The sequence below is a fragment of the Pseudopodoces humilis genome, chromosome 2 (genome assembly GCF_049639895.1).
Source record: "Pseudopodoces humilis isolate 2021_Gansu_Grassland_sample_001 chromosome 2, ASM4963989v1, whole genome shotgun sequence".
Classification (NCBI taxonomy): domain Eukaryota; kingdom Metazoa; phylum Chordata; class Aves; order Passeriformes; family Paridae; genus Pseudopodoces; species Pseudopodoces humilis.
Genome location: NC_142201.1, coordinates 102,047,034 through 102,191,212, shown reverse-complemented (window position 1 = coordinate 102,191,212; position 144,179 = coordinate 102,047,034). Strand labels below are relative to the sequence as shown.

The 144,179-nt window shown below is 40.9% G+C and overlaps 2 protein-coding genes across 4 annotated transcripts in view; both read right to left on the bottom strand.

Moving 5' to 3' along the window:
* Positions 1–32,735: 32,735 nt before the first annotated feature.
* UVRAG (UV radiation resistance associated) lies at positions 32,736–130,104 on the bottom strand. The gene is made up of 15 exons (XM_005524147.3): positions 129,858–130,104; positions 115,204–115,321; positions 113,739–113,773; positions 111,833–111,994; positions 110,935–111,009; positions 106,294–106,379; positions 92,178–92,283; positions 90,163–90,289; positions 89,162–89,246; positions 88,596–88,683; positions 87,979–88,039; positions 85,816–85,981; positions 67,641–67,719; positions 47,825–47,916; positions 32,736–34,729 (listed from the first exon to the last, which is right to left on the bottom strand). The coding sequence occupies exons 1-15, from the start codon at positions 129,936–129,938 to the stop codon at positions 34,027–34,029; spliced, it is 2,064 nt and encodes a 687-aa protein (XP_005524204.1). The 5' UTR covers positions 129,939–130,104; the 3' UTR covers positions 32,736–34,026.
* Positions 130,105–140,734: 10,630 nt separating this feature from the next.
* The window catches only part of DGAT2 (diacylglycerol O-acyltransferase 2), a 24,840-nt gene continuing 21,395 nt past the window's right edge, over positions 140,735–144,179 (bottom strand). Inside the window, exons 6-7 of one of the 3 annotated variants that reach the window (XM_088051969.1) lie at positions 144,056–144,179; positions 140,735–143,339 (exon numbers count right to left, since the gene is read on the bottom strand). The exon at positions 144,056–144,179 is cut by the window's right edge and continues 79 nt beyond it. In XM_088051969.1, coding sequence (XP_087908095.1) covers positions 143,185–143,339; positions 144,056–144,179 — 279 coding nt within the window. In that variant the 3' untranslated portion in view covers positions 140,735–143,184. The remainder of the gene's footprint in view (positions 143,340–144,055) is intronic. The other 2 variants (XM_014253608.2, XM_005524148.3) reach the window with 2 other exon arrangements.

The window sequence follows — 144,179 nt, the reverse complement described above, 5'->3', positions numbered from 1 at the left end:
TGGTTTGAAGTTTAACAATTTCTTCTTAATTTTTATCCTATTAGCTGATTTCTACAGGGCAGGTGATGTACATAGCAGATTGTAGTAGGCAAAATGTACAAAAAGCCCAAGGGGATTTTAAAGGGGAAACAGAAAAATATATGGGCAATCTTAAAAAGAATCAATTTAACAAGCCATTGGCTTTGAGACAGAAATCCATCACAATCAGACTCTGCTTCCTGTCATTCTTTGTTCTTCTCATTTATGTCTGGATTTGAGTCCACTCAAACCCTGCTGGGAAGGCAATTCCCTCTAGTATTTCCAGGCTGTCTAGAAATATCTGAATTAAAAAGCATCAGAAATTCTTCAGGAACACACATTTTCAGATGGTTTCTAATCATGTTTTGTACACTGTAGTCTCTAGATACAGTGTGTGCATCATAACCAGGAGGCAAACCATTCAAAATGGTACTCAGACAGCACAGAGGCCAGAGCACCCAGTGCCTAACTGATGGTGACTTGAACATCACCACATGTCCTCATGGTAAGAAGAAAAAAAAAGGAAAAAATGGACATTTTCTTCCAGATTGGAGTTTTGAATTGCTCAGAGATCACCAAGAGTACATGTAGCATATAATTTCTCTCAACATAGACTCTGGCAGTACATTGAATGAATTACATCATCAAGTTTCTCTCCCGTAATTTAAAGGGCCAACTTGAAAGTAATGGAAGTAAATAAGACTAGAAAGATAAATCACTTCAATAAGAAAATTGCTAAGAATCCAAGTCTCCTCACTGTATTGTCTTCTGCCCTTGCAAATTTACAGGGTGACATTCAAGAGCATCAGAAAGAAGAGTCTTGTCCAATTCTAGAAGTACAGCTCAACAGAACTTCATTTTAGTCCTGCCTTGATCAAATTCCACCAGACTGTGAGGATTTCCTGAGGGAAAACCAGCCTAGGAAAGGAGAAAAGCAGGCAAGTGTGTTTTATGAAGACAAGCATAAGCGCTCTACCTCCAGTACCATGAAGTTGCATGGAGGACATTCATCTCCAGAGGAATGTGGGGAGTGTGTAATGTAATTGAATGTCAAATATGGTGCTAGAATCACACTACTTGCACACTACATTGTTAAGGGGACCCACTCGAGAAAGCACAGTAAATAACATGATTACCTAATAGCTCCGTAGTGCCTTTCATTCAAATATCTCCCAACACTCTACAAACATTTGCTGCAAACCCCAGGTGAAGTCACAGTATCTTTGCTATGTGACAGATAAGGAAATAGAGGTTACATTATTCACGAGAGGTTGTGACAGGGGCCAGAGTAACAGCCAAGAGTGCTTCCATCTATCTGCCTTTGCCACTTGGCAATGATGGGAAAAAAAAGTGAAATGGAGGTCTAAGTCTGTGGTCAGCCTGTGCTCAAGTCAAGGGGCAATCCAGCAATGTTGTCTTTCGTTCCTCCATCAGGGCTAATTCAAGTGACAATACAGAGAATAAATGGAAGATATTAGGATAAGCAAAGATATCATAATGGAAATGTAGTCAGGTCAATGTATTTATAAATACTTAGAGATGGTAGGCATCAACACAGACCTACAAGACACAAATGTTCTCCTATGTTGGAAGCTGGAAACCAAGGAGAATGCTCTACAGCATCAGCTCGCACTAGATGCCTACAAGCAGAGAGATGGACTCTTGATGTTGAACTGGGTGTCTGGAATCTGCTATAGAGAAAAGAGGCTGGTTTGAAGCATAGGTCTTCTGACCCAGTAGTTTTCCCTCTGTTTGGATGAATGATAACAGGGTGAGTCTGGTCCCTCCCATGGAGTGTAGCAGTCATTTAGATGCTGAGCTCAGATGACAACGAGTACATCCAAGACATCTAAATTTGAGGAGAAAAGTCCTACCTATTGCAGAAAAGACAGGACTAAGATGAGAGAGCATCTGTCCTTTAGACCTATCCATACCTCCTGCAGTGCAGCAGGGAGTGGAAATAACATCAGATGCAGAGGCAATCATGTTATGTATGGGGAACCTTTAGCTTGAAGTGCCTTCATGAATGTGTCACCCAATGCGTGGGGTTGCCTGTTCTTCCATTATGGCAGAGGACAGTCAAACAGATGGTGGAACTTAGAGACCTGTTCACCTAGAGCAGGACACCATTGCCCAGCAGAGGTGTTTAATCATTTGAGATGCCCAAAGAGCACCTGACCCAAGCTCCAGATGGCACTGCAGAATGGCAATAGTCTTTCATACACATTTCATTGCATTTTCAGGGTCATTTGGGTATCTTAGATTCTCCAGCCATGCTCTAGGCACTAAAGCTTGCATTTAACCAGTTGGATTAAATAAACTGGGTTAAACAAAGTCTGTAGGAATGGTTGACCACATAGATCTCCATCAAAAACAAAGGCAGAGCAAACATCACAGGTGCACCCAAGTTTTCATGTCTGAATCACACCCTGCCTCTCAAACCTACAGATTTGAGTCCTTTGTGCTGGCAGGGGCCAAGTGTCCACTGTCCACCTAGTACACTGAACTGAGCAGTAGATCAGCACCAGTTTGTGGCAATAAGATCTTTATTAAATAGTTGTGATCTGTGAAGATATTTTCCACAGAGATTGGTCAGAACTAACAGAAATTCTTTCCAATTCCAAGGATGAGGCCCATCCATAGGGGACAGCCCATGCCTTGGTCCAATAACAATGGCAACATCTGAGTGAGCAAAGACCTATGAGCACCAATCCATATCCATGGATTGGTATCAATATCTATATCCATATCCACTAATCATCAAAGCCAAGATAGTCTTCCCTTTCCAAGCTCTAACTATAATGAAACAGAATGTTAAATTGAAGTTGGGCTTTCTATTAATAAAGGAGAAATTCCTTTTGCTATGTTTTCTGAGCTATAGCTAGCAACACATAAACTCTACTCTCTCTGTGCAACTCTAAAGCATTGATGTTAGTGTAATGTAAGACACTGAGGATATCACAAATATTGTGATGGGGTTGTCATGTTGAAGTTCACAGTGAGTGATATATGGACAGTTAACAAACTGACCTGCTGGGATGCATCCCCAGAATATGAGTCTGCCTATCAAAGACTAGTCTGCACATGGGGGGCTTTTTCTTCGAAGTGGTTCCTTCAGGGGACTGTGAGGAAGGAGAGATGGAGATGCAAGAGGAGCAGACAATCCTCTCCACAGGATGCAATGACCCATTACTGCTCACTCTAAATTAAGCAATATAAGATGGCTGATGGGTGTCTCTGGCTCAAGAGGCTCTCCATAGGAAGAAAAAAGAAGGGGGCATAGGTTGGTTTGTGTACAGGAGGAGATTTACTTGAGAGTGAAAAATTAAAATTTCCCCCACTGGTTTTTACAAAATATGGAATTTCAGGGGCTATTCCGGTCCCCCTGCACCCACTCTTCCTTGGGCAAACACTGCCCAGTGAAGGTGGCTCTGTTTCTATAAGGAGAAGTTGAAGAGTGCAGAGGAGCCCTACTGACAATTCTATACTCATTTCAGACACAAAAGAAACACTAATTCCAGCATCTCATAAAAAACAAAGACACCTGTTTTTAATAGTATTTCTGTCCAAGTGTGGGGGAGCTTTATGGGGATGCGTCCCACCAAGAAATAACCAAGAGTCCCCCAAGCATTGGACATCCACTCTTCCAACGCTACAAACCTATGGCTTTGCCCAACTTATTTTAATGTTTACAGAAATTAAGGGAGGAAGAAAGATCCAAAAGCCCATCTGGTTGTCCCTTTTCTCCTCTCAGGGAAGTTTCCCATCTCTGGAGTTTATTTCTATTCTCTAGGACCAGACTTCTTATTTTGCCTCTCATAGATCACATTCAGCCTTCCAGACACCACACTGGACACTTCTGTGCAATTCCAGAACAGCCAGCTTTGGGAGCTACCATGAAGTTCCCATAATTCTGAAATACGGTTCAGCTAGGCCTTCTCTCTCCTGGACATCAGTGTGGGATCAAGGAGTGCACCAAGCTGCAGCAGGACCCAGCAGCTCCACCACTGCCTCTGCTTGGTCCTCCCAGAGATGACCCCTCTCCTCCCATGGGTACCATGGCATCCCTGGGTAGCAGCTCAAGCCCTACTGAAAGACTCAGCACCATTGTGTATCTTACCATTTCTAACTGGAATGAACCACCAAGCTTCTTTCTTGGATCCTAGGACCACCATGACTGCATTTCAGCAGGCATTCCAAGTAGGACCATGACCCGAGCCAGAGATTCTCAGCTAGCTCAGATAGTTTTTCTTCTCCTCTCCAGCTTGGTGCCAGGAGGGGTCCAGTCTAGAACTTCTGTTTGAGTCCTGACCAGGATTAGAGTGTCGCCCTGAAAACTCAACTTTTCAATCTTGTTTACATAATTTCTAAGCACTTTCCCAGGACAGTGACTGTAAACATAGATATGTATACATTCTTTCTGATACACAACAACATCACCCACAACTTGGAGATAAATGTCTCTTTGAGGAGGGCTGAGCTTTGGACAAGCTTAGCTTGTTGCCCATCCTCACTCTTCTCCCACACCCAGCAGTAAAAGTGTGTGTCTTCGAAAAAGAAAAGCCCCAATTCAATACACTTTTTCTTTGGGCATGGGAAGCCTGCTGGGCAATGAAAACTTGCTGGGTGGGTGGTTACCTGTGGACTGGTCCTCAGGGAGTCTTCCTCGCTCCCCAGATGGTGCTCAGAGGGTCCCAGTCACCTCTCAGATAGCCCTTGCTAAAACGCAAGGGGTTCTCCTTAGGGAAGTGGCAAAACCTGAGAGTGACTTAACTCCCACAGCTGCTGCTGCAGGAGATGCTTTTCCAGGGAACTGCTGGCAGCTGTCCCTGTTCAGAGCACCAAATGTCGTGGCTTGGTCAGTGGTCTGGGGGCTGCAACCTTCCTGGAGAAGGGTCCTAGATGGACATCCTGGAGGCACAGGTTCATCTGCAGTCACTCTGCTGTTTCAACTCTGAGCCCTGAAAAGGGCTGCTGAGTGAATGCAGCTCTTCAGGTGATGTGGAAGGAAAGAGACAGAGCCTCCATAGAGAATCCCTTGGGAGGTTTTATTCGGCTCCTTCCTCCAAGGAGTCCCATGATGAAAAGCCAGGGAGTCAGAGGAAAGAGGCATTTATATCAGCTGAGGGTTCAGGGGCACAGCAAAGGGGAAGAACCAATGGGGCACATAGAATCTGCATGGGGTACACAAACCATGGTCTGCAAGACATGTTGCGGGGTGGGGGTGACTCCTTTTCACCTGTCATGACTGCAAAGACTACTAGCTTGGGTTTCTTCCCCAGGGGGAGAGTGGCAAGCTGGAGCCTAAGGGCTTTCTCTGCAGGAGAGAGTGGTCACATTGTTGGCCAACCCACCAGCCTCCACAAAATCCTGTTCTCAGTAATGTTAAGTATAAAGTCTTTCTTCAAGAAACTCACATGAGATTTTTGTCCTTGCTGAGGACATTCTAGTAAGTTCAGTAAAAAAAAAAGAGAGAAAAGAGCAAAAATTGTTTTGTTTCATTTCCTAGCAAATTTTCAGCATTTCACAGTTTTGGAATACATTGAAACTTCTTCAGCTACGTGAAGGATACAGATGAGCCTTGCCTGAGCTCGAGCAAGGTGCACCAGGATGCCTGCCTGCAACAAACACCATAGCACAAAAGAAACATAGGTCATACCTGTAGTTTGTGTTTAGAAAGCATCTCTTGTTCCAGGCACCATGTCTATGGCTGCAGCCTATCTCCATCACAGAAAAACTATTACATATTGCATTGATTCAAATATATACCCTCCAAAGAAGACACAACCTCATGTTGCAGCAGGGGAGGTTTAGATTGGAAATTAGGATAAAATTCTTCTCTCAAAGGGCTGTTCAGCCGTGTCATAGGCTGTCCAGGGCAGGGGTGGAGTCAGCATCCCTGAAAGGGTTTTAAAAGCCATGTAGATGTGGCACTTTGGGATGTGGTTTAAGTGGTGAGTTTGGCAGTGCTGAGTTAATGGTTGGACTCTTTAAGGGCTTTTCCAACCTAAATGATTCCATGATTCTATGATTCTCAGCCTCCAGTGGAAAAGCCATGCACATTAGAAGGAAGCTTATGAAACAAAATATACCATGAACCAGGAAGAAATTTTCCCAAGCCACTTTTCTCCAATACAGTGGGGAAAGCCACTTCAAACTTGCAGCAGGCTGGGCTAAAAAGCAAAGGCACTCAAAGGGCAGGGAGAGCTGCCAGGGGACATGAGAGGCAGAAGTATTTATATCATCTCCAAATGTCAAGAGACCCTCTCTCTGTCCTCCTGCATTAATTAAGCATTCTCTTCCCAGACAAAACCCTTCACAAGAGCACTGGCCCTCTCCAGTAGGTCATTGCTTTGAGTGGTAGAGCTGTTCACATCAGTCAGTTCTTGCTCAAGAGTCAGGAAGTGCACAGCTGAGGACAACAACTGACAAGAAAACATTTCAGTAGTATTTGTTTTGTGGGACTCACGGTTTGCATTTGTTCCCCCTTTCCCCTCAGTGAAAATAAATGTGTTGCAATGACTCTTGGAGACATGTGGGTCTGGCACTTTCCTCCTGAATTCTTTGTCTGAAAGAGCCTGACCCTTCCTGGGAAGGAGGTTCATGCTGATGGTGCATGTAATAGGAGGGGAACATCTGCACCAGTATGTCCTCCTTGCATGCAAGAACCACCCACAAAGTGTCTTCTCCCATCACCTTCCCCAAGAACTGGCTCCCAAAGTCCATTTGGTTTGCTCCTTGCAAGCATCCCTTCGTTGTACAAGATTTGTCTCCACCACTCATCTTACAAACATAAACTACTCACTCCAGTCATAAAAATCAAGTCACAGAATACTTGCAGCATGATGATCTGATAACAGAAGGGTTACAAACACTCCAAAAGCTAGTGTTTAAACCCAGGCAATATTCAGAAGTAGTAATAATAAAATATCCATGATTTGCACGTAGTGGATGAAAGATGGTCAGTGCTGTGGTTATCATTTTGCCAGAGCTAAGCCTCTTCAGCTGCATGAAGTGATCTATGGTTGCAAAGCAAGGGGAGAAGCTGGGGGACAGCTGAGATACCAAGGCATCTCCAGCCATATCAGGCATTTTTTTGGACCTCAAATGAATGACAAAACTCAACAGCTTCCAACTTAGACAGGAATTTTTTCAAAAACAATGCCAAAAGATTTTTCCCCCTGACATCTAGTGGGTGCTGAAAACAGAGATAATGTGGCAGGAGAAAATAAGCTGTGCTATAACCACGAAGATTAATTGCAAGTGCAGTAATATACAGGCCTTCTGATGAAATATTTTACAGTATATTGCCCTCAAGAGAGTGGCTCTTTTTTACTGATTTGTTTTAACCTTCACATTACACAGATATGTAATAGATGTCTTCAGAGATGCCTTGGTGTTATTTGCCTCCTGACAGCAAGTAATAAATTCTTTCTCAACTATATAACATTTCCAAGGAAACCCATGATGTGACTAGAAAAATATCAAGGACTAGAAAAATATCAAGGACAATTAAGTCAAACAGGGCACTCATAGCCCTGTGGGAATGAACTTGACCTGCTCCAGGACTCAGACAGCATGAGAAGACCTGGTTCAAATTGAGTAGCAACAGCCTTAGAGGTAGCAATTATTAAAGATCTCCTAGTTAAAGATCCTCTGGGGTCTCTCTATTATTTTAATAATGGTTCAAGTCAACTTTACTGCTTTCTGAGGAGTTTGGTACCACAAAAGCAGAAGGGTTCATCTCAAGGGAATGAAGTCAGGACATCTCAGCTGTGTACAATTTTCTTCAGCGGGAAGAAAGGGGGTGTTGATCACACATCTTTGTGAGTCCAGGTGAATTTAATGTCTCTCTTGTAGGCTCTATTTTTAGTCTCACTGGATGGAGGGATATCATGGACAGAGGTTCCTGGGAGGTGGATGCCAGCATGGGGCTCCTATGGTTAAAACATGGTTAAGAAGATTCAGGCAATCTGGGGAGATTTCCAACCATCTAAACCACCAACCCAGATGATTTGCTTTGTCCCTGTCCTTGGTTCCTCCTCTGTAATCCACTCTAATTAATAAGGCAGCCTTTTCCCTTCATTTTGGTTTTATCAGCTTTGCTGTGTGTCATCTGTGCCTGGCATTTTGGCCACAGAGTCTGGCTGAGACCCGACTCCTTGTCACACTCAAGAGAGAGGCCACTTAGAACAGGTGAAGTGAGAGAGATGACCAGATCCTTCTAATTGCATATTAACAGACCCACAGCATCCACTGGCATCAGAGGAAAGAGGCTGACTTCTCCTGGGCCCCAGGGGCACACACCAGAGAGTGTTGGTAGAATACCCATAATGGCTCCCCAGCTGACGCTTTCCATCACTGCTTTGTTACAGACAGAAAATCCATCTATCCTCACTCCACTGGTGTTGCAGTGTGGAAAAATGGGTATTGTTTCTGCTACTACTCTGAAAGCATCTCATGAGGAAGCCACTGGGGTAGACACAGACAGTCACTGTATCGAAAACTCACACACACCATGGATAGCTCTGTGAAGAAAGATAGAAAGGGTATCCTGTATAGTATTCCAGAGAGGTTTATTGCAAACCCCACCAAAGGGTTCCAGTGAAAGAAAGACCAAGACTTCCTGCAGTGTCTCAGGTTAAGTATGGGGTCAGGAGCCAATAGTCTAGGGGCACAGGGGTGGCAGAGGGGCAAGGCAAAGGTCACTGAACTATAGGAAAAGAGATAAATCTACCTAGTGTGGTGTAGCACCATGGGGAAGCCTTTTTGTCTCATCCTAAGCAATCAGGCTTCCTTGAAGGGCTTCCCTCCAGAAATTCCCCTAACAGGCTCAAGGGCTTCCTCCAAAGGTATTTGCAGGGTGCTGATATCAGGGTCCCACCACACCTCTGAAGGTTTCTCCACACCAGCTCACCATGAACCTGCTCTTCCTCTCCCTTGCTGTCTTCTCATCCCACCCATACAGCAAAACCCCTCTTAAAATCCTTTGATAACCATCAAAGCACCTTAATATTAGGGTCTCACCCCATCTGACCCTGACTCCACAGCCAATTTCTCTCATTGCTGTTACTCTTGGAATGAAGGCACAGAAGTCCCACATTAGCCCTTTCTGCCATGGGATCGTGCAGTAAATCTTGGCAGACAAATGGCTTTTAGCCAATTGAAGCCTTGTTCTGATCATTCACCTTCTCCATTCAGCCCCTCAGGGGACCCAAACCCCACATGGAGGAAGAAATTAATTTATAAAAATCCTAGCAAGTAAGAATCACACCGGGACTTTTGGATGCAGCAGACCAGCCCGTGCTACATCATGAAGATGTCAGTTGTTACAGCAGCAGCTTGCATTGAGGTCTCACCTGAATTCATGGTGATTGCTCTTACCTGTATCTTATCACAAGCAACTTTGGAGAAAATGGACCAAAGCAAAGTCCTGGTGTCCCAGAGGAACTGTGTGCCCAAAAGGGAGGCAACAGCATCTGCAGTCATGTGTTTTTCTTCTTATCCATAAGGTCTCTGCAGCTTCTGGGCACGAGTCTGCTGGCTCTGCTGGCTCTTTATTCACATGTTGTAGATGGCCATGGGTGAAGATAAACCTTCTGAGGAAATCATAAAGGTGATCTTGTGACTCTAGGTTTAGACTTTTTCAAAAATATTGAGCACTTGGAGCTTTTCATACCCCAAAGAGAATGACGCATCTATCACGGGTGTTGCACAGCAGATGCTAGGCCCCTTTACCAACACCACAAACTTGAAGAGCAGCTTGCACATACCTCTGATGCCTTTTTTTTATCTTCCTCTTTCCAAGCCCTGTGGATCTGGAACAGACCCCTGTAAAACTACTCTGCTTGGAGAGCTGTTGTCAGATCATTTTCAAAAGTTCACAACACTTGGCAAATTGTTTTTGCTGGAGGTTGTACAATAACAGTGCCATTACTCAAAAAACCCATCCAAGAATATTATGTTAGACATAGGTCAGATCTCTTCACCCACAACAATATTTGATGGAAAAGAGGAAAATTGTTCAACATAAGCTGGAGATGACAATGAAAAATTTACCCTTAATTATGTATATTTTTATGGAGAAAGGTTATCTATCCATCCATCATCACATACTAGGACAGGAAAGAGCCTGTGACTATTTAGATATAAGTACTTTGTGTGTGTAGTTAAAGACAAAAAATGCTCTTAGAGAAGCTGTCTCTACTTCCCCTCCTCCTCTCCCTGTAGATTCCCATCACAAACACTGTGTAAATATGTTGAAGCTAGTCACATGACCTATTTTAATTATCTGTATTGGGAAATAATGAGTAGAAGTGTCTGTTTTCTCTCAAGAAACAATAAAGGGAGTCTCAAGCAATTAGTCCAGATGTAAAAAACTCCATCACACCAGACCAATCCCATTTATACATCTTGTTTTCTCCATCTCTAAAGCAGAGATAATAAACCTGCCTTTGTCTCAAAAGCAGTTGAAGATCCTTGAGGGAAAAGACAGTTGTAATATAGGGATGTTATTAATGAAAAAATCACAATAAGGTTAACAACAAGGTCAGTAATGAATTCATATAGAAAACTTGCAGTGGAATTGCAAAAAGCAATTGCAAAAGGTTCCCCTCAGTTTGGAAGATCAAAGAATCAAAGATTTGGGTTGGAAGGGACCTTTAAAGGTCACCTAGTCCAACCCCCTTGCAATGAGCAGGGACACCTTCAACTAGATCATATCTACACTCTCCCCATAGCTGAAAGTGGATCCTTTAAAAAGCATTCTTTTTCTTTCAGCAATTTTCAAATGACACATTGAGGAAGAAAGGTGTTTTTCTTCTAAGTAATCCACTCAATATTTCACAAAATTTGTGTGACCACACCCAGTGCAATTACCATATTTTTCAGCATTTTGGCAAGTTAAAGGCAAAGAATACTGCAATCTATACAAAAATTAGAGTATTTCTCTTTTTTAATTCCTTTTTGACAATTTTTTCCTATTTATGTTCTCCCTTGCACCTCTGCTTGGACTCCTTAGCATCAATGAAATCCCTCACAGGAGAAGAGCAGCAGAGACACCCCTATTGTGATTGTTTCTCCTGGGGCTCTTACACACAGGACACTGCTTCACCTCATCCTGTCTAGCCCATGGCAAGAATTTGGGGCCTTGAGTCTGCACCAAACCAAGACTGCCTGTTCCTGGGCCTAAAGCATATGCACAGGGGTCTAGAAGGTGGCTGAGACTAGAAAAGCTGGAACCTGAGCGTAGACATGATTTCCTGAGCCTGAGAGAGTTTTCAGCCTGTCAGCGGCTGATCTGTTCCCAAAGGAAAGTTTCTTGAGAACATTTTTCTCTCAAGAACTGATTTTTGTAAGTAGATTTTTGGTTCCCAAAACAATATTGTACAGATTTCCTGAGTGTTTTCTCTTGTTCCACCGATGGGATGAGAGAGGTGTTGTTCCCTTCACCAATCACATTAAACCTACATCGGAATGCCTTATAAAAGGGGCTTAAAAACCCCAAAATAAAGTCTTCTGCCTTCTTGGGATGAAAAACCTCTGGCTGCTGTGACTGAATCTATGCTCCTATTTTGTGTCCACTAGCGACACCTGAGGCCTTGAACAGCTGGAAAAAGATCCAGCCCTTGAAAAACTACCAGGTTTGTCTGCTCAGGATGGAAGGGGTAAGAAGGAGCCAGGGTTTAGACATGTTCCTGCATGTGCCTCAACCTCTGGGTTGGAGCCAGAACATCTGAAAATACATGTCTGTAAGTGCTTGTGCCCTGAAATGGGGTGAGACATCCCTTCCTATGCCCTTCCCTGAAGGACTCACCAACAAGCAGGGCACAGGCAGCCTCCATGGAACACTGGTGATTGGGATGTTCCTGAAGACATCATGAGACCCCACAAAACTCATAATTACAACAGACTCATTCTATCATTAGGCAGGAAAACACCAGTGCTTAGACATCTGTCTGCTTTGTGTCCACACTTTGCATCAGTTCCTGCCCACTTTTAGTGTGTCAAAGTCTCTGCAAGGGGCTCTGCAAATCTGTGGCCTTGGATCGAATGTTTTGTCACCTCTCTGGGTCAGGTCAGAATCACACCCTGGGTCTTCAGAGGAGTTCCTAAATTTTCACAAAGTTCCACACCATTAATTTCCTCTCAATCAGTTTTTCCCTCTCTGCTGATTAGTTCTTTCTGCCTTTAATACATTTCCAGGCTCTGCAGCCTCATAAAACTTCATGGGGGAACATTTCTGCATGGTTGGTGTGGGCAGGAAATTACTGTCATTTTTCACTTCTTCAGCCCAAGGTGTTTACTGGGACTGTCTTCAGAGGACATTTGCACATTGGCCCTTCCAGCACCATCCCCAGAGAGGTGTTAGCACCAGCAGCCAATGCAGAAAAGAATCCAAGCTCTTTATTTTGACTGGCCTGGAAAGGAAATCTGGGCATTTCAGAAACACAGCTTCTCCAGTCAACCCCTCATCAGCATCTCAGCAGGGCAGCAAAGGCTGGAGAAAAACTTCCTGGCATCCACCAAAGGTTAGCAGCAACTCAAATGCTTCTGTTTATGGACATAACACACCCTGCTCCACTACAGGTGATTGCGAGCACCCACATTCCTGGAATACCTCAGTTACAAATTCATATTGTGATATTGGCTTTCCACGAGTATTAAGATGAATGTTATATGTCATATGCTTTTACTATGTATTTTTCTTTTTCTCCTGCTAGTTTTAAGTGTAGGTCAAGAAGAATTTTGGACATTAGAGCTAGGTTCTGTCTGTACAAAGCCAGATAACCTCCAGGAAACAGATAATGGGGCCCAGGCTGCTATCAACACTGACTGCCTGCAGAAAAAGGAACCTCAGCCCAAATAAAAATGTGATAAAGAGAAATAAAACCTCTATGGTGCATGCTCTAAAAAGGCAGACCCGGGGCGTAGCCATGCAAAATACTTCTTGGAAAAGTTTGAATATGCATTAAATCCCCAGAGCAGGATGGGATAAAAGAAGTGTTCCAGAGATACCAGGTGTGTTCTTGGCAGTGCACCCAGGCACCCAGCCATTACTCTTTGCTTTATTTTCTGTCTCTTACTGTCTTTATTAAACCTTTTAAAATTTAACAGGAGAGTGAACTTTGTTTTTCACACCTCCATGCTTTGACATCTCTCTGATGGTGTCCCTAAGAAGGATTCTTGAGAATATCTCTGTGTGAGGAGACTTAACAGAGAGGAGCTTTGTGTCAGAGCACGAATACAAATGCAGGACTTGCAAGTGTCCACCAGCCTTTGCCTTCTTGCTTCATTTTGATTGTGAGCTGGCTGGAAATGAATCTAGGTGTGCCCAAGTGGGCAAAAAGGCCGAGGGCACCTGGCCCGTACCAGCAATGGTGTGGCAGCAGGACCAGAGCAGTGACCTGTTCCTGGCACTGCTGAGGTACTTCCATTGCTGGGGGGCAGTTCTAGGCCCTCCCAACAAGAAGGACACCAAGGGTTTGGAGCATGTCCAGGAAGGGGAATGGAGCTAGGGAAGAGGCTGTAGTACCAGGAGTGCTGAGGGAGCTGGTGGGGCTCAGACTGGAGAAAGGAGGCTCACTCTCCACAAACTGACAAGAGGGTGTAGCCAGGTGGAGGTTAGCCTCTTCTCCCAGGGAACAAGGGACAGAACAAGAGAAAAGAGCCTCCAGTTGTGCCAAGAGAGATTTAGGTTGGATATTGGTAAAATTCCTTTCCTGATAAGGTTGTCAGCCCTGGAAAGGGCTGCTCAGGGCAGTGGTAGAGTCCCCATCCCTGGCTGTGGCACTTGGGGACATAGGTTAATGGTGGCCTTGGTAGTTTGTTGGGAATTAGCTTGGCTTGACAATCTTAGAGGGCTTTTACAACTTCAATAATTCTATGACTCACCATTTAAGAGGAATAATGAAAAGCAAAGACCAACATGTTGGAGGAAGACCTTCCTCCTCCACTTGCTAATAGTGCATAATTCTGTGGGACTTGTGTGTGGAAAGACAGGGGTTGGAAGATGCAGTTCTTGGGAAAAGCTACATGTTGATGTGTTGAACTGCTGGGAAAAGGTCCTTTGTCATTGGCTGTGCAGTAGTTCCTTATGAGACATTCCTTTGCATTTCATTCAGGAAAGCCTTCAAACTTCTACCTGATGAACTGCACCCCTTCTCTGTGGCAGAAAGTTTGTAATGCTCAGTTATTCACACAAGGTGATGGGGGCAGAGCCTTGTCCTTCCTTGTTTGCAGAGTTGTGATCTAAGGTTTAGATGCCCATCCTGCATGGGATTGTTCAACCCAAGATGTAAGAACTCACATGTGCCCTGGTTGAACTTGGTCAAGTTCCTGTCAGCCCATTTCTCAGGCCTGCTCAGGCCCTTCTTCTGAGTGGCAGCCTTGATCTCCAGTCCATTGGCCACTTCCCTACTGCCTTGGGTTGCAATGCAAGATGTAACCAGAAGTATGTATTCTATTACCATCTGTTGAAACCAGGCAGTGCAGTGTCCTTTATCTCCTCCATGACCTATCTCTCATAATTGGGGGATATTGAGTCACGAATTCTAAAAGAATTAAGAATTTTAGAAACGTTAAAGCTTTTAGCTAGAGATAGACTTTGCTGGAACTAATTAGAGTTAATGATTAGGCTAGAGGCAGGATTTGAGATAATGAATCCTGGATTTAGATAACGAATTACTTGTCATTGCATGTCTGTTTAGCTGTGGTTTAATGAGAAATGGAGAAACTGGTAAATAGGCCCAGGAAGAACACAGACCTTACATCTGGAAACCCACTTAAAAGTCATGAAGGGAGGAAATTTGAGTTCCCCCAAGTATCATTTGTAATGTCAGCCATTGTAAAGGTAGAAAGGTCAGAGTGTGGAAGAGTGATTTTCCTTCATCTTTTACAACCACTCCTCACTAAAAACAACCAACCCCTCAATTCAGAGAACCGACCACGCAGGTGTAACGACCTTCTAAACTCATTACCATGTATTTCAATAAGATGTGGGGAATGGGAGGTGTTAGTATTATGAATATGTATTAGTATTTTGGGTATTCAAGGTTTTTGTAAATAAATAGACACTGGAATCTTTTGTGAATTCACAGTACATATTAGGGAACTACCTCATGCACTTGCCCAGTGCCGATTAAACATACACTTTCTAATTTTAAACTGTTAGAGAGTCTTTTATCCATCAACAGATTGATATTGATACTAGATTAATATCAATATTTAGTAAATCAGTATCTTCTGTCAATGGGCCAGCTGTTAAAACCAGGTGTGGCAGTGTTCTTTATCTCTTCCACAACCCATCCTCCCTCCAGGGGGATCTCTTCTGTTAATGGGCCATTGAGTCTCACTGCAGGACTGATAAAATTACATCATCTCATTGTGAGATGCTCCACCCAGGGGGAGGAGCCAAGCATTCCTACCTGGATATCTCTAGAGAGTCAAAATACCACAGGCAGCCTTCCTCCACTGGATCCCAGAGGAGAGACCAGACCCATCTACACCACCCCTGGACCTTGAGAGGAAAACTTCACCTTTCTACAGGATCACTGCTTCAACAAAACCACATCTGTCACTCCAGGAGGACTGCAGCCACCATTTAATTGGACTGCTACCAACATCCTGACCAACAGGGTGTCAGGTTGCGTTCTGACTCTGGGGTTGTTTGTTTTGTTGGTTTTCTTTTCTGTACTGCTGCAGTTTTTTATTTTAATTTCCTTAGTAAAGAACCGTTATTCCTATTCTCCTATCTTTGCCTGAGAGTACCTTGATTTCAAGATTATAATATTTTGGAGGGAAGGGGGGGGTAGTTTATATTTTTATTTATTTCAAGGAAGGTTTCTGCGTGTGTCTGAGTGAAACTAAGTCACACGAGGTTCTCACTCTGGCCTGAGAAAGCATAAGAAGGTCCTTGGAGAAGCATAACAGTCCTTGGAGAAGGACAACAACCTTTTCAGGTGTTGTTTAGGATCCTTGTTTACTTGCAAGAAACAGTCAAGTGGTGGTATTCCACTTGTCCAATGATACTGATGTGTAAGTTTAATGACCAATGAGAATTTTACCTCTTGGACTTTCTCAGACCTGTCTGTGAATGAAGATAAGGGATAATAAAATTTGCTCTCTTGTGCAATCCACGAGAGAGTGAGTGTCATACTTCTCACAGTTCCTAATATAGTGTGACAGTTATCCTCTTTAATTCCTACATTCTTCCTGTGTGCACATGTACAGCGGTAACAATGAAGAGTAAAGGCTGCAAGTGCTCCATGCATAATCTTAATGGTCTAATCTCTGCAGCCTGACAGATAGATATTCTAGGAGACATGAGGATTTCTGATATTTAAACAGAAAATAGGAGAACAATCCCAAGGCTGTTTCAGTGCCTGAATTCAAGGGCAGCCTCCAAACACTGAGCCAGGGCAAAAACTCTCATTCGTCGAGATACTTGAAAAGGATTTCATAAAGGAACTGAAATACAGAGAACATCTTTCTCCTCACTAATTTACTGATTCATCACTTCTTTAGTTGTCCTAATCTTCATCCACATTTAGACTCCAAGCTCTTTGGAGCAGAGGTTACTTTTACTACGTTCATCTGTGCCAAAGTCTTCAAAAAACTAAACTGGATATAACTGTTCCATTTGAAGAAAGACATCCTAGAATCACAGAATGATTTGGTGGAAGGGACCTTGTTGGAGTCAGAGACACAGGAAATATTCCCTTATCTCTGCTGACAGTTTCTGACACCAAAGAGAACATTGAGTTTAGCCTAAAACCATAGAGACAGCTTCTAAAGTTAATTAAGGAAACTAGCAATGTGAGTTAGATAGAAATGTATTAAATCACTGGGTAAAAAGGTTAGAGTTTCGAGTTTTAGTTATAATAATATGAGAGATAAAAGATCCTCCTCCTCTTCGTCCTCCTTGTCCTCCTCGTCTTCCTTCTCGTCCCCCTCCACCTCCTTGTCCTCCTTGTCCTCCTCCTCCTTGTCCTCCTCCTCTTCCTCATCCTCCTCATCCTTGTCCTCCTCCTCCTCCTTGCCTTCCTCCTCTTTGTTATCCTCCTTGTCCTCCTCCTCATCCCCTTCATCCTCCTCCTTGTCCTCCTCATCCTCCTCATCCTCCTCCTCATCCTCCTCTTCATCTCACTCCACCTCCTCCTCATCCTCCTCATCCTCTTCTGTGTCCTCCCCCTCCTCATCCTCCTTCTCATCCCTCTCCCCCTCCTTGTCCTCCTCATCCTCGTCCTCCTCATCCTCTTCATCCTCCTCCTTGTCCTCCTTCTCGTCCCCATTTGTTGCCTAAGAGATGGTAATGAGGATATTTAAGGGAGATGAAAGACTGGCCAAGATGGGGTACGGGGTGCAGCTGGCTGCACTCTCTTAGCTGGGGTGCTTTCTCTTGTAAAGTGCAGAGATACTGTGAGATTTTGGCATGGGGGTGGAGGAGTGTCACAAGGGCTGGGCTTAGCTCCTCACTCTTTCTCATTCTAGGGACCAGAGAGGAATGCTCAGGTTGGTGCCACAGCAGGGGAGGATTTGCAACCATCACAGAGGTCAGTCCTATACTACTTCTCCTACCGTGGGTGAGCCTTTGTTCCTAAGAGCAGCCATTGAACCGCGATCTTTTCAACACCTGACCTCACTGGGAACAACCCTCACCATCCACTGAGGTGCTTCAGGGGAAAACCTGAGCCCTGCCTGCAGCAGCCCGTCTGCCACTGTCCAGCCTGCTGTTTTCTGTTGATGTTTCAGGGCTATTTGCTACACTTTAACCCAACACCCACTATCCACCCAGATATCCCATGGTTTCTGGCACCACTCTGGAGTCTTTGCTGCACTTTGTTTTCCACCCCAAGTGTGCCCGCCTTTGCTGCTCCAGACTGCTGCTCCGAGGTTTCCTGATGCAGTCCAGTCAGCTTCCAGAGTGGCCCTGAGACCAGCTGCCCTCCATGAGTTTGCAGAGGGAGCCCCTTCTCTCTCCCACCAGCTGAGGTGCCACTGACCCTGTGGAGAGAGGTTGCTGAGCTCAGATCACAGTGCCCCCATCCCTGCCCAGCTGGGAGCCAGCAGCACCCCTGACAGCTGTGGCCATAACTACACCGAAGGGGAAACTGCCTGACAGCCAAAAGAAGGCTGTTCTTGGGTTTCTGGGGTTTTTTTTTTGTTGTTTCTGCCATTGCTGTGGTTTGTTTTTGCTATATATATATGTGTGTGTGTAAAGATCTGTTATTGCTTTTCTCATATCTTTGCCTCAAAGCCCAATAATTTCGAAGTTATAATCATTTGGAGGGAAGGAGGTCACATTTTCCATTCCAAGGGAGGTTCCCACCTTCCTTGGCAGACATCTCTTTTTAACCAAGACATAAGGGCAGGGCAGGGATACCTTCCACTAAATCAGGTTGCTCAGAGCCCCATTCAGGAGTACTCCTTTAAACAGATCTGTGTGGAGAAAAGCAGAGGAACCAGAGGACAGTGTCTCCTAGGTTAGTTGAGTGGCTGTGGCTCAGCTCAGACTCTGTTCAGGAATCCCCTCTTCTTGAGGTTCTGACCTCAGAGGGACTCAGGCATCAGGAGGTGCCTCTACAGACTTCTGGAAATTCCCAGCAAGTCATTGCAGATCTCCCATGTTTCACTGTTGAGGGCCATGATGCAGACTGTAAATCCCCAGTCTAAACCCTTCAGACATGTTTGGCTTCAAAAAATTCCGAAGCTGATCCTGATTCCCTGCACAGTTTGAAGAAAGCCATATAGCTTCTCTCCCCATCACCATCAGCAACAAACAGACCAGTTTCTGGGAGGACTGGGTTGGTGGTAAGGAATAATGCACAACCATTGTGCAACTGACATAAGAATTAGAACCCACAATCCAGCAACATTACCTCGTCTCCTCTAATTTTTGCAGGACGCTTCAGTCGCTGGCTTTCCAAGAGTCTTCCAGTTTTTTCATTGGTACTTCAGCACTTGCAGGAAGGTTTGATGTGCACAACCCAACAACTGTGAAGACACTGGCACTCGTTGCCCAGGGAAGCTTGAGCTGCCCCATCGCTGGAAGTGTTCCAGGCCACGTTGGATGGGGCTTGGAGCAATCAGGTCTAGTGGAAGATGCAGGAGGTTGGAACTGAATGAGCTTTAAGATCCCTTCCAACTCAAACCCTTCTACAGTTCTATGATTCTAAGCATTTCCAAGTGTTTCTAACTCTCCTGCCCTTCAGAATAAGAGCTTTCTTTTTAAATAAAAGAAAAAGAAAGATTTAAAAAATTTAAAATTAAAAGAAAGAATCATTTCACTGATGAAAAAAACTTGAAAACTATCAGATCTTGTCTCCTGTGTTCTACCCATGCATTTCCTGCCTCAGGATTTGGAGCCATCTGAGTTGTGAAGTAACAGTGTGATCCTGAAGAAAGAAGGAAAACCAGTCTTCCAAGAAAAATGCAACCTGGTCTGGCTAAGGATGCAGCTCTGTAGGAATGGACATGTACTGCTCCTCACAAGTTGTTTCTATTGCTGATAGGGAAAAATAAAACTTTTACAGCAAGACTTACCTATTCCAAGGGATGCCATGGATGTCCCAAGAATGGGACCCTATGCTCACTTGTCTTCCTTGAATCTAATTGGAGCTCCAAACAGTCAGTTAAACTGCAATGCAAATATGTCTGCCCTTTCCCTTCAGTCTTCATATCCTCACCCCACCTCAGGAGACAGCTGCTGGGATACTCATTTCACACAGCTCATGGAAAAAGGTGGATCTATTGCTCAATATCCCGAACACTGTTAGAAGAGAACTCTGGGAGCAAATCCCCATCCCCAAGCCCCTAGACTCTGTCCACGCAGCCACTACCCTGCCAGGTGGGTGTTGCAATTCCCATCTGCTCAGGAGAGAAGTTCACAAGGATAGAAGATCACTCTGCATGACTTTGGTGACTTTGCAGCTAATAATTTCCAGATGTTAAACTATCCTTTGCAAGCACCACTTGTGCTATCTTCCCAGCTTGCTTCCACACTGCTGAGAATGGGAGACAAGCCCTGCTCCCATGCCCTCCCTCATTTGGGATCCAGCCTTGAGAGCAGCTCAGCACCCAGGACCCATGATGCTTTATAGACTCCTTGGTACCCACCAGGCCATGCCCTGGGAGAAGCTCAGTGCTGGCTCTTCATTAATCCACACAGGAACCTTTTTGACTTTTGTGCTGGATTTTTCCTGGCAGGCAAGGAGATGGGGACAGCCAGGAAAGAAGGGTTTCAAAGTATTAACCCCAAAGCATCCTCAGCCTCAACAAAGTGTCAAAGAAAGAAGCAAGCAGTTGACCTGAACTATTATAAACTGAGACTTACTGGAAACATGATGGAACGGAACCAAATTCCTGTTTCTAGCCCATCCCTCTCCTCACAGCCTGTCACCTGAGCAGTGTGTCATCAGCCAGCATCCTTGGCACTGACTTCTCCAGGATCAGGTCTAAGCTATTGCTGCATGCACAAACTGCACCCCTCAGATGAAAAGTAGGTCTTGGATTCCCAAAGCTGCCTGGAAGGTGGTCCTCAGAGATGTGGAGATGTTAGCATGCAGCGGACACAAGGAGAAACCTTGGCTGTTCCTGTTCTTCCCTGCAAAGGGCTCCAAGTATTTTGCCAAGGAGTGTCATGGAGTGGACACTTACCCTTATGTTTTCACCTCTACAGCCAAAGGGAAGACAGCCAGTGAAAGAAATGTGGTGGTTGTGTGGGAGGGATGCTCCAGTTCCCAGAACCAGAAACCCTGGAAGGTTGGAGCTAACCTCAACAGCTGTGTTTCCACCTAGGCTGCGCAGGAGAAGGAGGAATCCAGCACTCAGATCATCGCCACCCTTTTGCACACCAGATCCTCCAGTTCAGCTCAACCTCTCCTCAGAGATGAGCAGCAGCTCCCTGGCAGTGAGTGCTACGCAGGAGGAATCTCCACATCCCTACCTTGGATCAGGACAGAGGGTTCTGATCCATCCCTGCTCCAGCAAAAGCAACAGTTGTAGCAGCAACTGGACTTCATACCAAGCCATGGGGACAAGCAATTCTGTGTTCCCTTCCTGGCAGTGGCAGCTTCTTTCTCTCACTAAGCTGGAGAAGAAGGAAGGACACAGGGGCCAGGAGAAGGAATAATTTGGGAATGTATGACTCCTAGAAATGTGAAATTTTAAGACCTACATCTATTCTGAGTCGCCAGAAAGAGTCTGGACCAGCAAGGTCTATGACTTCAGGTTGAGCAGTTTTCTATCCCTTCTTTTAGGGCATTTTCAAAGATCAAACTTTGCAGGACTTTCTCACCTATAGTTCATTCCTTGCTAACCCCCACAGCAGCCTCTGCTCTCCAAATCTTAGGGAAAGTCTAGATGTGGCCACCAGGAACAGCCCCGTCCCCTTCTAGGTGACCAGGCAGCCCCTGGAAGAATGAGGCTCAGCTCAGCTGCTTTTAGACACTCCTGCCACAAAAACATGAGCCTGTAGGAGAAGCAATTGTGTCATTTGTCACAAGAAAAAGCTACCAAGAGCAGCAGGCAGGAGGATACAGCAAGGAATTGTTTCCAGGTTTGGTAGTTAAGAACTCATGGCTGATTCTCCATGTAGGTCCCATGCTGTAGAAGGATATGTTACCAGGTTTGTTCTTGTGCTGCTCCTGAAAGTGATAATCCTACTTTTATAACATAGTCTTCTCACAGAAGCCATACAGGATGCTACAATTCCAGTGAAAAGCAAATTACTTGGGTTTAAGATGCATAAAATTTTAAAACCACAGAGGGAGGAAGAAACAGGAACCTTTTCCCAAGATTTTTATTGAATTCTTTGGGCATTAAGGATACATGTGACTTGGATGAACAAAAACATGGAGCTGGAAAGGAGATCAGGAGCCAGAGTAGATCCGCCTCAGATGCTGAGACAGGACAGGACATCTCTCAGGGTGTCTACAGCCTGGAGTCTGCTGGGCTGGAGAACAGCTTTCAGGGAAAGAAGCTGGGACAATGAAGACAAACCATGTTGTGGGTGGTGGTGGCAGGAGTGGAATCAGCAGGACCAGGGAAGTGATTCCTTCTCTCTATTTGACACTTGGCAAACAGGGCACTGGGACCAGTTTGGGCTCCCCAGTACCAGGTAAATGGCGAGAGAATACAGCCAAGCCATCAAGCTGGTTGGAACTGGAGCCCAGGGCACACAGGGAGAGGCTCAGGCAAAGATTTATTACTGTCTGCAACTCTGGGATGGTGTAGAGATGAGAGAGGGACAAGCTCTCATGGGAGATGCTCAGTGATAGGAAAAGAGTTAACAATCCAAGTGAGAAGAGAAGGAAATCCGATTAGGAAACATTTTCCTCATGAAACTAGTCAAACAGTGGAACAGAGTTAGGAAATCTCCACCTTTGGAGAAATTTGAAACTCTCTTGACAAAAAACCCTGGGCAACCTCAGGTTCAAAGCTGGTCCTTCCATTCTTGTTTACTCAGATTCTATCATCATAAATTATTCCCTGGCCCTGGCAAAGGCTGAACAAGAAGCTGTGGCTGCTCCATGCCTGTAAGTGTTCAAGGTCAGATTAGACAGGGCTTGAAACAACCTGTTCTAGTGGAAGGGTCTCTGCCTATGGCATGCGGATAGAATGAGATAAGCTTTAAGGTCCCTTGCAACCCAAACCATCTTATGATTCCATGTCTTTGTTCTCACACTCTCCAGTATCATGAATTACAGTCCCTTTGGATTGTCTTCTCTAATATTCCTTACTCCTACAGTTCTGATTTTTTTTCCTAAAATACACCAATTGCACATTTTCTGTGTGGCCATGCATTTCTTCTCATCACGTGGTGGTGGATGAGTAGAAATGAGACCTTTCCTGTTCTCCTTAGATCTTGTTAACACTTTGTAAGTGATGCATCTCTTTTTTATAACAATACCTCTGACTCTGGCATCACCTGTGCTGGGGAACCTCTCGGCTCCTCTCCTATGCCTCAACCCCACAAAGAGCTACTTCACATTTCCTGTTTGGGACGCAGCAATGAATGTTTTACCTTCATCTTATTAGAAAGCCAGCTTCAAATTCCAGCCGAGATCCATTGGATGAAGAGAGCTGCATCTGTTTTTATAAGGTATCAGCTCCATCAAGGGGAGAAGCTGGAAGCAAAAGAGCTGCTGTCCATGTGCCAGATGGGCATGGACCAGTCCAAGGCCGAATTCACACCTCATCATAACAGCTTATTAACCAGCAGGTCAAGAGCTCAAGTAGTAACCCCACCATGTTGCAACCCTCATATAGCCATGGAAAGATTGAATTATCTCCACTCCTGGAGATAACTGGGATACCTGAAATCTTATCTGCCTGTGGTGTTTGTTTATCAGGGTGATCATACAGTGACTGGGTAAAATGCTGTGCAGATTTTTCTCCTGTTCATTAGAAAGAGAGACAAGAGGAAACTGTAAGTTGCAAAAACACACTCAAGAAATGTGCTTAGCCATAGGATGTGGATTAATCTGCTACAATTTAATGAGCTCCCCTTGAGAGCAACACCAAAACCCTATTCAGGAGCTACGCAGGGCAGGCTCCTCCACCTCCAATCCCAGGCAGGAAGAGGTAAGATAGGACAAGGAAGTATAAGGCACCACTGGAGTGAGCTAAAAATATAGTTACACTTTGGCTCCAAAACCATTTTGGCATAACTTGCTAACTTGAATTTTATCTGTAAATGTTTTCAGCCTGATACCACTGGGAATCCTGATTTTTTTTGAGACTTACCAACAGGAAATCCCTGAGCTGGAGGTTTTAGCTGTAATGAACTTATTGTATATTCAAGCACTGAATGTCAATTTGGATTACAATGTCAAAAATAAACACTGAGAGAATGCAGTTGGACCCTGGGGTCATCTGTCAGGAACTCCAGAGTGAAATTGGCCAGATATAGACAAGCACAGGCTTGATTTGTATTTTTCCCTGTGCAAATATAACAGCTAAGACTGAACAAACCTAGTATATCTTGGACATGAGCCCCCTCATCCTCTCCCCACCACCTTTCCTACTTTGCCCAGGATTTCCTTGGCTGAGGAGGCTTCATTAGAGGCTGCCTGAAGAGTTCTGGAGTGTTCAGGTGTGTTGGGAGGCTAAATTCCTCTATTAGTACACATCTAAATCACAGTAATTTGTGTAATTCTGGGAGCCTAAAGTCCCAGGTGCAATCACAATTCCCATCCTCCCAGACGCAGGTGAAGACAAGATCCCATCCCTTGTGCTAAAGGTACAAAAGAATTAATCCAGAGCATGGTATGCCAGAGGAGAGGTGGACAGGGACAAGAGGGATAACACATCTTCCTTTCCAGGCACGTTGCCACAATGCTGCAGGAATTACCTGTTCAAGGCCTGCTGACAGCTTGTGGCTGGGATTTCATCCACACTCCTGCATCAACCTGGATTTATGCAGAAACAGGGAGACTGGACTGGAAAACTGGGGAACTCCATTTCTTATGCTTCATCCTAAACACTTGGAAGTGAGAGTTGATTCCCTTCTGCCACCCGTTACTCACTGCACCCACACAGCAGCACCCACAGGGTATTAAGCAGTGCAGGAAGCACAGGCTGACATCCACAGAGGGGTAACACCATCACACAGGGGTAGGAAAAGGTATCCTACCAGGGGGACGCTGAGAGGAAGCTGATATCTCAGGTACAAGCCATGTGCCAGATTTTAAAATAATTTCAAGCTTGATGAGAAAAATCCAATGCAAATCATAGGATATCCTGAGCTGGATGGGGCCCACAAAGATCATCAGGTCCAACCAAGGGCCTGAGAGTGTTGTCCAAATACACACCATCTCTAAATAAATGGTTTTGTTGAAGTTTCTATTCAGTAGGTGCTAATGTTATTATTCCTGACGTTCTCCCTAATTAATGTCACATACCCTGAGGTTTCCTCCTAAATTCCTCTCACAGAGACTCTACAACATTTTATAGTTAGCTGGATGGAGAAAATACTTTGAGAAAAGGAAGGTGAAGTTTGGTTCCTCCAACCAAAGGTTGTGGGACTGAAGTCTTAGAAAAAAATTAAATAAAATAATCATAAATCTTTATCCATAACTCTACCCCATAATTCTCTAACCTGTTTATGGTGAATCTGGGGATAAGATCAGATCTTTATTTGCTTTCAAGGGAGCACTGAACTTCTCTGCCTTGCACATGCACACATGCAATCATCTGGCAGACCATGGCTACACACCCCTATGAATTACTGGTTAGGAATTCACAGTATTTGCAGTATTTGTAGTATTTGCAGGGCAGTTGCAGCCTCTTTTCTTCCCTGCAAACACGCAGCAGCATGAGGAGCTGGTCATCTCCATCCTTTGTCCACTCTTCCTTCTGGCTTCCAAACACTGGAAACAGCTTAGGCTGGAAGCATTTGCCCATGCCAAGTAATTAAGAATCACCCTTGGAGAATTCATGTTCTTCCTTCTCTGTACAAGTGACTGTTTGCATGATTCAGATTCCAGAGCCTCTGATTTGCTCTACTTTCACTAACTACACTAGCACCAAAATTAAAGTGAGGGATATTAAGTCAAACTAAAGCCACAAATATTTCATGGTGGTTTTGTCAGGGAAAAAGGTAGTTCACAGAATCATTTAGGTCAGAAAAGATCACTATTGACTCCAACTACTCCCCCAGCGCTGCAAAACCCACCACTTAACCTTGTTCCCAAATGCCATATCCACATAGCTTTCAAATCTCTCCTGGGATGGGGACTACTGCCCTGGGCAGCCTGTTCTGGGGCTGGACAGGCTTATAATGAAAAATGATGAAAAGTTTTGGGACTCATTTGTCTTGGCAGGTAGAGAAGGATCAATGGTGTCTGTTTTGCTTGTTTATCTTATGCTAAAAATCACAGCTGAGGCACAGGTTTCAATCAAGATGCTTAGCCAAAGAGCATGAAAAATGTTCCTCTACTCCACTGCTCCCCAGCTTGACAAACTGTTCAAGGCAGCAACACTTTTCATTAAGGCTGGAAGCTTTGCTGCACAGAGTGAACCCACACACTCCAGCACCTGATATCTGGCTGACATCAGGGAGATTAAAGCTTCCCTCTTTAAGTTCCCAGCAAAGCTGACAACATCTTGGAATTCTCACCCAGGATAAATCCTACCCCAATTTAGCAAGCCTCCTCCATGGACAATAGGACACCAAACTGCTTTTTGTTGTCACACTATGTGTTATTGACAAAGTTATCACTATAAAAACACCGAGCCAAGCCAGCCAGGGCCCTCCACTTACTCCAGCATGAGAACATTTCCTGCTAGCTCAGGGGAAAAAGTTATTAAAGGCACACTTGGAAGCAAAGAGTGTTGCCACAGCATGCACTTTGGGACCTGCGCTTGCCTTGTATCAGTGCTCAAATTCCAAGAAAAGTGATCTGTGAAAGGAGGTGTCCATCTGGTAGATGAGGAAGATGAAATCCAAAGGTGAGATGTTAAAACAAAATGAAGTAGGTGGTAAAAATGTGCAGCAGGAACATGGTTGAATGTGCTTAAACTCACCAGGGAATTAAATGAGAAGATGCTGCCGTTTCAAGAGGTTTTATCTGCCCAAATCAGTACTCTGAACAGACATAGAATCACAGAATCATTAAGGTTGGAAAAGGTCTCCATGATCATCAAGTCCAACTGTTCCCCCAGTTCTGCCAAGGCCACCACTAACCCTTGTCCCCAAGTGCCACATCTACTCATTTGTTAAACCCCTCCAGGAATGGGAACTCCACAACTGTCCTGGGCAGCCTGTGCTGGGGCTGACCAACAACTTTTGGGCAAAAGTTTCCATGATATCCAATTTAAATCTCCTGTGGCACATCTTGAGGCTCTTTTCTGTTGACTTATCACTTGTTCCCTGAGAGACCAACGCCCACACAGGATGAAGGGAGATGTGGCACACACATGAATAGGTGGAGACCCCATATAGAATCCATAGGGCACTTGTCTTTCAAGGCCATCTGAAAAATATGTGAAGTTGGCAATCTCTTTCCAAAACATGTATTTTTTTTGTGGTTACAAATGTAAAAGAAATAGGGAATGCTTTTAGAGAATTCCAGGTAACTTTCAGCCTGCCAAGAGGGGTTTAAAGGAGGTGTTCTCAGACTGCAGAAAACCGCCATACAATTGCTTTCATCCTTCTCTTGCACAGGAACTGAAGGTGCCCTACCTGAGCACACAACACAACCTGTGCTGGAGGAGGAACAGCCCATCAGCAAGGAAGAGAAGTGTTTCTGCTCTTCAGATCAAGGGTCTTGGAGCCAGCACAGTTCTGTTTCGGATCACCAGAAGAGCATTTGTGCACTGCTCCAACTGCCCATACAGCCTGTGTGGCTTTACCTTTCTCTGCCTCCAGAAAGGTGCTTTCTAATTCCATCACAGTGGCTGGAACATCCATCTCACCACACACAGTCCTCTGACACAATGCCCATCTCATGGCAATTACAGCCAGGTCACAAGGAGGAACTCAAAGCTCCTCTGCTAAGCTCAGCTTTAACACTCACTACTAGAACCTCATCTGTAGTGAACAGTGAAAAGAAAAACAGTGTTGTCATCAGCATTTTGGTTTTAAGGCGAAAGAACAGGAATCTGATGCTGCGCAGGTGTTGCACGGCTGCAGGGAACATCTCTGCATTCTGCAAAGGACTGAGGATTTCTGCCCAGAGAATTTGTGGCTGCCTCATGCCTGGAAGTGTTCAAAGCCAGACTGGAAAGGGCTTGAAGCAACCTGGTCTAGTGTAAGGTGTCCCTGCCCATGGCTGGGGGCTGGAACTGGATGGTCTTAAAAGTCCCTTCCAATCGAAACCATTCTGTGATTCCAGTGTGTATCTGGAGCAGAGTACAACCAGCAATTCCCATGGCAGAAACTCTGACTCATCCAGAGATCTTTTAACACCAGGCATATTTGATTTCAGATCTCTCAGGGTCAGGTGTCATGCTGTGGCCAGAAGCACAGTGGCTCATGAACAGGAACCCTCAGCATCTTCCAGACAAGGCATCAAGACACAGAACTTCCTAGAAAGCAATTTAGGCAATATTAATTCCCTCAGCATCTTCCAGCTAAGGCATCAAGACACAGGAGAACTTCCTAGAAAGCAATTTTGACACTGGTGAACTTGGTTTATTAACACTCTTTTCAGCATTAGTTTTGACATCTGTGAAAGAAAAGAGAAAGTCTGTGAGATTACCCCAAAACTGAGATGTTACCAAAACCTCCAGCAGATACTGCATCTACCTAAGGGAATTGTTTTCTCTTAGTCCCACAAAGGGCACAACTGAACCCAGAAAACAGACCCACAGAAGAGTCCTCTTTCTGCTCTGAACTCATACATCCAATTAAACCATTGAGGATGTTTTGGGTAGCAGTGAAATTTCACCATCATTGCAAATTTGCCGGGAGAAGATTAATACAGGAAAATTATTTCCAAACCCAGGACCCATATTCTGAACAGAGATAGCCAGGTCAGATGAAACTACAGAATAAAACCCCAAACTCTGTCAAGAATTCCACACCAACAACCAAAATCACTCATGAAAGAAAAACCAGAAAAGCAAGGTCTGAAAAAAAGACAGATGGTTTTCTGCAGCAGAGCTACATCAAGGACATCAAGGGTAAGGAAGTCTGTGTACATACTCCTTTGGAGACACCCTGTAAGGAAAATGAGATTTTTTTCCCCCAAAAATGCTTTGCTTGTAGTAGCATGTGCAGATCTCATATGAAAATAGAGGCACTTAGCATTGGCAGTATTGGTAGCAATCAACTGGCCAGCTAGGTATTGCCTTCCTGAAAGGAGAAGTTTTAAGAGACTCGTAAGTAGAACAGTCACCAAGAGGTAGTGCTGGGATTCAGACTGGGGTAGGGATAGGTAACCCAACCATCCACTGTGATGTCACCATCTTGCCACCTTCTGTATGAAGCACAAAGAGAGAAACAGAAATGTCTCCCCAAGAGCAGGAGTTCCTTTGCCTGCCCTGTCCACAAGGTGCAATCTCACACCTTCATGCCTGGCAGCAGCACAGTGGCTGGGCTGGCAGGTTTTCTACGTGTACCAACTCTGCATGTTCAAGGTTTACAGCTTTTTGTGCAGCTTAACTGACTGAACTACCTTATTGCTGTATTTTAAAAATAAACACATTTTGTATGAAATTTTGAGGCAGGTAGGAGTGTTCTATGTTTGTAAATCTGTTTTGTGTAAACTTAAGTATGCTATGGCAGTTCAACTCGAGTTGCCAGTTGGTTCTCATCCATGGTTTCACTTAACACCTGAGACAAGACTATACCACCTGATTTGCAAACTCCTTTTAACAGAGACATAAGAAACACACTACATAAGGCAGCTGGCCAGATGAACTTATGGAAGTCCAGGCTCAGCTCACAGTTCAAGCACCATCACCAAAAGATGCTCTAAGGGCTAAAGCAGCTCTACCATGAGAAAAAACAAGAGAAATAGTATTCTTCAGCCTGGAGAAGGCTCCAGGAAGACCTTAGAACCCCTGCCAGTGCCTAAGGGGTTCCAAAAGAGCTGGAGAGGAACTTTGAACAAGGACCTGGAATTACAGGACCAAGGTGAATGGCTTCCCACTGTCAGAGGTTGTTAGATGGAATATTGGGAAAAAAATCCTTCCCTGTGAGGGTGCTGAGGCCCTGGCACAGGTTTCCCAGGAAAGCTGGGGTTGCCCCATCCCTGGAAGCGTTCAAGACCAGGTTGGTCTGAGCAACAATGTCTAGTGGGAGGTGTCCTTCCCATGGCAGGAGGTGGAACTGGATAATGTTGAAGGTGCCTTCTAAACCTGTTCTATGAGTCTATTAAAAGCAAGATTGAAGAGTCCTGCAGATTAAATGTTGAGCTAGTCAGTGCAATACATTCACCACTAAATTGAGCAAGAGCAGAGCTGACATTTCACAGTTATTTAGGGCAAAAAAGCTTTCATACTAATTAATGAAAAATTGTAAATCAATGTTGCATTCTACCATATACAAAATAAAGTGATATTAAAATAATGAGCAATTAAAAGATTTGATTAGATAATGTTTTTTCCCCTGGAAAATATTTTTTCACCTGGGATTAAGAACAGCTTGCCTGCAGACTGGAGGTGCTCATGGCTGCCCAGAGATACCAGCTATGCCAGACCATTTCAGAGCAGACAGGGCACATGCAAACATTTCCACCTGAGAAAGGTCAAAATCCAGACAGCAAGGAGACATACCCTCTCTGGCCATTTGAAAGGTGACAGAATGAGGCATAGAAGAGCCCAAGGTTTATCTAGATTAAGCCCACTCTTCCAGCAGCACCTCCATCTTATTCTTTCCACTCATTCACTTTCATGCAATTGTATTTCCGTAATGCTGTTCAACACTGTAAAATAGGTTAAATAAAAATTCTCTCCTGTATCTTCCCACTTCAGCTCCTGGCCTGTACAGATGATGCCTTGGGTTTTTACTCTCTGCTGGCAGACAGACTGGGTAGAAGGAAAACAAAACAAAACAAAAAACAAACAAACAAACACCCCAAAAATCTAATGATGCCTGGAGAGTCCCTGTAGCTCTTCACATTTCAGTTTCCCACCAGAGATTCATGAGTTGTGGACAGACTCCTGCAAAGACTCATGCAGCAGACTCCTGTTCAAGGTGCACATCAGCATTTTGGGCAGACATATGTTGATTATTATCTGGGATCACAGAAGGTGCTGGATGAGTAGCAATGCTTGCCTGTTGAAGGAACACAGTATTTCCACTATCCATAAATGTCTATTAATCCAGCTTAATCACAGCCCCAACACAGGCTGGAGCTATTTTTCTAGCTGCAGGCCATCTTTTGGGGAGAAGCATGAAAAAGAATTGCAGTACCAGTCCTCCTGAAACAGGATTTGGAGCCATCAAGGTAGTCAGTTCTTCAGGAAAATCTTCTTGCCCAAACATTCAATATAGATTTGATGAACAATAAGCGAAGGAGTTTTGAGGCTGGGAAGGGCACTGTGGTTTAAACCAGGCTCATAAAGAAAACCAACACAAAGGAGCCACTGAGGAAGACATACAAGTTGAGAGATACAAATCAGTTTTATTTTATAAAGACAGATGAGCTTTCCTGCAATTGCCAACACAGCTTTAATGTGCCATTTACTCTGGGATATTCTGGTCTTGCTTATTTTAAATACCTGGTCAAGCAAGGATAAACCAATGCTGTTGTGCTCGCTATAAAAATATAGTGGGATCTGATCTTCCAAAACTAATATGCTCAAAAACCTTAAGGATTTCTAATGAATTAGGTTGAAATTGCAATGAAATGCTTTCTCCATTTGAAGACAGTTGTAGACTTTTAATGGCCACAGCTGTGCAGGAACTGAAAGGCTCTTGAAAACTGAAAGCACACTTGATCCATTATCTCACCCTCAAACCTCCTGTTCATTTCTCTTCCACTGCACTATTTCCAAAGTAATTTACAGGGGCTGAATAAACACAAACACCAAAAGGAGAAAGCTATGCCATCTGTACAACCTCCTTCCTCACAGCCACAAGGAGCTGGTCAATGCTTCATCAGCCCTGTGATGCTGTCCCACCTCACACCACCTGCTACATGGAAGGTGGCAGAAGTGGAAGAGAAACACAGGAATCATTTAAGGCTAACTAAAGATACATCCATAGAAAGCCCATCTGAGCAGCTTTGTGCAACAGATGCAAAGATCAACTGTAGTGTTTGACACATTAATAATTACAGGGGTTAAACAGGAACAGCAACACAACATTGGGGAGGAGAACTAGACTTCATTTGGTTTGTGCAACCTGAGAAATAAACAACTAATGAAAAAAAAGTCCCACTGATGCAGTACAAACCTAATTTCACATGTTGCTCAATTGCACTGAGACGCTTCATGTTCACCTATGAAACAGTGACTTCACAACTACTCTTTGGGTTGCTTTGAAAAGTCACCATCACACACAAGCTAATGCTTTTCTGTTATATAGGAATATGAGTGTGTGTACAAACAGGCCTGTGCTGCCTTGAGTGTGCACAGGGTGCAAAGCTGACCTAAAGTTACTGAATTGCACCTGAAATTATACTGGTATCAGAAGATGGTACAGGGCCCAGGACAGACTACCTTATGCTCATCACTACGAAATGCTGTTCTTTCAGGTGTTCATTTCTTCCTCTCTAGGCCAAAGCACAACAAGAGCTTCCTACCTATTCCTTCCCAAAGATGATGGTAGTGCTTTGAGCTGCTGCAGCACCTCCTTTGGGGAAGTTTTCCTGAGGTTGGTACAGAGGAACTCATTTGGAGAAGACACTCATGGATGTGTCCGACTTTGCACCTGAAATCATGTTCAGTGTCTCAAGATCTCCAGGTGCTCCCATCTAGCACATCATCCTGGGACAAACCAAAGCCAACAAATCACTGCAGAGAGGCTTGATCCAACCACTCAACTGCGGACACAACCATTAAAAGCTAACTGAAGGAATGTGAATATAGTTTTACTACAATCATTAAGGCGTTACCTGGAAAAATGCATATTCTAGAACAGTGCTATTATGTATACTGGTTCTCACAAACACATTTTGTTTTGACAACAGAAAGCTGAGATTATACATATCTGTATTTTAAAAAAGTTAATTTCAGCTAGCCTTATGGTGAAGTTAGGAAACTAGACTAGACTAGGTTGTGGGTTCAAAAGAAAACATAAACCAGGGAGAGAAAAAAAAGCCAGGCATGATGAAGTATTTTTATTTTGCTATATACTTTTATATTTCAGAGCTCACAGCTGAGCCCAGATTCTTGGGTATAGAATATAGAAAGCGAGAATGAAAGCAATGAAATCCAAACTGAAACACATACCAGGAATCACAAAGCAGGCTGCAAATTGCTTTCCCATTAGTGCAGCTGAACACATGTGGCAGTGGTAACCTACCCAACAGCAAACTGTACCTCCAGCAAACCACTGGAAGTTTCTTCCCTCAAAGTATAGATGGTTCAAAGAGAAAAAAAAAAAAATAAAAAATCAGATGACTAATTTTAAGTGCCTCCTTTTTAAAGAGGGTGAAGCAATTCCGCACATTCACTTAATTCCAAAGTGCTTCATTCCCAGTCTGGGTTTTTTGGAAGATGTCTGAAGTATCTCAGGGCACACTGTCCCCACTGCACACCCTGGAGGGTAGCAGCTGAACCCCACTTTGGTACTGGGTTCATTAAATCTCTACTAATGAGATCTGTGCCCAGCCTAATCCCTGGGGATTGGTGAGGATGAGATTATTACACAGAACCTTAGAGGTGATTTACTCCTCAAGGCTTCCACTGGTAGGAAAAGCAAGTATGGAGGAAAGGAGGAGTGAAAAAAACCCCAAATATCACCTCTGATTAACCAGATGCAAGGAAACTGCAAAAATCACACAGATGCTCATTCTCTGGCAAGTTCACACCACCAAGTGAAGACTCCTCAGTGCAAACTAGAACTTCAAAGGCTACAGAGCACAGCCAAAATAAAGTTGTCCAATTGTAACAAATAAATGGTATTTCTCTTAATACTGACTACATTGTTCAAGCAAACACAGTACATGTACATGTACATGGGACAATGTAAAGACATCATAAAAGTATTTTAAATTAAAGGTTTTTTTCCTTCTGAAAAGATTAAAATTAATTTAACTCTAAATAATAATTAAGAACTTAACAAACATTCATAGAAGGTGCTGATCAGCACTAGAAGTTGTTTTCAGGAAAGCCTTTAAAAATGGATTCCAATGCCCAAGAAAAGAAACCCACAAAACCTCCAACAGATCATAAATACTGGACATAAAAGGACTTAAAGTGGAATGAAAATTTACCTTGGCTGTGAATACACCATGATCTTGTGTTATTGTGCTCAAGTCCATTTGTCTAACACCATAGGAATAGCTTTAGCTTTTTTATTTTTATAATTAATATAAAGAATAAGTGCAATTTTATTTCTATTCCAGATCACTGATTTCACCTCAATGTCTGCTATTAAATCCCTGTCCGAGCTCACTTGTCCGAACTTTTACGAGGTCTGCGGAAGCTGGACATGTTCTCATTCAGTGCACAGATCCTTCGAGAGAACTCCTCAAACTCCCCTAGGACTTGTTCATCACACTCAACTGCTACAGCATGTTCCACTGGGATGGAGTTAAAGTCTTCCAGCTGATCTCCTGTGCTGAACCCTGTTGCTTCCATACCCATGATCTCCTCTGCCTGCTCCACAGTGCAGCAAAGCACGGGGTTGAGTGCAGGCTGAAACTCACAGGGCTGCTTGTTGCTCATGGTGCCAGAGCACTCGCCAGGCAGAAATGCCCCATTTGTTGCACTAGAATGTCCTAAGAAAGATTCCTGCCCGTCTTGGGTATTGTTTAGGCTTCCATTTTCTCCATTTAAACTACTGCACAAGTCCTGGCCTTTCTTGGTATTTCTTTTGGAGGAGTCCATAGAGGTGTCCAAGGAAGAACTTATGGGTCCGGGTTTTTTATCCAGCTCTCCAACATGGGCTGTGACAGCAACAGGCTGTGTTAAAGCAGAGCTGTAACTAGGAGAAGGAGTTTTGTACTGTAGTCTCTCATTTCCTGTGCTGGCTCGTTTTCGGAGTCCTTTATCTGGAGAAGGAAGCCCACTGGAAAAGCCAATATCCAATCTGCCAAAGCTAGAGCTCTGTCTCTTTGGAACAGGAATTGCACTGGATGTATGGTGTCGGTCACTACAAAAGAAGGAAAGAATAGGTCACACCCATCAGGCATGCTCATGAGCAATACAGATGTTTAACCAAAGGCTGAAACAATTGTTTTACCACAATTCTAGGCTCTGTTTGACCAACAACTTGTATGCCAAAGTGCTAAAGCACTATCAGGTTTAGTGCCATATCAACCACAGAAGACACTCTAGAGGACAGCTGTACTGAAAAACAGTGAGGTTGTATAGGAACATTTACACAGCTCTATGGTTTGGCAAGCCAATCACCCAAGAAATCATCACATTATCCTAATTCATACTGGTAACACCATTTTATAGGACCAAACTGCACTTTATGAAATATTACTATCAACCATATATTTACGTATTTATGGTCTGTACTGGGTCATCATAAACTCCTCAAAAGTGAGAATTATTAGCTGAATCCTCTATAAGCAAAGAATCCAACAGTGGACTTCCCTGACAGCTGCACAAAGGAGAAAAAACACACCAACTTCACCATTTGCAGAGGGTTATTCTTGCCATATCTTCTGCTTTTCTGTGTCAGTCATCCCAAAACTTTTTTGACAAATGCCAACCTCTATTTCTTAAGGAACATGAACCAATCAAGCCTAATTTACAAGTCTAATTTACTGTTTAATACAGTTCCACAAGACACTTTCACTGTCTCAAGCTCTGTAATTTGGAAAATCCACTTTATGTCATCTTGGGTATGTTATGAGAATTTTCCTTCATCAGCTCAATACTTATCCAACTATAATCACCACCCTATATGCAAATAGTATGCTTTACATAAACATAAGCAGCTGGTTAATTTTCCTTCCAAATTAAAAAAATAGTGAAATTTCCAGCTATTATTGATGTGCTGAATATACAACTCTAGGAGTCAACCACTGTCAGTATGAAACTCCTTCATGAACTCCATTTAAAAGCAATTTCTGCTTAAGGCCTGATACATTTTGAGTTTTGTCTGGAAACAGCAGTTATGAGTAGTGCCTAGTGCAGATCCTTTTGCACATTAATTTTCTTGTTTTGCTCCCCTTTATAAATAGAATGAAGTCGATTGCAACAAGTCCCTCTGTGAAGAATAGGAGTCTCTATGGGAAGGCAGTGAGTAGTGCTACTGCTGTTGAATTTCCATTCTCATATTACCTCCTCCCAGGCTGCCCCTAAATGCATCTGTAGGGCTTCCGTCTCTTCCACAAAACCCTAAAATCACCTTAAGGAGAAGCTGTTTTTCAGACTACACAGCTGGAGACAGTGAAGTAGAGAGGTAAGGGCCACACATGAAGGCAGCAGCAAAAACATCAACTTTCTTCTTAGATTTCAACAGCTGTTTCAGACCTCTTGAAAGCAAACTCCACAAAGCCTTTACAGCTTTGTCTTTCAACCAACCCCTACACCTTCAACCTCTTATTTTCAGAATGATGTAATATAACAAACACAAGAATCTGCAGCAGGAGACTTGTGACTGTACTTGGCCAATTTGCACTGCAAATATATATTAGGGATGATCTGTTTTGGCATCCCTTCCCTCAGTTTAGTGCTTTCTGCCTTCATTTGGAAAAATAAAGGAATACTCTGTATTACTTACTTGATGAGATTCTGTTTATCTTATAGTTTAAATGACAAGTTCTAGGAATTTACCCAAATTCCAAGATATGCAAATGTTCACAAACACAGATATTCAAGAAACTTCACTAGGTAAAAGGCCACATCATCCCATTTTTATGTGAACTAACTCCTCAGGACAAGTGATAGCTGAATATACAGATCACTACCCAAATTATAGGACAATTTGCAAAGAAGTAGGTGGTACTTTTCAGTGCAAGAGATCTCAGGTTTTGCTGCCTTTCCCATCCTAGACACACCCATGTTGCAGAGCTGAATTATCTCTCTCTTATTTGGGAAGGACAGTGTATAATAAGATGATTTGCATGTGTTACCAAAGAGATGTGGCATGATGCATGTCCCACCCTGAGCTACAGAAAGAAGGCCAGGCAGTGGCTCCATGCAACAGAATTTAACTTCCTTCTTCCCTCTTCATTACAGAACTGAGCCCAGGACACAAGCCGGGACTATTCTTTTTGTTAAGAGCAGCTTAAGTCTGATTCAAGCCTGGAGGAGTACAAAAAGGAACCTCCAGGCAAGACAGTTTTAAGCTTTTGCAGCTCTAGAATAAGCTGTATATTATTTGTTTTTAAGTTTTGACATATCTGACAAATCAGTTGGCCATTAGCATTTAAAAGAGTGAGTATGCAAAGAAGATGGGGTGGACACCGTTCCCATAGGAGCTTCTTTTCAAACTCAAGGGCCACTTATTGCAGATGTGTGGATGTGACACTTAGGGACATGGCTCAGTGGTGGCCTTGGCCTGGGGAATGGTTGGTCTTGATGATAGAGGTCTTGTCCAATCTTAGTGATTCTATGACTGCCATCCCTTTCCAAAAGAAATGGGCCATTCCCAAAAACTATTGTCAGTGCTACACCCTCTGCAACAATAATGATAAAAATCATTCCACTGGTTTCTATCAAGATGTAAGGAAATGGAAATATATTACTGCTGAATTGTAACTGAGGGGGACTGCAATCCACAGAAACAAATCCCACATTGAAATAAAAAAAAAAAAAAAAATTAAAAAATACTTTAAAACCCTCACCAACCAAATCAAACCAACAAAATCAAAAAAGAACCCCAAGACTAGTTATAATACAAGATTTACTGGAAGGATAGTTTTTTTTTTTCCCCTCGTGCAGAGGCAGATGGCAGATGCAGAGATGTATCATGTTAGTTCTTCTAACAGTTTATGTTCAGGTTCACCAAGAGACTTCCACAGCAACAGCAGGAACAGACTCTAGCAGCTACAGAAGTTATGGTACTGGACACTTGTATCTTTCCCAGCGTAAAAGAAGAGTTTGACGTCAAAGCATCAGATCTGTAACACTTCATACAGCAGTGAGGGCTTCCCATCTCCCCTTCTAGGCAGAATGACTAGAAGGTTTATAGGAAATTCTGCCACTTCTCTGGGTTTTATTCAATCATCCACAGGTTAAAATAGGTATTTAGGAGACTAAAATCTAGTTCAGGAAGAATTTCAAGCTGTAGCTTGTGGATTTAAGTACAGATGTGCATTTTTCAAAATAATGACAAGACTATCTACTCTTTACACTATATTTGAATGATAAAAACTCTTGCCTGGAACATAAGCAGTCAGAATTGGGCCCAGACAAGTTACACAGTGGCCTGAATAGCCTATAGATGGGTTTGGAGGAGACCCTCCTATTGAATACATCACTTTGCAGCACAAGATGCAAGACCTCACAAAAATAAGTGCCATCTCAGATGAAAAGGACATGGAGGGAAAGGAGAGCTGAAAGCAGGTTTAATCCCAGCATCTGAAGTTGCACAGGCATACTGTTGTGCAAAACAGGTAATTCTAGGAAAGATCAAACCCAAGGCAGTCTCTTTGCCATCTTGAATGAGTAATACCTCTTATCTGTTGTGCTGTGCCTCAAACTTATTCAAATTAACTTATCTTAGGCTGGACTCTTTAAAGGACAGAGACTTCAGAATGGCATAGGACTGCCTAATCAGCAAACCCCAAGTGCAGAATAGTTGAGGTCATTTGGCTTGTTCAGCCTGCAGGAAGCTGAGGATCTCCCCGCAGTTTCCAGCTTCCTCCCAAGGGGCAGCAGAGCAGCAGCTCTGATCTCTGCTCTCTGTGACCAGGAACAGGACCCAAGGAAATGGCTGGAGCTGTGTCAGGGAGGTTTATGTTGGTTATCAGGAAAACATTCCTCCCTCAGAGGGTGGTTGGGCACTGAACAGGCTCCCCAAGGCTGTGGTCACAGCTGCAAGGCTGTCAGAGCACAAGAAGCATTTGGACAATGCTATCAGGCACAGGGTGGAATTGTTGGGGTGCCCTGTGAAGGCCAGGAGTTGGACTTGATGATCCCTGTGTGCTCCTTCAACGCAGGATATTCTGTCACTCTTCAGAAAATGTTGATCAGCTCAATTTAGGCACAGCAGCAACTCTTCTATGAAGCAGAAGAAATTTAAGTGTCCAAGTAAACCAACGTGAAAACTGAGGTGTCTAGCACAAGAAAAACAGCTTTAAAAACTGTTGCAGTGGATGTACAAATTTAAATTCTCCCTCAAAAGAAAATTCTTAGATTCCTTTGTAAAACTAGACCTTACAGGAAAAAGGGTGAGAAATTAGTTTGCAGGACCAGGAGAGTTTTTTAAGAGGTTGTTAAGACAAGGCTACTCAAGCTAGCATGTTAGGTATGACTGAATAATACCTCTTTAGGCCAGCAGCCAAAAAATCTTCCCTTCCTTATTAAATTGAACTGGCAGAACGATCTATACCAAGTGATCTAAACGTAGCAGCAGTAAGTTGTTCATCTCTCTCATCTACAAAAAGTAACTTCTCAGTTAGCAGAGTACATAAGGGCTGCCCCATAGGGCAGTAAACCAGGAATTACCCCCATTTATTGTGTAGATATTCAAATTAATGTATTAGAACAAGAAGTGCTTGCAGCCAGATACCTTGAATGACATGCACTGAAAAGGACCTTAAGACTTTAAAATCAGGTTTTAAGCTGCTGGACAAATATGGGGACAGAACTCAGAAACTATCCATTGTTACCAATAAATATGAATAGGATGGCTTGAGCTTCAGCTAGGAATAAATACAGGGATAACGTCCTGTCGTGGTTTTAAGCACTAGCTAAAAATCACCAGAAAACTTACTCATTTCTTGCTGTGAGATATGGATTAGGAGAAGGGCAAAACAGGCTCAAAACTTAAAAGGAATAAAGAAAGTTTGTTTCATAGAACTACAAGAATAAGAAACTAGAATAAAACCTCCAGAAATTTTTCCTCTTTCCTCCCCACTCAACCTTTTTCTCTGCTCAACTGACAACACAGAGACAAAACCTGTTGGTTAAAACAGTCCAATTATACAATAGTCTTTTTTATTAATCTTTGTAGAGAGAGAGGTTTTTTCTTGTAATTTCATGAAGAGCTCTCCACAAGAAAAACAGTTTTCTTGTGGCTTTTCATGTCCATGATTAACAGCTGCCCAGAAAAAAACTCTGCCATCATGCTTTCCTCCCATTTTCACACCACTCTGAGGGGTGTTCTTGGGCCATGAACTCAAGGGGTATTATTTTAAGGATGAGTTATTCAAAGGCAAAGGTTCTCTTCGTCTGTCTCTGTGATCATCTCTGGGAATAGAAGTTTTCTCCTTTTCTCTCTGGGGGCCAAGGGTCTTCATCAACTCTCAGTTCTCTCTCTCTGTTCCAGCATCTCATGGGATCACAACTACTCCACCATCTGCTTAGCTTTATCAATGGATACCTTTGCCCAGATCTTTGACATACTTCATTCCCCCCAAATACTCTTTCATGAATTAAAGGAGTTTTTCAGAACATTATTGTCCATCTCCATGGCCTTACCAAAAGAATATTTTAGCTTAATAAAGCATCTCTTCACTCTCCTTCTATCTGAGGCTAGATTCCTTCCCTCACTGACTTTGATAGTTCATGTTTGTCTCTTTACATGTTGATCGCTCCCACTTTCTTCCTTTCTTGGAGAGATTTAAATCTGCAGGTCTCATCTGGGTAGTGAGAAAGTTAAAATCTGGCCCAAGCCGTGGCAGGTACTCATGGTTTTGGATTTCAGGTGTCTCTTTCTTAGCCCAGCAGCTAGGGAAGGAGCAGACAGTTCTCAGCTTAGAGCTGTCTGTGCAGGCCATGGGGGGATGTCAGCAGCCCTGGCCCAGCCCAGCCTAGGGCAGGGGCCCCCCATGGAAAGGCTTCAGCCACCCTGCTGGAATAGGACCAGGAAGGCTTCCCGGGAGAGCCACAGCAGAGCCCGGCCCCATCCTGGGCTCAGGGAAAGCCCCTCAATCTCCATATTCCCTGCCCAGGAGCTGCTGGAGGCCGGCTCAGCCCCCTCCCTGCAGGCCAGACAGGCTGCAGGGGGAGCGGGGGCCAGCCAGAGTTCTGCTACCTTTCAAAGGCAGAAACAAAGAGAGACAAAAGCTCCTGGGCTTAGGTTTAAAAGGTGGTATTCACAAAGTTGATCTCACTTTTCAGTGGTGATAAACACTGTCAATTCTCAGAAATGGCCAGCTATTGGCCATGTCTCTAGCAGAGAAGAAACTCCCAGCAGCCTCTCTCAGAGCCCTCACTTCTGTGGGTGTTCCTCACTTTTTTCCCCCTAAATGCCAATCCATCACACATCCCAAATCTGAGAATGGAGGAATGAAGTCAATAGTATGGTTTATCTGCTTATCAAATATTACCTAAGGCATCTAGATAGAAGTGAGTATGTATGAAGGGCTTTGGAGATCAGCCATTCAAGAGCTAATTGCCTTGGAGCCCAGGAAATAAGAAAGGGTAGTAATCCTCTATTTGAGAGCCAGTTATGATCAGTGAGAAAGTCATCTTCCCTGGATGCCTCTTCCTGATCACAGGGGGGCAACCTAGGCAACAAGTTCAGGCTGAGTGACAAGTGTCTACAAGGCAAACATGAGAAGATAAAAGCTCTCTATAGACTTTTAAGTAGAACAATGATCATAGTCTTGCAGGCAAGTAAAACAAATTCATAAGGACTCTGGGTATAGTGGGTTAAACTGTTATGTCTCCAGGTGAGAATGGAAGTTATACTGAGGTTTTAATTCAAAAGTAATGTTTAGACAGAGGCATAGTGTCAGAGTCAGAGAGAATATTCCCTTATCTGTGCTGACAGGCTCTGACCGTCAAGAGAACATTGAGTTTAACCTAAAGCCATGAGAAAAGCTTCAAGAACTAAGTTTAGAAACTGAGAATGTAAGTGTGTAAGTTAGATAGAATTATATTAAATCACTGGATGAGAAAGTTAGAGTTTAGGGTTTAAGCTATATTAGTGAATAAGAAACAATATGGAGGATTTAGGGTGTTGTCCTTTTCTCCTTCTTCCTCTTCCTCCTCCTTCTTTTCTTCTTCCTCTTCTTCCTCTTCCTCTAGGGTTTTTGGGTAATATTAGGTGACTGGATGAAAGAATCTGCATTGCTGGACACAGGTGTCAGGTTATTGGGTTAATAATGAAAATAAGTTACTTGGCATTTCATTATTGGCTGGGTTGACACTTAAAAGACCTTGAAGAGATACTTCTTCAGCCCTTTTGCACCTTGTTAGCCTAGTGTGTATAGCTCCTTGTACTCTGTAAATATGTAATATAGATAAGGAAAAATAAATATCCTAAGCCCAAACATGAAAACAAGTTTCTCTCTCATCAGTCTCAGTCCTGGGGAAAAGAACTGAACCACCAGTGTCAGCCACAGAGCACAGAAATACAAGGTTGCTATTAACACCTATGAAAACAAGCAGCTGATGAAGGATGTCTTTTCCAACTGTGTTTCCCTTGAGGCTGTCCTGGTACCAGAATTCACAGCATTCACATCAAGGTGAAGTCCAGAGAAAGAATCCCAGAATAGAGTCCCAGAAGGGTCTGAGTGGAAAGTGATTTTCAAGATCATTGAGTTCCAATTCCCCTGCCATGGGCACGGACACCTTCCACTAGACCAGGTTGCTCCAAGCCCCATCCAGCCTGGCCTTAAACACTTTCAGGGATGGGACAGCCACAGCTTCACTGGGCAACCTGTGCCAAGCTTCCCTACCATCACAGGTAAGAGCTGCTTCTTAATTTCTAAACTAAACCCACCCTCCATCAGTTTAAAGACATTGTCCCTTGTCCTTTGAGCTTCACAGCTCATAAAATTAATAAAAAAATATACAGAAGTATATAAAAAAGGAAGTAATGTTAGAAAACTATCATCCAGTTACTCAGAAACTTTAGAGACTGTCAAGTCTCCACTGTCCCCAGTGAGAAGGGTTTGGCTTACAGGAGCACAGCCCTTTACTGTAAGGCACAGCCTTGAGCTTAGTTGACTCAAGTTGGGCTCATTCAGCTTCCAGCAACAATCCCTTGGTTGGTCTCCTGAGACAACAGACAAGTGTGGATGTCTGTCCAAAAAGAATGGCTTGTGACTTGTGGAGTATAAAAACTGATTTGATTAACTGTCATCAGACCTAATGACTTTTAGTCATCAGGTTAGATGACACTAGAACTGGGTATGCATACGGGTATGTACAGTTCCTGTCAGAAAGCAGGATTTCTAAATAAAAAAAACAAAACAGTGAGGAGCCTCTAGTCACCAACTTCAATGTTTCAATTGCATCCAAATCTCAAAAGCCAATTCTAACAGTCTGACTTCAGCTCTAAGTTTTTCTGGCAGCAAAATGACAAAAGTAGCTATTTTCTCTCAAAATATTATTTTTTGCTAGTTAACAAATAGTCAGTTTGAGCATTTTTAGCCCTAAGGCAGAAGACATGGACTCCCCACTGTAAACAGGTAAGATAAAGTGACTGAAGTAAGACACAAACATTTCTGAAATTATTTTCTTAGCAAACACATTTTAGTTGCAGTTTTGATAAAATGTTTCTTTGGTCAGATTCACCCGTGATTATTTAATTTCTCTGCAAGTGGCTCAGAGAAACTGTAAAGCAACACAAGGGATAAAATACCATTTACAGGCTCAAATATGTATCTCTTCCTCCCCACAAAATGTTTCCTGTGAGGAACATTACTGAATCACAGCTGGACAAAATACTAAATTTTGATTGCTTGGCCAAAAGCCAAAATCCACAACTACAGCTCTTTGCTATGAAAATGCTTTAAAAAAACCGCAAAAACCTAAACTCTATTTGATCATTTTGTGTTGAAAACTATGACCTCATGGCAGTAAGAATACTAAATGAAGGTGTTTTAGCTGGTTTATAGCCATCTGAAATGCTTGAAGCTCCACAAACAGTTCAGAGCCAATATCATGTCAACTGTGCTAAAAAGCAATAATAGTTTCTCACCTTCTTAGAGATTACTGGTTAATAACGTACAATAGGAATAGGAAGGCTGCCAATATGAAGTTAAGACAAAACTGCATCTTTCGGCAGCTAAGAAATTCTGCAACACATTTTTTAAAAATGAAATCTTCATAAATCAAGCCAGTAGAGTTTTCATAACTAAGAAGTTTTGAGCTCGTCTTGATTCTAGCAGTGTATTAATCAAGACATAGCCTCAAAACACAAATTTAAGCCTTGGCACTCAAGTTTTTTTGAGGAAAGCCTTTAAATGCAGATCAAAAGGGCATCTCCCTGCCTACAGATAAGCCATTCCAAAGGAGTATCTTGTATTTGCCAGCATTAGATAAGTCTACTGTCTATTCACTAAGAAAATATCTTCTTACTGGACTGCTCAGGTTTTGCAGCATGTTCTTTACTTTCTGTTAATCACATATACTATCCCTCATAAGTTACAGAGTGAAAAAAAAAAGCTGAAGAATAGGAGAGAAAATGAGTCAGTCTCTTGATTTAATGCAATCATGATCTAAAGAGCCCAAACTTGTGAAAGATAAATCTGAACATGCAAAAAGAAAAAAACTATGTTAAAAATGTACAGGCTACACAAAGGTGGGGATTTGAATGGGACTTATGAAAAACAGGGAGAGCAACTTTTTAATAAGGCAGAGAGGGACAGGACAAGGGGGATCGGTTTTAAACTAAAAGAGAGTAGATTTAGATTAGAGATTGGAAGACATTATTCCCTGTGAGGGTGGTAAGGCCCTGGCACAAGTTGCCTACAGAAGCTGAGGCTGCCCCATCCCTGGAAGTGTTCAAAGGCCATGTTGGACAGGGCTTGGAGCAACCTGGTCTAGTGGAAGGTGTCCATGCCCACGGCTGGAGAATGGAATAACATGACCTTTGAGGTCCTTTCCAATCCACACCTTTCTATGATTCAGTCTCAAATGCTAGAATAAACCACCTGCTCACAAGAAAAAGAATTTAAGACAAAATCTGTGTAGGGTCTTTTCCATCCACAAAAGCTAACCTAAAAACTGAGCTACTTTTCTGGAATCCAGTGAAATTCCAGGACTGAAAAACTGGACACAAAGAGAAGTATTCCCAAAAGGAAACAGAAAATATTCGGGGGACAAAAGTAATCACAGCAGGATATTGGTACCAGGAGAGGCACCAATGAGAAGCATAGCACCTCTTCATGGAATGAAGATACCATGAATGGTACCACCATTCATGGAATGAAGATGGAAGCAGAGCTTGCAGACCTGCAAGTTCGCTGCAATAAATCACACAAGCTGAGATGTGAAAACATGTATTAATCACTTAAGTGTAATGCCTGAGAAACCAAAACAACACAAACCTCACCAGGCACAGGGAACTAGCCACTAAACCTTGATGCACACTGAACTCTGCAGACCTTCCAAAGGTCCAAAGGCTAGCCCAGAGCTCCAGGCAAAACAGGGGAACTCGTAGAAGACTGAAGCAGGGACTTTAGAGCCAAATTTGTTCTGATAGATGGATGAAATAGGTCTTCTACAAAAGCCATGGAGGATTTTTTGGGTTTGTTTTTAATTTAAAATGGTAATGATTATGGTGGTAACAGAACTTAAATTCAGAAAAACCCAGCTACAGTGCTCAGAAAGGAAACTGAAGACCAGCAAGAGGACCAAACAAATCAGGCAGTGCAAGTGAATATGTGGATAAGAAAACCTCTTGTCTCCCTGCTCTTATTCTTCAAACAAAGAATAACCTGGAAATATTTTACTGTCTACAGTTTGTGTCAGAGGGTATCAGATGACTCACAGTAACCTGAAAACAAAAAATTCCTTCAAATAGTTGTTTTAACAACTAGTGGCTTTACTGCTTATTTAAGTGTTCATAATCAGGTATTAGCTACAGGACAGTTGACATCTGTATTCCGCCCAATTATGAAAGTCTATCCAGATTTCCCCTCAAGACAGACTCTCTGTAAAGGCTCATTTCCATCTTTATATTATTAGGAAGCACTAAGAAGCATTGTTTGAAATCATCAGTAAAAAAAAAAAAAAAAGTTCAAAATTAACAAATATTCATACAAGTTCTGGAAGCAAGAAGAAAATGAGGCATAGACATCCATGGGGAGAATAAAGGAATATGATACTCCTGAAGAATGATGCTTAATATTCCTATGGGGAAATATTATTCAACCAAAAAATAAAAGTGCTCTGCTTTGTTAAAGATTGTGCAACACCTATAGAAAACAACAGGATTGTATGGCGGCAAAACCTCCAAGGCATAACTAAAGTTTCCAGATCAGTTCTTCGGAGACAGCACATGCCAGAAAGGAAGAACAGGCATCCACACTGAAAATTATTCCCATTTCACATGTTCCAGTGTCAACCCACTTCTGCTTATTCAAGACTTGAGGAGACATCCATGACCTTCACCCCTCCCCCTCTACTGATGAGCAGAGAGAAGTGCTACAGATAACAGAGTCTGGCCTTTCATTTTCAGATTTTCTGAGGGGATCACACATCATCTGAGGATTTTTACACTACTGTGATGGATACCACACAAAAACTCAGTGATATTTTCCCAATGAAGAAGGCTTTTCTTTATGCATCTTGCTAGGGGAAAAAAATAAAAGCAGGGAGAGTCTTTTCAGCTGTGCTTGAAATTACTTAGAGAATAAAGCTAAACAAGGGGCTGAGCTTCTTTTTTTCAGGACCTATTTACTTTCTCCTGTTGGCTGAGCTGAATTTCTATCAAGCAACACTTTTTACAGTATTGCTCAAAGAGGAAACTTTCTACTCCTATATTTGTTTTCCTTAGCCAAGACTCCAAACAGCAACCTGGAAGTGGAGGGGTTCATCCTGGAAGAAGATACACCATAAAGCCCCTGTTTGTGCCTAAAGAAGCTCCAAGTGAGCTTAAGAGGGACTTTGGACGAGGACCTAGAATGTCAGGACAAGAGGGAATGGCTTCCCACTGTGAGAGGGAAGGGGTAGATGGAATATTGGGACAAAATTCTTCCCTGTGAGTATGGTGAGGCCCCAGCCTCAGGTTGCCTGGAGAAGCTGGGGCTGCCCCATCCCTGGGTGTGTTCAAGGGTTGGATGGAGCTTGCAGCAACCTGTTCTAGTGGGACATGTCCCACTGGATGACCCTTAAGGTCTTTCCAGCCCAAACCATTCTATGATTTCCTGTGACCTGTTATAGTACAATTCACACAAGTATTTTTTAACATCAAAATCAATTTTAAAAAGAGGAAAATGTAGGGAGAAGAAACTGCTTTGCTCATGAGAGTAAAGAAGGCAGGAAAACAAAACTATCCTATCATTATATGATAAGATGAAAATGTAGGACAAAATAATTGCTTAAAGCAAGAGACTTGGTAAGTGCATACAATTCAAAGAGCATAAATTAAAAACACATAGATACAAACAATCTATCACCCGTTGAAACACACTGGATAGTAAATTGAGCTTCACATTTAGTAAAGTTCACCTCTGTTTAAGGAGAACTGGTTAAGCCTCCTGCTCGAACAACTGCTGCAAGACAAACCTAAAATAACTTTAGCCTTAAAACATAGAAACCCGTCTGATTTGATTTTCTGTAGACAGTGGAAGATGAATCTGAATCCTGTAAAGTAAATCAGAATTACATGGGACTTCCCTGGAAGATACTATAACCTTCAGTTATTTATTTATGTAGCTTCTCATTTAGCAAGAACACTGAACATGCAACAGCTATTTTCATTAGCAGCAATTACACTACACAGAGGTTGTGCTGCTTATCATTTAGATTCCTATGCAGCTCACTTGATTTTCAGAGTCAGGGACTACCCAGGCTATGACCTGCTCTGCTTAAGCAGTTTGATACAGAAGGTGCACCTGCTACCAAACATTAAACACAGTCTTAAGACAACAATCAATTCACCTCCTTCTAGTGAAGAACATTATTTCTTCAAAGAGCACTCCCTTGCTACATCAACCTCTGAGAAGGGTTGTGCGCCCATCATATGGAATAACTTGAAAGCATAAGAAAACAGACAGTAGAATGTTGTGGACAGTTACATGGTCTGTATTTTGGGAGGGTCATAATCTCACCAAGCATGCTCAGCTTGTGAAGAGGAGCTGCTTGTTTGAGAAAGATCCTTACCTTCAATTTTTTGTAGCACTCACCTCTTTCTTTTAAATTACAAAAAATAAATACTTACCACCTAACCATTAGCCCAAGTTCCATGAAGTTTTTCAGGTTAGGAAGAGTTTGCCTTAGATCTGGAGTACTCAGCCCATGCTGGTATCTAAGCTACAAAAACAGAAAAAAAAAATCCTAAAATTAGCACAGCTTTCTAAATCCCAAAGAATATATCATCATGGTCAGTTAAGTTACCAAGTTTTTAGAAAGTTTAGAATGATTATCCAGCAGTTCCAAGATATTTATTCCCCTTAAGGAAATGTTCCATTTACTACTTGTATTAGGAAATCCACCCAAGAACAGGGACAAAATAATCAGTCAGCCTGACTCTTAAACCTCCTTACACTTTCTCCATTTACTATCTGCAACAGGAGAGAAGGATCACAGCTTAATAAAAACAAGGCTATTACAGGAAGAGACAAAATTCCATCACAGAGCTTTATATTCATGAATTACAAATATTTATTTCTGTGTACTTGTCAGTCTGTGTGTATCAGTGTATACTGGAATCAGTAATGGAATTATTATAGTAACATCAGGGATTAAAATACATATTGTCACACAACTGATCAATATCTGTGCTCCTTACACAGTTTATATCAGAATTTAAACTCCTGTTATTAGTAGCATAATTAAACCCAGCACTCAAATCAGATGCTACTTAGCTAAGGCAAAGGCTTTAAACACTGGCATACTTTAACCTGAATATTGACTCTGACAAGTTGTTCTTACATTGTTCACATGAGATAATTGTCACTGCTGAGAATTATAACCTCCATGTTTAACAAGTCACCAAATTAAAAATACCCTCTGAAGAAAAGAGCACATGGAAGGGAAAAAGTCTGTCTTTCAAGTTTGAATCTCAAAATATCAGGGAAACTTTGCAAAGAAATTTATCCCTTGTGGTTAAAATATGAAAAAAACAAACCCAACACCCTACATTCTAGTATCTCTAAAGCTACTGGAAAGATGCACTACCAATTTAATAAGCAGTTCTTAGCATATGTTAACACACTCTAGAAGTCTCTGCTGGACTCCAGTGACTCCACATGTGACTCCAATGAGGCACACAAAATAAGTATGTTCATTCAGTGCTGATAGAGCTACTTGCTGAAACATGGAACAGTCCCACTCAAAGTTAAATTTCTTTTGTTTAGAATCACACACCTGTTTCCATAATTCCTGACAGTAAGATACAGGAAAGTATCTTATGTTTCAAAACATTTTGACTTCTCCCAATCAATCAGTTTTTCAGAGAAAAATATTCCTGAAATTGGGAATGATTTTTATGCTCGTCTGAGCTTCAGAAAGAAAAATTACTTTGGAAGAAAATAACCCTTGGTACTGCACTGTACAACACCATATTATTTCCATATGGACAAAGCCAAATCATATGGTGGGCTTGGGTTCATATTTTCTGCCACAATTACAGAACCTGGATTAAGACAACCATACAATATAAATTACAAAACCATCACCACATTCTCCTGATGGGATTAGACTGGATTTGGTTAACAGGGGAACTAGCCTGGAGCAAAAGAAATAAAGAAATAAAAACCCACCAACCTAAAAAACTTTACATTTGTTCCTCCTCCAACAATGAAAAGTTCATGGAATACCCCTTTTAATAGTCATTCTTACATTTTAAGGTTTCAGAGCATGAAAATAAGGTGGATTAAGGGATCTTTCCAACAGCCAGGATAAGAAGAATGTATGGGAGATCCCAGTACCCAAACATGAGCAAAACCACTGCTTATATTGAAAGATATTTTCAGATTTCCAGTAGTAGAGATGCATATTAAATAAAGTTAGGATGCAAGTTATATGAAACCTCTATAAAAAATTATTATTTAACTTCATAAACTGCATACTATTTTGGCTTTGTAACAGATTAAAAACAAAGCAATACTGCCTTGTGTCTGCATCAAAACAAGCTGCTGCTGAAGTATTTACAAATCCAGAAACTGCTGAAAAACTCATCTGCCTTCTAGGGACAGGAAGAAACAAACAAAAATGAGCTGATGAATTGGGTTTTAGTCTGGATACAAAACTACCTCTCCATTAATACAGCAAAGGTTAACTCCTGCTTCACATAATTCTGTAGTAGTTTCACGTATCCTGACAAAGAAATCTCTGCTTTGCTGCATCATGCAGGCCACTACAGGTGCAACACCAAGCAAATACAACATGGATGGGGAGGGAGCTTAGAAACAACTGTTTTTACTTAAAAGATCAAAACTCCTCTTCCTCCTCTCCTTAACCTCTGACAATGTAAAAAAAATAAATATATATATATTAGTAAGGACTGGGTTTTTTTCCCCCAATCTGTAAGACATTTCTCACACACCTTCCCTTAAGTTAATTTTTTTTAACATCCAACACTACACATGCAGGGCTAGTTACTCCACCTCATCCAATAAATAATAAGGCACTGAACAACAGTGATAAGGACTGAATCCAGAGGACATCATGATGGTACACCAAGGGTTGCTGGAACACCTCTGCTCTGGAGACAGGCTGGGAGAGCTAGGGGTGTTCAGCCTGGAGAAGAGAAGGCTTTAGGGAGACCTCAGAGCCTCTTCCAGTGCCTAAAGGGGCTCCAAGAGGTGGAGAGGGACTTTGGACAAGGATCTGGAGGGACAGAAGAAGGGAGAATGGCTTCAAACTAACAGAGGACAGGGTTAGATGGGATATTGGGAAGAAATTCTTGGCTGTGAGGGTGGTGAGGTCCTGGCACAAGTTGCCCAGAGGAGCTGTGGCTGCCCCAGACTTGGAAGTGTTCAAGGCCAGGTTGGATGGGGCTTGGAGCAACCTGATCTAGAGGAGGTTCCCCTGCCCATGGCAGGGGGGTGGAATTGGATGATCTTTAAGGTCTGTTCCAGTCCAAACCATTCGATGATTCCCGGTGACCTGTTACAGTAGGATTCACACAGGTACTTTTTAACACCAAAATCAACTGTAAAAAGAGAAAAATGTAGGGGGAAGCTGCTTTGCTCTTAAGATTAAGAAAGCAGGAAAACAAGAGCAGACAGAGATAACCATGTGCCGTCTTGGTTCTCCTAAGAAACAAATTCAAATTTCAATTGTTGCTACGAAAGGTCACCCATCTCCACACTTGTGGGAAATAGGCAAGGTAGAAAACTCTCAGAAGCTGTGTGAAAGCAGATTTCAGAATAGAAGAGTGCAAGAATACAGATATGCAAGGACAGGAAATAATAAGGCTGTGTTTTTGAACTATGTAGAGAAAGGCCTTAGAAAATATGGCAAGCAAGATAATAGAAAAATGTAAGTTTAATAAAAAAGCTTTATCCATTGTTTCAAGCTATGACAAGCAGGAATTGTTAGAGGCAATTGTTGTAGTTTTAATGATTAGCTTCAGCAAACACTTGTAAGCTTTTAACATTACACTATTGGCTAGAATCCTACCCCAGTGTCTGATGTCCTTTAGGTGAAACGTGTTAGCCGTGACCAACCAGAGCTAATTTACAACCTGACTCACCTTGGTAAAACAGTTTACATCACAAACATACCAGACACTAGCACTAATGTCAATGTGATTTTTCATATGTTTTAGCCAAGTGATTGGAATTTAATGTCACCTATGGGTGCCCTCACAGGAATTAACTGTACCACTGTGTGTCTGCAAAGTAAATCTATGATTAATATTACAGGTCCTGAAGGGAAGACAGCTGTTGTTTGTCCTTTTGTTGTGCAGAAACCCATCACAGTATGGGGGAGAGATGTCCTGTCCCAGTAGAAAACCAGATTAGAAGTGAGCCTTTGATAGAGACCATATCGATGCCTGCCATTCTGAAACCATCTTAGAAAACCAATAACCCTCTCTGGATTGATCAATAGCCTTCACCAGAGAAAAAAATAAATATCCTTAAAAAATTAGTACAAGAGCAATTACAAAAAAATCACATCACACCCACAAATAGCACCTGGAATTCACCAGTGCTCATCATCCACAAGAAAATTTCTGACTCCTGAAGATTACTTCACAACTTAAAGAAGATCAATGAAGTTATCAAAAACATAGGACCTCTACAACCCAGACTTCCCTCTCTGTCAGATTCCAAGAGACTAGCCCCTTGTTATTGATTTAAAAGACTGTTTTTTCAACATTCTACTGCACCCAAAAGATGCACCGAAGTTTGCCTTTTAAGTTCCAGCTAACAATAAAGGCGAACCATTACAAAAATACCTATTTTGTTGCACAACCTCTATTTCCAGCTCAACAGAAGCACCCATGATCCATAATTCTACTACAAATTGTCTACACTACATAGACAATTTGCTCATTGCAGCACCAACACAGACAGAAATAGAACAAACTTGTAACAGTGTTGTTACCAAAGTAAAAAATACTGCACCAGAAATTTCTGCGTTAAAAAAAACAAAAAAGAAATCCCACCCTGAAAATATCTGAGATGAAGGATGACAGAACAAACAATTAAACTACAGAAAATACAACTCTGAACCAGTGTCAATACCTTACAAGATTTACAACAGCTTTTAGGAAAAATTAATTAGGTCAGGCCTATTTTAAGAATTGCCAATGATAAGCTTGCCCCATTCTTTGACTTATTGAGAAGAGACTGCAACATCAAATCTCTCAGAACTTTAACACCTGACTCACAGACAGATCTTAAAAAAAAATTGAAGAAGCCTTCCAGAAAAGACAAGCCCATATTGTTCTCCAAAAAAGCCCTTCTTTCTAACAGTACTAAAAAGTACAGGGGAAAAAAAAAACAAAACTTTATGGCCTCATCTTCCAACAGGACTCTTCTGAAAAAGATCCTTTTTTAAAAATAGAGTAGGTTTTTCTTCCTTACAAGTCACTAAAAACAATTTTTGCAACTATAGAAATGACAGCACAAATCAAAGTAATCAAAGCCAGAACAAAACTGCTAACCTTAACAAGACAAGACTTTGCAATTTTATTTATTTACCTGTGAAAAAAGTTTACCTTGATTAGGCATTACAAAATTCAGATGATTTACAAAATACATTGTAAAATTTTTCAAGTGCTTGTTCTATTCATTATCCAAGCCACAAACTGTTGCAAGTAAAATTAAGTTTTAAAGAAAACATATGCTAAATGAAGAACCTTTAAGTGCTATAACTCTCTTCACTGATAGATCTGAGAAAACCACAAATCAATAGTAGTATAGCTAAACCAAACAACTAAAACACAAGAATTAGATATTCAAACAGTAAAAGATTCCCCTCAAATTACCAAACTGGCCCCGGCAGTCAGGGCCTTTCAGCTTTTTTCAGAACCTTTTAATTTAATTACAAATTTATGTAGCCAATGTAATTAAAAATATAGAAGGATTGGTTTTAAAAAATGTTGGCAATAGTACCCTATATCGTTGGCTTTCATGTCTTCATACTTCATACACAGAACTAACCAATATTTGGTCTCTCACATTTGGGCTCATTCTTTGCTTCCAAGATTTCTAGCAGAAAGAAATGCAAGAGCAGACAAACTGACAATGGTTGTTTCAAACACCCTGCCAAACATTCTTGAACAAGCAAAACTAAGTCATGCCTTTTTTCACCACAATGCACAAGCACCTGTGTGAATGTTTCATGTTTCTAAAAGTCAAGTAAAAGCTATCATTAGTACTTGCCCTGATTGTCAGCTTGTACAACCTCCTGTCTCTACAAGAACTGTCAACCCACAAGGCTTACAAAGCCTGCAATTACAGCAAACAGATATCACTAAGTACCCTTCCTTTAAGAAATTTATAAATATCCATGTGTCAGTAGACACCTTCTCAGACACAGTCTTTGCCTCTGTCCACACAGGAGAAACAGCCAATCATGCCTCTCAACATTTTTTGCAAGCATTTGCTTCACTAGGTGTACCCCAAGAAGTAAAAACAGACAATGGCCCTGCATACACAACCCAAAAATTAACCACATTTTTAATGGACTGAGGTGCTTGCCACACTTCTAGTAATCCCTACTCCCCCGCAAGTCAGGCAATTATTATTGTAAAGGTATGTGTATAAAGGACACTTCACACCCTAAAACACATTCTAGACCAACAGAAGCAGGGAGTAGAGGTGACACCACAGACGAGGCTGAGCAAAGCTTTATATGTTTTCAATTTTTTTAATAGCTCTTTTACAGAACCCGATCTGCCAATTTTTTGGCATTTTTCAACTAATACACAGACAAAATTGAAAAAAATACCCGTTTTGATTAAAAACCCTGAGACAGAACAAACTAAAAGTCCTTTTTGACTAATAACCTAGGGCAAAAGGTATGCTTGTGTTTCCCCAGGTGCAGGACCTGAAGTGGGTTCCAGCAAAGAATGTCAAACCATACCACACACAAGAATGCACAGACAATTTCAAGAGCAGAGAAGCAAGTACACAGACATGAGCCAAACAGAGAGACTGTGGGTTACATCTGATGTTCCTTGTTCATCTGTGGAACCCACAAACCTTGACTTTCATGTCAATGGAAAAAGTGTGGAAATTGTTGGTTTCCTAGAGCTCTTTTGACAAAATCTTGGTATCCATTATGTTACTTAATGAAAGAGGGGTGTAGCCCCCCACCAAATTTGTAAAGGTAAAATTACTCCTTTTTTTTTTTTGCTACAGTTGGCTAACCCCCAAACAAATTTAGAAGTTGAAATATATGAAGTCTTTTGCCAAAAAATAGCTCATGAAAAGTATAGAGCAAAATCGATTGCTATACTAGTGCTTGCTAGATTTGCTTGCTGCATGCAGTGTGGATTTGCCTGTGGGACAACCAAAAACAAATGTTTGGTTTGCCTTGGCCAAGGCTGCAGGCTCGGACACCATATGCCTGTCTAATTCAAACCCAGAAAAGCCTTTTTTGACCTGTCTAGTCAGTGTGCCAGTAAAATATTGGCCAAGCGAGGCTGCCAACAGGAGCAATACCATGACTGATTGGGACATTTGGACCAAATAACTTCCCAAAGCAGTATCCAAACCCCAAGAACTGGAAATCCTTCGTTCTTTAACAACAGGTTTCTGCCTTACGTTTTCAGCGAGTAATTGGCAAGAAAGTGATCCTCCAAAGTACAATGTTATTCCCCATTACCTTGCACACAGAAATTTGAGTTTTTGGTGTAATTATTCTGACAGGATGAGCTTTCCAGAGTTGACCAATATCCACAACTACCAAAAATATATTAGTCCATTTATGGAAATAGGGCTCGACAAGGCATGCTATCACACCTTGAAGGTGGTCCATGTAGCACTGGAATGCTCACTGTGATAGCACCTAGCCCTACAGCAGTCATTAAGAAAAAACACAGGGGGAAAAAATTTGCCTATCCATATAAAGAAAATTGTAAGAACAATTTTAGACCCTGAAACACTGCAAAAAGGGTTTCAGCAAGTTTGCTTTTAGCCCAGCTTACTTCAGCCATGGCATTGAAACAATTAGATCAACTCAAGTGCTTGCTAAGTAAACAAACCAATGCCACATCCATTGCAATCAGTGATATGCTGACAGACATCAGCAGTGTTAGAAATGCCACCCTACAAAATAGAACTAATTTTCTCTTACTAGCACAAGGAAATGGTTGTGAAAAATTTGAAGGATTATGTTGGATAAACTTGTCTGACCACTCTAAGTCCATCCATAAAAGCATACAAAAGCTGAAAGATTTAACATCTCAAATCAAAAAATATGATAGATAATGGTTAAACGATTTGTTTGAGGAACAGAGCTTTGCAACTTCGTTAAGAGAGCTTTGCAAGAGAGGTTTATATGTATTGATTGTTTTAGTAGTGATAGTAGTAGTAGTAGTGCCTAGTGAACTTCAGTGGGTGCAATGGATGATGGACAGATCCATCAAAAAAGCCTTTGCAGTCCAAATTCTCAAAAAAGCCTTTGCAGAAAATTCTCAAAATCTTACAAAGAGATCATGGGATCTTTAGAGTTGTCTACTGATCCCAAGGTAGTGTACATAAATGTGGACATAGATAAAGGCTTTGACTCAAAGCCTTAGAACAGACAAGACTTAACAAATCAAGAAATAGCACTTACTACCAGATTTAACTTACATCCTTAAAATCAACCAGATCTTTTGCAACATTAAAACTACTACTGTAGTTTAAAGTAAAAACATTTAAAACAAGTGCCTTTAAAAACCAAAAAAAACATATTAAGTAATAAAAAACTTTAAAGTTTACTAATCTAACCTTGTGTAAAAAACTTGTAACGCTGTTTTACTAGATGAGAAAAAATGTGCTGAAATAGAACTATGTAATACAAAGTAATTAATAATTGACAAAGCTAGTAAGAGGATTTCTTTGTGATTGTACCAAGAGGGGGAACTGTGGGAAACAGGAAAGGTAGAAAACTCTCAGAAGCTGTGTGAAAGCAGATTTCAGAATAGAAGAGTGCAAGAATACAGATATGCAAGGACAGGAAATAATAAGGCTGTGTTTTTGAGCTGTGTAGAGATAGGCCTTAGAAAATATGGTAAGCAAGATAATAGAAAAATATAGGTTTAATAATAAAGCTTTATCCATTGTTTTTAAGCTATGACAAGCAGGCATTGTTAGAGGCAAGGTATGCACGTAGTTTTAATGATTAGCTTAAGCAAACGCTTGTAAGCTTTTATCATTATGCTATTGGCTAGAAAGTTTTAAAAAAGGCGTTGTAACCAAGAAAGTTTAGCTGTTATGACACAAGCTTTCAACATCTTTCCTGTCTCACTTTGTACTGATGAGGCTGACACTGAATAAAAAGCTCAAAGAGTGCCTACCTGCAGTCACATTCCATTAGTAATGAAATTAAAGATCCAACAGATTTCCCATGCAATAATTTTCAAAAGTAGCATTTTAAACAAGATTTTAAAGATTAGTTCGTTTCTTCAGGACATTACAGACCCAACCATCCAAAGAAAATATGTCTGTTTTAATTGAAGAGGTGTCCCAAGATTTGTGTTCACATAGAATACCATGTATTCTCCACAGGACTTTGAGTAAATCATAAATGATGTTCCAGTGATAAAATATTAATTCTGATTTCCATACCAATATTTAGCTCCTAGGCACAGCTTTCTTTTCCCAAGTGCTGCTCTCAGTTACTAGCAACACTTACTCCATAGAAACAAGATACAGGAGATGAGATGCATCATATTTTATGAATAGTTCAAGGCAGAAGAACTTGAATTATCTGTATAGAGAAATCTGAAGAAATAGGATAATACATTTACTTTAAGGCCAACTTCTCTACAGATGACCAGCCAATCATACCAGTGGGTATTTTCTATTATACCTATATATCCTAACATCATAGAAAACCATAAATGTTAAAATAAGCTGCATTTAAAACAGCAGTTCTCAGAGCGAAAGGTAGATTTATTCTTAAAAAACTTCTATTAGCTTTCTAAGAAAGTGTTTAAAGACTGAATTTCCTTAAAATCACTAACAAAATAATAATACTAACATAATCACACCATTAGCTGAAGGTGAGGCAGAACAAAGTGATGTTAAATTGTAACAAAATAGTTATTTTATATTTTATATTAAACAAAATAATTATTTTACACTCTTTAGAATGAGAAAAAATAATATTCATCTGCTCCAGTTTCTATCTGTATTTCCTTCTCTGCAATGGTCTGAACTTACACTGGAAGGTGTCTGTCCCCAGCAGCGAACCAGCTCCAATCTGAACACCTCAACTCTACTGCCAACCAAACAGCTTCCAAGGTTTTATTTCATCAACTGGACTGTTAGACCTAAAAATCATGACCTAAAATCATGTTAGGCAATAGAAAAGCTTACTGCCTTCCTAAAGGTAACACATTCCACAGCAAAATGTCCATTCATCAAATCTACCAGTAGAGATACATCATTTCTTAAATAACTAAAATACAAACCTGCAAAGGTTCAGTTACTTTCCTATAAAGTCCACAAGAAGTACTAGGACTACTGAAGTCTTTCATTTAAGTTGGCTTAAAAAGAAGCCATTTAGTTATCTTTCTACTTCTAGGCAATTACAGTTTGTATCCAAGATCAAAATTAGGGTATTTGCCACTCTGGGCCTGCTCTTAAGAAAAATAATGATATCCTGCATTTATGTGCAAAGAACAACCATCCACTTCCTAGCCTAATTCTTTCAGCAGTATTTAAATACTAATGGTATGCAGGCTTATACATTTACTTCCAGCCAGAAACCATGGAGTATCTGCACTCAAATGTTTTTCTGGGGGGTGAATGCAGAATGACTCCAATTCTAAACTCATCTGTTCATAATTTCTCATATTGTTTCCCCAGACATATTCATCTTATTCTAAGCCATGTAGAAGCAGTCTAACAGCCAAAATATGTTATTAAAGTTCAAAATAGAAGGCACTTTAGTATATATTGTGCATAATATTCAAGTCTATGCCAAAATCTGCTGTATTTTGGACTTCCCTTAGTCCCCACTGCAGGCAACTAGTTCTTGATGTTGTAGCAGCACCTGTACCTACACAATAGGTGGACTCAACCCACTATTACACTATGCAAAGATCTTAAAATATTAAGACAGTTAAAAGAAATTTTGAATTATTTTCAGATATATGAGGAGTTTCTCTTGATAGCATCAATAATTTCAAAAGAACATCTGCTCCACAAATGTAAAAATAGAAGTAAAAATTTTTTTTAAATCAAATTTGCAGAGCTGGTCACAAGCCAAGCATTTACATAAGGTTTTCAGAGAATGTCAAAGACTAGGACAGAAATATTAAGTTTTAGAAGTTTAAATAAAATGACATAGTTAATTGTTTTACAAGCTCATGGGTGACTTTTCAGGGTATTATGGAGCACTGGCAGGGATTCAGATGACTAAGCACTGCAATAATGAAAATGGGAAGTGTTGTTATAATGCCTGTTGCTACATAAACAACTATGGGGGATCAGTGAAATAGTGCCTGCTGCTATATAAACAGTTGTGTGTGTTTATACCTTTTGGGGGCAATCATAAAGCTTTAGATTATTGAACTCTCCACATGTTGCTTGCCTTTGTTTGATTGAATCTGGCCAGTTGTTCTAGCTCTGAACACCTATGTGGGTTTACTGAAAAACCATTAAACAATAACATTAGTGAAACACGTTGTGGTATCAATAGCTCTTTAGATAACGTACCTCCAAACTAAGCATCTAAAAATAATTTTCATTCTTCATACTTAAAAAGACTATCAGTAAGCATCAATTACAGTTTCAAATTAAACATAACAAAAAGGTTTTAAAAACTTTTTTTAAGATTCTTGGGGAAGTAGGAGCTAAAAAAAAAATAACCACTGATTATAATAAGTCCTCAAGTCTTGAAGTCCTCAATCTTGCTTTCAGAAGGAGCAAATAGAGGACTGCCACAGTAGTGACAGCCCACATCCAAGCAAGAGGAAGTGCTCAAATAAAACAGCTATTTCAATAGATATTATGACTTCATATGCCTGTGTTTGTCTCCCAGAGTTACAGCTGAAAAGCAGATGTTTACTTTATAACTCATTCAAGAGTATTAAATTAACAAGACAGCAAGTTACATCCATATCCTTGAAGACCTGTGTCCTTCATTAATCCATTGAGCGTACGCTTTCAAGTTCCTCAAGCAGACTCAACGTGCCTAAAGCCTTCGCTAAAACTATCATAAAAGACTCCCATCACAATTTTGATTTAGCAATAGCAAATAAGACACACAAACAGCAATCAAAGCAGTAAGAGGAGATAACTGTTTTTTATGCTGTACCTTTGAAGGATACTTACAATCAGTCATTTTTAAAGCATGCTTAGTTTGAACTATCCTAATTTGTCCCACATTTACAAGGAAGATGCTGATATCAATAAGATAATTTCCTGTTATCAAAAAATCCTAAAATGGTTTGGGTTGGAAAGGACTTCTCAGCTCATCAGTTCTAACCCCCGCTGCCATGGGCCTAGATACCTTCCACAGACCAGATTGCTCCAAGACCTGTCCAGCCTGGCCTTGAACACTTCCAGGCTTGGGGCAGCCATAGCTTCTGTGGGCAACCTGTGCCAGGGCCTCACCACTCTCAGAGACAAGAATTTCTGCCCAATATCCCATCTAACCCTGCCCTTTGTCACTGGGAAGCCATTCCCCCTTGTCCTGTCATTCCAGTCCCTCTCCTGGTCTCTTGGAGCCCCTTTAGGCACTGGAAAGGGCTTTAAGGTCCCCCTGGAGGATTCTCTTCTCCAGGCTGAACCCCCAGCTCTCCTAGGCTGTCTCCAGAGCAAAGGGGCCCCAGCCCTTGGAGCACCTCCATGGCCTCCACTGGATTCACTCTAACAGGTCCATGTCCTTCTGATGTTGAGGGCCCCTCACTCTCTCACTTTGGGCCTGTAACAGTGATAACTAACACTGGAGATGCTACACAGTCCTTGGATCAAGACAGTCTCTGGTACAGTTCAAAAACATTCATCTCTACATTAGAGCAAAACATCCTCACAGAGCTCTGGCTGATTCAGTTCTCACAAATTGCATCAAACTGAGATGGAAACTTTTTCTTGCCTGGTTCTTCCTGCCCCAAGAACAGCCTATCTATTTTCCTCTCCTCTCAGCCTGGATAATTTTAATTCACTTTTATCTGAAAGGCAGGGGAAACTCATGCATGAAATCTACATAACGGAATGATTCAGAAGTGAGCAGGGAAACTATATTCTCATCTGAGGATAACAGGCATACTTCCCTTTTATCTTCTTTGATTTGTCTGAATTCTTTGATAGAATTCAGTTGCTTCTTCCTCTCGTATTCACCAAAATGCAATCAGAGAAGTCTGATCTTTATTCAAAGACAGCAGCAGCCTCAATTCTAAATACACAGCAACTTATATTATTCTGCCAAACATTTACGAAGCAGTGTTCTGATTTTTAAAACTGCAGCAATGTTTAATACTGGATTTTGAGTTCACAGCAATAGTGTTTATTGGAGATAGACCTCAAGAAAATAAGAAAATAGGAGTATGTGTTTGAGTACATGTAGAGCACACTGTAGAAATAAACATTTAGATGAGCCAAAAAGTTATGTTTTCTCAAGAACTCCCTCACTGATATTTATGAAGCCCTTCTTGAGAGTAAACATTAACACCCCTCCAGAGAGGTCTCCAACATTAGCCTTCATGGTTTCAGTCTGGTGTCCCAGTAAGAGGAACCATTGTCAAAGACAGGCTGGGAGAAATAGCCACTTCGGTAAGTAAAGTATTCCTATAAAACTTTGCAGTTACTGGGCTTGTTACAAAACCCAACATATATAGGCCCCCATGCTCATAAAGGCTCATATGCCACAACTGTTTCATAAAAGAACATTAAAAAAGGCAATTTAGAAGATAGAGCCTCCAAAAAGCTCCCCCTACTCCCCAGTGAAGCACTCAAATAACTAAAACCATGTTTACTGCAGTCTTGCTGCATTTATAGCTTGATAAGATGAAACTATATAGCATAACCTTTACAGGTTCAGGTCAGAGAAGGGTTCAGTATCACTAATTGACGTTTACTGGATTATAGGAAATGGGCACACTTATTTCCTATTACTTCATTCATCCTGAGCTTTTGTATTAAAAATCTCTCTTTGTGCATTAGACAAGCAACTCACCCACAAAGCAGCATTTCCAGGAAAGCAGCATTGGCTGCTCAGCTTCTCAAGCGGGTTACACAAAGCACATTAACGCCACCTGCCACCATGTGGACACAATGGCCATGGACATAAGAGGAGGGCTAGACATCTGTTACTTCTCTGGATCTGTACTCTATTGATGAGAAAAGGAACCCTGGGGGAACTGACCAGAGAGTGATTTTTTATTTTTTTTTTTCATATCAAATAGCAAAGTTCATGCGTTGCTAATGACTGTCAGATGACAGCAGAACTATTCTTTGGCCAGGGCTGAGCAAGTCATGCCAATGTAAGAGTATCACTCTAACATAACTCAATAGCGGTCTGACAAAACAAATGAGGATGAGAAAAGAAGCCTTCCCTGTGAAACGATCCTGACCACAGCATTCAGGCTGAACAGAAGGAAAAATAACCTTAACTCATACAGTGTAACAAATTCCACAGGTTTCACTAAACCTGGAAGTGATGCTTGGAAGGTGATGCTCTGTCTGACACCATATGCAGAGACCCCACTAACAAACACCAGCAATGAACTTTTTACATGGACAGACTGGGATAGGAAAAGGGGAAGAGATTTAAACTAAGAGGGCAGATTTAGATTAGATACTAGAAAGAAATTATTTACTCAGAAGGTGATGAGGTCCTGGCACAGGTTGCCCACAGAAGCTGGGGCTGCCCTATCCCTGGAAGTGTTCAAGGCCAGGTTGTAAAGGCTTGGAGCAACCTGGTCTAGGGTTGGTGTAGGGAAGCTGTTGGTCTAGGGAAGGTGTCGGTCTAGGGAAGGTGTCCCAGCCCATGAACAAGATGGTTTTCAAGTTCCCTTCCAACCCAAACTGTTGTATGATTCTATGAACTAAGACTAGATGCATTCACTACTTGGGTTGGCTGTAGGAAAACAGAGGTATAAAATGGTCCAAATTTGACACCTTTTTTTCAAAACCCAGTAATTTAGAAAAGGACAGAACACCACCATTCTTGAGGCCATGTCCAATAAAGTCAGATGGAGATAGTCACCATGGTCACGGCAAAAGAATAAAAGGATCTCACAACAGTCATACAGCTGCCCTCTGGTTCTGTGGTAAAGCTGAGATAAAACCAAAAATAAAAAACCCAGAAGATCAAGAGGTAAATTAATTTGATGTCCTTCAGTGGCTGACTTAAATAGCAAATCATTTCACACTTAGAGTGTAAATAACTTGACTGGACTGCCCTATGCAAGAAAATAGCTGCAGTAAATTCCCTTCTTACTGGCTTTACAGCTCCACTGAAATTACGTCCTCTACAAGCAGTCTTGCAACTGGACAAGGAGTAATGCCTGTTAAGTATCATGCAAGAGACAACCACTTGAATACCTGCAGAAATTGGAAGTTTGATGAACAAGACGGACGTGCTCTCCTCAGTCGCTACACATCATAATGCATGCATTAGACATAATGACCAATACAAGACATAAATAATTTAATATAGAATCACAGAATTGTTTGGATTGAAAGCAACCTTCAAGCACATCTCATCCCAACCCCCTGCCATGGGCAAGGACACCTTCCACTAGACCAGGCTGCTCCAAGCTCCATCCAACCCGGCCTTGGACACCTCCAGAGATGGGGCAGCCACAGCTGCTCTGAGCAACCTGTGCCAGGACCTCACCACCCTCATCTTTTTCTGGATATACAATTTTGGGTGAGTTATTCTTCCACAGTAACACTGAGTGTGCTCACTACAGACTCACTCACCGCAAGGAGGATGGTCACCAAATTAAGACCAACTCATCATGTGCAATGAAGAATCTACACAGAAGTCAGCCCAAAGCAATTAAGGCTCTGGGAATAAAGGCAAGTAAGAAGAGCTCAGTTCCACAAGGTCCATGTCTGTGTCCCAGCAGAACTGGATGCCACCCACATTGTATGTTCAGAACAAAAAAGAACACTGAGAGATGACATTTTGACTCTGTTCTGTGTTGACTTATCACCCACAAAAAACCTCACCATGCTTCAGGGATTTCCTAATATTCATCCACCATAACAAGAGGTTTTCATGGTGTAATCTCAATAACTCTGGTGTGAATACCAGGACAAGAGTTCACTTCTTTCTCCCACTAAAGGCTCAGCTTCCTCAGATACACTCTCTCTCTCTCTCTCTCTCTCTCTCTCTCTCTCTCTCTCTCTATATATATATATATATATATATATATATATCCCTGACTTAGGACCTACAGAATTTGGGGCCAGTACTTGTTGAGTGCTCTCCCACTGTCTAATACTTTGGAGGGCTGTGTAATTCACTTCCGTTTTTAGCAACTCTATTGTACTTCACCTTCGACAATGATAGTGAATTTTTTGGTAGGTATTATTAGATGTAAGTGATGGATTTCTCTTTGAAAAAAACCCACACATTTCTATGCTAGTGAGAGTCAAATAGCTGAAATCTTAACTGGAAATGTATAGCCTTAGATAATGTTATCCAACTCAAAAAGCTCCTCTGTGAACTTTGTGAAGCATTCAGTTTTAAAAACAGAAACAATTTGTGCTCACATACAGATGGAAGTTATTATGAACTCTTGGAATTAACACACATTGTTGCAGCTTTGGAATGTAACAGCAAAGCAAGTTTCTCCAAAAAATACTATACCAAGCCAGCACTAAGCTGCTTCTAATTCCAGTTGAATTCTCCTGAGTGCAAGATGTGGTTTCTAGTGTTATTATCCTGCTGTTTTACAAAACTGTACCACTTTATCTCTAGAAGAATTTTTTTTGTTAGTAATTTTATTTAATATCAAGCCCATCTCATTTATTCCACATTCACATTTCTCCTTGCTGCCAGAATTTCAGGTAATTGTGAAAGGAAAAAAAAAACAAACTGTGAAACCAGAGAAGCTTATACAAATAATTTCAAAATATTTAAGTTGATAGAGTTTTTCTGGGCTCTTTGTCACAGTGTTCTCCGAACTTGCATGAATGATTCAAGTGAGGTGATAGAGACCCAGGGTCTTGTTTTCATGCTACAGTGAAGTCACCAGTATTCTTCCCAGGTACCTCCAACCTTCCCACAGCACACAGAGGGAATTAAGCAACTGATTTAGATTTCCTGACAAAGAGTACTGATTCTCTGAATTAAGGCAAACACCTTTGGGTAATGTTCTGGAGATAACGGAGAGGCAGCTGCTCATTCTCTGTCCAAACTTAATTTTTCACACATTCACAAGAACTAAGCATATCTGGATACTTCTCTGAAAGCAGCCATAAGGTCTGCTAAAAGCTATGTAAATTCAACAGTTTCAGCATCCCAAGGAACACACAAAGGATTCAGACAATCTTGGGTTTTTAGGTCAAGTCAGCCCCAGAGCACAGAGGTTTTGTGATGCATTTCTGCACATTATCTATCTGCTCTGCTTTCACAATGGAATTTCCCCTTGGCAGAATTATAAAAACCAGCAATATTTGACCAAGGACATCAAAACAAAGGTGACTACAACAGTTTTTGTGGACATCAGCAACACTTTCATGATTAAATAAGTAGTAGAAGCACACCCAGAAATTCCGATTTACTTTTATTGCATTTTAATATCCAACAGCATACAATCTCAAGCATTAATGAACCCCTAGTATTGTATCAAGCACTTTAAAGTTTGCCCACTGACTAGCTTGCACCAGCACCAATGACCCCAAGTAGAGTTAGAAACTCTTTTTATACCAATACATACTTAAAACCTTCACTTACTTTAGTAAAGTTTAATAAACTCACCCCAGTGATTTCAGAAACCAACTGCAAGGAATTGGAAGGCGACAGGGTGAGTGATCATGTGTTCAACTACCCAGACTCTTTCAGAAACAGGACAAGAAAATCAGAATGAGAGGTTTCAGTAGGTCCAAGAGTGGTAACAACTCAAAGGTGACAAGCCAAAGAGATAAATGGGAAAACATGTGCAGTGGTGACAGTTCCTATAAAAAATACTACAGGCACAAGTGTCAAGTAACCCAAAGTACATGAACAGGAAAGACAACCACCCTGGGCTCAACTAAAAACTCATCATTTGGATGAAAAAAAGACAGAGCTTTTTGTTTGCATCACATCACTGAATTAAACTCTAGAATAAGGTAAAAAAACAGGAAGGGCTGAAAGGCAAAGCAAGCAGCATCATGACTCACAAGTTACAGAATTAACTAGTGTAAGCAGAATGAACTAGGAAGCAGAGATTAAGGAAAGCATTGATTTGATAGTAATGAAGAGAGGGATCTATCAAAGCACTTGAGGGAAAGACTAATCCCTTTTTCTCATTGATCTTCCCTCTGGAGGTCAAGTGTGAACATCTGTCTGCCATCACTAATACCACCAACAAGGAGGTACAGTCTAAGATGCATTAACAGCCTGGCTAAGTGAATTTCCAATATTAGTAGGACTTGATTAACTTCGTCTTAAGATATTTTAGCCTTTAAGTAATTTCAAAAGTTATTGTCCAAAATACACTAAGCATGGGCAAGTCTGGAAAATGATAAATGCAATCCAAACTTAAAAAAACAACAAAGAAAGACTCGGAAGCTTTACTTCAATTTGGGGTAAGGAATATCAAAGAAGTGATGGAAGAGAAAACTGTAAAGACAAACAAGACTATTAGAAACTATGCATAAAAAGGTCAGATTTTTCAGGAATAAAACTGTAAGGCTAATTTCAAACAGGCTAGAAATTGTAATTTCAAACAGGCTAGAAACAGAAATGTTCAATTTCTGTTGGAATTTAAATCTCGTGGCATTTTCTGGTATAATATGCTCACAGCCATGGTGGGTTAATGGGATATTGATGAAGTACAAGTGAATACACAGAAAGTACTCTAGGTGCAATAAAGAATGGGTCATGGTTACAACTGAAGTGGTAGCAAAATGGAGCTCTACAAACCCCAGTTCTATCCAATATTTTAATTAGATAATCTGGATAGGGTGTAAGCTCAGATGGATCCAGAATAAAGCTGAGACCGAGTTCTCAACCTCTGATGTTATGCCACCAAAGCAGAAACATGATTAACAATAAAAAAAGTTCATCTTTAAGACTACATTCAAGGTACAGCATATAAAATGTGAATTAAACAAGTCACCTGCACAAATTCAGAATGGACAGTTTTGATGCTGTGCTGAAGATACCTGAGGCTGTTGGCAGCACAGAATAGTAAGATTTACTCTGCTAGCCTTTTAAGAGTGCATATCTATTAGAACCCAATGAACTGGAAATAAAAGGACAAGACTTGGGAAGCATTTCTCCCATCCTACTCAATGTTTTGAAAGCAACAGTTGCTCACTGTATCCAGCTTTGGGCATTGCATTTCAAGAAAAATGTGGTTTCTGATGGAGAATTTGAGACAAGAGAAGTGTTCAAAAGTGGTTTTTCAATGCATAAAAGTTTGCAAAGAGGAAGAGACTTAAATGGGTCAGATTATTATAATATATAAACAGAGGCAAGACTGTTTGGATTCAGTGTCAGAAATTAGATGTCTTTAGTGGCCAATGGAGTCAAGCATTGGAACTAAGCAGTACTTATATCACAGGCTTTTCTTCACAGAACATCACCAGGGACAGCATAAGAACAGCTGACCCTGCTCTAGGACTACATACCAGCTGAAACAGCCAGGCCTCTTTCAGACCAGCTTTCTGAACATTCTCTCAATTCCATACCAAATGTGTTAGCTGCAGGTATTACCGTCATCTCAAATACAAGTTTGCAAAGTCTCTTGCATTTTTCAGAGTAAAGGATGTTTTTTAAAATACATTAAAAACAAGGAAGTAATGTTGATTAGAGGATTTTATAAATAAAAGTCATACATTTGCAATACTTCATGTTTTCCACGTATTGTGTATTCTTATAAGGGTAGAATACTATTTGAAGTAGTACAGCAAAATCAAAGACACAGGAGTAAGAATTACACAAATAGATCTTCAAATATGACAGAATAAAAACACAGAGAATATTTACAGTTTTCAAAACAGTATGAAGTCTACAGACTCATAGAAGGTACTATTTGAGAAGTTTCATTATTATCCAGCAAGTTCTTCTCTAAGCACCACAGAAGCAAATCTCAAGCACAAAGCTGTAAGGTAAGTGAAAATTATGTTTTCAAGGACATTTTCCTTATTTCAAGGTTTTCACCACAGAGAGCAGCATCACAAGACAACACATGCACACTCAGCAGAAAATAGATACAAATAATAGCAATCAAAAATAATCTCAAGTGTACCAACCTGTGCTATATTTTTGTTGAGAAGATAAACTCCATATTCAAACTGAAGCTTCTCCCCTCCTTTTGCATATAAAGGAAATCTGATGAGGAAAAAAAAAAAGGGGGGGGAAAGTATTTAAGGTGAAATTATTCAGATGCTTATGTAAATTTCAAAAAGCCCCAGACTCCTTTTCTGAGAAGGTAAAGATTTAAAAAGCTTCCCTTGCTGACTTCTCCCAGGAACCTGTCCATAGGATGTATTTAGGAACCCTCTGCAGCTCAAGTCAACTAGAATTTAAAAACTGATGTCAAAGCTCAGCTATGGAATTCCACTTTTTAAAGTGTTTCAGGCTTTTAAAAGACACTTGATGATTCTCCCAGAGCTGCAACATCCCTCTCACCAATCGAAGTGTAATTTCAGAAGCATACAGCACAATTACAGATCCCATGTTTTCCCTCTGCATTCAGCCAGTCACACTTGTTTAGTTCATTTACAAACAGAAATAATCTTTTAAAAAAGGTGTTCTCATTTGATCATTATCCTGTGAATGACAGAGCACAAAGAGCCCTTCACACAAAGAAATGTGTAATGCAGGCTCACTTACCAGAATAACATTCAGAATAGAAGTTGATCTCCTTCAACAAATTTCACACACACTTGAGTCACAGTACCATAGGTCACTACAGCCCTTGTAAACATTTTATTACTGGTCTTTATTTTTCCTACATAATAAATATTGATCACCATTTTAAGTACTCAGATTTAGCAAATATCTTATAAGAACATAGCTTGGCACTGCTGTGTGACACAAGAGAACTAAAACATTAGTCCCTTAAATATTGAAACTCCTTGACAGTTTCTGCATTAAAGAATATAATTTTATACATCTGCTTAAAGAACCTCTGCTTAAGTGAAGCAGTTCTCAAACAACTTTAACAGCTGTACACTGTACTTTTAAAGATTGTCTTTCAACTCCTCCTTAGCACCAGAGGTTATGAGATCATCATGGTAAATTCAGCAATCTTAGTACAAACTAAAATTTATTTTTATGGGAACTACAGCATGAATCAAACTTTTGCCTTTTCACCAACCATATCATGCAGCTCCTAATCAAGATGCTGAATGAATTATCCACGTAAGCCCCACACTACAGCAGAAACCAAAGCCTCTCTCAAAAAACAAATACATGAGATCACTATCTAGTAGAAACAACACACATTCTGGAGAGGTGATTAGGCAAAGTGAATTTTATCATCCATCAGCCCCACAGTAGAGTACATTTGTAATTTTAAGAATTATATAGTGCCATTAAAGCTGAAGTTTAACAGGTCACAATCACAGCAGATCAAACATTGAGATGTCAGCTTCAGGTTTTATGCTACTTTCAAACTTACTAGGTCTCTTTAAGTCAAGGAACATAAAAATCTCTGTGAATAGTATATATCTAGCTCACCTTGCTTAATAGATCTACAAATCAGACTAGTTCCCCATGCAAGAAAATGAAACTTTTCCAAATGAACACATGCTACAAAAATTCCGCAACATATTATTCGAAGTGTAAAATGCAAAGCAAGAGGAATTCAGTTCAGTATCTCCAATTACACTACCCAAAACAGAGCAAGGGTTAGATTTAAAGGATAACTTTACAATTAACAGTCTAAAACTAACCAATTTTTTTACAATAAAAGCACCATTAAGAACACAAACCATATTTCCCTAGAAGGTAGCATTTCATGAAGTCACTGGTAATGGAAACCATATATTCTATTATTAGATACAGAGCTCTTTGATCCATGTATAGAAAGGGGGTAAAAACTGGTTTATGGTGCTTGCTGAAATCTCCCACACAGATTCTTTTAAAAGGGAAAATCAGGCTTTTCTGCTTACCATGCTGATCGTGCTTCTTTGCCAATATTCACATTTCTATCCTCTAACTTCCACTAATTAATCTTGAAAGGCTTTAAACCACATACATTCTCAGGTCAGCTTTCACAACATAATCACTTAAACAAGTCTTGAAAACTGTAAGTGGATGTCTCTGCATATACACATGTATGACTCAAGAGAAAAATATTACTAAGTTTTATGCCTCTCTCTTTGTGTTTTATCTTGTTTTCCCATTAAGGCTGTTCACAAGCAATAAACTCAAGGGAGAGGAACCCAAACATTTTACACAGTGCTTCAGTAAGTATAATTGAACCCAACTTGCTGCCTCCCTCTGTGAAATTCTTCTTGCCTGCTCCACAGAAAAGCATTGACGGTAAGCTTAATGTCTCCCTTTGGCATGCTGTAAAAAGCTGAGTCTGCTGTGTAAGGATTTAGTTATAAATAAATACTTTTGAGAAACACTATTTTAGTGGTTTTATAATCACAAAACACGTAATAAAATTCAAAATAGCATTCACCTACCTATTCTACCCCAAAGTGTACCTTCCTTCTTTCCATTCTTGCTGATATATTTGGGGAAAAAAAAAATTACTAAGCTCCTTTAAAGCAAAACACAGATACTTATTCTCAGATAAAAAATTCAACTGAGTGTGATATGTTTAGTAGAAAGATTCAAAAACCACAAGCTACAGGTACCCTTTCTATAATCAACAGAAAATATTATCTGAGAGAAGTTATCAAGTGCTGGAAATTTGTTCTCAGTCCAGAACATAGTTCAGAAGTCGAGCTCTGGTCCTCTTCAGAGTAGTACTTATACACTCTAGGAAACCATGCATCTGCCATGTGAACAGTTAGGAACTATGAACAAAACAGCTTTTTCTCAGTGAGGATCAATATGTGTCTTTGTAAAAATATGTTGTCATTTACATACAGCCACGGTTATAGTACTTCAATAGCATGTAGACTTCTTAAAATAAAGGGCTAACACACCCCGAGTTTACAGCAGATGAACTATTTCTGTATATAAAGACACAGGATATACAGCAATAGTAGTTTTAACAGTGACTTCTAAAGATCCTAGTTTAGAGAACATTAACCTGATGCAAGAAAAAACCTACTATGTTTAGTAACTTGTAACAGGTTTACCCCATTTGGAGCTGTTTCTGCATATGGTGCTTCCACTGCTTTCAAGACATGTCAGCAATGGTACAAACCTATGCTGAGGAAAAGCACAAGAACCACGACTGATTAAGGGAATAATCAGCCAGCAAGTACGTGTAAAGGTGGCTTTAGATCTATGAGAATTGTGCCAAGCATGCCAAAATTAAACCCTCACTCTGAATTCAGAAGGTGGAGAACTCTGGATAAGAGTGATCCAAACTGCACACCAGACTGATTAGAACCAGATGGTCAATACGTGTTTTGAAGGTCTAAGATAATATAAAGAAGATTCTTGATCTTAAAAGCTTATTTATTTTGGGAGTCTCATGTTTTGCTTATTTAATCCTATAGGACTTTGACAAACACTGAGTTTTTACTAATTTTTTTTTGAGTCATGTTCTGTTGTATAGGGCTCACTGGGATACAAGTCAGATGGCCAGTGTTACCCATCATAATGCATATCTATAATAAATATAATATCTATAATAAACGACAAAACATATACATGATGTTTTTAGGCACATAGCTCATATCCCCTTCCATGGCATGTCAATTTGGACAAAACTTGTCTTTTTCTATGGTGATGCCACAATGACTGAACAGTTTCTCTCCTAGTGAACCAACACTGTTATGTTCAAGACCCAAGCATTCCCAGCCCTACAATAAGAGGTTTTGTCTGTCATTTCTCACAGGTGACCAAAAAATAAAATAAAACCCAAAATAATAGAAGCAGATAAAACACACTTTTAATCATCTGTGAATAACTTCATTTTAGCAGAGCTTAGACTAGAGAAGACAATTCATCTCTTATGCCCTATTATTCTATCATGCCCTAACCTTACCTCTCTCATCCTCACCCACTTGACTTCTCTCCCATCTCTCCTCCTTGGAGGGTTCCCAAGAATAAGGCCCTCCTTGTGGGAATTCCAAGCACAGAAAACTCTCAAAATTTTACAACTGTAAGCATAGATATAGACATGGACACAGGGCTTGATTTGAGGCCTTGGAGAAAGCTTTCAGATTTAGAATCGTAAGTAAGAATGTGAGTTTAAACAGAATGATATTAAGTTAGGTTGTAAGAAGTTTTACAGTTTTAAAGTTAAGATATAGAAGTAATTATTTTTATAATTTTATATACTTTTATAATAAGTTTAAGGTATAACAAGTAGTTTTGTGTGTCATTATATGATAGGTTAAGAATGTCCGTGCTGCAGCAAAGACATATAAAACAAAATAATTAGCTATTGGTGTGAAAGTAGAAACATTCTTTTGTGGCATTAGTTTACTGGTTAAATAATCTTTAAAAGATGTTGTAACTTGTAGTCTTGTGACCACTGACTAAGAACATCTGGTGAGTAAGGTGAAGATGCACTCACTCACTCTTTCATGAGACTGTAGAAGAAGAACAATAAATCATGCTTTAAAACGTCTCCCAGTGGTCCTGTCTCTCTCGCAAAATCCCGATACCACCGCTCTACCTGCAATCTTAATTTCAGCAAATCATTATCCATCACTTTATTTTGATCCATTCCCTATTAATTCCTGCCACGCTTCCTAAGCAGACATCAGCTACTGGATAAAGAACACTTCAGTTTAAAACTCGCTTTTCTACCAAAAGCACCTAATATTTAAATATTCAAATGTATGGAAGACCTGCTGATATGCAATGAGTAAGGAAACAAGTGTGAGCAGGTCAAGGTTCAACAGAGTTGTGAAAAAGAAAAAGTGAGGCAGAGGTTATGTACTTGGTTCACAGTTACCCCAGCGGGGAAAAGTAACATAAAGTCAGGCTTTTACATAAACCCCAGGGCTGAAAATCTACCTATAATTTACACTGAAACTACAAAACCAGCACACTACCATCAAAAATGGAATTAAGCTTTGAGTTCAAGGACCTGACAACACTTCACAAATGCTAAGTTTTCAAATAGTTAGTTTGAAAATTTGCATTAAAAAATATTCTGGTAGGTATCAAGCTTAAAGGTACACCATCAACAGGACTCTCAGGGAGCTGTTACCTTGTTTATCTAATTAGACTTTATTCTAACATGGCATTTAATCAAATAGAACACTTTGTAGGCATAAGAAATACACATAACTCTAAGAAACTTAAAAGCAAAGTATAATATCTTATTACAGTAAATCACATCAAGATTACAAAGACTAGACAGGACACTAAATCATCCACTCTGGTTTAAAAGTCTTTCTATTAAAAAAGATAAACCAAATATATGTGTTTCCAGTCAATATGAAAAATCAATGGTGGCTGGTTGTCAGCATTTCCACTCCAGTCAGCTTATGCAGATGCAAACAGCTGAACAGAAATCTCAGTGTTAAACCAAGGCCAATTCCAACTTTTAGTTCAAGAAAGATTCCTGAATATGTCTAAACACATTAGTGGTCTGGTGGCAGTACAGGAGCAGCAGATAGGATTTCAGATGAAGACTTTTGCCATTTGTGCTTGTCTAGGGGCCAGAAGGAATTTCTGGTAGAAGCCAGCTCTCTAATTCTATGGGATCCCTGCAGAATCCTCTGATCCAGAGGTCTCCATGAGACCACAAGACACCGCTCTGTGTTGCTGTTCATCCAGATGTAAGGAGATCATCCTGTAAACATAAAGCTACAGGCACAAGGAAGCCTAATATATCACCTCTAAGGCAAATTCAAACCACCCTGTACACTCAGCTATTGTAACACTTTCCTCTAAATGAACTTCATCCTTCCTAGGGGTAGGAAGGTTGTTAAAGTCACCTTCCATTGTTAATTTAAGTATTTTCCATGATTCAGGATGTAACGAAGAAGACTGTGCTCGTGTGCTGCTGAAAGTAAAACCAAGAAATTTGAGGGGTAGATAGAGAAAAAGCCTCTTGCAAGGACTTTTCATTTTCACATTTACAGTTTGAGGTGTGATGCTTGCAGTTCATCTCCATAATCTATTCTGGTGGGGTTTTTTACCTTATAGGGAATATTATTGACTTCTCAACAAAATTAAAGGTTGCAATCCATCCCTTACTGACTTTTAAAACCCCATGGCTTTGGTAAGAGCACAGGCAACAATTAGCTAACATAGTGTCTTCAACCAAAACTGCTCACTAATACTGATAATATTCAAAAACCAGAAAACTGACTACCGACAAAGATATCTTTTAAAATTGCCCACAGATGTTGATTCTGGAAAATCAGAGGCATGTTTCAAAGGTAGAATTATGATTAGACTACTTGTGGTGTTTTAAGCATTAGACCATTCTTACAACTCAAATAAGTTGTCCTAGGTATTCTACTCTAACCACTAAAAACTCATCACTGTCCTACTTTTTCCAGCTGACCCTCAACAAGTACTTATCAGCAACCAGGATCTCATTAAATTTCGTATCTTCAGCTCATCTTTAGATGTTTTACATAGTCACTTTGGTGCTTGATGAACACTCAAGTGAATCACTACAAGATTCCTGCCTCAGGAATATGGTAAATGTTAGGAAAAGTTGAAAGAATCCTTATTCCACACATTTATTTCAGACCTCAAGTATCTCTTACAAATTCAAGTCCAAATACATTTACTGTTGTGTTCTGTGATTTATGAACTCGGCATCCAGAAATACCACATATGTACCAACATACTGATGGACCACTTTTATTGCCTATAACCACCTGCCTTTAATACAAACTATTTTTAAAGCTCATGAAATTGCTTAATTTTTAACTGCTTTCACCTGCATCTACTTGGGAATACATTATATGTTTTAAATCTTTTATTCTCTCATCTGTTCAGATCTCTGCCATATCCCAAATTGTATTAAAGTATCAAAGTTTAATCTGTACTTCAGAAAGCTCTTAAGGGAAGAAGTAAGTAAAAAACTGGTTTTTACACATCACATCCAACTGTCTTGCACAGGCTGGAGTGTGGTGCAATTTAAATATCATATTACATCTCATTTGGCAAATCAAAGTAGAATTCCAAATCCAGTTTGGAATCATTTTATATAGCCTTAACTTTCCAAGTGATTCAGAATTTTAAGGACCAGTAATATTTTCACCTTTATAATCTAAATTAGGACACTTATACTTTAAGAACACATAATTATCACAGAATGGTTTGTGTTGGAAGGGACCTTAAAACCCATCTTGTTTCAAACTCCTGCCATGGGCAGGGACACTTCCCACTAGACCAGGTTGCTCCAAGCCCTATTCTACCTGTCCCTGCATATTTCCAGGGATGGGGCAGCCACTGCTTCTCTGGGCAACCTCTGCTAGGGTCTCCCCACCCTCACTGGGAAGAATTTCTTCCCAATATTCCATCTAATTCCACCATCTAGCAGGGGGAATCTATCCTCCCTTGTCCTGTTACTCCAGGCCCCTACATAAAATCCCTCTGTAGCTCTCTTGGAGCACCTTTATGCACTGGAAAGAGCTCTCAGAACTCCTTGGAGCCTTCTGTTCTTTAGCCTGCCTCCAGAGCAGAAGGGCTCCAGCCCTCGGAGCACCTCTGTGGCCTCCTCTGGATTCACTCCAGCAGCTCCACATCCTTCAGATATTAGACCCCAGAACTGGAGGCAGCTCTGCAGGTGGGGGCTCACCAGAGCAAGACAGAGGAGCAGAATTCCCCCCTCCATTGCTGCCCATGCTGTGGGATCAGCCCAGCACATGGAGGTGGGGGGGCCCTCTGGGTGTTGGCACACATGGCCAGGTTATGCCCAGTCTCTCATCAACTCATTTTCCCAAGCTGTCCTTCTCTGTACTCCATCCATCCATACTCTACCATACTCCATCCATACTCTACCATACTCCATCCATACTCAACCCAGCTTGAACGTGTACCTGGGATTGCTACAATCCCAGTGCAGCATCTTGCACTTGGCCTAGTTGAACTTCATGAGGCTGGCACAGGCCCATCTCTTCAGCCTGTCCAGGTCCCTCTGCATGCCACCCCTTCTCTCTAGCACCACACAGCTTGGTGTCACTGGCAAACTCCACCTCACTGCCCATGTCATTGACTTAGAAGTTAAACAGTGCTGATCACAATTCCCAATCATGAGAACACCAATCGTCACTGCTGTCCATTTTGGACATTAAGACACTACCCAATAGTTAAGTGCAGATTGGAATCTTAATCCAAAGATTAAATGAAGCTGACACCACCACATTTTCACATCATCGTATTTACACTATCTTTGATACTTCCTGCCCAACTGTGTCAAATTTGTCAGAGAACAAATTCAACCTGGCTTATTCTTCCACTTCTCATTTTTAAGGACAGTAAGCAGAATGACTGCAGGGAGGTGGCTGCAGCTGAAACCCAGTTATTCACTATCATACAGATAAAGAACTGATGTAAATTCTGTGATTGCAAGTCATTCATATTGTAACAGAGTCATCTATCAGATCTGGGGGAACAACTGTATCTCACACAACACTACTAAAAATGGGTCAGTTAAGAAAAAAATGACTTTCAAGCTTTAGACCATGGACAGGACACTCTATACAAGGATAGGACTAAATAGCACAATCCAGATAAGATAATGGCCTGAAAAAGTCACAAGTTCTTGTCTGATATGGCTGAAGTATGAAGAGTGTACAAGAAAAGGTTTAAATATTTACTTATGTTTGAGTTATTGCAGCCTCACCCCTTTTTGGGGTCTGCAAGAGGAGCAGGCAGGGTAGGAAAGAACTAGTATTTTCCCTCCAACCTAACCACATCCTGTTTGCTCACTATAATGGAATGTCATAGCCAGAGGAGGAAACTTGTGTTATTTAAAAGTCCTGGGGCTTCTCTGAACCTAAAGAAATTAAAGTCTGAAAGCCTTTTAAGTAAGAAGGACCACCACTCTACAGACAGCTCTCTTGAAATCACAATTCCCAAAGACAATTCAAATCAAATACTAGGACAAATAAGCTACTCAAGAGTTACAAGCACCAAAATATCCAGCATTCCTAACATCTTAGCACTTCACCTGAAGATCAAGGCGCAAGAAGTTTTGGCTGTGCAGCTCTGAAACCTGTTTGCTTCTCAGATAAGCTGCACCACAGCTCTATCAGCGTCAGAGCAAGGACTGCAGAGATCTTCTGCAGAAGACCCAAAATTAAATGAAAAAACAGAATAAAGGACTACAAGCATGCACTTTGCTTGTAATTACAGATTAAGACATAAATATGAGTTACAAATCACAAGCAAATTAAGACTGGATTACTATATGGTTTTGAGTTCCTACTTAACAGAAAAAACTACACTTGTAAAACAAATTTGTTGACAAAAACATAGAGTGCCATGAGGAAAAAGCATATCCATATTCAAGCTTTATACAATACATAAATAATTTATTTACTGGGAAAAGAAAACATTAGTTTAACTTTATGAAATGTATTTTCAAAATGCTTTTCTGAACAGTTCATATGAAAATCAAAAGCAGAAGCATCTTTCTGTGTTAAGTGTAACTGCTGTGATCTTGCTCTTGAGGAACAGCTTCAGTATGTAAAGACCGTAGAGAGAAAATAAAAGCAAACATCCAGATTATGAAAGTCAGGCAGCTCCTGACAAGACAGTCACCATTTTGTACAGGAGGGTATCATTCTATTGCTTCAGCAAATAATTTCAAACACCTCAAAATCACAGCAAAGAATCCATAGAGCCAGTGACACGACTTTTTCTAAACTGGGCATTTCTATGACATACTTCAGCTTGGATTCAAGGCTTGCACCATAGAAGCCATGATGGATGTCACAACACATGGACTATCTGTGAGGACAGAGCACACAACCTCACTATCAGGACTTTAAATCTCACTGCCACTAAAGGATCATTTTTAACTAGAAGACACTTTATACAGGTCAAGTCCTGGCTTATTTTAAAAAATGAAGTAATGTTTTGGAATAAAAAAATCTCAACAGGAGTACAGTGTTCCAATGGGAGTAAATTAAGACTAGTACGTCTTCACAGAAACATTTCTCAGCTGGTCTCAGATGTGTGGGGTCAGTGGTCTCATCTACTGAGTAAACAAAATCTGCTTTCTCATACTGGCCAGGAGCATGTAAAAACTTCTAGTTCCCAGAAAGTGTTAACAGTATCTAAATACCTAAATTCATTAAACAACATCTGATCTAATACTTTATACACAGCAGTATCTGCTGACTCAATGAAGGAAAAATCGTTATTTTGCTAATCAAGACTCAAATAAACCAGGATTCTAGCTAAATACCCACAAAAATTGTAGAACGTAAAAATATAGTTCAAGATAAGTTCATGGCAAAAAGCATTCTTTGAGCAATACAGCTGAATCCTTAACACACACTCAGTCTACCCCAAAGAATCAATTTTTCTTTGATAGCTATTAGATTTCTCAAGCAACCATCTCCCTCCATCTAAGTTTGCCAAGGTTTCTTCCCAAAGCTGCCATTTCATTACCTCAGCCAAAGTATCAAATATGATTAAAGACTTCTCAAATGAGTTGGAAAAAACGTCAGTGAAAAGTTATTCTTCACGTGCTTGTATTCTAATTTTTCAGACTTTGTTTGCAAGTGATTTCTCTGTTACCAGGCACAGAACAATAACAACTTCAGCCGTGTTGTACTAAGTCTACTGCAGCTGAAATCCCATTCTTCCAAACTGAAGTAAGGTCACAATAAGGAGGATCACTTACAGATTATACTCATTCAACAAGTGGATTGCAAATGCTCCAAAATTATCCATAGTCCAGCTCAGCAACACTTAGCTCCACTTATCTGCAAATCCAGTTTGCCACACTTAAAAGAAATTAAAGATAATACATCAAGAAAGAAAATTTGGAAGCATTTCTGGAGCAGAACTGGCAAGGAATCCCATATGTATGCTTTATTCACAGGCCTGAAAATAATTTTTTTACATCAGAACTTCCACTGTCAGTAACTCACTTTTCATGGTTTAACACTGTGTGAACGACACACAAGTTTTCCTGAGCAGTGCAAATGAGTAGGTCTAAAATACAACACCAATGTACCAAAATAATTCCTTGAGTATGTGCAGATTCAAAATCAGTCCTGCCTGATTTACTTAATCTTCTCCACTTTTCTGAAATCTGGTTTCCTAAACTAATGAAAAGAACTCCAAACTGCAGTAATCCAATCTGCTGGGGTTTGAGTTCAAGGTTCAGTCAACAAACTGTGGAGATACACCAACATTCTCTGCAGCAAAGGTGCTGCAGACCTTGTACATCAACTTTAGTTGTATTAAGATAAACTTACTCAATGCTTTGCATCCTTAAGGAATCCAGAACCACTCTGAAGACCCAAGAAGGGCATCTCTAGTTCATGCTTGATACACTCATCAGTTGGAACAAGCCTGCATCATCCCAGTGGAAGGTGACCTGTTTTTTTTATTTATACATCTGCCCTTCCCACAAGGGCTACAACAATGAAATCAAACTGGCCTTTAAAGTATCAGCACCTAGAGAAATCAAACATCAAGACAAAAACTGACTAATCACTGGAATCTTCTGGCATGCTTGAGGTTCTCAATAATGATCAAGCTGAGCTGCAGACCAAGACAAATTTGAGGTGCAGCTCCACATCAGAGAAATAGTTTCCAGGAAATTACTTCACGAACAAACCTATCCCTTCTAGCTGTATTATTACGTAGCTGTATTTTGATCCTGTTTTCTATGAGGATCCAGTGTTACAATAGACAGATGTTTCCTATTTTAATGACAAAAAACAGACATTTAGACAGGACAAGTAACCCATGGTAGCATCCTTAATTTCACTTCACCTTACACTATTTCATACAACTTTTGGTTCTTGAGGTACATCAACTGCAAAGATGTCAGATGCCTCAATGTACATGCCCAAGACATGCACAGTAGCTGTTCGAATCCTTTGACCTTTGCTGTCTGTTTGTCAGGCAGAGTGAAAGAAAAAAAATAGTCTTTCTATAAACTACAAAATGCCAAGGAAACCTTTATATTTGTTTACTCAGTTACTTAGATCTGTTATCTCAGACCAACTAATGCCAAATATTCCTGAAAAAAATGTACCAGACTAGATCAGGTTTCTTCCATTACTGTCTGGGTCCTGTTTATCTTAAATTTCATATACATTTTTGGCATTTATAACATTGAATACCAACAAGTTCAATATTTAAACATATGACAAGAAAAAAAAAAAAATAACCTTTCTGGAGATCAGACTACTCTGCAATGCCAAGCTATGCTTGGAAATGACAATGTTCTTGCTACCTTTTAAGTATAAAATCTTTTTAGGCATTGATGCCATTTTCTACACCTTCATTTTTTCCCCAGTCTGAAATATGACGCTGGCCACTTTCTTACTACTGCTCCTACTAGTCTTCCCTTAACACACTTTGGTAGGAAGAAAGTGCAGCATCCATGAGATTTGTGTGCACTATTTGATTTCTCTGTACTATTATTACAGAGAAATAATGTTAGTAAAACTATTTCTTGAAATGGTTTCCGGTTCAAAATTACCTAGCAGGGAAGCAAGAGTTCTTGAAAATCTTGAAGATATAGTAGGAGTGATAGTGCAAAAATTCAACATAAATAATTCATCTGAATGTGCATTTCACTTGCCCAGATATACAAAGCATACCAGAAAGACGACCAAACTTTAAAAACCTTATTTTATTTCTCAGAGGAATATATATATATCCAAGCTATTTATACTCAAAAATACTATGACATGAGCAGCAACACCAACACATGGAAGGTCAATACATATGTCTCACTCCAGCCACAACAATCCTTATTTTGTCCTAAACTGACAGTCATTCTTTATTAAATATCTGAAAGACTAGCTATCTAGTCAGACTATCTAACTGCTAGCAGACTAATAGAAGCATTAAATATAGGGCTTGAGAGACACAATATCAGAATATATTGTTGGGGGTTAGGTGTCCTTCCTTTAATTTTGGCTCACCTATCAAATTTTTACCCATTAGTTTCAGGGAAAACCTGACTGCTGGTACTTAGTGGGTGCGGGGGCAACTGGGGGCAGGCTGGTTTCTTTGGCTTGAAAGCGAGACACTTGCTAGGAGCTGCTGCAGCTGGGAGAAGGGAATTCGCCATCACTCAGACGGAGTTGCTGCTGCTGCTTCTGCCTTCTTTCTTTGTGGGCCTCTCACCCCCTGTCCTGCCGGGACATCCTGCAGTGCCAGCCACCGCCACAGAGCTGCTGATACACCTCATCCACCAGCCCAGGATCTCAGCTCATCCCTGCTGTTCCAGCTGAGTGTTCCTCAGAGCCCTGCAGGAGCACCGGGACTGACTGCCTGAGGGGTTTGTGAAGCAAAGCCTCTCCCCCATCCCTTCCCGTCTTGGCCGAGAAGGCTGTCCCGGGGTCCCTGGTTCTGTTTTGTTGTTAATGCTGTAGTTATTGTTGTTTGTGTGCCTTGTTATACACACTGGTAAAGAACTGTTATTCCTATCCCCAGATCTCTGCCTAAGAGCCCCTTGATTTCAAAATTATAATAACTCGAAGGGAGGGGGGTCTACATTTTCATTCCAAGGAAGGCTCCTGCCTTCCCTAGCAGACACCTGTCTTCTAAACCGACACATATCAGAAGTAGTTTCCTCTCAGCATTCTCTGTTGTTGAGCATGTGATGAAGTGTTAGGTTTCAGTTCCACCAAAACACCACCAAAGAATAGGTGATTTACTCTGCGAGCAAGTTTGTTCATCACTGGAGAGAGGATCCTGTTTCTGCCTAAGTAGCTTTAATTTGGGAGTTACATATCCTTGGACTCACAGAATCATTAAGATTCTTAGATTTCAAGGACATCCCAAATCCAACTACCTACCCAACACTGCCAAGGCCACCACTAACCCATGTTCAAGTGCCACATCCACATTGCTTTTAAATCCCTCCAGGGATGTTGACTCTACCACTGTACCAGACCGGACCAGGGCTGGACAACATTTTCAGGGAAGAAATATTTCCTAATATCCAACCTAAAACTTCTCTGGCACAATTTGAGGCTGTTTCCTCTCATCCTGTCACTTGTTATCTGGGAATAGAAACCCCCCACCTGGCTCCACCCTCCTATGGAAGTGTAGAAAGTGAAAAGGCCTCCTCCAGCCTTAGTTCTGCCAAGTCCTTCAGTCTCTCCTGGTGCTTCAGACCCTTCCCCATCTCCATCCCCTTCTCTGGGCACACTCCAGCTCTTCAATGTCTTTCTTGCTGAGAGAGGCCCAGGACTGGAGGTGCCTCACCAGTGCCCAGCACAAGGGGACAGTCACTGCCCTGGGCCTGATGCCACACCATTACTGGTACAGTCCAGGTGCCACTGGCCTCTTGATCACCTGGGCACACCTAGGTTCATGTTCAGCCACTGTCAATCAGCACTCCCAGGGCCCTTCCCAGCTTTCCAGCCACTTTGCCTCAAGCCTGCAGTGTTCCATGGTGCTGTGGTGACCCAAGGGTACAATACAACCCTTGGCCTTGCTGAACCTCATACAAGTGGCCTTGTCCCATCAATGCAGCCTGTTCAGATCTTTCTGCAGAATTTCCCTGCCCCCTCCAGCAGGTCAACACTCCTGCCAAACACAGTGTCCTCCGCAAATTGACTCAAAGCTCACTCATTGTTCTGAAATCTTTCAGACTCCAGAACTTCTGAGGATTCTTTCTTCCTACATATTGCATGCAAAAAAACCCTGTAAATTCTCAAGGTCCTCATAGAAGTGACCTGGATCATGCAAGTAAACCAATCTGAAGCAGATGAAACATTTCCCAAAAGTTACTTACATTCTGAAAGCTCTCAAAATATTTAAGCAGCTCAACAGGAGGACTTAAAGTTGGTAAAGAAACTTGAAAGTGTAGTAACATCTTTATCCAGTGTAACTTTAAAAACAAACATCTGGAGTTATGAATTTACTCTTGAGAGAAAACCTCAGCTATTTCCCCCAATGAACAATTTTTAGAAACTCCTCATAAAGATCTCAGAGAAACCCTGTGTCTTGGTTTAAAGGATAGGTGTCTGCCAAGGAAGGCGAGAACCTTCCAGGGATGGAAAATATGAACCCGCTTCCTCCAAATTATTGTAACTTTGAAATTTTGGGGCTTTCAGGCAAAGATATGGGAAAAGGAATAACAGGGGTTTACTAGTATATATATGTATAACAAGACAACAACAACAGTGGCAGCAACAATAAACAAAATCAGAAACCCAATAACAACCTTCTCTTGGCTGTCAGGCAGTTTCCCCTTCGGTGTAGTTATGGCCACAGCTGTCAGGGGTGCTGCTGGCTCCCAGCTGGGCAGGGATGGGGGCACTGTGATCTGAGCTCAGCAACCTCTCTCCGCACAGTCGGTGGCACCTCAGCTGGTGGGAGAGAGAAGGGCTCTGCAAACTCATGGAGGGCAGCTGGTCTCAGGGCCACTCTGGATGGCGAAACAGACTGTAGCAGGAACCTTGGAGCAGCAGGCTGGAACAGCAGAAGCAGACCCAGCATGGTAAAACAAGTGCAGCAAAGACTCCAAATCAGTGACATGAGCTGTGGGGGTTGGACACCGTTTGTGGAGTTGAAGTGTAGCAAAAAAGCCGGAAGCACCAGCAGAAAAAAAACAGGGCAGGGCAGCGGCAGCCAGGCTTTCACAAGCAGCCGAGAGACACTCCCACTGGAGAGAGGTCAAGGTGCCCTTTGCAGTTAGGCTGGATGTTGAAAAGATCCCAGTTCAACAGCTGCTCCTACGAGCAGAGGCTCACCCACGGAAATGAGAAACAGTGAAAGACAAAAAAACTCCACAGCAGCAGTAAATCCCCCGGGGCAGCAGCAGTTTGGCACTAAAACCACAACTGTCTCCACTCTGATATCAAGAGAGTGAGCTGAGCCCAGTCCTTGGCCCTCAGCCAATTCTCCAAGTATCTCTACATTTGCCAAGAGAAAACCTCCCAGCTAAGAAAGAGAAGCAAACTGTGCCCCCTCTCCATCCTGGCCACATCTTTTATCTCTCTTAAATATCTGTCATTCCCATCTCTGAGACAACAAATGGGAGAAAAGTTTCCTGAGAAAGAAAAGAAAAAAGGAAAAATCCTAACCTCCAACACCCTACAATGAAAAAAAAAAAGAAAAAGCCAAGCATGTAAGTATAAGCCAGTCAATAATGAGGACACTATGTGTTATAGTAAAGATCAAATATAGGGGTTATATCACTGCAATTACTCAACAATATATGTTGGAGTTTAAAAAGCTGATAAAGAACAGGTAACTGATATAAAGAAATTTAATAATGCATGTTAACTGCTGTGCTCAACACAATTAGGAGCAAAGGAGAAACATGATGTATTAGTTTAGAAAGAAAAGTGCAATTTAAGATATTTGACATAAGACCTTGGAGACGGTAGGACTGTTTCTCCAATAGGTGGGAAGAGATCTCCAGCAGGAGCTGATTCTGAAAATATCTTGCACAACACAGGTAAATAGCCAAACAGGTATTCATATACTTAGTTAAACTCTCTCCTTTTCAAAAATCCTGTTGTGAAATCAAGTATTAAGTCACAAGAGTTTGGAAGGCTGTAGCATGAAGGACTAAACCTTTCAATCTGTAGGAGAGAACAGGAAACTGGATTAATCTTTACAGACCCAGATACAGGGAGCTCTACTACTCAGAAATTTGTTTTTGAGATAAAAATGTTCTAGTTTGCAACCTTTCTCAAAGTGATGTACAAGAAGGAGTATGATCATCTGCTTGAAGAATTACACTGAAGCAAAACAGGTCAATGCTCTATTAAGGTACCCAGAAAGTGTGTTCAGATAAGTCGTTAAAATGGTATCAAAATTACTTTGCAAAACATAATTATAGAGTTGTGTTCTATGGTGGCAAAACAGAAAGACCTCAGCAAGTTTAAATCTTAAGGCAAATTACCTTGCCTGTCCTGCCAAAAGTCACTAACCTTTAAAGAGACATCAGACACTTTCAAGAATCCCAATCCTGTCAACTAGGCACAATAAAACCCATCTGTCATTATTTGGATTATGAGGAATTAGTGTTAAAATGCTGCAATACTCTGACTCCCTATTTCCAAATAGAAGAATTTGGCTTTTTACAGCTTCCTGTCAGTAGAGTCAGTTACTTTCCTCAAGTTAATTTCCCCTCAGTCATTTCCTTTGCTCTTTTTTCGAAGTTTTGTGGAAAAAGGAAGTTATTGATGCTACAAGCCTGACTGTAGCCATCCATACACACACACACAAGGTTGCAGAATCCCTGAGTTGTAAGAGACTTCAAGTTCATCCCATTCCAACCCCTGCCAGGACAAGGTAACCTTCAACTAGACCATGTTGCTCCAAGCCCCATCCAACCTGGTTTTGAACACTTCCAGGGCTGGGTAGTCCATCAACTCTCTGGGAAAACTTTGCCAGTGCCCAGAAACTGAACAGAGCAGTTGGCCTCCCACAAATGCTGACATTCCCACCAAGTGCTGGATTCCTGGCAGTTCAGTGGTTTCAGGCTACAAAGGGAACCTTACCCAGTAATTGCCACTAATTTCATGTTACAGCACACAGGTGCAAAGACAGTGGGAAAATAAGCAAAGTTCCAAAACACAGAAGACATTCAGAGGGTGATTTTAGAGACAGCAAGACAATTTCCTAGAAGGAGAACAATAACAATGTAGCTAAATGTTCAAAGACAATGATAACAGAAGAAATGAAAAGCTCTACATTGAATATTCGGAAGATTTACAGTAGGTGGCAGGTTACTGTGCTTTTTCAATTGATTAAAAAACTCTGTGTTAAAAGAAAGCTATTTGTTTTCTCCCATTCATCAACCACTATTCAGGCACTGGCAGCAGCTCCTCTGTGAAACTATACTTGCTATCAGCAGTTTATTCCCACAGCCAAGAGCAAAACATAAAAGGCACGTTTTCCAAATAGAAACTCCTGAAATTCTAAAACTCATGAAACACTAAGAAACACTATTTAAATTGTTCTAGCATTAGTGGATGCCAAATCAAAGCCATATATGTGCCAACAGACCCAAAATAACAAAGCTGAGTTACTCTATTGTATCCCAAAATTCCAACAAGAGAAACACAACGACTATTCTGTGGCTACTGAAAGCAGTAACAAGTAGCTTCAAATTCCTATCACCTCAGACTACCCAAAACTGTTTAAGATCAGTTTTTTTGGTGTTGTTTTGAAGAAAGTAGATCAGTGTATTTACAATATACTCACTCTCGCTCTTTCTCCGTCAGCTTGTCATTTATATTATCTTTGATTGTAGACCGGGAGCCCTTGTGAATTATAGGATACCTGAGTGGCACTTGTAAGAAGAAGGATATCATGGAAACCAGGTGAGCAGTATAGCCCAGGGCAACAGCGATGCTTCCATCATCTTTTGCTGTCAATGACAAAAGGATTCTATTATTAATTGTATCCATTGAATCCTAGTATTCATCTTTATTGTTCAGACAACAACAGTTAATACAGCTCTCAGAACTCAGGGACAGAAGGAGGCCTGGAGTAATTTTAGAGAGTTTTACAAGTGTTTGCACTTCACTGTGTTGTGTCTGCCTCTTGTGACAAGGCACAGAATATGGGTGATGGCTTGTTCTCCTGCAAATTTTACTTTCAAAGCTACATTGCCAGGATAGGGGAGGGTAAAGAAAAGATGAGAAAAGTAAAACAAAATTCCCAAGACAAAACTCAAGTATTAAGCTTTTTGCATTTCTCTAGATGGAGTTGACACGTGAGAGTAGGATAGGGAAAGCTGCATTCCTTCTCAACTTTATTCACGAGTGAGATCAGTTGGGAGAGACACTAACCCCAAGCTACGAACTCTGTTCTTTGCCAATAGCTGGAAAACCTTAGATTGACCCATTGTTTTAAAGTATCATTTTCAATCTGACATTTAAGGTTTTAGCATTAAAGCTTCACCTGCCAGGAACAGATCTTGCAATTGAAACTACATCTTTTAGCCATATAAAGGCTTTTCCTTTCTCTTTTCACTATTTTTAATTTTTTTCAAGGGATACAGACAGCACTAGCAACAGTCATCCCTTCTGGTGCATCCATGAAACTAGCTGAACAGAGGACCTTCAAGAAAGCTTATAATGAAATTCAATGACCATAATGAGCTCTACCAGAGCCTGTCATAATATTTGTATTTAAGTTACACCCCTGTTTAAATGGATTTTGTAAAAAATGTTGAAGATTTGCAGCAAAACTGGCTTTTTAGAGAATTTTTTCATCCTTCAGACGCCTAGTTTTTTTAAAAATAGTATCTACTGAGTCTGAGATAAGATCCATGCCAGACAGCTGGGTTTCAAATTTAACTGCCCATTTCACTAAACTGAATGCTAAGTACTTCTTCATTACAATACAATACTTCTAGAGACTTGGATAAAGAATTAGTAATTCTTTTGCAATGAATTAATACCAGGAAACTGAAAATTGGCCAGAAGATGGCACACCACTGATTTCTTAAGAGTCAGCAAACTGAGTCATCATCACATTTAATTCAATCATGGAAACAAAGCAACAGACTGATAGATTTTTTCCTACTGACAAACTAATTTGTTCTAAAGATTATTCCTCCAGTATTCTAGTATCCAATATACACATTATTAGTACAAGCTAATTACTATGAGGTGGCTTTAAAGAGATGGAGGTTTTTGCTCAAGAAACCAGAGTGAATAAGTACTGGGGAGAAGAACCCTCAAGGGGATTTTAATGAATTGCCAGTTCACGTCAAACATCTGTAGATGAATGCATGCAGTTACCGTACAACTGTTACACAGGCAGGCATATGATATATTTGCTTCTGAAATAGGATGAGGGCTGACAGTTAAAGCAGAAGGTCACTTATAAAGTACTGCATACTGTTAGAGAGATTCAAAATACTTTTTTGCAAGGTATTTATTTGACAAGTTTACCAGCTACTACAGCAAATCAAATGGGGATTCATGCCTGTTGCCCCACAAAGATTTATGGACTAAAAGTAGCCCAAACAGAATTTTAGGCCAGACACAAATATTTTCCAGATTCACTGAGTTTGGAAGGTACCTCTGGGAATGGCACACCCTCAACCCCAGGTAAGAGCAGGTTGTCCCTAGTACGGCATCCAGCTGGGTTCTGGGCATCCACAAAGATGCAGACTTCTCTGCCTTTCTAGGTAACCTGTTCCGGTGTTTCAATATGCAGTCTTAGAACACAGAGGTGCTTTGCTAAGAGTCAAAAGAAACCGCCTTTGCTTTAGCTAGGAAATGCCAAGAAATAATTCTTAATTTTGACCAGATCTTTTTGGTCAAAAATTGGACCCCAAGCTATTGCTTATGAATTTTACAAAGTTTAGAAGCAGTCTTAACTGTAACAACTACATTAGGAATATGCAGCTACCTTGAAAGTCTTCAGAATTAGGAAGCTTGACTCCACAAACAAAGTAATCCTTTTGGTTATTCTGTAAATTTAAAATCAACAGTGGAAAGTGAGCATGGAACAATAACACCCAGAACACCAAAACCTTCATTAAACGTGACAACAAACCTAACAAACAATAAAATCAAAATCAAAAAAACTAAATATTCAACTAAACTTACAGTGACTGACAGTATTTTAATTTGCATCTCACACAGTTTGAAAAAATAAAACACTTTTTTAAAGAGTGAAGAGCTTCATATTAATTCATATATGAATATATGAAGCTCAACATTTTAACATATGTTTCTGTGCAATCAGCTAGCCTACTGTCAGGGTTAATTTATGTAATTGTACACAAAATGGAAAACATCCATTAAATTATAGCTATTCTATTTTCATAGAGGGCACTGTGTAAGAGGCCCTGGCACAAGTTCCCTCCCTGCAAAGTTTGTAATCTAAAGACCAAATGTAAGAAAAAGCTGAAATAAACAGAATGAGCAAAGAGCAGATTCTGTCACAAGTAAAGCACAATATTTGCTTGCAGTATAGGAAGTCCATTTCATATTAAGCAGGTTGTCAGGACGTTGAAAACATACCAAATCAATAGGGTAGATGTAGGATAGCTCTGACAGCAACTGCTTGCATCGAATAGTCTGCTGGGCATTTGTCTTCAAAAACTGTTCTCTTTGGGGAAAGAGATTCCAAAACCATTATTTTCTTCAAAAGCTCCAAATAAAGGTACCAAGCTGTCACATCCCTTTTGCAGCTTTCCAGTTATCACCTCCTATCCTCCAAAAAGTTAGGTAAATCCACCCAAAAAAATAATACAGCATTTAAAAGCTAATTTTTGTTTTCAGGCATACCATACATTATAGACATATTTTGACTGCCAGAATCAGGTATTACAAAGCTGTGTTACACTAAAGCACATCTAGAAGTCCTATCAGAGTCTACACATACAACCAAGCCTCTGTTTCCTTCTCTGATAGACTTGCCACTGGTAATCCTTACTTTAGATATCTATGAATTGTAGCAGGGATGTCTTAACAGAAGTTTTAGGACAACATGAGGAAGAATGTGATGTCAGAAGTCCCATTTTCAATAGCCTACTCTCAAGCTTGTCTTTTTTTTTCAGTTACAGAGTAAACATAGGTCCTTTTACCTCTTAGCAGTGCATTCCTTTTTTAATTCATACAGAGATTCATTATGCTCTTCAAGTTTCTGGTATTCAGTTCCAAATGCATTTTCTAAGGAACATAAGGAATCAGGGAAAAAAAACCAGTATGAAGTATTTTCTTAATTATCCAAAGTTTTAGAAGTAGATACTGACAAAATGTTGGCAATAGTCCTCCACTTATTCTTACCCTCCCATTTTCCATATTATGCTCCCAAACCAGAGAATGCCAGCACAGGAGGAACGCTTGTCTTCATGCACCACACACCATTCACCAGCCAAATACAACCCATCAGATTTCATCCTTCTTTAATACCTATTCCTCTCACAACCACACAGTGCAGTAATCCAGTTATCAGGTCTCAATATCAGCACAGCCAGAATAAAGTACATGGTAAAAACCATCCTTTTTAGCAGTGACCAATTACTTTAGACTCAACTAAGTATTGAAATAAAAAAATCCTGCAACAAGATCAAACATGTGCCTGGTTTGTTCTTGGTGAGTTCCAAAGAGGCAGTGATACAGCATTTCACTACAGGAGACTTGCCCAGTAAAGGATGATACCAAGATGGCTGAGCATTTCATCTGTCACTTTCATATCAAAATATTAGGAGGGATTTTTGTCTTCTAATGCTTAAAACTGAATCCAAATCACAGGTACAGCAACTTCCCTCATGATATTATGAAGTCTCTTTATCATGGCAATGTTTACTGTACTATACTGCAACTCTTCTGATGTTCTCATAAAATGTCAAACACAGATTTAAGATTGCTTTGGAGACGTGTCATAATAAGAAGTTATTTAGAGACAAGATACCAGAAACTGCTTTCTAAAACTCAGTATAACATAGAGAGTGAAGAAATTACACCTAGCTGCAAATTTCAGATAAAGAAAAATCACAAGCACATTACAGCCAGGCAATGAAAATAGAAAAGAAACCAGCATTTTCATTCTGGTCATAAACTAGGCTAAGGTTTCTACATTTACCTCTATCAAGCAAAGTACTTTTTTGCTTATGCAACAAGGCTACTTCCTGACCAAGGGCCTTCTTCTGCCGTTCCAGTTCATTACGTAGCACCAAGATCTTCAACTGTAAACATTCGCTCTCCTTTTTCTACGGGAAGAAATACAGATTTAAAAAAAAAAAAAAAAAGCTTCTCTGCACAAAAGCAGTTTCATAAAAAGGTGATAGGAGGGAATGAAAAAACAGGACAAGACTAGCACCTGCCTAAGAACTGAGTTCACAGGTTACCACAGGAAACAGATTCCCAAAGACTCTAATCATTTTGCTGCTTTGGAAGGAAAGCAACACAGTTGTGTGCCACAGTGCTTGCTCCTCCTATGGGTTGTATCACCTCTCTTGAGCCCAGACCAAAAATTAAGAACAGTGCTGCACCATGACATAAAAACTGACAGCACAGCACTAGCAGCAGGATGAGCATTCACTCCCTGGCAGAGGGCTCACCGGCAAGAGGGAAGGTGAGCAGTAAGAAGCTTATACAAAGTTTTTGGTTTTTTCCCCAGGAACTGGAAAAAGGCTGGAGATGTTCAAGCTGCACTATTAGATTCAATTCCCAGCTTCAGGACAATGAGAGTAAGAGGATACAAAGAAAAAGTTGAGAGTTCAGTCTAGAGAACAGAAAAGGTTCCCAGGAGACCTGAGCACCCCAGTGGTCCAAGACAGCTGGAGAAGGAGTTTGGACAAGGGCCTGAAATGACAGGACAAGGGGAAATAGCTTCCCACTGCCAGAGGGCAGGCTTAGATGGGATATTGGGAACAAAACTCTTCGTTGCGAGGGTGAGTGAGGAGGCCCTGACACAGGTTGCCCACAGAAACTGTGGCTGCCCCATGCCTGGAAGTGTTCAAGGCCAGGTTGGATAGGGCTTGGAGCAGACCAGTCTAATGGAAGGTATGCCTGCATATGGCAGGAGGGTTGGAACTGGATGAGCTTTAAGGTCCCCTCCAATTAAAAACATATTAGGATTGTATTACAGAGTTTTACTTTCATATATTTAAAAATAAAAAGCCTTTGCAAGGAGGGATGAGCATATCCATAACTGAAAAGCTTATGGTTAAACAGTCAAGATACCAGGAGAAGGTAAAGAAGCCCTGGGCTGGAATGACTCACAAGAGATTTTATATTGTCCCTTATAGAAGGTGACTTCTTCACCTCTTCATCTACAGTGTAACCCCTGTAATTACAGCCAGTAAACAAGCTCCTATTTTTCCCAGTTTGTCAAATCCTTGAGCCAGTTTGACACTTTTGGAACTTAGCTGAGTATTCTCAACTCAGAATCTGTTTCACAGCAATAAATTAACTTCACACTGCAAATGTGCCCTTTACAAGGCACCAGACACATACCAGTACCAACATAATGAAGTCCATGGAAGTAATAAAGAACCACAAACCACTCCTGTTCTGTCAACTTATCTTTTAACCAAGATCAGCTTTCCTGGGCAGAAAGCAGAAGTTAATGTCAACAGACTTCTCTGGGGAGGGGAGGAGAGCAGGCAAAACCAACTGTCAAAGTGTTCTAAGATCTAATACAATTTCTGTTCAAAATGACTATGTTGCTTGAGTGGCAGCATTTGCATGAATTCTGTTTATCCAAAAGGAATCAGGGTGCAAAAAGATACACCCAGTAGACTCACCTCACCCTAAATCCACCACAGGTTCCTGTCATGTTTCATATAAATCATTAGAAGTTTGTTTTTCCTAAAAGAATTCTTTCATACACTGTGCAATGTTTATGTTTTGATAGCATGATTGTACAAAATAAAGGTAAAAATAGGATAAGCGATTTATCAGTCCAGCTGAGCAACACACACAACTCATACTGATGATATTACACAGCTCTCAGATGAGTTCCCATTTAAAAAGACAGGTGTAAATAAAGATTTCAAGTTCAAGTGTTAAAAATAAAAACCAAGCTTACGGTCAAGACATCAGCCAGATGCTTCAGCAAGCCCATAAAATAAAGTTTTAATAAATCAAACATACCAGTTCGTTCCTTGTAGATGTACATCTCAGCTTTTCTTCAATCTCCCTTCCTATTTTCTGAACAGTTACCTGAGTCTGTTTAATTGCACACTGAGCTCTGTGGAGCCTGCAAGGAGAAAGTTACAGCTGTGATAAAGGTTCCCCACATGTGCAAACACCTCAAAACCAGCAGCAGGAATGCAAATTCAGACTGTCAGCTTCTACTTCAAAATATCAAATGAGGAAGCATAAGGAAGGCAGGGTTAGATGGGATACTGGAATTAAATTCCTCCCCTGTGGTGAGGAATTTCTCACCCTGAGGGTGGTGAGGCCCTGGCACAAGTTGCCCAGAGAAGCTGTGGCTGCCCCATCCTTGGCAGTGTTCAAGGCCAGGTTGGACAGGACTTGGAGTAACCTGATCTAGTGCAAAGTGCCCCTGCCCATGGCAGGGGGTTGGAACTGGATGAGCTTTAAGGTCCCACAACCCCAAACCATTCTGTGATAACTTGCATAGTTTATGAAGAAAACCACAAAGTCTTTAAATTCATCAAGTATCAAAATCTCTTCTTAATTTTTTCAATTCAACAGATGCTGCTCATGCTGAAGGAGAGAGAGCAGGTAATTATGGGTATCGCATTTAAGTTAAATCACCATTAACATGAAGATAGATACACGCAAGCATTGTTAACACAGACCAGCTTTAGAAAAAGTGCAAGTATCCTTTAGCTAACACAGTTACCCAGCCAAGAACATGAAACATTCTTCAGCACTTCCCACTATGCTACAAGCCCTTCTGTGGCAAAAACATAGATTTCTTAACTGAATCACATTTGAAAACATTAAAAGGTTATGATGATGTGTTACTTTGATTGTTAGCCCTGGCTTCAGGGTGAAGAGAGAAAAAAATTATTTGCCATATTTATTGGGGAAAAAAATCAGAGAAAAAAGATGGCAAAAACAGGTCTACGAGAGACATTAACCTCTTTCTTAAAATTAACATGGAGTAGAAATTATTGTATTTATTAGAAGAAGAGAGGAGTGGAATGGAAACAAACAATGCTAGTAATATTAATAAACAAGGTCTTGTGATTTAGGACTTTTACATGTCAGAGTTCTAAATGAATACACTTAAGTCATCAGATGCCTTTAGTCCTTCACACTTTTCCTTCTCCTAAACACCAGTAATAGCATAATTTAAAACAAGAATCTAAATAATTTCCTTGGTTTCTCTTGAGTTTTTCAAACTGCTCATAGCACCAGCAGCCACAGAGCTGGTCAAGAGCAGCTGTACTCCATCCTGTATTAAGAAACACTGCTCTGCTGGCTGCTGAGGGGGTGAGAGGGCATTAAGACTACTGAGACCAAAAGTCCTCCATCACCCAAGGGCTTGGTCTAACATGCTCCATGAAGAACTGAGACCTCCTGGGAACTCGGATCCTACTGGGAACTACTTCTTAGACCTCCCACCTCTGTGAATGCATCCTGAGGCTGGTGACTACGGAACATGCAGTTACGCAGGTCAAAGCCAAGGTTTGCTGACCATCCTGAACATCACTCAGAGCTCTGCTGTCATGTCATCCAGCAGGAGCTAAGTTTTCTACTTCCACACTTGCCAACTTGTCTCTTTCCAAAAGGCTGGAATGTTTTCCTTCTACATATAAGAAAGCTAAAACTTTTAGGTCAAGTTTACTGAGTGACATTTCCCCTTTTTATGTAGTTTAACACTGGAAGAACATTCTCGATTTAGTCTATTAGGTGATCATGAGACAGTCTTACAAGTTTTCACAACACTCCATTGAGGCAGGAAAACCTCCTGGAAGGTGCTCTACTCATTGAAAGTATTTATGGAATGGAGAAATTGTTAGAAAGGTCATTTTCTATGTGAGTTTCTCACAGTGATTTGATCAATACTCATTAACAACATACAAATTGTGTAGTACCTAAATTCTCCTACCCATGCCCAAAGGGTAAGGAATAAACATTTACAGAGACTGACTTCTCAAAACAATACATACAGTGGAATACTTGTTCAGTTGGGTGAATCAGTATCTAAATATATATTCCTGACATATAAAAACTGCTATACAAAATAATTCAGCAATAAAATCTGGTTTTAATAAGAAATTGATTTCTTTTTAAGCCAAGCATCATCCACTCATTCCTTGCACAGTTAAACTTTGCTGCCTTGATGCCAAAGAGGGCCATTTACACTTCAAGACAGAAAAATTACTGATATCGGTTGACTCAATCCCAGTACATCCACTATTGTTCTAAGAACTTTAAAATGGTAACATGACCAAATCCAAAGCTAAATCTACCAAGATTAGGGACTTTATGTCACAAACACAGCAACTATCAACAGACATTCTTTTCTCAGCCAAGAAAATGTCCCCACGTAGAAATCTTTGGTCATCCAACAAGACGAATACAAATAAAGCTGTAAGAATGCCAACAGGGAAATTTTGTCTATCACTTCTGCACAAGCAGACTTTGGTGGAAGCAATTACGATTACGCCAATGGAGATCAGCAAGCTGAGGCCATAAATCTGGATTAAAACACATACAGAATAAACAGAGAGAAACTTCAATTCTAACTGACCACATCTTGTTTCCATTTCAAGGCTAAATGCAGGTCCAATGCTACAGCTTAGTCAGCACAAGCTGTACTTTGAGCACAATCCTGCTTGGTTTAATAACCAATACCAGGTTATTAAACAATAGCATAAGCCAACTGATTACATCCCCTATATGCCATTAGCCAACATGGGATTCTTCCTATATTGACCAAGATTTCATTTTTTAATGTATTTTACTAAAATTAGCACTTCCACAGCACTTTAAAAGCTAATTGAGGGCTTGAAGAGGCCACTGGCCTGCTACCAATTTTCCTCCAGCAATTGGGAAAGCCAAGCCAGTTACAGCAGAAACTCCAGCCTTTTTAAAGGGATAAGTTTAGCCAACAGTGTTGTCATCCAGTGTCTGCAGCAGCTCACAGCCATTGTCAGCCAGAAGCAGAGCAACTGCAACATGAAGTGTGACAAATTTACTGCTGTTGCTTGGGGCCCTGGGAGATGTTGTGCAATTGTCCAACATCAGATCAGTTCCATGCTGTAGCCTGGGAAAGAATCAGAAAGCAAAGCAGACATTAAAATTCCTGAGCATCCTGACTGACTGGAGGTGGAGATCCACAAGGCTGCTGTTCTACTTCCATCCCCATAGCACCTGCTTTCTGAGATGGTGAGATTAGAAAGACACAAAACACTCTCTCTTCCTTGGACAGTTTAGAAAACAGTTGGATACATTAAAAGTGCAATCCATGTATTGTAAACTAAGACTAACAAAAGCTGTATCCCTACTTGGTCTACAAAGGACCAGCACATAAAATTTCAGTGTCTCTTCTCTACTTTCTAGATCCCAAGTTCCTCAAATATAGGCAATTTAGATAATTTCCTCAAGGCTTTTCAAGTCTTATATCAAAATGCTTTCCGCAACAACCACTATCCCCTCCCCCCTGCAAAAAAAGGCCCACAGCTCACTTTCTACATTGGCTGTAAGATTTGAAACCAATCTGGGTACCAGCTTGCATGGGGACGGAGACAAAATAGTTACCAAGTTTTGGACTTCTTCATTATTACTAGACTTCCTTGACATAATGTTCTTGTCTTGTTTGCAAGATCAATCAGCTTTCCTTACTTCCCAGGACTGAACAGTGCAGTGGTCCAACATAACTTGACTTTAAAACTTTGGAATGTGCTGTAACAACACATTCACTCTCTTTAAGCCTGCAGTAAGTTGGAAGGTTCAGCTGGAGCACTTTCCTTTATAACACACTGCAGTATCCTAGTCTCTCTTGATCATGCATAAATCCAATGACTTGCTAGTTCGTATAGCAAATTCATTTCTGGCAGCAATCTCTGAAAAACTGAAAGCTGGAGTGTAGTGAGAGTTGTGCCTATTAAGTGCCTTGATTTGAAAGACAGGGATCTGTCAAGGAAGGCAGGAACCTCCCTTGGAATGGAAAAATTACCTCCTTCCCTCCAAATTATTATAACCTGGAAATTACAGGACTTTCAGGTATGGAAAAAGGAATAACAGTTCTTTACTAGTACGTATGTGTACAACAAGGCAAACAAACAGCAACAATGGCAGCAACAGCAAACAAAACCAGGAACCCAGTAAAATCAGCCTTCTCTTGGCTGTCAGGCACTTTCCCCTTTGGTGTAGTTACAGTCACAGCTGGCAGGGGCATTGCTGGCTCCCAGCCAGGCAGGGCAGGTGTGACGATTCTCCCAAAATTCCAAGGGGCGCTGTGGTGCCAGGTCAGTTGCATCTACTTCCCATGGTAATCCCTGGTGGGCTGGATGTCAAAAATAGGCTACAGCAGGAACCCTGGAGCAGCGGCTGGGATGGCAGAGGCAGGCACACCTCCTGAGATGGCAAACAAAAATGTAATAGAAAACTCCACAGCCTTAGCAGAAGCCACAGGGGTTGGCTGCATGCTGCAGCCAGGGAGATACCCTCCAGGAATAGGGAAGGGGTCAGGTTCCCGGGCTTTCCCCTGGGGCACCCAAATAGATTGTGAGGGTCCTTTTTCCAGTCAGATCAGGTGTTAATAAGGGCCCAATCCAACAGTTTCTCTAATGAGCACAGGCTCACCCACAGCAGAAAATGCAGTGCGAGGGCAAAAGGTCCGCAGTGGCAGCAAATCCTCCAGGCAGTGACTGCAGACCAACAGGTCCTTCCCTCTGATCCCGAGAGTCCAAGAGGAGCCTAGCCCTGCACTGCCCTGTCAAAATCTGGCAGTATCTCTGCCCTTCCCAAGAGAAAGCCCCTCAGCTACCATAGTGCAGCCAGCTGCACTCCTCCCCCTTAGTGACATTTTTTGTCTCTTTTAAGTACTGGTCATTATTGTCTCTTAGCAACAAATGGGACAAAATACTACGAGAGAAAGAAACAAAAGGAAAAATCCTAACCCCCAACATTAAGACATATGCTTATATTTACATTAATGAGTCTCACTTTATCAGTCAGTTGATGCATGATTTTGCAGTTCTATCATCCACTCCCAATATCTGTTTTCTATCAGACAAATCTGGATTTTTCATATACAGAACTTTAAGCCATAAATACATCAATTAGTTATAGCAGTCACATACTACAGCTCCTTCTCACAAGAGAAATAAATGCCTCTGGTCATATTTGCCAGAACAACCTTAGTTTACAGCATGAATAAATTTAAACTGAGAATTACAACATGGGATTTAGAAACTAGAATGGAACACTCCTGGCAATAAGTGACAAGTCCTAGAAGTAAAGTACCCAAAACTATTATCAAAGAAAAAAATAATTAAAGACTTTCCTATTAAATTCAGAAACTAGAATACACACTACTTTATGTCAGTCCACAAATTTAGATTCTGGAGAGCGCCAGCCAGCTATAAGATTTTTTTCATAACCCCTTAAAACCATCATTTTGTTATAAATACCTATTATAATACTGTCTTTTTGCAAGTATTAAGATGAATGTTATATGTATAATTTTAGAATGGCTTTACTGCGTGGATGTAGTTTGGTTTTTTGTCCTCTCTCCTGATAATAGCAAAAATTTAGGCGTAAGTGTAATAGTTGATATAGTATGTTTGAACTGCCCACAAGTTAGGATAACCCCCAGTGAACAGGTGATGGGGACCTGGCTGCTATCAACACTCATGCCTGTGGAAAGAAGGAGCCAAAGCCCAAATTAAAAGATAAGGAAAGAATTAAGACCACAAGGCAAGAAATACACACGCTCTAAAAAGGCGGATCCAAGGAGTGGCCATGCAAGACAGTTCCTGGAAGATGTAAACTAGTTAATGGAAAAGTTTGAATATGTATAAAGTCTATGAATGTGCATCAAGGTGATGCAAAAGAAATGATATATAAAGGGTGTTCCCAAAACACCAGGTATGCTCATGGCAGAGCACCAAGCACCTGGCTGTTATTCTTTGCTTTATTATCTGTGTCTCTCATTGTCTTTATTAAACCTTTTAAATTTTACCAGGACAGTGAACCTTGTTTTTCACAATTTGCTACATGTGCTTTTCCACAACAAAAAATTCCTAATTTATAATCATGTACTCCCTATTCAATGTCTTCAGAAACTTATATCTACAATTTGTCAAAAGCAGAGGTAAGGCAAGAAAATACAGTAGGGAGTAAGAAAATAATAAAATTCAAGTCTGACAATCATTTATGACATCAAACCTCTACAACAGTCAATGCCGTAAGAAACTGACACAAGACAGTGCTGTTGCAGCACAGATAACTTTCTATCATTCTTTCAAACACTTCTGAGTCCTACACATGTAAATCACTTGCATGTAAGCCTTATGCTTACACTGGAGATTCTACATTTAAGCATTACACATTTAAGACTCAAATTAAGCTTTAATATAATCAAGTTCACGTGAATTTGTGGACTGCAACAGTGAATGCTTTGAGCTATCTGGAAACAAAGAAAAGGAAAAAACATGTCTGTCAAATGGTCAGCAGGGCAGGTTCCAGCCTCCAGTTTGAGGAATATTTAAGAAAGCTAGCTAGGGTACAGATCACCTTCAATACTCACAGGGCATGAATGGAAGAGGAGACCCTTAAGGTGAAACACATTTTTTTTTGAGAAATGAAGCAACAAAATGTGAGATGTCTCAAGTTCTCTTATTCCAATTCACACATTTAATGCCAGTTAAATGGGTGTGTTATAGACAACACTATAATACCAGCTTTTGCATTGATATATTAACTTTTTGTTTCACAAGTATTTTAATATAGAACAATTTATACTTTTAACTACTTTTGGATGGTATAATCTGTCAGTTTCCATATACACTGTAGAGTTTATATGAATAGTAATGTAATAAATACGTTGTGCTGTAGGCATTAGCAAACTGTCAAAAATAGAGACTAAAAATACCTCTATGTAACCAACTTGAAGAATGGTGCAAAACCACTAATTTTCCTTACATTTGTGAACTGATGCATAAGCATCCAGAGTGTGAAATAACAGGATAGGAACATGGGAAGACCTTAGCTATAGAATATCCTGCAGGCAGGTCAGAGGTTAAAAATCAAACAAGAAGAGAACCTGGAATATCAGGTGTTCCAGGAAGTTTGAATAATAAAATATATGAATATGCATGAGCCTCTGGAATGACACAGTATAAAGACAAACTGTTTCCAATCTATGGGGTGTTCTTTGGCTGTTTGGCAGGAACACCCCAGTGCTGGACTTTTGTCTCTTATTTTATTCCCTAATAAACTTTTTTAAAATCCTGAAGAGTTACGCTGTTTTTCACAGATGGATTTATGGGTTGATATTTTTTAATTCAAAAAACAAATATGGCAAATTACAAAGAAAGCTTTTTTTTTTGTTCTTTCACAATTTGTGATTACAGAAACCTTGCTGCCAAGGCACACAGCATCATATTCAAGCCACTGTATTTAGTAAAAAAGGTAAATTAGATGCAAATCAAATTTCTAAAGTGCATAAACATGTGAAGATGATTGCAGCCAGATGGACAGTAACACCAGTAGAATTCAACAGCCTTTTCCTAACAAATCTTCATAGAAGTTCCAGTTCTCACTCTGAGCCAATGAGCAAGCCTAAGACTGGGATTCACTGAACAACTGAAAAGGAAGCAGACTGAATATGTTCCAGGCTCCACCCAAAAAGAAACCACTTGCTCTACACTTGATTGTGTTCTTCCACTCAAGGCCACACAGCTGATTAAGTGCTTGTGACAGCAGAGCGCAGGATTATGCAACGGAAGGAGGTAGAACACAAGCCAATATTCAGGTGACTCGTGTTTCAAAGCTGCACTTTCCTCCTAGAAGCCAGCCCCAAATTCAAATCTGAGTTTTCTTCCCAAGAGAAGCAGAACTCTCCAGCTATACTAGTGAAAACTCCTACCTAACAGGATGGTCATAAGACTCTCAGGAGTGTTCTGCAGCTTCTTGGATATCCATGCATTCCCTATCCTGCCCTGCTTTAATGAGCAAATCCATTAGAGCATTTTCCCCCCAACAAAATCTTTAATCCATTTTATTTGTTCTCAGTCAAAATCCTGCCTTGATTCTCCCAGTGTGGTTGGATAGTTCTGAGAATTTTAGAGACAGGATTGCATTCACCAAAATCTTTGCCCAGGAAAGCAACTCACAGCACCATTCTCATGGCCATATCTAGGACAAAGGTGTAACAAAATAAACAATCCTGATGTTCACAAAATCCTCCTTCTTAAAATCTTTCAGGCATCCTCAGGTAATTACTTAGATCCTCCTTTGGTGACACTTGGCTATTTAGATTAAAGATAAGGAAGACATTTTCTACAATAAGGATGAAGAAACACTGGTACAGGTTGTTCAAGGTGATAGTAGGTGCCCCATCCCGGGAAGTGTTCAAGGCTAGGCCGGATGGGGCTTGGAGCAACGTAGTCTGCCATGGCAGGAAGGTGGAACTGCATTGCAAAGACAAAGTACATTGGGCCTGATTAGCTTAAGAGATTTGATAACCAGGATGCCTTGTCAAGAACAAACAGAGCTTTGAAGATTGCAAGAGGATTGGATCAGTCTGGCTACAGGGAAGATGACTGAATCAAGCAGATGTTGCAAAAATGTGTAAGCTTATTTGTATGATGTTTAATCCAATCATTGTAGTAAAAATTACTAGCCTTCCTAGAATGGTATATAAGCATATGTAGCCCAGAGTAAACTCAGATTCTGATTACCACTCAGTTGTCCCATGTCTCTCCATCGCCAACAGAATTGGATCATTTTTAAAGGTCCCTCTGAACCCAGACTGTTCTAAGACTCTACAACGTGCTGGTTTTCACGCACTTCATAGAGCCAAAAAAGGAGCAGGACTAGGTTCTGACTTCTCAGTATTGCTCCACTGATACCATCTTTTACACACTGTCACAAATAAAGAGGCAGAATAAAGCTACTTTTTAAGCCCTGCACAGCTTTGTGTAATTCCTCTCTAAAGTGCTTTGAAACAAAAGAGCCAAGCAATGTATCTTTGACCAAGAGCTAGCAATATATCTATGCTAAAAATGTGCCACTGCAGGGGTAGCTTATTGCATATAGCATATTAGGAAAATTGAAGATCAGAGTAGCAGCAGACTACTAACCCAGCAGTTCATAAACATGTCCTCCTCTTACACTTCATGGAGTGTTTCAACTTGCCATGACCCATGCCACTCTCTGATACAGATTCTGGCAATAGGCAGGCTTGTAAATCTAGTGTTCTAATGATTGAATAGCCTCAGTTCCAATAGAGCTCAGCACTATAGAGGTAAAATGCCTGGGAAGAGATTTGTCTACAAGTCTGATGTCACCAATAAAAATCCCTAAGGAACCTCTCAAAATATAAATAAAAATCAGATCCCAGTTTTCATCGCCATCGCTACTTCTCAGGAAGCCATCACAGCACAATTCCAACTCACAAAGTTTTCAGGCCAAGAAGGATGACACTTGTTAAACTGTTCATGCATTTCAGTACTGCTTAATTACGCATACAGAGGCACTCTAGAGGTCCTATTCCAGCTCCTATTGATTCATCCTGGCCTTAGGCCACCTGGATTTGCCTGTCCAAAGCTAAGGGAGGATATCTGCCTGGTCTCTGCTGCCTCTTGGGTAAAAAGTGCCATGTCTTCCAGGTGTAAATTCTTCCTGTTTAGAAACATCAAACCTGGCCATCATAAAAACCCACCTGACACTATCATGATCACTAGCAAAGGCATGTTTTAGCAGAGGAACTTTGTGATTTAAGAGCAGGTAAGAGGAATCCTACAGTGTATTTCACACTTTAGATGGCATATTTCTTCATCTACTGGGAGAGGATGACGGCAGCAGCAGTAGCAACATTGAAGTCCAAAAGTCTGCAATGTGATTGCCAAGATACTCTCAGAAAAAGCTAGAGCAAGCCACTGCAAGAGTATCAGGGTATCAGGTTATTTTTTAGTGATCACCTTTCCCGACCCGTTCACTTTCTACACGAAGATGGTGACTGTTCCACCACATAAACATCTGTAACTGCAATGTTTAGAGATGTTTTGGTCACAGCTGAGTTGGGACCCTTCTGTGACTAAAGGACAAGCAAAGCAAAAAAGCCAGAAACTGGAGACTTAATTGTCAGTGCATATTTTAAAATTTAACTAGATATTTCCTGCCTGTCCTTATCTCTATGCAGCTACCAGCATACCACAAGGAACAGAGTAGCAAAAAGCAACTCATTTCCACGTAGTCCCATCTACTGCCTGGCTCCATTGGGTTCACTTCTTTCATGAAGATGAAGATCGAAACAGAGGAACTTCAGGGAAGTTCAAAAGGCAGTACAGCTTTGCATGGCTTAGATCTGGATTTATTACATGCTGTGCAACTCTCTTAAGTCAGACAGCCAGTGATGAGAGCATGTCTTCTTCCTGCTTAACCTTCTTTTTACCCCACTAAACAACTGGAAGCCTAAAGTTTGGAACTGCTACTTAAATCAACTATACAATAGCAAAGTCTGGCTGACCTCCCATCAGGCAAGACACTGACATTGTTCAAGATGGGCCGGTTTACAAAAAACAAGTCAATGTACCTGAGATACACCTTAGAACTGAGCAGCTTGAGCCCATGAAGCCCTTGTGCCTCTCTACTGTTCACTACTCAGAGCTTAAGAAAAACAGTTTCACTTTCAGCATTATTTCCATGTGTTAAAAATAGCTACACAAAGGCAGTTACTACATTTGGCATGTGCAATGCCAGTGACTCTGTAGACTTGAAGAAATTGTGCTGAGGAGCTACTAATAAGTTTTTCAGCTCCATGGCAGCCTACATTGACCATATATTTTGTCTTCATTTCTAGTTTCAAAGATAAAGTTCTGTTTGTTCAATAAAACTGTTAATAAAGATGGAAGATTTTATACAAAAACAAAATAGCTGTTTAAAACCATCTTTCCTAAAATAAGCAGAGCTAAACAAAAGTTGATTTTATATCATGACAACATGTTTTAGCCTTGGTCATTAGAAGGTGATTTTATGAATATCTCAGTTTCAGATCACAGACAAACACTACCAACATTTATATTCTTAAACAGTATCTCTTCAGTGATGAGACATGCACTCTTTTTTAAATGAACAGTTATATTACAGATGGTAAACACTGAAGCAAAGCCTTTCACTTGAAGCATACCCCGCCCCATGAGAGATTAATACCCAGAAGTATTATTCAAATCAAATTCTGCCAGATTAGACACTAATAATATTAAGCAGCTGCCTAAAGCTAGTCTCTTTGCCCATCCCAGCACTCAAATTATGCCAAAGTCAGATTTTGCTGTTGGTTTTGTTGTAAAAAAAACACTTTTTTTAAGCAAAAACACAAGCAAATTGTTTTCAATTCGCACTAACTGGCTGGCTAAATACCACAAACATACCATGCCATCTGCTGAAGGAACAGTTAAGCCATAGAGACAGCAGTTCTGAATGGAGTAACAAAAATTACAGGAAGAAAAACTTCAAAGGGGCAGATTTTCACTAGTTCTTTTTGTCTCCAGGCAGAATATGGGAGGATTTCAGGCATTCACATACTTAGAGGCACAAGCCAATTGCTCTCTAAGTGTCACAACAACGCAAAAAGCTGTTGCAGAATAGACTGTATTAATTTTTGTATTTAGAAATTGAAGTAAAATTTTATTACATAGCATTTTAAGCCCTTTCTTTAGTGATATCTCATCTTCTCAACACCACTTAATACTAAATATCTATTTTTCAAAGCTCTAAGAAAAGAAAGGCTAGAAAACCAAGAGAGTACTAAATATAAACCTATTCCCATTAGTGCTGCAAACGTGCTGAGAACTTGATTACTAAGACTTGTCCAGAACATGACCTCAGATGAATCTGGCCCATCCCAAGTGCTGTGTGAAAGGTGCTACTGTATAACCTATTACTACCAGCAACATAATGTTTATCAAGTCATTAAATTATCTCTTTTTCAGGAAATATGACAAGGGACAAAAACCTCAAAATTTGAGCTTCCCAGCTGATGTGAAAATTTTTGTTAATTAGCCCTTTTAAAGCAAATGGCTAGAAGAACATTTGTAACTTCCATATGGTGCAAACAACTTAACAAGCAGCACCATGTTTGCCTGAGGATCTTGTCCGTGTCCTAGAACAAGAAGGGTCATTCATGAGCTGCAGAGGTGCTGAAACGTTCTTTGTGTCAAAAGAAGTTGCCTGAACATTTAACTCTTTCTTCCTGCTTAATTAACTTGTAAAACATGTAACTCAGCATCTGAACACACAAGCACTACTTTAATCCAACACACAAAAAATTTTCTATTGTTAACACACTCTGTCATTCCCAATTAATTTCATTAATCAGCATAATTTGAGCCAAACATACACTTTTCATTAAGGTCTATTCACAAGCTTCATAAATTCTAGCTATTCGCTTCCGAGGAAAAAACTACATCACTTCTTCCCTCAAAAGCAGTTTTGAAACACAGATCAACCACAGAAGCTCTCACTGTGCAGTCAAGAGTTAGGGGATGAGCTAGAACCAGTTCTCTCCATTTTGGCTATCAGTGGCTTTGCCACATCTGGCAGCACAAGTACCACCACAACAACTGGGACTCAGATCCCACTGTCACCAGGATTTGCTTCCTTTTGTACAAGTTTAAATAAAGCCAGTAAAAGCTGTTCTTCATATTTACATTTATTGTGAAAACATTAGGAAACTGCATGTACGGCTTCCTAATTGTGTGTGACACAGACAGATATCTTATCATTAGAAAATCTTCAAAAGATGGGATTTATGTGACGAGATGAAAATCTTTATGGTGTGGACACTTCAGTACTCTCTTTATAGCCAATGGACAGAAGAAGGAAGACAACAACTCATTTCCTCCCAAAATACATCCTGTCTAATGAATCAGGCATGTTCAGAAGGATTACCAATCAATTACACAGGGCTAGACAAGGATCCAGGTAGTCAAGTTCATGGCCATAGTGAGTCTCGTTTTCCGGAACGTACCTCATACTACATAGATGTGCATACAAAATGTGAAAAACCCTCATCAATGAAGTAATCAGGATACACTGCACATATTTTCCTTCTCTGTTTAACAAAGACTTAATGTTAGGTAGTACAAGTTCTCTTCTAAGGGACTGTGCCAGAATGTAATCAGAACTTCCTAGCACTCCCCCTGATTGTTTCCCACTAAAAGCACGGAAAAAAAACCATTTAGAACGCAGCCATCAGTTTAAATATGCTTTACAGATTCAAGAAACAGAACATTCAAATTTTAAGAGTGCTTAAATAAAGACATCTGAATAGGCAACATAAGCTGACTTTTCCCCCTCTCTTTAGACAAGCAACACTGACACCTACTGTCAACACTGTCAAATGGTTTTAACTTGTACAACTAATTTAAAAAGTCAAATGTATTTTTACATAGACTTTTGAAAGTATATTAAATATTTCCTACTCAAGGGTTTCCTTCATATCACATCTTCTGCATTTACTGAAGAACTGAAGTTATTATCCTGTCTTGTAAAATGCCATTTAAATAGATTCCTCAAAACCAACTTATTGACAGTGGTGGACCACAACTATACTTTTTCATAACTAATATTTTTGAATTACTGTAATTAAAGCAGATCTGAAAAAGGACATTTTGTTTAACTTAATACTAGCACTTCATGGTTTTTAGCACCACAGACACTTAAGTAGCCACTCAAAAGCAAAAAAACACTGTACCTTTCTTATACCACATCTGTGTTGGAGTAACTAGGTCCTGACTGTGTTCTCACATAGTTAAACAAATTTTATTGCTGTTGAGAACAGAGTAGAGGCTTTCCACAGAAATTTTCCAACAAAGAAGCTCCATGATTTTGGCATTCACAAGGCATGTCCATGGGCCAGCTCCACAGTCAGTCCTAGTTCAGAATACTCAAGCATTTACAACATCAGAAGCCCAGAGACCACCATGGAACTACAGGACTATCGCCACAACCTTGCTATCTCCTTTGCACATTCCACACCAGAATGTTGGAAAGATTCCTCCCACACAGACACTACAGAAGTTACAGGAGCTACACAAAGTGTTATTGAAAACCTTACCTAAGCAAAGAGAAGACATCGTAAGAGTTACGAACACAGTTCTGATCCACCTGGAGAAGAATGTTCTTCAGGGTACCTGAGAGATCCTTGAGGAAAAAAAAATAATATTATTTTTAAAATAAAAAAAATTAATCTTGACTAAGAGCATGCACTTTTAGTAGAATAAATGATCTTGCATTTAATGTATTTTTAATCTATCTTTACACATGTTTTATCTATGGTAGGTAGGAACAGTTTAAGGTGGCAATAACATATTATTATTATATATATATTAATGTATTGTATTATACACTTACCTATAAAGGTATAAAAGTTTACCTATCAGTTTTTCTGTGTTCTAGACACATAGTGTGTTTTCTTGAACTATATAATCTGTAACTACCCAAATCTTATGCACAGAAACACTAAAAAGTACAACTGACAACACTGCCATTCTCAAGCTTCAGTCAGACCTGAGAACCCTGAGAGCCACGTGCCAGAGAATTACATGAACATAAGATAAAGCTCTATCCTTTATCCATGCTGTAATACACTAAAAAAATCAAAGAAATCTTAGTTTTGAGTGATGTGAACAAGTTTCTGGAAGTTACAAAGTAAGAATAATGTAAGGTTGTTCTTTCAAGAGACCAAAGTGTCGATTCTGCACAACATGTATCAGAACAGTAACAGACAAACAGCAATTCCTCATGCTGCAAATGTCAGATATTGAGCTTTTCTGTATCAGGCACAGTTACACAAATTCCTAGAAAAGTCACAAACTCAGAAGTGTTGCTTTACACAATAAATTTTAAGCAAGTCAAGCCACCTGGCAGCACTGTCAGAAAGATTATGGATTGCAGGAAACAAGGCACTTACTTTAGTGTATGAAGCAGCCCCATCCTGTGATCAGCCAGCTTTCCAACAGATAGATTCTGAGTACCACAATCCCTTCCTAAAGATTCTTTCCTGTCCCAATGGGAGTCTGTCTCCATATAGAAGGTGTTGAAATTCAGAGTTAAACATCAACATCTCCTGACACAAGTGTGTTAACCACAGGCCACACAGCAGACATTCCTTTCCACCAAAAATATGGTTCCACCTAAACAATCCTGAGATCTACACGCTATGTAGCACATCACATTGCTGTAGAGGCACCATCCCAGCTCCTCATTTCAGCACCCAAGACACTGCATGCTAAATGCTGAGATCCAGACATCTGTCCATAAAAAAATACCAAAATAACATCATCTTAATGTCTGAAAGAACTAGGACGGTGGAAACCTGAAAATACACAAGGTACCAGCATCACCCTGGAAGTGTTCAAGGCCCCATTGGATGGGGCTTGGAGCAACCCCATCTAGTGGAAGGTGTCCCTGCCCATGGCATGGGAGTAGAACTGGATGAGCTCTAAGGTCCCTTCCAACCCAAACCATTCTAGGATTTTATAGCATGAAGTTGATGGTGTTTCAACAAACACTCCCTTCAGAAAGCAAAGTGCTACATTTCTCAGAGAACAAGAGGACTGACATGGACTAACTGGTTTCAGGAGTGAAAGAATTTGGAGCAGCAACCTATTTCAGCCTTTTCTTTTTCCCCCGTACTACAGTTCTGAAAGGAATTTTCCAAACAGTCAGGCACCAAGTGGTATGTGCAAACTGTTCTACCCTGAGGAAATCTACAGAACATGTAAAGGTTTCAGACTTAGCTATTAAGATGTTTACCCTTTGAAAAAGGAGTGTGTCTTTTTCTCTGCCTCATTTACTAGATATAGACACATATACTTGTATACACACAAAAAGGCTTTACTTGCACAAAGTGGCCAGGATCTAACTGCTAAAAAATACTTAATATGTATATGTGGAGAAGACTCTACCTACATTGATGAAGGCCACAGACTGAAAAAATAGAGAGGTGCAGCTTTCCAAAGGTGAGGATCTTTCCTTCTTGATGGTTGAAAATGAAGCTATAATTCAGCATCCCTGAAAAATACAACTTATGTTTCTCTTCTCCATGCCTCTGACAACTTTTGAGCTATGGAGAGCTGTATTGGCTAGTTCTGCTTTTACTTCTTTAAGGAGAAATCAGAAAGCTAGTCATTAACTAGAAGCTACACTTTCTTCCCTCAATGCACTTTCTGAAAAGGTATCTCTGCAAGAACAAGAGTGAGTTTTATCAGTTGGAAGCAGCAAGCATAAAACAGTTGAAAGGCAATGTGTAAGTCAGGAAGGGATTGAGTAAACCACGACGAGAAGCCTGGCTTTAGGAAAGCTAGTATAGCATCTAGAATTTATTATGTTGAACCTTGGTAAATACTGGTTTTACACACAAGCATGAAGGCTCAGACAAAACCAAACATTCAGAAAGCTGCTCAAGGTTCAGGAATACTTTAAATCCAGGTTAACAGCTTCAAAAAAAATCCCTAAAGCACATATCTATCTTATTTAAACATTAGTCCAGCTCATGCTACTCCAAATAAAGGCTGAGTATATGATCAGTAAAGAGGGTGAAACAGAGAGGAGCAAGTGCTTCAGTGGTCCAGTGCCAGAAGGGAAACAGGGAAATACGTTGGACATGGTCCTTATGAGATCAGCAGAATGCTGCTGAAACCTTCCAGTAAAAATACTTCTACAAAATAACAATAAACTTGTTCAAGTCCAGAAGTTAGAGATACAATTATCTGAAAGTCAAATGTGATCAAGAACAAAGCAGCTAGATTGGCAGCACACTTTTGAATTTACACTGAGAAGAAAAGCTGTAAACACTAGAAGAGCTGCTGTCAGACATCTGTAGTAAAGCAAGACTACCCTTCAGAGCTCAGAAAGCACCCACACAGGTTTTTGAAACATTTGAAAGCCAACCTTTTTCCCTGCCATGAGCTAGGGATCCATGGCAGTAAAAAACCTGCAACTTGAGTAAGAACATGACTCCAAGAGACCAGTCAAATTGCTGCTGGACAGAAGAGGTAGAAGACAGGTAAAGCTCCTAATACCTATATACTGTCAAGGATACAGAACTTAAAAGTTTTATGGCATCTCTAGAAAAAAAAGTGAAGAATCAGTGACAATAACAATAAAGAGGCTCTGGCTATGGTTCTTTAACTCAGGTAAGACAATTACTATACTACAATTGTCTGGGATACTTAGAATTTCCCCACCAGTAATGCTACAAGAGTTTCCTATTTTGCTCTTCTACATGACAGGCTAGGACTGTATTTGCTACCAAGACACAGAATGAGGAACCTGCAGGGTGAGAGACCTCACCTGCAGTGATGCCTCCAGCTCTGTGATCTCCAACATCAGAAGGACATGGAGCTACTGGAGCAAGTCTAAGGAGGCCACAAAATGGCTCCTAGGGCTGGAGCCCCTCTGCTCTGGAGACAGGCTGAGAGATCTGGGGGTGTACAGTGTACAGCCAGACAGGCTGGGAGAGCTGGGGGAGAAGAGAAGACTCCAGGGAGACCTTAGATCCCCTACCAGTGTCTAAAGGAGCTGCAAGAGAGCTGGAGATGGGCTTTGGACAAGGGCCTGGAAAGACAGAATGATCCCAGTGGGTCCTTTCCAACTCAGGGTATTCTGTGACTCTGTGACAAGGGGGAATGATTTCACACTGAGAGTGTGGGTTATATCAGGTATTTCAAAGAAAATTGGGTGTTGAGGCCCTGGCACAGGTTGCCCACAAAAGTGTGGCCGCTCCATCCTGGAAGTGTTCTAGGTCAGGTTGGATGCAGCTTGGAGCAATCAGGGAGGTGTCCCTGCTCATGGCAGGGGGCTGGAACAATATGGTCTCCAAGATCCCTTGCAACCCAAACGATTCTATGATATAATTCTATGAACAAAACCAAGAAGTACTTTTAAACCTTATGAGCTAGGGAACAAGACCTGACAACAATCAGAAAAAGAAGATAATTTTCCCATCTTCAAATTCAGGCCCAGGCTGTCAGTACTGAAATTTTGAAAAACTACAATTGCATCCTGCTTCAGGAAAATTGAATGTAGAAACTGCAGCTGTGTGTCAAGGAGTCATTCCCTCTCCAACTTCCAGGGACTCCTTAACACAAGCTATTCGTACCACAGTACTGCCACCAACAATTTGAGATTAAAAAACCTGTCAGATGCACTATTTTACAACAAGTAAGTTTAAACCTTTTCATCATTAATGAGGTAATAACCAGAGACAATATTGGCTGGACAGGCACAAATATTACAATGAATCCTTAGGGAAAAAAATCCATGGGGTAAAACAGGTGCAGCATGAGCAAATAAATAGCTTCCCATTAAAGGAAATCTAGGCTTCAGACTGATAACCAAAACTTAGTGGATTTATATTTGCCATGAAAATGAGTCTTAACAACCACATCACTTTCAATATGTCCTATGTTTGAATGAAATGTCTGCCTCAAAGAATACAGTCAAAGCTTATTTGCAGTAACCAGAAGGTTTTTGGACCCTAAATGCTACACTTTAAATATTTTCAAAACATCACAGATATCTATGCAACCAAGGCAAGATATTAATTTACATCTGTCATGTCAAAAAACTATTCCTTCTCAAAACAAAGCATTTTAACATTCCAAGCATCCAAATGTGAAAAATCAGTTTCACAGGCTGAATTTCAGTTTGACACCAGTACCAACAAGACAGAACAAATACAAGACACCCTTACCTTCTGCTCAAATGAAGCTCCATAATAACCATCATTGAGACCAAAAATAATCTCATTTGGGTTTCTCGCATGGATCTGTAGGGAAGGAAGAAAACAAATCAGTTTACTGCAAATTTTCCCACCAAATGAGCAAAAATTGCTCCAAAAGTCTAAAGCAGTTTTTTATCACTTGTAATTCTAGAAGTACGTAAAACCTCACAGAAAACTCTTTCAATAATGGAAAACGTGTTTTCTTCACAGCTTTACTGTCACTATGTTCAGCCATTCTACTTTGGAATCAGAAACACTAGACAAAGGATCTTTCCTATTATCGCATTTCTGGGTGACAAGAATAAATAAGAGAGCTGGAAACTATACAAAGGTAAGACTCAAGAGTTCAGTCTGGAGAACAGAAAGCTCCAGGGAGACCTAATAGTGCCTGCCAGTGCCTCAAGGAGCTCCAAGAGAGCTGGAGACAGACTTTGGACGGGGGGGAATGAATTCTCACTGCCAGAGGGCAGGGTTAGATGGCATATTGGGAAGAAACTCTTGGCTGTGAGGGTGGTGAGGTCCTGGCACAGTGTGCTAGTTTTGCACAGGCTGCCCCCAGAGGCTGCCCCATGTCTGGCAACAGGCCATGATGGGCGGGGCTTGGAGCAACCTGGTCTAGTGGAAGGTGTCCCCCCCGACACATGGTAGGGGATGGATCAGGATGATATTTAAGGTCTCTTCCAACCCCAACCACTATATGATTTTATGATTTAAAGCTCTGATGTAAACTAACATGAATATCTGTAACCAAACTTTAAAATACAATCTTCAAACGCACTCATTTCCTTTCTTAGCATTCTCTATATTAATTCATCCAGATGTTTTGTTTCCTGAAGAAAAACATTGCGAAAAAATATTCTCACATTACCTGCTGGCCCAAGTATTTTAACCCATCTAGATTGACTTTCCATTCAATCAAAAGCTGAAAGTGCTCCTTCTTGCCACCCCAGATCCTCACAACAAAACAAGAGACAGAGGTATCAAGACGATCAGGCATTATTCCAAAGTCCAGACTCCTCCATGTTGGATTCTAAGTATTCAAAGGATAAACACAATTTAAACAAGCTGAAACTAGTCCATAAATTGACAATTCAGAAAGTAGCAAAGCCCACCTCAAAGATTTTTTAAGAATCTTAAGAATGAGGAACAGCAGTCATTTCAAACTCTGCTGTTTCCTTACCCTGTTTGCTAGACAGAATTCTTCAGTTAAAAGGTACATGCTGTAAAGTACTTCAGAAACTGTGAATAGGTTTTGCTTCCTTCCTTTACAACACTTCAAAGAATTTACTTCAGAAATTACTAATTCAGTTTAACTAAATCAGTAACTTTGAAAGGAATATTACTTCCATTTTTACAGTTACAATTTAGTTTTTGAAAACCAGAATATAGCTTGTATTCCCAAAGTTAAATGCTGATATAGTCCCCAATAATTAAATTTGCAGAACTTGCTGACATATTTGCTCACATTCCTCTCCTCGACTGATGCTTAATCCTCAAATGCTGTCACATCTTTACTCCACAAGATCAAACTTGCACCTGGAGCTTTTCAGAAGCAGCACATATTAAGCTAAACTGCAAATTCCACCAGAACTCAGATTTGCAAACACATGTTCCAAAAATTTCCACTCATCCCTAGCAACATCTAAAGAACTGACCCAAGCTGTAACAAAACTAAGTCAATCCAACATTACTAGTGCCAAGAGACAACAGGGTGTCCAAAAGCAGAAATAGGAAAGTGGTTTTTTTAATATTTATTTCTCTCCCTCCTCTGCTAAACACAGAAACAGCAGCTCCTCCAAAACAAAAGGTAAGAACCCACCACCCCATGAAAGAACTTGCCTTCCCTTGTACTGCTTAAGCAGCTTGGAAAAGGCCTAGCATCCCTGAACTGGGATGAGTCTATTTGAAATAGGATGCCTCTGAAAAGAAGGGAGAGGCAAAGTTACCCAGTAAGTATTACAGAATAAATGCTTTAATCAGGTCTTATTAACAAGAAGGAATATTTCATAGCTATTGAGGAACAAGAATACCAGGTCATTAAAATACCCATAGATTATATACAGGATGTCCTCAAGACACGTTTTATTTAGATTTTCGTCTTTCCATCTCTTAGGTACTGTGGTTAGTTTCCTTTTTTGTTTTTCCTTTTCCTGATTTAGAATAGACAGAGTTAAAGATCCTAACAACTTAAGAGAGAAACTGGAGAAGTTAGGAGCCTTGAGTATGCAGACAGCTTTTCCATCATTCAGGAGGGTTTCAAAACAGTTGCCTAGGGTGCTATAAATGGAGCAGTTCTACCTTGTTAATGCAGGCATTAAAAAGTCTTCAGCAGGTTTTCAAACTCCCTTAGCTAACATTTGCAACATCCTACTCCTAGCCTATTATCACCCTTCCTCATTTGTAATAAACTGTTCAGTTCTGGCCCCTTCATCTAAACTGAAAAATTCAGAAAATCTAACACGTTTTCAAACTTCAGTTTCCTACAGCTATCAGCTCTTCAAAGAATATACATATATATCTGGCAGATACACATCCCCTGCTCTTTTTCTACACAATACGAAGATGTTAATAGAAATCAGCATTTCTACTGCTCAGTAGCTCCCTATTCTAACCCTAATGAAAAGAATCTGAAAAGGAGGAGAACACAATGCTCCTAATAGAACTGAACAGTGAAAAGACACATTAAACAGTTACGGTATTTAGCAGAGAAATCAATATACTGCACTATATAAACAGTTTTTAAAACAAAGTTTTTCCACATTGAAGTAACTTACCAGAGAATTCTTGATCACCTCACTCTTATAAAATTCTAAAGAAAAATAAGTAAAAAAGCACCTTTAGATTAGCTTAAACACTGATATAAATCTTAGTATTTAAATAGAGAAAAAAAAAAACAATCAAGAAAGACAAATGTTAGTGGACCCAGTTTACTAGTAATCAATTGATAAGAGACTTCAAAATGCAGTCATGCTTTTGACTAAAATCACTCCTTCACACTTACTTACTACAAGTAATTATTTAAATTTAGTATTTCATCTTTATACCCATGATAATCCTCAAGGTTTACTGAGGCTTCGATTTCTGAGGATAGAACATGGCACAATACTTAACAGTATTTGGATGACATTTGCAAAAATGACTGGTTTGCCACACAACATCTTCCTGGGACACAGCACCTTGCATAAATTAATTACAGCACTTTCCAGAGGACTGATGGCAACCTGTTCTAGGTACTCAGAGAGGGAACAGCCAAGTTACCTGACAGACATGCCAACAATCCTGTATTTAAATGAGAATAAGCAACTTCTGGTGCACAAACCTTGGCTTTCCCAGTCAAAGCAAGAGCTTAAAAGACTTCAGATATACAGGAATAGAGGCAGGAATACAGATTTAGCACAATATCTCAGCCCACTGGAGACCAAGGATAAAGCTTTGATGAAGTGCAAAACAGTCCCTAACACCTAACACTGCAGAAACAGTCATCAGTGACAGGTTTAACCAACCACCACAACGAAGTCCAGGCAGCAAGCTCACATTTTCTATTCTTATCCTTCTAAAACACAAATCTTGGTAAAAAAAGCAAGGCAAGATGCCAGATCTGTCACTGTGTCAGATGAAAATAAAAACTGGAGATGAATTTTGATTTTCTCTTAATCACACCAAAATAAGCATAAAACATTTTTAATGGCATCTCTCCACGATGAAGAACTATATACTTTAGTGGCAAAGAAAAGCAAGAAAGAGAGGAGATCTAATGCTTGAACACAGTTATCTAAACTAGAACAGATGCCTAGATGCTTCATGTCATTGGTTGACAATTCTATTTTTTGAAAACTTTGGTAACAATATGTGCTGATATATACTCTGTAAAACAACTGGTATACACCAAGTGGGACACTCTTCCCCACAAAGGATAACTAAAGCTCCAAAAGCTTCAACTTTTATGTGCCCTTGGAAGTTCCCCCTTTCTTACATCATCACTCAGGGAAGAGCAATGACAAAAATCGGCTGATTTAGGAGACTACAAAACCTGTCATCTGTTTTGCTTCCTTGGCTGCTAACACTGAAAATTTTCATGAAACTGGGGAAACTGGAGAGCTCTTTTCCAGTGTTAGCAAAAGTGACATAACTAATGGCAGCAAGTTGTCAAGAAAAAAAAAAAAAAAAAAAGAAAGAGAATTCATATCATAAGAACTCAAACATTAACTAGCAAAAGGGTTGACAGCAAGCCTGGTTTACCTTTATAGATCCTGGCATTATCACACAAGTGAAGAGTGAAGTATGTATCCAAGAGGCGATAACCATTCTTATTAATAATGTTACGTGCAGCAATATTCCGAAGATGACGAAGCCGGCGCTAAAAATAAGAAAAGGAAAATTCGAAGAAGTATCTTAGATTGAAAATTAACCCTTTCTCTTTTTTCAAAGCATTTTAATGATTCCAAAAGCATTGTTGTGGAAAAAAAAAAAATCCCACCAAACACTCAATTTTCTCTGTCAGACAACAATTGTAAACAGCCAAGATTTCAGCAAAGCCTCGGGACAAGCAACAAGCACCTACAAGCTTGGATTAAGCAACACTGATACTCAAGAAGCTATTCTTATTCATGTCATGTATGCCATTGTTATCCCACATGACTAAATCACCCCAAGTCTTTGAGCAGTTTAAAGCAAATATGTGACACTATCGGCTTCAAACACAGCAGCACCATCACCCAGATGTTCTGCATCATCACACTGGAAACACTTTTCAGCCAAAGCTATTTTCAACAAGCATTAATGGACAAAGAGCTCAAACAAACCACCACCTAATCCAGAGCCATAAAGAACTGGCTGAACAAAGCATCCTAATTTCGCAGTAATCCTGGAAACTGCACTAACAACCTTAAATAAAATACATCAGGAAGACATATCAAGACTTTCAAGGATAATAAAGGGCACATTTAAATTTGAGATTTTCACTGTGAGTTACCATCTGCTGTGATGAGAGGCCTTTTCTCTTGGAATGAATACAGTAGAATATGTCACCAAAATATTTCATTTAAACTATTTCATCAAACTCCAACATCATCTACAATATTGCACCTTGAATGAAAATCATCAGATCAAATCAATCTCTCCCTCCCCCCTCTCTGTGCCCAGCAGCTTTAATAGCTGTGGCTAAGGTCTTAGCTTCAAAGCACACCACACCCTTAATCTTTGACAAATATTTTACATTATTAACTTCTTAAAAAATTTAACTAGTTAACAAAGCAATTTTGCAAGACTGTCACACTTAAATCATTGCTTACCTGTTGTTTCTACTGTAACTTCTAAGACCCATGCTTCAAACAGTCTCCTATGAATGCAGTGCTCAGCGAACTGCCACTTCAAATACATAAAGTTCTCACCAAATCCTTCAGTGTCATATTTTCCCAATCAATCTCTCAACTCACCAGTGTCTCACCAATACCATGGAGATGTTGACAAATGACTCCACATACTTCGTGGACCACCACAATCCACCAACAAGCCTCAAACAACTGGTTTAGTGCATACTTTTACCTCAGAGTTCATCTTACACCATTTTTTCTCAAAAGCATCTTGATTTTTAAGGCTGAATCCACCTTAAAAGCTGACTGATCAAGAGCACATTTTAAAAGCTTTTGAAACCTAAAGAATTTTCCTGTTTGTAGCTTGTCTTAAAAGGCTTTTTACAAGAGTTCAAAAGTCACCATCTATTTTAGAATCATAGTATAACACTTTCTATCACTTAACACCACTCCAGTGATAAATTAGTTTTCATTCATGGAAAAGTATGAGGAATACTAAATTTCTGTTCATGTGATAGCCTAAAAGTCATTGATGGATTTATTCCATTCAAAGTCTATTTACGACTTAGACTAAAACCAGAGCCTGACATAGGATGCCTAGGTACATCTAGTATATACATCAACTACAAAATTAAAAACAAAAAATTTCAACCAACAATGTTCTGTTGGACTACATGGTCTTATTTTCTTAGAAACTGGTATCAAAAATGTCAACAGAAATATTAAGCCTCACTTAAAAGAAGCCACATGGACCTTTAACATTTTTTCATATCTAACCTCAAAGCTGCATAGCTTTGCTGGCTGTTTTTATGTGCAACTGAAACACTCCTTAAGAAACAGCTTTGAATATGCATTTTGCTACCTATAAAAATGATTCAAGAATTTTATGTGCCACCTCCTTTAATTAACTTCAGTAGCACAGAAACCAATCAACTACCATGCTCATTCCCTTCATTTTTGCTAACTTTTTGTTTCCTTTCATCCCTTAACAGGGATGAGCAGCCCACATTGCACCTTAACAAAGAGAGCAACTTTCTCCAGGTCTCTTTAGGATTACAAACCAATTTGCATGCCTGTTTTAAGTAGCATGTTTCATTGATTAGCTCTCAAGCAAAGTCAAACAAGTTTCTTAGCATTCACAGTACACAATGCAGTCAATGAGGTTTGAAAAAAAAAAAAAGCTGTCCTGTGTCCTAACCTACACCTTGCACCTCTGAACAAGATGTGAGTCCTTATCTCCATGATTTTTGACCTCCTTGCACCCTTCAGGATCTGGAAGTTAAAGTCTCACTTCCAAACCTGTTGGAAGAGGATCATTAAATCTGGGGCTATGAGACCACAACAGAGTTCAGAACTCAATGTGCAACAGGTAATGAATGTTTATTTGAATCTCCAGCTTAGTCAATACTGTCCTCCTATCCATTTAGCCTGGCTGATAGGGAACAAATTTCCAAATACATAGACAATTTTATCATTCACATTCTTTAGTGTGAGATATTGATGAGAGACTAGCATCCTGAAAATAAATCTTCCCGTTTGCCCGCTATAGTTACTGATATTATACTGAATTATTCAAATTTCTTCAGAACTCTACAGAGGCAACAGTCAGAGTTAATTAACCTCTCCTGATGAAAGATAGTAAGGTTCAACCAGGGGACTATCACCTACAAAGACATAGCCAAAGACAACTGAAATAGGCTCTAGAATTCCTCATCAAGGGCTTTGTTTTGCGACAAAGCAAATATTTTGAGGAAAGTTTTAAATCTCTAGTGTTACCTCTTATGCATTTCATATCATTTTGTGCTGGAGACATTGGAATACACAAACAAAAGCAACACTGTGTTGTAGCTCAGCTAACACTGGCATCAAATACTGCCAGCCCCCAGCACCGCATCACCCTTTCTTATTTGTTCCACCAAAAATAAGCACTTGTGAGGCTGCTCACAGAATTGTATCTGGGAACCAGTCTGGATGGAAACTAACCACCTCTCCTTTTCCTGGGTTAGTTTCACCAGCTCAGTTCTTCAATATGGTTCACCACATGTCTGGACAAGCAGACCAAGGAGGGGAAGCAGAGCAAGGACAGCAGGAAGAGGCCAGTGGCAGAGAACTGTGGGAATGAAACCACCAGCTTGAAGTGTACGTGGAGCAACAGAGCCTGGCACTGCCACAAGCCAAGGGGAAGGCAGTTCACAATGAGATACCAGAGCATTTCAAACTGCAAAAGCAACTCTTTTTAGAGAATAAACCAGTACACTCTATGTTGAATACAGTGGCTGCAAATAATAGACAATTCTTTGCTTTCCTCCTCCCTCTGGGTCAAGTGCTAAAAAAGGTCCCTTTTCTTTAGTGACAATTTTCAGCTGTTTTGCTCTTTCTAAAAAAGTGGCAAGAAATATTCATCATGAAGGAGGAGTCCCCCAGGATAAAATGCTCTGCAGCCAGAACAGTCATTCCAAAAAGCCCATCTTAAAAATCAAAATAAAAGGGCTAAAAAACAACCCAAATGCCTCATGAGTCACTTAACTTCAAAAAGGCCAGTGCAGGCCTGATGTGCAAGATGACAGTGTAGGATCTGCTTTCATAAAAAAAAAAAGAAGCAAAATATTCAATGAATATAGCTAATTTTCATTGCCATCTCCTCAAAGTGTTTACACGTTACCAGCAATACAAGACTGAAGACCTCAGACAGCCATCTACAGCAAGTATCTTAATAAGATATACTACAGCAAAAAAAGTTATTTTTGCAGAACTAATACCATGGAAAGAGTTATTTAACCTTTCCAAGAGCTCTCAAACCAGCACCAACAGCTTTAACAGTGGCATATCTGGATTAGTGATTAGCACAGTAGTACAACAAGTCTAACAGCTCATTCTCAGGGGTTTGTGACACAAGTCCTAGACCTTTGCAATTCCCAAGAAAGCAAATAGAGCACTGAAATTACACTGCAGGCCTGGTTATCCTTTGCTTTGATTGCCATTCTAAGCTGTGTTTGATTAAAAGCAACTGCTATATAGCAACTACAAGTTGACTCACATGAAAGAAATTAGTGCTTCCTTCTATGTTGAAGATAAATGACTACAAACTGGGAGAAGAGAGCCACTAATTTTCCATTAGGAGAAATCCTGAGTAGCTTGTATTTTAAAAGCACTGCTGCATTAAAGATAGCACAGGTTAAGCAGACAGATATCCCAAAGATAAATACAAAGTCTAATCAGGAAAGCTGCAGGAGATCTGAAGAGCAGAATCTACCATCAGGTTTCATCCCTCATGCCTGCAGAGGTAGAAAAGCAGCTTCCTGGAATTCTACAACAGCATCTTAACAGAGCTGCTGTGGAGTGCAGCAAGACCATCCCTGCTCAGCAACCACCAGCTTCATTCAAAACTCAGAGAAGCACTCAGCTTTCATCAATCTGAGGAACTATTTGCAGTTCAGTAATATATCCAGTGTTCCTATTTAATGACCTTCTGGGAACCCCTCCTGATTTACCACAGGCCATAAATAAATCAGATTACTCCAGAATCAAGTATTTTCATCATCAACCTTGTTAAGACAGCTTTTTCATCAGATGATTCCAGACTGTCTACCAGGTCTTCTGTGGTCTAAAGGAGTGAAAATGTCTGGTCCCTTCATGCTTTAGTTCCCTCAACACTAAGATGCCATAATCTTTCACCACCTCTGCCTAGAATGTCACCTTCAGCATCCTGATGCATGCTCCCATCCTGCACAATGTGTTTTGTGCAGACTTATGGTAAGGGTCAGCAAATTGAACCAAGGTAAAGCTGCCAAAACCACAAGTTACTAAAACTAACTGTGTGAGTAAGGGCAACATCTAGGTAAGTTACTCCAATTCAGCTCCCTCCAGCTACACAGATATGCCCACCACAAAAGAAGACATAGCAAGCAGACTTCAGCACTTCAGTTTCTTTACAGCTTAAGGTGATCCAGATGCCACTCTTTGCTTACCTCCAGGTCTGAGAAACAGAAATTATAAAGATATTTACTGGTTTTTTGTCTAATAATCCAGTATATTTAATAAAAATTACAGCAGGAAGGTAAGAAAAGGGAGTAAGTCAAATGAGAGAGAAGTGCACTGGTTAACACAAGGTCTGGACTGTTCATGGCAGAAGAACAGGACTACCTACAACAGCCTCAAGTATCCATGAAATTTCATAAGTATTTGTTCAAGCTTATATAATGGATAGCAAAACCATGCATGGGGAGTTGTGACTCCTCTTCCATCTTAACCACTTCATTATTCCCTTACAAGAATCTGAAGATCCTGGGAAAAAACAAAAATAATGTCAGTATATCCAAGGTGGATGAGAACACAGCCAAACACCATTTTCTATTTCTGGTACTCAGCCATCACACTGACTCTAGCTCTGGCTCCAGGTATCAATTCTGAAGCTCAGGTCACAAATATGGGCAACAGCAAAGCCCATTCATATCACATGGAGCCTATCATGCTATCAGCAGCTGAGCTGATCTAATAGCTCACAGCTGGAAAAAGGGCCAGGTCTGTCTTCTCTTTGTCCCACATCTGCCTTCTCATAGCACTGGCACTTTTAGCAAAGCCATTCATGAACTCTACTCTTAGCAAGCCCTTGACATGTTAAATAAACTTGCAAAGGTGTCAAGGAAGTATCTGAACTGAAACAAGGTAGGCAGTTTGGTTTCTTCCAGGAAGAACCATCCAAGATGTCATCAAATAGTCCCCTCTGTGAATGGAGGGTTTGACTGAAAACTTGGAGATGTTACTAAGTAACAGTGGGCCCAATGCACCCATGGCCATAAGCAAGTTTCACAAATTCTGTCAGGTAGATTATTTATGAACTTTATAAATAGTAATACATTTTCCAGAATGAAGCTTAAATTCAATTGCCCAGGAAGAAAGTTTTATACATCTGTGACTGAATTTGAAAAAGGCTGCCCCACCTACCCATTCCTGATGACCTTCCATACAACTCATGTAACCAGAAACTTACTTTTGCCTGAAATGTAAATACAATGCTAAAAGCAGCATTAAGAAGGCTGGGAAATCGTCTTGTAGAAGCAAAGTAGAAGTTTACATAAATTACTTAGCCCAAATTCACCAAAATTATGTCACCACTCAAAGTTCTCTCAGACACCTGATGAGTTGAAAAGCAATTATTGTATTTCCAGAACAAAGAACTTTCAACACTGGCTAAAATTTCAGCAGCAGATCTCCTTCCTTAGCCTTTAATGGAGTAACCTACTTATCAAACAGTTTTTAATTAAGACACACCACGACAGTTTTCATCTCTGGGCACCATCTCTATTTTCAGACTGGTGGCCTCCTCACAATTCTGTCAGGGAAGTAAATTCCTTGAATTCTGATCATGATCAGCTCTGACCTCTGTATAAGATGGCACATGCTCTGTTTTTACCTGGCTTTCACATGACTTTCGTAGCTTGGTTCCTTGATTTATGACCCACAGAAGCTCTGGAAGAATTTAAGCAAAATCCTTCAAACTATTTTAGCATTAAAGCAAGAGGCAAAGATTAGTTAGCAACACAAATGTTACCACAGCAAATCCAGTGTTCTTGAACTAAATGGACCTGAGCTTGCAATGCCAGCTATTTAGATGTCTGGATATTTGTCAGAATTAAGTCATATTAAAACAGAGAGCCCTGTGTACTTTGTAGCTCATAGCAGACAGGTTGAGGTGGGTAATTTTTTTCTTAAAAAGCATAAAACCTCCTGCCCTGAAACAAAAAAGTTTATCAAAATATGATCTACATTTAGCCAACATGAGCATTATTTATTACCACAGCACTGTTCTACACCTCCATATTGCACCTTTCAACTTAATCAGATTTTCACTATTTGCTTTCACCTCTCCATGCCAGTTTGAATATTAAGAAGCAATCACATTATCCCATCTCTTGCAAGTCAAATGGTAGACAAGAATTCATGCTTAATGTTATATGAGTTTTCAAGCTGCCTTATTTTCAAATTTAATACCTTTTTTTTTTTGAAGTGGAGCATATCTCACAGAAGGTTTGGGTCAACTCTGCTGCAAAACATAAAGCTTTTAATATTCCAGAAACGTACATGGGAAGTTCAGGCACTACACAGATGTATGGTTACTTAAAACCATAGGAAGGGCAAGAAAATGCTCATACTCCAATTTACACACTTGCTAGGAAGATTTATGAAATTCATAATTTAGCAGTTTTCCACAGTTCAGAGTCAAGAGAATCAAATAGGCTTTCAGATCTACTTCTGATGAAAAGCAGAAGCATTTGATATGCAATTTTGTGGGACACACCATAAGGAATTTTTAGGAGTTCTATTTTAATGTCTTCCAGTACACACCTGAAGACATCTAGGCCCTCAAAGTTACACAGCCATAATTAGTTCGGTGAATCACTTGTGGTTCTTCTCATAACTGTGCCTCCTTCCCATCTCCATTTCCTCATGTCAAGTGATCAACAGCCACCCAGGAACTCCTTTCCCATTTTAAGATTCAGCTACTTTCTTGAAGTGCCTTAAAAAAACTATTTCTACTAGGAATCAGAACTGAGGACAACACCAGTTCAAAGATGCACTGTAGGAACACAACTGCACTTTTTTTCCTGTGAAGGTACAACATGATCACATACATAACATACCTCACATTCCCAAAGATCTTATGCAAGGAACCAGATACATTGAACCTGTGCTGAGTGATTTACCCAGACTAAATGACCACAAGAAAAGTCAAAGCCTAAATGACCACAAGAAAAATCAAAGCCATTTCATCAACACAGGCTCAAAGTTTTCCAAGATGCACAATTGCAAATTTTAGTTTATAGTTCCTTAAATCAAAGTGCCTCATTTCCTTTACATTTCTGGGCAGCTGAAAGGCTTTTGAAAGTTTCCCTTAATAAGGTCAACAGCTATGAAGCTTTCATGTGAACACATCAAGGGTCAATACAGGTTTCTAACAATCCATACCCCATGCCATGGCTACTCCTGCTTCTACAGTGAGAGCTTCACCAGGAATAGTCAGCAAACAGAAGATGTTCAAAAAACATCAAGTCTGCCCTAACTCACACAAGGAGAAAGTGAAACAGGAAGAATAAGGAATATCCCAATACTTGACATAGCCCATGCAGAAATAAAATTCTTTTCCAGCTATCTGAACTCAAAATAGCCCTCTGCAAGGTGAGTATGGAGTTAAAGAATGCAACATCTGAAGTCAATGTTAGGTATACCAAAATATGTTAGTCTATGGCACAATCTGCTTCTTTAATACTAATTAAAGCAACATTAGCATCAGAAGATAATTAAAACTTAGATAAATACACTATAACTGAAAAAAACCTAAGACTATGTATTACTCTTGAAAGCTAGCTGTGTTCTTTGGTCTATCTTCCCCTGTACCCTCTCCTACTAGCTAACCCTGTAAACTCCTTCCTCAATAAGTAATTGCATTCACACTGAGAAGCAACTCAGAACTCAACCTCTACCCCCATGAAATTATGTAAACAGCTGGTAACTGTTCAGCTGGCACAAGAAATCTTCTCCTTGTACTCCATAATAATAGTAGAAAATCTACACCACTTAAGAGTCCAAAATGAATGAAAGAACTAAGACTGAAACTGATATAAGCTCATGACTTCCACAAGACTCACTAATCTTCTGCATATTTATCCTTTTTTTTCTCACATCCAGAATTTGTGCTAATTTCTGCAGAAAGACTGTAAAAGCTTGTTATTTAAAACATATTGTAGGGGCAGGTACAGTAGACACATTCAGTCTTGGGACACAAACATGATAGCTGGTTAGGGATGGCAAAACAAGACTCAATACACAGAATTAACTTAAACATAATGTTTAGCAGGAAGGGCTCAAAAATGCAGGGTCTTGGGCAAATTAAGTACTTTCTGTGTATTCTTTCAACAGCTGTGTTTGGTTATGGTCATTAAAACATCAAGAGTGACAGATCCAGCAAGCTGGCAAATATCACGGCTCCAAAAAGTAAGAACTGTCAGCACACCCTAAAAAAATTGCTCTACACTATGGTTAAGAAAATCTTACAAATATTGCCCACTGGCCAGACAAAGCTCTTCTTGCTAGGTATTTACATAAGATGCAAATAATAGGAAACTAGACAGTCTTTCCATATTTAACCAAAACCTTTTAGAAGGGGTAGTTAGAATTAACATCTTCCCTTTTCAGTGTTTTTCTCTGAGTTTGCCTAAGTAAGTATTTAGTCTCAAGATGAAAGACTGAAACTGTAGCTGCTTCTTTGACACATTAACATGTGCTTCTTTGACACAGCATGGGAACTAACCCACCACATAGAAAAGAGAACATCAGAGTGCAAGACCCACCTCATTAATAACACACTGCAGCAGTTGAGAGAAGTGCCTTAAGCCTCTAAGCATGACCTTGGGGAAGGGAGCACTAGTCCACATTAGCTGTGGGAATAACCTGAGAATATCAAGATGATACTCAGAAGAAAGCACCCAAAATGTAAGCAGAGCCTTACATTATCAAAGGCATCAACAAAATCAAAGCAAAGGCAATTTTGACCTTAAAGAAGCACTTAAGGATGCTCTAGGTTCCAGAGGCAAACAGTATATGATGATTAATAACCTGAAGCATGTTAATGTTTATCTTGTTGCTGGATGACAAATCAAGGACAATTAAGTCACTTTCCCTTCAAAAATGAGACTTCAGTCTTTAGCTAGTAAGTTGCTCAATTAAGAGCATTCCACAACCCACTACAAATATCCCAAATAAAGCATGAAAACCAATTTAGTACAGCGTTTGGACATAACAGTCTCTCTAACTTATCAACAGATCATTTGGTCTGCAAAACACACCTATATCTCTTACAGAATACTGGTAGTACGCTGCAGACTAAAAATTCCAGACTCAGGTTAACAGCCAGCCTTTTCGGCTAGAATTACAACTTCCCAGCAACTTTAACAATTATTCCTCCTAATTTGACTCTAACAAACACTAAACATAGAAACAGCTGGGTATGGTTACAACTGAGTAAAATGAGCAGGTCACAACTCACATTGTGGTGTTTCACTGGAGCAGCACTTCCCTCCCACTCAGCATTTAAAGACAGTGTGTCAAAGAATAGTCAAAACAATATTCTAATACTACACTTCCAATCCACTATTCTGATTCCTCCATGTTTTGTAGGAAAGGGGAAGTAAAATACTTAAGAATCAGTCTTTTTTTTATTTTTTCAGTTAACTCAGCAGAATATATAACAAGAGGAATATGAAACTATTGTTTAAAAGGATACTATTTGATTTATTATTATATTTTATACTGTTTAGTTGAAAGTCTCATTCACGTGCAGCCCTGGGCCCATACAGTAACTTTCTTCACTTCTCCTACACAAGATCCCTCAAACACATTTGCCAGCACTTTGAATCATCCCTTTCTGCCACGTTGCCCAAAATGTTGCGTGATACGCATCTTTAGCGTACACATGAATGATACACATCTTTAAAGAAAGAAAACAAGTTGGATCTGGAACTGAACCTGCCAGGGGATGCAAAAGAAGAGCTTCTCCACATATGCTACCTAGAAAAAGAAAGTCAAAGAAGGTATTACCCCTTGATAAATAACACTGGAAAACAGGTAACAACTGATGAGAAGGCTGAGGTACTCAACAACTTTTTTGCCTCAGTCTTCAATGACAGCCTTTCTTCCTGCACCTCTGGAATGGATGGGCAGCAGGATGGGAACTGAGGGAACAAAGGCCCTCACACTGTAAGATAGGGTTCATGACCACCTGAGGAACCTGAATGTGCACAAGTCTATGGGACCTGATGACATGCATCACAGTCTTGAGGGAACTGGCTAATTTAGCTGCCAAGCCACTCCCCATGATAATGGAAAAATCATAGCAGTTGGGTGAAGTCCCAGGAGAAGGGGAAGCATAGTACCTATCTTAAAACAGGCCAGAAAGGAGGACCCTGGAAGCTACCACCCTGTCAGCCTCACCTCTGTGCCTGGGAAGATCACAGAACAGATCCTCTGAGAAGCTTTGCTAAGGCACATGGAAGGGAGGTGATCTGACAGCCAGCATGGCTTCACCAAAGTCAAGTCTGGCCTGACCAACCCAATGGCCTTCTATGATGGGGTGACTACAAGAGTGGACAAGGGAAGAGTTACAGATGTCATTTATCTGGACTTCTCTAAAGGCTTTGACATGGTCCACCACTCCAAACTGGAGAGATGGATTTGATGAGTGGACTGTTAAATGGATAAAAAATTGTTTGGATGGTCAAATCCTAAGGGTAGAGATGCTCCCAGAGTTAAACTAGTATGGAAGGCACAGGAGCCAATATGCAGTATGCTGAGCACTGCTCTTTGACTCTTAGAAGTGCACAAAATTCCACCTGGACCTTTAGGAATCCCAGCTAACGTTAATGGAGGCTACAGAGTGTCCTTGAGAAGTTTCATTAATGGTTGCTCTGTTTTGCTCTACCCTAAACATACACTTCTGACACCTGTAGCTGAAACCTTATTGCTGCTCCTCTCCACAGAAACTTTCACTATCTGTCAAGAGATGTTTGTGAACTGAAAGATATAGAAAACACTGGGTCACCTGCTCTGACACTATTCATGGCTGTGCACACTGGCACAATTTACCCTGTCCCTCCTTACCATCACATACATACCCAGCAGATACATCTCCCTTCCTCACTGTCCTGGGGTGACTTTCCTAAACTAAGACACTCACATACACCCTCCCAGGCACTGGTTCTGGAGTCCACGACTGTGTGCTCTCCTGTCACTAGACAACCACATGTGAAATCTGTTTTGGCCAGCAATTAGCACAGTAGCATTCAACAGATCATTTGACTGTGGCATGACTGCCTGTCTACATTCAAGCTTCATTTTTCTGTCCAATCCCTTCCATTGAGGATATACAAGAATCTAAAAGGTTTGGATTCCCCAACCTCCTCACTGCATTGAACTGCTTATAACAACGGGATTTAACAGTTTATTTTGAGCATTCAGAAATCCTTAAGTTACCATGACACTCCCAGTTTTCTTACGTTGAGCAATTGGGAAGAGATAATACTAAAGGATCTGTGCTCCTAAAGTGCAATTATTTCACATTTTCAGTTCTGTTGTGCTCACTCTTACAGCAAAAGAGAACAACATCCTGACACAATTACTAAGGGATTCAAATGGGAATTTTATGTTTAATCAGATGCATTTCTTCACAGCTGTATGCTCTATTTCTCTTCCTTAAAATACAGACTACAACAGCAAAAAGCATTCTATGCCCCACACATCCCACCACACAAACAAGTCAAAGAAGAGGTCAGTCAGTTTTGACTTAAGTGTGATCACAGTAGCAAAAGGTTTTGGACTTAACTTTTCAGTCCTGCAAAAGTGTCAGTACCAGGAATGTTGTTTTCTAATCAGTGTGAATGTTACTGGAATAATTAAAACTAGTAAACCCAAATTACATCACCAGTACTTATGCCCCTAGAAAGTTGCTTCAGTCATACAAAACCAGCACAGCCATTAAAAGCACTCACCTTGAATTCACAGTTGAGAATTTGTCTTTAGTGAGATTTATAGCCGTGACTCAGACCATTCTGCTCTCGATCCTTATATTCAAAAAAATGTAGCACTGGCTGTTCTAGAGAAAACTGCCTACTGAAATAAATCACCAAGTTGATTTCTGTGCTGGCACGCAGCAAACAATTATCTTGCCATACACAGCACCACATAGCTTGGATCAGCCAGACTATGGCATTACAGAGGTGGTACTGGGAATTACTTTTCCATAATTCTGCAGTAAAATAGCTCCAGTGTGCTGACCCCCTTCAAGGTATCTTGCACTTCAGTAACAGACTTTTGAGCTCAGATAACTCAGAGAAAGAGAGTGATTTGCTATCAGTGTGTTCAGCTGAGCTTCTCAATTTGATTCTAAGTACGGACACAGTACATAGATCCCTCAGCACATGCTCCTTGTGTCAGCAGAGCACACAGCAGAACAATACCTCAGTCTCTATCACAGCCTTATATTTGCTACAATTAACATACAAGCATCCTCAATAAATATTTACTGAGCTGGAACATCCTATAATTGATGACTCAATTTCTGCTCCTAGGAACTCCTATAAAAGTTTCTGCTCTTAGGAGAAAAAGCCTGTGTTTTGGTCTCACTTTCACAAACAAAGTCCAATGACTAATATCTCAGGCCTCTCCCTGCAGGATTCACTTGTTCCTTGCAGAAGCCTGAGAAAGAAGAAAACCAAAAATTCAGCAAGGAGAAGGATATACTTGATCTCATGGACAATCCACTGTTTCCTGTTCATACAGAGCAGTGTTCATGTTTATGTTTATTAGCATAGAACAGACCCACATTTCAGAATCAGTATTTGCTTGCAAATTAGGGTCGGGTGGCCAACAGCCACCTCTATTCCCTGCCTTTGCCCCTAAGTGGATGCCTCCTAGAACATGTTTAACAAAAGAGCAGTTACAGATCCAGTTCATGTTAACATTTGTTGATTTTTTTCTCTAGGTACTCTTTATATTCCCACCTGTAGCTCAAGTAACACAGATAATAACATCAACTGCACCAAGTCAATGAGCCAAAACAACCCTCACATCTTACAGTATTTCTAAAGAAAACCAACATTTTGCTAACTACTCCCACTTTCACCACTCCTGCTCCAGCTGCTGTAGAGTCACCACATGCATGAGGGGAAAGGGCACAGAGTCAGTTTGATAGGGATTGCTAAATGCTCAGGCAGAACCTAGTCTTCCTCGCTTAAAATTAATGCTCTCCAAAGTTAAAACGTGTGACAAATGCCGAGTAAACCAAAAGCCAACTATAAGCAAACAGGAAAAAGAGAGGTGAAGTAAGGATGCAACGGGGAGAGAACATTTCACCACTTTTCAGAATACACTTCATGTTATATCCACACTTGTGCCCCACCCCACCGAGAAGGAGAGGGCACCCCAGCTGCACTGGCCTCACGAGGCGCCCAAGTTTAACACCGATTTTAAGGGTGTTATTCCTGCTGCAACTCCCACCTTTAGTCTGCTCCAGATCCTTTGTAGACACAGAAGTGGTTTCCTGGGAGAGGGAATACCACCTGAGTCCCCCGGGAGAGATGCACAGACTCCCTAGCCCCATGCTTCCTCTCGCCCTCCTACCAGCCACAAGATGCTTAAATTCACCCCTGCCTCAGGGACTCCCATCAGCTTGAGGACTCTACCTCAGGTACCCCCAGACCGCGGGGAAGCCCCACTGACACATTATGGAGTACCTGTGCACACCTTTACCTCAGGGCACCCCACACCTCACGGAGCACCCCCATTCACCCGAGGGAACAATCCCTGTACACGTCAGGGAGCTCCCCTCAGTTCCGGAAACATCTCCGTTCACCCCAGAACAGCCCACAATTCAGTGAGTACGCCCCTGTGTACACCTCAGCGTGTCCCACACCTAAGAGAGCACTCTTCACCTCACAACACCCTACACTTCGGGGGACACCCCCGATTCACCCCAGGACACCCTCCTCCGCCTCAGCCCCCACCGAGAGCCGTCCCGAGGCCCCGCCGTACCTGCTGCGAAGGCAGCTCCACATGCAGGGCGCGGGCGGCGGAGCCGGGCGGTAATGCGGCGGAACCGGCAGCCGAGGTCATCCTCACGCAGGGTCCCCGCTCCACTTCCCCGAGGCTGCCGGGCGCGCAGGGGTTAATGGCGGCAGCAACGCCGAGCCGGCCGCCCGCTACGGAGCCATATTACCGCAGTGCCAGGCGGCGAGTGAAGCGCCACCTCCCGCACGCCCATTGGTCTTGGCGCCGCAGGGGCGGGAGCCCACCCGAGTTCTCGAGTTACGACTGGCTTAATCTGACGCAAATCAACTCCCAGCTCCGCCGGCTCTGTCAAACCGCTGGAACGCGCGCCGGCGTCATTCCGAGGGCGCGCTTCCGGAAGGCGGGACAGCGCCCAACCGCGGGCGGTGATTGGAGGAGACCGAGTTTGATTGACAGCACGCCGTCCGTCACGTGTGCGGGAGCTGTTGTCATCACGTGGTGGGACGGAGAATGGTTCAGCGGAGGGGACGGGGGGGGGCGGTCGCCATGGCACCCGCAGGGGCTGCGAGGCTGGACCCGGCTCTGGATCGGCAGTGGCGTCATCCTCACCACCCCTTCACATCACTCCGACCTGCCCCACATCATATCCACCTGCCCCATGTAACACCTGCCCCACAACAGGCCGGCCTGCCGTCCGTCACATCCATCTATGTCGTGTCAATATAAGAAAGACCTTAGGCTATTGCAGAGGGTCCAAAGGAGGGCCACGAGGATGGCGAAGGGTCTGGAGAGCCTTGTAAGGAGCAACTGAGGTCACTTCTTTTGTTCAGCCCGGAGGAGAGACTGAAAAATGAGAGTAGACCTCGTTGAGGTCTTCAGTATCCTCCGGAGGAGAAGCAGAGGGACATGTACCAATCTCTTAACTCTCCTGACCAATGACAGGACCTGAAGAAATGGCCTGAAGCTGAGGTGGGGAAGCTTTAAGTTGGATATCAGGAAAAGGTTCTTCATCCAGAGAGTGGTTGAGCACTGGAACAGGCTCCCCAGGAAAGCGGTCACAGCACCAAGTCTGACAGAGCTCAAGAAGCACTGGGACAATGCTCTCAGGCACATGGTGGGATTGTTGTGGTGTCCTGCACAGGGCCAGGGATAGGATTTGATGATCCTGATGAGTGTCTTCCAACTCAGCTTATTCCATTATTCTATGAACCTTCTGCACGTCACATCCACTTGCGTCACATCATACCAGCCTTCTCCACAGCACATCCACCTGCCCCTTGTCACCCCGAGCTGTCTCATATCACCCCAAACTGTCCAACAACAGACCAACCTGCCCCACATTGTGCCAACCAACCCAATATCAGACAAACCCATCCCACATCACATGGACACATCCCATTCCATGCCAAGCTATCCCACATCAGGCCAACTCATGCCACATCATACCAACCATGACGCCTACACACACCAAAACCCAATGCAACCATCTCCTCAGCACCTACCTCCATCTCATCCCACCCAGGCAACATCCATCCTGAGCTAAGGCAGACCATGTCCACCTGGAACAGCACTATCCCCACATATCCTTCAACTCTCAGAGCACCAGTCCTGCCCCTGTACCCCACCATGGCCATCCATCCCAACAGCACTCTGCAGCACCTGCCTGGCATACGTGGTCATACTTGACATGCTCATCCTCATGGCACTGCCAGGAACCATTAGGGACTGAGCCAAAACGCCTGTCCCTGCACTGCTGGGAACACCAGTCCTGCCATCCCTTCAGAAACACTGGGAATGCCTGTCCCTAGTGTGTGCCACAGCACTGAAAATGCCCGTTCTCACTGGGCTGGACAGCTCTGAAAGGGTTGAGTGTTCTGTACAGTGCTGGAAAACCCTGTCCTCTGCTCCTCCTCTCCTCCAGTCCTCAGCACTATGCATCTCCCACACCATGGAGACCATCCTGCTGGAAGCCCAGTAAGCCTTCATTCACCTGCAGTATTCCTAGGTTTGTAATATCCGTGCTGTGGTGAGGTGTTGTAATAGAGTTGTCTTTAGCACTTATTTTGGTCTAGGGTATTAAAAAGCGAACTTGTTTAAAAGAGGAAGTAAAATGAAAATTGGAATGGAAAGTCAAGTTTTCTGGGGTTTGATGGTCATCCTTGTGAGATGAAGTCATCATCTTCCATCCTGGTCCTTCCTTTGCAGTTGCTCACCATGGTCTGCTTTTCTTCAAAATGCTTCCTACTTGAAATGGAGATGCTAAGCTTTTCCTCTGGGTGATTCCCCGGTTTATCCCATAGTAACACATATATATGGACATTTTTTCCCAATTTGTTTGATTCTGCATGTAGGCATCAAATAAATTTGATACCTCAAGCTTAAGTTTTGGACATTGTTGAGCCTGGTATTCTGTGTGAGATCTGGATGTTGCTGTCTCTGATCAGAAAATAATTAAAAATAGTGGCCTTTTTTGGAAGATCTGGGAACAAGTGAATCTCCATTTTTTCCTTCTGATGGAATAAAAAAAACAGCTTTCTGTTTCACTGTTTTCTATAGCCAGTGTACTGCTTTCAAGCACCTAGACTCCTGAGACATGCTGAGATCAGGAAGTTCAAACATAGTAATTTTGGACCTGTTGTATCAGTTTGATTAACCTCCTTGTTTCTGGTTGATTACAAGACATACTCTCCTTCCTTCTGAGCACCCCATCTTCACCTTGGATGATTGAAACTTGATTTTGATGATGAAATCAGGGCTGTTTCTTTGCTCAAGGTGTGAAAAATGCATTCAGAATGACAAAATTATCTAAATATCAAGAAATTTTGAGAATGCTTTCTGCCTTTGAGACTCTTGTTATGTTTTCTCCAAGGACCAAAACTAATTCTAGCTTAGACTTTGATATAAAATCAGAGAAGATCATAGCTGTAAAAATAGCTTTTCCTGAGATAAATCACTAAAAACAATTTATGGAAGCAGTGTGAAGATGCCACTGCTTGTTTGCCCAAAATATAAAAAAACCCAAAACATCCTTTAAAAAGAAAATAAGTCCATCCTCAGATGAAACATGTTTCTGTGACTGATTTTCCCCCACTTCTTCACCTTCTCCTTCTATTAAAAGTTGATGTTATCAACATTATTCTCATCTTAAATCCAAAACACAACCACTGCTACCATCTACTAAGAAGAAAATTAACTCTGGGTATCCCAGAGAAGACCAGGACACTAATTTACATAGATTTGCTGAATTTAAAGTCCATACATCATTACTATAGCAGAATTTTCCCACTTTTCTTCATTTCCACAGGAACACACTGTGATAATAAAGTAGTGATGTTTAGAAAATTCAAGTGATTTACTTACCATAGCAGTTCACCTGCCATGTGTCTGGAGATCGCATTTACTGCTTTATGTAGACTGAGAGCTCTAACCCACAATTCAGGGACTAAAAAGTAAAATATTGCCCAGAGAAAAATTCAAATATGATCCCAAAACCCATGTGGATTTATTAGTGATTTTGTAGCAGTGTAACTCATACAGCTGAAAAGAAGTCCTGGCAGATTTCCAGTTCATGCTAGCTCAAGCTTTGGCCTCATTCTAAATTTCAGATTTATTGTTGGGTTTTTTTATGTCAGCATGAAAAAGAACCATTTCCAAGGACATTATACCATGAGAAGTTTGTAGGGATAAGGTTTCAGATTTACATCTGATTTTCATGAGTTTTGAGAGGATTAGTACCTGCCTTGTATAGTTCCCCACAATGACCATTCAACATGATGGCAGCCTTTTAATAACACAGATCATTCCTGAATTGCAGTGCTTAGTTCATTAATTAGGATTGTTGGATTATTTTAAGCAGAGTATTTGCAAGCTTCAGCTGAGGATTGGCTTTTTTTGTCCCTAATTATGAGCAGACACTGGAGGCAGTAATGTTGGAGGAGTACTGCTCAACTCACCCATGTATATGGCATTACACAGAACCCTGTGTAATTTACAGATACCCTAGGAAACTGTCATTTGAATTTTTTAACCACCTCAAAAGGCTGTCATTATCTGTCTGCATAATTTTAAAAATCACAGTATAACCTTTAGTATGTCCCCATGGGTGTTCCTTCAGTGTGTTATCATAAAAGATAAAGTTCCTGTGGCTGCATCAAACACAGTAGACACCACTCAGCTTGGGCAGATCCCACATCCATGACTTTCCCAGTCTACCCAACCATGGCGTGTCTACTGCACAGAGGGAAGGGATGGCATGGGGAGGGATATGGACAGGCTGGAGAAGTGGGTCTGTGTGAACCTTGTGAAGTTCAGCCAGACCAAGTCCAAGGTCCTGCGCATGGGTCAGGGCAATCCCAACCACAAACACAGTCTGGGCAAAGAATGAATGGGGAGCAGCTCTGGGGAGAGTAATTTGAGAGTGTTGATGGATGAGAAGGTCAACAGGATTGACCATGTACACTGAGAGCCCAAAGGCCTCTGTGTGCTGGGCTGATTCCACAGCAAGAGCAGTAGGGGAGGGAGGATTCTGCCACTCTGTCCTGCTCAGGTGAGACCCCACCTGCAGAGCTGCCTCCAGCTCTGGGGTCCAACATCAGAAGGATGTGGAGCTACTGGAGCGAGTTCAGAGGAGGCCACTGAGATGCTTTAAGGCCTGGAGCATCTCTGCTCTGGAGACAGGCTGAGAGAGCTGGGAGTGCTCAGTCTGGAGAAAAGAAGGCTCCAGGGACACCTTAGACCCCCTGCCAGTGCCTAAGGGAGCTGTAAGAGAGCTGGAGATGGGCTTTGGACAAGGGCCTGGAATGACAATGATCCTAGTGGGTCCTTTCCAACTCAGAATAGTCTGTGACTGAGTCTGTGGCAAGGGGGAATGACCTCAGAAAGCAGGGTTAAATTGGATAGTTCAAAGAAATTTTTCCCTGTGACAGTGGTGAGGCCCTGGCACAGGTTGCCCAGAGAAGTTGTGGCTGCCCCATCCCCCAAAGTGTTCAAGGCCAGGTTAGATGGGGCTTAGAGCTACCTGGTCTAGTCAAAAGTGTCTTTGCACATGGCAGGGCACTGGAACAAGATGAGCTTTAAGGTCCCTTTCAATCTAAGCCAGTCTGTGATTCAGTGATCTTCAGCTTTCTTCAGGTGAATTCAACAGTCAAAGACATCACCAGATTACTGACCCTGTCTTATGTTTGTGTTGTCTGAACTCACACTGGCAGCTCCTCACTTTGACATTGTGGAATACCAGAACCCATTTCTTCTGGGCATTTTTTTTTTGAAAGAAAAGCCAGAAAATAATTAAAATTACTACTAATAAATTTCCAAAACTAATTTTAAGAAAATTTGGTAAAGACTCTTGCAAAACTAAGTGCATTTCTGAAAAGCCTCTGGAGAAAGCTGGATGAAATGCCAATGAGGAATTGTCAGAAATTACATTTGAATATTTAATTGCCATTTCTGAAAGCACTACTTTATCAGGGGTCTTTTTGCACTGAAGTTGTGATGTGTCCTTCAAAATTACATGCAGTGGAGAGATACCACCTGCAAGTTATTACAGATACCATTAAATAGACTTTTGGAAGTCTTTGGGAACTTTTCTTTTGGAAGAACCTTTGGGAAGGGGAGAAATTACCTTGTGGCTAACACTAATTCCTACTTCTGCACAGATCAGGTCAAATACGCTTCTTACTGGGGTATGAGATCATTGCAAAATCCCTCCAATGAGACAACATACTTCACTGATGGGTAGGATTCCAAATGCAGAGCAAAGTACCTAAAGTTTGTGATCTGTTTAAAGAGAAAAAAGGACAAATTCTGCACTGAATGTGTATTAAATAGTGCAATTTACAGCCACAGATGAAGGGTTAAAAGAGTTTGTTTAGCTTTGCTTTGGGAGAGATCAGTATCAAGCAATAGCAACTAGAACAAGAGACTGGTTTTGTGGGCATTGACCTTTGCACCTGTTTGTGTCCAAGGTATTTCTTAGATATACTTAGACCCTATACTTCTAGTGTAGTTGAATATGTTTTCTCCCTTCACAGAGGTGATTTTGAACTGCTGTGAGACACTTACAGATACCCAAGGTGTTTTGGTCATCCCTAGGCAATGTATCAGAAGCTGACAGTGAAAAGCACAGTAAAGGTCAGATCTTTTCAATGTGGTTTTAAATTAATAGTAAGTCTTTAATGCAATAAACTCCAAGGGGGGCTGTATTAATTTCCAGCTGGCCATTGGTTGCAGTTTACCATCACCATCAGCTGCATAAATGTGAGGGTATTAAAACTGATTTAATTAATTTATCATAAGTTTCCTGAGTCCCATTATAGATAAACCCCACCTCAGACAGAGACACTTCATTGTGTTTTTGACATACCATCAAGCTGTTTAGGTCACGTTATGTGCACAGAGGAGATCCACTTTCAGTAGAAGACATTTTCAAGTCAGCTTATAACCATTAGATAATTTCCTTGGTGCTTTGGAGGGCAAATGATGCTTAGAAAATCTGTTACTCTCCTGGTGCTTAGAAGGGCTATTATTTACATGCAAAAAACTTCTCAGACTCAAACATATTTTAAATATATATTGTGAATGAGATAGGAAAAGTAGTGAAAGGACAAAAGCACAAGTATGACAAGGAGCATCTGAGGGAGCTGGGGAGGGGCTCAACCTGGAGAAAAGGAGGCTTTGGTGGGCCCCTCTCCCTCTCTAAAACTCCCTTTACAGGAGGGTGGAGCCAGGTGGAAGTCAGGCTCTTCTCCCAGGGAACAAGGGACAGGACAAGAGGAAATGGCCTCAGGTTGTGTGGGAGGAGGTTTAGATCAGATATTGGGAAATTTTTTTCATGGAAATGGTTGTCCAGCCCTGGAACAGTTTGTGTTGTTGGACTGGGTAGTGCTGGGGGAACAGCTGGGTGTTGCTAGAGGACATGAAATAGAAGCATGGGTCCAAGTCACAACAGACGAGGTTTCAATCCCAAGGAGGCAAAAACCTTTATTTTGGGGTTTTCAACCCCTTTGGTAAGGTGTTCTGATATAGGTTAACATGATTGGTAAAAGGAACAACACCTCTCTCATCCCATTGGTAGGATAAGAGGAAAAAAACACTCAGACATCTGCACAACATTGTTTTGAGAACCAAAACCTATTTTCAGAAAACAGTCCTTGAGAGAGAAAAGTTTCCCAAAAGACTTTCCCTTGGGAAACAGATCAGCCACTGACAGGCTGAAACTCTCTCAGGCTCAGAAAATCATGTCCACAGTTGGGCTCAATGGTCTCAGAGGCTTTTGTACCTAAATGATTCTGTAATTCTATGCAAGTAAATATATTTTAAATGAGAAGGCAATTAAACAAAGAACAGCACACAGGATCCATCACACCCACCCACCTCAAAGTGGTTGCTGCTGGGGACTACATTAAAAGCCCATGTAAGTCAACCAGCATATGCTTTCTGATTTTAGTGGGTAGATCAAGGCCAAAGCTAGCAGTTCACAACTGAATAAACACTGGGACTGAAGGCTGCTGCAAGGACTGTCTTCCAAACAAGATGCAAAACTCCTAAGCTCCCACAAAAGTACAGGCATGAAATAACTCCTGGTACATTACCAGAAGTGCCTGAAGGAAACTTATTTCTGAATTCTGCTTGAAATAAAGTCCATTCCTTTACTGCACCTGCATTTTCATCTTGCAGAGGTGGTAATGAGATTTTATCACTTAATTTGAGATGTCATGGCCAGGTGGTTGCATTCCATCTATGGGAAAAGTAAATCCTGCTTTGGAATATTTATAGACCTTTAAGGCCCTTTGAATGATAAGTTTCTGCAGGATGATCCATTGATGAAAGCTAAATATACATATGTGGATACTACATGCAAAAAGCAGGCAGGAAGCACAGACCTTTGTGAAACTAAGTCACACAGACATCTCAGTCTGGCCTGAGAAAGCCTGAGAAAGAATCTAAACAGTCCTTGGTAAAGGACAACAATCTGCAGGTGGTGTTTAGTCAAGGGGTGGTGTTCCACTTATGGTGATGTGTACCTTTAATGACCAATGAGAGTTTTACCTCTCAGACCTTCTCAAATATGTGTATAAAAGAAGATTAAGAATAATAAATATTGCTCTCTTGGACAATGCAGCTAAGGGAGTCAGTGTCATACTCCTTGCCATTCCTAATATAGTGTGACGTACATAAGAAGACAAAAAATCAGTATACCCATTGAATTGGAGCCTACTGGCTGTTAAGCCACCCCAGGACAGCATTTGCACTAAAACTTTGTACTTTCATTGGCTATAAGCATCTCCCAGACAATATAATGCCATTATACCAAACCATCAAGACTCTCTTGATCTTTGATATTTACAAGGTATCATCTATAGGTCATAATATTCTGACTGACTCTTCACTGATGAAACCTTTACATCCATTTAGAAATAATTTGGGATATCCAGACCTTCCGATGTGACAAGGAAGGATGGGTACTATGGTTGCTGATACTATACAGCCTATTTGCATAAAGGTATAGAATCACAGAATCATTTAAGTTGGAAAAGCCCTCTCAGATCATCAAGCTCAACCATTCCCAAGATTTCACACAATGGCAGTATGAGATTTTGGCACAGAGGATAATATTGGCTCAAATGTGGCAGGAGGGTGCTCCTGCCTGCACTGTTCCACCTTGATCAAAGCACAGCAGAAAGCACACAGCAAACAAAAAACTAATGGGGGCGAAAAACTCCCAGTGTATGATTAGCTAGGAGTGTGGATCAGATCAAATAGGAACCAGTAAATAACCAGACCATGGATGGAGTTCAGATTCCCACCAGGCTTATGTTACAGCCTTTTACAGCCTGTTAAAACATCCTCACCCCCATAAACCCCATCTGAGAGAAAAAAAAAGATAACCATAAAGCAAAATAGAGAAATCCCTACATTAGCAATTTTTCCGTGCTCTTTCAGCTTCCCGTGGTCCCTTGAATCCCTGGCAGAACTAGGCAAGAAAATGCCTATTTCTGTGATCGTATGGATTTTTCTTTAAATGGAAAAACTTTATTTATCTAAGCTGTTGCCAAACAGAACCACTTTCAAGGGGATCATTTTACAGCACAAAGCTTTGAGAATGTGCACTTTTTGACAATGTAGAAAAATAATTTGTTACTCCTCGTGGTACTGCTGCTTGGGATAAATTAACAAAAAATTTATTCAGAGCGTAATGCATCCATTTCTGGTCTCTGCCTCCTCCTCAGAGAAGGCCGTTCCAGTCTGGGTGAGTGATTTCTTGGCATTTCCCCAAATTGCTCGGGGACTTCGTTACATTATCATGGAGTTACTGACAGGCACCTCGTGGGGGCAGCATGTCCTCTCTCTTTCTTTTTCTAATCTCCTTCATTAGACCCAGCTCTGCTTCCACATTGAATAAAAAAAAAAGCGGTGTACACAATACAAACAGCATTATTTTGCTTATGCTATGTTAATTAACGAGGGGCTCAAAGAAAGCTGGTGACATCCCACCTTTATAGCTGGTGCTGTAGGAGATAATGTTGCCCTGCTTCACAGAGAGGGAAAAAACAGCTGAGCAAACCCCCAGACTCATAAAGTTTGGAAGAGCCCCGTAAGACCATTGAGTCCAACCATTCCAAACCAAGCCCATTACTAACCCATGTCCCCAAGTGCCTTATCCACACATCTTTAAAATCCCTCCAGGGATGGAGACTCTGCCACTGCCCTGGGCAGTCTGTTCCAATGCCTGACTGCCTTTTCAGTGATGAAATTTCCCCTAATATACCATGTAAACCTTCCCTGGTGCAACTTAAGGCTATTTCCTCTTGTCCTGTCCCTAGTCCCCTGGGAGCAGAGCCCAGCCCTCACCTGACTTCACTCTCCTATCAAGGCTGTTGCAGAGTGATAAAGTCTCCCCCAGACTTCCTTTCCTCCACACCGAGCCCCACCCAGCTCCCTCAGCCACTTCTGGCACTCCAGCCCCTTCCCCTGCTCCATTCTCTTCTGTGGACATACTCCTGCCCCTCGATGTCCTTCTTGTCATCATGGGCTCAAAACTGAACCCAGGATCCATGTGACATGCTCAGGATGCCCTATGGCTGGCAGTCAAGGAAAGGATAAATCACTGCAGGTGGGCCTGCATCCAGCTGCCATGCCTTTTCCATAAACTGAGTCACGTACCCTTTTGTTCTATTTGCCAGAGAGAGCCCTGATTTGAGAGAAAGACAACAAAATAGGACAGCAACTATGTCTAAACACATGAGGAAAAAGTGGTGAAAGTGGAAAGTCCCCTCTTCCAGCCTCTTGTGAGGGACAGATTTATCAGGATTCTTGCAGGTATAATGAGGAATGTTAGGAGGACAGGGCAATCTTAAAGAACCAGAGAAGTGCAAATCTACTTCATATATCAAGCAAAACAAAAGCAGAGAAAGAGGCAGGTGCTGATCTAAAGGAAAGACAAGCCCACAGGCAAGCAAAGATGCCCATTTCTCAACAGAGATTTTAAGAACAGCTTTATCAGAGCTGGTCTATTGTGGCCAGCAGCCTATCTCAGCCAAGGGAAATGACCTAGATAAGGCAGCAAGAGCATAGCAATTCCACCCTAACAAAAATTTGTCAGAGCTGGTCTTGCAGTATGGAAAATCACAGGATATTCATTAGTATATCACTTTTTGTAGGAACAGAGCCTTGTTTGAAATAACTCTCTCCCTCCTCTGTGTTAGGGGGATTTTCAGTCTGCAGCTATTCTTTGATCTAAAACTTGATAATCAAAAACTTTGCTTGGAAAAAAGCTCTGCAAGAACTGACTTCCTCCAGTTCTGGAATCCTCAAAGGTAGATTCCAATGAATTGTCACGAGTAGTTATGAGTACTTTGGGCAGAGCTTTTCTTGCTACACATTTCCAGAGAAGTCACTGGAAACACAACCTTACTACCAGCTAGCAGAAAACAGAGTTACAAATCAATACCACTGGGGGTGAGGAAAAGGGGAAGCAAGCAACACAACCAGGTTTATCTTCTTGAGCAGAAGGCTTTCAAATTCCATTGGCCAAGCTTGAAACGGGCAAAGAGTAAGTTTAGCTTTCACCTTGGAGAACAGCAGTCAGGCTGTGAAAGTCAGCCAGCACTGATTGATCACTGCCATGGTTCACAGGCCAGACCCAGACCAAAAAAACCCAGGTTAAACTCTCCCTTGTTACTAGAAGAGTCCACATGAACTTTTCAGCACTGTGAGCTATTTCTGGAGCACTTTGCACTTTCAATAGAAGCCTGGGAGCTGTGACAAGAACAATCACAGAGTGGTTTGTGTAGGAAGCGACCCTAAGTCTCATCTTGTTCCAACTCCCATGCCATGGGGCAGGGACATCTTCCACTAAACCAGGCTGCTGGCCTGCAGCTCTTCCAAGGATGAGGAAGGAAGAGCTTCTTTGGGCAGCCTGTGCCAGGGTCTCACCACCCTCATAATGAAGAATTTCTTCCCAATATCCAATCTAAAGCTCTCCTCTATTAGGTTTATTGCCTATTTAGAGAAGTTATTATTTGGGCCTTGTCCTATCGCTAAGCACTCAGTTTAGAAAGTCACTTTTTTTATGAAGCTCCCTTTTAAGTACTGAAAAAGGCTGGAATGATTTCTTCACCTGGGCACCAGGGATGCAATCCAACATTTTCTGTTCTAGGCAGCAACAAAACCCAATGTAATCTGCTATAAGGAGCAATAGAGCATGCTCATTCTGTACCTGTTCAGTGAAGGAGATCCACAGATGGAGGCTGCCTCAGCTCCTTGTACACTCCCATGCAAAATCCCAACCTTAAACCATGAAGATTTGCTTAAACTATCCTGGCTGCCCCATGCAGGGAGAATGCAGATGGCAGAACAGAATCATTAAGGTTGGAAAAGATTTCTAAGATCAAGTCCAACCCTTAACTTAACTCTTCCAGGTCTACCACTACACACTTCCAAAGATGATGATTTTGGTGTGAGTCTGCTTCTGTAGAGACAAACCATTTTTTTCCCCACAGGAAAAAAGGCACAACTGCAATCATACAAACTAATACCAGCCACAAACCCTGCAACACATCAAAGGGATCAAAGCAGCCCACTATTTTTGCCCAAGTTTATTTCTAGAAATTTGTACAAAAATTGATACTCTGTAATACAATAATCTATCAAATATGACAGATGAACATTTGTCTTTAGAGGCAAGATTCCAGGGACGTGAAATACCATCCTCTTGCATGGAAGAAAGGCACATTTTAGAGCTCAAGATACACTCAACTGAATGGTTGAAAAGGCAGGTCAGACATGCAAGTAGTGCAGTGTTTCAGGTTTATACATAAATTGTACTCTCAAGAAATCTCACTACAAGCATGTTAATATCCACGTAAACATTTTATAAATACTTTTAAAAGTAGCTCACTTTAGATTCTATGTGTGCAAAGGCTACTCCTTTACATTCACTGGACGGAGTAATTAGAAGCTATCTCCAGGCCAGAAGTAACTTCTAGATTCCCCAAATACTTTGGGCATCCAAAGCACTTGCATCAATAGTCCAACTGCATTTTTTCACTATGGGCTACCCCAAAGTTCTGCAACACCAGGGCTACACAACTGCACCATCCACTGCTCCTGGAGCTTATCCTTGGAGTTTTGTGGCTGTGAAGAAGTCCCATGTTTCCAGCTACAAGCCTCTGTACAAGCAGCACCTGGGACACACCTGCTTCTAAATTGACATTTCAAATACAGTGGTGAATTTACAGCCACAAAAGCATCCACTACACTATGGATCAAGGTTCACCTGACTCTTTCCACTTGGCTTCCTGCACCATCCGGCACAGATGACACACCAGGGGGGTTGGCAGCCCAACTGTACTTCCAGAAAGGGTTTTCCCAAAGCAGAAATACCCTTGCACTACATAAGCATGTCCCAACAGGGATCTTGTGCAACACACTTGTAAAACTGCCATGCTGCTCAAATCAACCTGCTCCTTTTTAGATTAAAAACCACATGGATTCTACTCTCCCAGAATCACTTGTGCTAGTGGGTACAGTAGCTGTAGAATTTTTTCTAATCCATTGCTGGTGGTCCAAGAGCATTATATAGCAGATTACAAAGGCAATAATTTAAGTCATCTAAATCCTCACAGCAGTGCGGAGTTGTGGTTTTTTTTTTGTTTTAAAAGATGTTTGTAATGGGATTTCTCTAAAGCAAAGCCTTTCTTTATTATTTTTTAGAGTGGTCTAGCAATACTTCAAACACTTGCTTTGAAGGATACATACATCCACACATGCTTTCAAGTACACAATGACAACTTGGACTCCTGGAAAAGATGTGTTGGTTCTGAAAGAAGGAGGTGCTATGGAGCCAGTGCCTTCAGTTGACTTCCAAGACTTCAGTCTCCGGCAGGCCAAATCTGCTCTTGTATTTGTCAAAGAGCTTGATCAGGGAGTCCACATACATGCTATGGTAGAAGTCCACATCCTTCTGGGATGGATTATCGATTTTGGGGATGGTGATGGGCTCTCCAACTGACAAAAAAGGGACATATCCACGTTAGCTTAAATGCTCCTACAACCTGGGTATTTGTCTTCTATGGACAAAGCTATAATAGTTCAGCACATCCATTCTGGCACAACACAGTCTGCCATTGTAGCAGAGGTTTGCCTGATTCCTCCCAGTTTTACCAGGCTCTGAAGCACAACTTTCCCACAAGGACACACATCCCATCTGCAGCAGTAACAGATTTGCTTCAGCTACATAAATGTCTCTACTATTTAAGGTGGCTGGGAAGTCATCCTTCTGTTTACAGCAGACTGATAAATCCCTCCTCAGTTAACAACAGCCAAGAGTCAGTTCTTATGTATACCCCTGTACACATCACAAAAGCAAAGCTGACCTTTTTCCCCTTCCCTCAAAGCCTCACTGCTTTGGGTTAGAAGACTCAAATGCAAGTTTCAGGGTTGGCTTTAATATTCAACTGTCAGATATGCATCCCTCTGGAGCATGGGGGTCAGGTTGCTTCTGACTTTAGTTATCCAAAGACAAAGAAAGTAGAGCTACAGCCTTTTCCCCCAAAAAAGAGCTCTCTTGCAAAACTGCCTGGAAGCAGAACATTCAATGAAGGCTTGTAACCTCTGGAAACACTTCTAGCTTGTTCTCAGTTTAGACTCAGCATATTCTCAGCATCGACTCAAGTATTCTGCTACCTAGAGAGGCACACAGCACATTTATACCAAAACCTTACCAACAGTAGTGATGGGCTTGGAGTAAGGTATTAGCCCCCAGGTGTTGGAGGAGAAGAGGCCACGGCCATGAAAGATGCATGGAGCAAAGCCAATGTGCTTCTGGAACTTCTTCTGAACCCATCT

What these genes read in the sequence shown, in the direction of transcription:
- UVRAG (XM_005524147.3), bottom strand. Translation starts at nt 129,938, where the DNA reads ATGACCTCGGCTGCCGGTTCCGCCGCATTACCGCCCGGCTCCGCCGCC. An exon ending in AGGTGATCAAGAATTCTCTG is followed by an intron (nt 111,995 to 113,738) that starts GTAAGTTACTTC and finishes TTGAATACTTAG; the next exon opens with AATCCAACATGGAGGAGTCT. An exon ending in GATGTCTTCTCTTTGCTTAG is followed by an intron (nt 92,284 to 106,293) that starts GTAAGGTTTTCA and finishes TTCTCCTTGCAG; the next exon opens with GCTCCACAGAGCTCAGTGTG.